General features: G+C 35.4%; 1 protein-coding gene and 2 non-coding genes across 3 annotated transcripts; 1 reads left to right on the forward strand and 2 right to left on the reverse strand.

Moving 5' to 3' along the window:
• Positions 1-21021: 21021 nt before the first annotated feature.
• On the reverse strand, positions 21022-117929 carry LOC129744992 (lachesin-like). Its single transcript, XM_055737816.1, has 11 exons — positions 115772-117929; positions 67098-67139; positions 60311-60408; positions 60017-60224; positions 41892-42038; positions 41641-41769; positions 41377-41511; positions 36621-36773; positions 22340-22426; positions 21752-21859; positions 21022-21424 (listed from the first exon to the last, which is right to left on the reverse strand). Exons 1-11 carry the CDS (start codon positions 115866-115868, stop codon positions 21255-21257), a joined length of 1374 nt encoding a protein of 457 aa, XP_055593791.1. The 5' UTR covers positions 115869-117929; the 3' UTR covers positions 21022-21254.
• Positions 22756-22859, reverse strand: LOC129750213 (U6 spliceosomal RNA). Its single transcript, XR_008738345.1, has one exon. It is a non-coding gene; the product is annotated as a U6 spliceosomal RNA (small nuclear RNA).
• LOC129750227 (U4 spliceosomal RNA) lies at positions 54136-54283 on the forward strand. The gene has a single exon (XR_008738358.1). It is a non-coding gene; the product is annotated as a U4 spliceosomal RNA (small nuclear RNA).
• Positions 117930-144179: the final 26250 nt, after the last annotated feature.

Raw genomic sequence — 144179 nt, forward strand, 5'->3', positions numbered from 1 at the left:
ATTTCCATATAAAATTGAAACGCGTTGCGCTAACTCAGGAATCAACCAAATCCTCTCAAAATTTACACTGATGCTTGGGGACCCAAAAGGCATCGAAAAAACATATGGGAGCAAAAAGTCATTTTTGCAGCGATCTACTGTACATTCTTTTGTATACCATCCGGACCAATCATCAAAAAAAAACGGCAGGAGCAATAGGACGCATAGGCTAATCCCGCGACTTTCAGACTGGGTAAATCGGAAGTATGGAGAGGTAAAAACTCCTCCCTGATGCAGTTCCTTTTGGGTCATAGGTGCTTTGAGCAATACCTTAATCGGTTTAAGCTTATCAGCATGCCTTATTGCCCGGAATGTGTAGATACGGAGGGATCGCCAGAACATGCTATCTTTGTCTGCCCCAGGTTCATTTCAAGGCGTCAACAACTTCAAAATTTGAACGCTGAAAATATTGTGAGTGGAATGTGTCGCGACGAACAATCGTGGCGTGCTTTAGAAAGGAAAGATGATGAACGGAAAAAGCGAGATAGTCAACCAAACTTGACAAACTAATGGTCACAATTCAAAAGCAACGTGATCTTAGGGCGCGGTATAACCCTAATCTGGACTCATACTTGTGGTGGGACTTAAAAGGTCTCATGTACTCAACTACGATCTTTTCTGCATCAAAAGTAAGCGGAGATACCATATACCATTAGGGGTGGTCGTAACAGGATTCTAGCTTGGTAGTTTCTTGATCGGCCATGCCTTGGTGGTTAGAAATCCTACGGGAGTGAATGCTGGGACACGTCTCTGGGTTTTCTGTACCAGTCTGAAGTTGGCGAAAGAAGAAAGGGAGAAAGAGGAAAAGGAGAAGGAGGAAAATGGAGAAAGAGAATAAAGGAGAAAGAAGATGAAGGAGTTAGACCAAAATAGACCAAAGAGAGGAAAAGGAAAAGGGTGAGATGTATAAGTGAATGAGCACAGCCTATCCCTTGATGTAGTATCATAGAGTGAAACCAAGGGGCACATCTGGCACCGGCTTCCGGCAGTTATGGTTTGAAGTCAAAATTCCATTTTGTAAAAAAAATATCGATTCGTCTTTTCATTTGAGATTTGAAAAAAAAAATTTACTACTTTTTTATCTTTTTCTAGTATTTTAACTCTCTCGAGTTATTCATCCTCAAAAATTAACTACAGCACAAGAGTTTGTTCTAGAACTTTCATTGTAATCAAACAGTTTCAAGGTATCTGGTTCCATCAAAAATGATCCTAAAAGTATGTAATCAAACGTGTTTGTTCCGTGTACCATAGTCACCCAAATGGTCGTCATTTGACCAGACCAAACTGGACGTTATAAAATCGATTTCGAGAAAAGTGGGTTCAGAGTTTACAGCCCTACCAATTTATGCCATTTCATAAGATAACGTCAACTAGGGCAACATGCAACAATTTCAACTTCAATGGCTTCTAAAAAACTTATGTTCACAGTTAATCCTACCCCATATGCATTAAAAGTTTTAAGGATGATGGGACATCAAATTGGCATAGTTAGAAAAAATATTGGTTTCTTTAGTTGTTTTTAATTTTCTAAAAACATGCGATTTTCACCCTCCTTAGAAAATGGGGTAACTTGCAATAAACTTTGTGTTTAATGAAAGATCTAATGAACACGTATGAAAATTTATAGTTTTACAATACAATTTGCGATGCCTTAAAGACCATTACGCACGAAAACACCAATTGCAGTAATTTTTTGGTCTGTAAAAACTAATTTTCACATTTTTCTGAAAATAAGGATGCTGCATACATTGAGGGATTAAATAACACTAAGAAAAATTCCACAAGCTAAAATCATAAAAATACATGTTTGGATGAACGAAATTTCAATGTTTACAAACGCGTGATGTAAAACAATCATATTCCAGTACATGGGAACGAGATTTACAAGGTGTTTCTTTGCTTTGCATTTTGTTGCATTTTACCCCAGATACCTAACTGAATTATAAAAATATTTATTTTAAAATAGTGTATAGCATGAGGAAACCAGTAGAAAATTTGTAGGTAATATTATCAAGCCAATCCGTCATACTGGGTAAAGCTTTTTACGGCATCGAAAAATGTTAAAATTTGTACATTTATTGCTCGATTTTTCAAATTATATATAAAAATAAAAAACTTTAAAAAAAACTAGCTTAAGATGCGAGAAATTATGTCATCATCATGTTGTTACCATAAAAATATAACTTTATTACAATACAATCAATTAAAAATTGATTCAGTGTGGTGTTATATAAATGTTGCATCTAACCTCGCTGTTGCATGATACCCCGTTTGACGGTATCTTATTTGGTCATTTCACCGACACATTTAGACTTTTATGAAGGCATCGAAGCTAAACTGGTCATGATTGCTTCATGATTGCTCATTCAACAGAAAACAGAATTTTAATAACAACATATTCACCCTTGTCGAACCAAACTGTTTAAACTAGCAAGCAGAGATATCATTTGACTGGGAAATTTGTTCTTAAAAAAATATAATAACCTACCAATAGGCGCTAAACCAACGAGTATGGCTGATGGTTGAAAAATTTATTATATTGCCATTATATTTTCACACTTTTTTAATGCGGAATATCTATAATTCTTACGTACCGGTTGCATCCTGCACGATCATAAGCAATAAAATAAGAGCATTTGTACATCGTGGTCCAGGTTTAGACCCTAATTCCATTGCACAATGGGGAAAAAGTGTATAACCAACGAATAAATTCAATATATTCCCTCCTAAAAAAAACAAATCTTTGAAAAAGTACTTTCCTTTAGTGAAAATGTTCGAAAAATCGATTGGACGTAGCTTCATACGCCACCCAAGCTTACGAACGGAGTTACAGTGCCTTTTTAACCCCTAGTTTCTATATATGTTGTAAACGATCCTGAAAAAAAACTAATTTGAACTTGAAATTTTTCAACATAAATAGACCTATATTGAGTGATTTTTTTTTCTGATAAATCCAATTGAGGCTGTTTGAGCCACCACACGCTTCGGAAAATGAAATTATGTCTGTTTTTACCCTCAATTCCCCTATATTTTCCAATCTTGGTCGAGTGCGGTCGTGTTTTTTTCGCTCGTACATTTTTTTCCGTTTAAGTTTCCGGGAAAATTAAAATTTAGATATTAAATTGGTCGTTGAAATGAAAGCTAGTGTACTCGGTAGATTTTCGTCTGGGCGCAGAGTTATAAGCAAGAAATTTTTATTTCAAATCCACGGTCGTGCTCGTGATGTCGATCAAAGCGGTTCGTTTGTTTCCAAGAGCTCGTGTTCTGATTGGAAAATTATTGAATAATATTCGAAATCGTGATTAAAGTGTTCGGGAAGTGTTCGAAAAAGTATTTTTTATCCATAAACCACAAAATTGTAGCTGTTTGTGTCGACAGAATGAAGAAATTAGATCTTGAAGAAATTTCACAAGCCGGAATCTTTTTTCCCCTTTTGTGCCGTTTCGTCGCCGTCAGCTAGCCAGCCGGATTGCTATGATGGGATGTATTTGCTTTTTTACGGTGTTGGGCACCCAAAGCTCCCAAAGCCTAATGTTGTGTTTCTATTTAATGTATTTCCAATTTATTTATTACGAAAGAACGGTCACAAGTTTTGAATTAATTTAAGGGCCACATTTTCTGAGTGCTTGGGAAGAAAGACGTGTTTTTCCAAGTTCTTAATTTTTGTTCATTTCAAAAGTGAAATTTTAATACATAGATATCAAGAGTTATCATAATCAAGCCAGAGTAAAGGACCCGAAAAGAACGAAGAAGTAATGTGTGTCGGTGGGTTCTCCAGAGGCATTAGGCGCGGCCAACCGCTCCGAGGGTGCAGTCAGTCAAACGGCATTGATCAAACGGGTGAAAGTGGTCTCTTATCAGCAGAATTTAGTCTAGCGGTACATCTGTTTGAAATCCCAAAGCTAAGTAATCGCTTTAATTTTAACTTCTTCGTCTAAAATGGGCATAAATGACTTGCAACAAGATCTTTTGTCATCTCAATTTCAAGTTCTAGACCAACGAACAGTTGCATTTTTTTGGTTTTAATACTTCTTGAAAACAGCGAAAGCTTACCCAAATGTAATATTCTATATTCTAATTATTACAGCGGTGAGTATAATGTTGGTAGGTATCGTAATTTACTAATTCCTTAACAGCATTTAATGTATCAATATTATATGTACACTTTCCCAAATAACATAAATTCATATTTAGGTCTTTCCATATTCAAAATATTATATGAAGCGTTTGGTAGGGATCTCCACGCTTCATTCCGCCCCTGTATCCTGTATCTTTTGCGGTTTTCATCACATGGTTGGCCTGGCCGTAGTAATACCTGCAATGCATAGGAATATGTAACAGGTTTTACGCTGAAAAGAAAAATGGTAGACGCAAGTCTCCCATTTTCCAGGATGCTTACATGTTTTGGCCATGTTGATGTAAGAAGAAGCAGAAGAAGAATTCCCCTATATTTTCCAATCATTTCAGAAAAAAAGCATGTTCGGACTTGAAAGTTTTGAACCAAATGGGACGTACCTCGTGTGATTTTTCCAAGGAATCGAATGGAGGTTGTTTGAGCCATCACATGTTTTGGAAAGTGGGGTTATGGCTTTTTAACCCTAAATTCCCCTATATTTTTTCAATTATTTCAGAAAAAAGCATGTTTCGGACTTGAAATTTTTGAACTAAATGGGAAGTATCATGTGTGATTTTTTCCGATGAATCAAATCAAATCACATAAGATATGTCCCATTTGGTTCAAAGTCCGAACATGCTTTTTCTTAACTGTTTGAAAAATGTAGGAGAATGGATACGTCCCATTTGGTTCAAAATTTTGAAGTCCGAATATGCTTTTTTCTTAAAAAATTGATAAATTTAGGGGGACAGTTGATAGAACACGATGCCAGTTTTTCACTGAATTGGATCTTATTTTGTTGGTTCAACTCTTCTTTAACCTTCCCATGCCGTTCGCAAAATATCCGTTTCGGGGAAATTTGAGTTGTAGTTTGATTTCGTTCTCCTGACTGTAAATGTTAACCGATTTTGTTGATATTATATTCATTGTGTAGGTAATTTGTTCTTATTACTCAAAATTTTAAAATAAAGTCGATATGTATTACCAAGTTAACAGAAACTGGTTCAGAAAGTAAAAAGTCCGGAAAATCAATTTTATTTTTAAAATGCTCATAACTTTTGACAGCTTTTTTGTATTTAAGTGTTTCATTGATGTTTGAAATTGTCAAGAATCCATCTTTCCGACAGTGTATAGATATGTTGGGGTCCAATGAATGTTTTGACCGCTATCTCAGATCTTCCGGTAGAAAAAAAATCTAACTTGAAAAAACGATATCCAATTTTTGCTTTGCTTAGCTGTATTTCATTTCCCAATGAACCGATTTTCAAAACTCAAATTTCAATTTTTTGACGTTAATTTGATCATTATTTTCATAGAACATACTTGGTCAGTCAAAAATCCAAGTTCTTCAGTATATTGGAATGAAGATAAGAGATTTTAAATGTGCGCTTCGGGTCATATTGACCCGAGCGGCATGGGAAGGTTAAATTCGTCCCAAGAATAGACCACGGATACAGGTGTAGGGATGAGATGAAGTATATGTAGAAAATAAATCAAATTTAATTAAAAACAAAATAAAATAATAGTGGTATTCGGCAACACTGAAGATAAATAAAATAAAATAAATTTTAATGGCAACATTTGCTATTTTGGCAACACTAGGCAAACAAACAAAACAAAGTCAGTCATTGATCTATTCTTGTGAGTGACAGACGTGTTTAAGTGAATCTCTGAATTGAGATTCGTAAAATCACGACCAGTGCTGCAAATTTTCTAAAAGCACGAATGATACTGACTGTGATTTTCTATCAGTGTAAAAAGCTTTAACTGAAATGAACGGAATATAAAAGTCAACAAATATAAAAGCTTCTGATCGGCTCGGTCATCTTCGTGCTTTCAGAAAGCTGTGGGAGTATGTCTATCAGTCAGTTGAAAGCTCACTCGTAAACCCGAACTAACTTGTTTCACTCGACTGCTACGAAAGCGTCTTTCGCGTTTGATCAGTGACTGCAGCTTAAGCATTCAATCAATCTCAGCGAAAGTTGCTGATAATTTCAGCAAGCATTTGTTTTCGCGATTTTTGCAAATTGTGAGTTGAGGTTCGAAAAGAAAACAAGACTTTGTAGTATCGTACCACTGATGACAACCCTGTTAATAACACCCCTTGAATACGACACTGGGAGCAGTCATATCCTACACACGTATGTGTGTGAGAGCGACGAATAACCGTCGTGAAATGCTGCTGAGTGGCGAGCTACCGGGGAAGGCAGTTGTATTTACTCCGAGCTAGAAGTGACACGCGTTCCTGGTTTTACCGGTAGTTTGCAGCTATTACAATTGGCGACGAGGATGGCGAACCCCGCGGGTAAGTATCTGAAAACAAACAATAAAACGAACGAAGAAAAAAGTGAAAAACAGTGACGTGTTTAAGAAATGGGTCAGCCGCTTCAATGCGTGTGAGAAACAGCCTGACGCCAGTCAGTCGCTTTAATGCGAGGAAAAGAAAAATGGAGGTCTGACGCCATTCTGCAGAAATGCAGGGACATCATTGTGAAATGGACCAGCCGCTTCAATGCGTGTAAAATATATGCCTGGTTCCATTCTGCAGTTTGCAGGTGAAATAGTTTGAAATTGCGCTGTCGCTTGAATACGGAAAAAAATTAGACAGACGCAATTCTGCGAAAAGCAGGTTGAATTTCGCTTTGATGCGGGAATTAAAATATGGCGTAGGGTAAATGATCTTGAGCGGAACTAGTCAAAATCTGATCTTGAGCGGAACCATTTATTTTTCCTAAGATATAGGCAATGATTGTTTATGAATCTTATCAAAATGTTGAAAAACCCCTTTTTCAAAATCTTTTCATACAAGCATTAACATTTTTGCTAAAGTCTATTAACTGAAATAATGTTATAAGAAGATTTAAAAACATACGCATTTCTGCTGCAATTTTCATCAATCTAAGCTAACTTTGAACGTCAATTTATGTAACCCTTGGCCGTTATAAACTGATTCTTAATGACTTAAATGGTAGAAAAATTCTTAAAGAAGCATTATTCGGGTTTTTGTAACAAGTTTTCCATCAAAATATCAATTAACCGCGTAGTTTGCCAAAGTGAAATATGATCTTGAGTGGAACCATCTTTGATCTTGAGCGGAACTACTAGCTTCCGAAATAAAGCGCTAGGTGCGCTGTCTTATGCCTAATGTCTCACACGCGATTTTTACCCCTGAATATATGCAGCACCTTTTATTTCCTTATTATATCAGCTTTAGGGAAAGAAAAGATGTAAAATTAAATTCGAATAAAACAAAAAATAATTAATTGGTGTCATAGCGTACCAAACTAGGCACACAAAAAGCTTAATTTTTGGGGGTACAAGAAATGTGTTTTGATTCTTTCTTTCAGAGGGACGACGGGAAGGAGGAGGAAGGCTTTCATACATATTTTTGGCATAATTCGAGAACTAAAGAAACCAATAAAGTTAAGTCATTATTTCAGAAGATGAATCAATCTTCATTGCCGTTACTATTCGTACTTTAAGAAGTAGCTTTCATTTAAAGAGGTTGTTTTATATGTTCAAATTCCAATTGAAAACGATATACTACCTAATAAACAAGATTTAAATTGTTTTTGACACACATTCCTTCAATTTTACAAAGTGTAGCAAAGCACACCGGGTTAGCTATTTTATAATTCTCCACGATTGGTTCAATTGGTGGCCCGGTATTGAAACTCTATCCAATTCCCTTGTGTTTGATTTTACACTTGAGCTCGAACTGGAAGTCGGTTTGAGAAATGATTGTTTTATCAATTAAGCTAAATAATTAATGTTTCCATAAATTTTAAATATAAATAAATTTAATCTTGATTCATAAAAAACTGAAATTTACAATAAACTTTATTCTATGAATGAGTTGCTTAGAGCAAGATTGCCGAAATCACAGAAAAATCTGTTTTTCACAGAATTTTGAGGAAACTTTCATCACAAATTTCACACAATTTTTGAACTTTGATCGGATTTCCATAATAATATTTTTTTGGTCAATATTTAATTTAGGTTTCTTACTTTGAATTAGAAAAGTATGAAAAGATTTTCAACGTAATCTGATTTTTCCCAACTAAAATTTAAAAATGATCCATTTTATCATGAGTTTCCAATGAAATTAAAGGAATTAAGGGAATGAGAAATGACAAAAAATCATATTTTTTTTTCTCAAAAACGTTGATTAAGAGCAATGTACAGTTTTTTTTTTGCAAAATCTGTAATTTAAGGCATCTTCTTATGTATTTCTGACTCTGTCGTTACTTTCAAAAGTCGTCCGGGTCAATATGACCAGAAGCGCAGATTCAAAGCATCTTAATCATAATTACAATATACTGAGGAACTGACATTTTTGAGAGACCAAATATATTCTATGAAAATGTTAATCAAATTAACGAGAAAGAACTAAAATTGAAGTTTGAAATATCAATTCATTAAGAAATGAGATACAGCGATGCAAATACAAAATTGGATGTCTTTGTTTTGAGTTAGTTTTTTTTTCTACCGGAAAATCCAGAATAGTGGTCAAAAAATTCATTGAACCCCCACATATTCATACATCATTGGATAGATGTATTCTTTTACAATTCCAGAAATTAAAAAAGCACCCAAATACTGCAAAGTTGTCAGAAATTATAAGCAATTTAAAAATAAAATTGTTTTTTGGGGCTTTTTTCATTCGGAGCCAACTACAGACAACCTAGTAGAACATATTCACTTCCTTTCAAAATACTTAAAAACTATAAAAAATAACCTACACAATGAATCCAATATCATAAAAATCGGTCAACATTTGCGGCCACGGGAATAACAAGAAATTACAAGTCAAATTCCCCCGAAACGCAGATTTTGCGAACAGCTTTGGAAGGTTAAGCAAGCAATAAATTTGAACGGATATTTTGAGAACAACTTTGGAACGCTAAGTTTCTTTTTTTACGTAAAAACATTAATTTTTTAACTTTAAATTCTTCAAAGATGAAATTTAATTGAAGTTTCACAGTTACACAAGTATTAGGAATGAGAGCTATTAAAGATGTTGACAGAAGAAAATGGTTCCGCTCAAGATCATATTTTAGTTCCGCTCAAGATCAGCGTGGTTCCGCTCAAGATCAGAATTCTTACTCCAGTAAAACAGCTTTAGAGTTATTAGGATTTACTCTAAAATATTCTAAAAATCATCATTAGAAAGCAGAAACCAAGATCTATCCGCTGAACTAAAAATTTTTTTGTTCGGTTATAACCCACAGCCATACCGCTTGATCAACTGTTTCGAGTTGCGTCGAATTGAGCCATTTAGTTCCGCTCAAGATCATTTACCCTACATGATGGTTTCGTTTCCTTTTTCGCAACGATGAACTCGATTGATGTAGTGGTGAATTAGAAAGTGCGAGTAAAAGAGAAATATTGAGTACCACAAAATGAGAGAGAGTAGGCAAACATGTACGACACCAGCACTGACAGCATTTGGTCGTGTGTTTTCGTGATCAGAAGTTAGACTGTTTCGATATTTATCCGAAGGCATATATGTAGTTGTGAATCTAAAATTTTGATTCGTGAGAGTGAGATGAAAACAAACCGACTAATGTTATGGCGTATTTTTTTTTGATTCCGGATTTGGCTCTGGAACCGTCAGAATAAAAAAACGATTTTCGGGTTTCGAGTTATTCTATACGTAGGTGTGCGTGAGAACGAGCGCAATGTTTACATGCAGCTGTCATTTTGTTCTCCCTTCTAGATTTCTTCATTCGGTTCTTCACATCCGGATTGCCTTTTTTCGTGTCCGGATTGCACTGGACAGCAGATAGTACGATTTTGCTTGGCTGAGAGGTTCAAAATCGCGGCAATCATCATTTTCCCGTTCATTATTTCAACTGTTTTGCTTTCAGCCAAAAACAGCTGTTTAATGTTTTGACAACAACGTTGAGAGTATTGGTAAACTTCTCGCAAAACTGACTTTCTTCTCAGGGCGACTCCGTCCGTTTTCCGAGCGAACCTAGGTTGCCTCTCGAGCAATAAATGAGCACGATGACAGCAGTTAGAGCGAACCTAGGTTGCCTCCAGGTGAAAAAAAATACGTTATTAGACTGTTTTGTTTACATTCACAGATATAGTCCGGTCTCTTGGACTGCAGCTACGACCCTTCGAATATGAAACACACACGGATGACGTTGGAAAAGAATGGGGGAAATGGCAGCGCTCGTTTGAAACGATGATTCGAGCGAGCCGAGTCGTCGACGAGGAATGGAAGAGACTTGTTGCTGCACTATGCAGGTCCCAGCGTTCAGGAACTATTTTATACACTCCCCGATCCACCGGAAGTTGAATTGCGTGGCCCATTAGTCGATGTGGAAAGGTATACTCCCAATATGACGGCTTACGAAGAAGCGCTGGCAAAGTTGAATGCTTTTTTCATGCCAAAGGAAAACGCGACCTATGAACGACACCTGCTGCGACAAATGAAACAAAAAGCAGGTAAGATTCATCAATTTTTTTTAAAGAAAGGATTTTAACCAACGTGGTAACTTATCCTCACAGGTGAGACCATTGATTCGTTCACAGTAAGATTGCGACTCCAAGCTGACCGTTGTGGCTTGGGTGATAAAATGGAGGAAAGTATCAAAGACCAGATAATACAAACCTGTCAGTCGACAAGTTCGCGTCGAGAATTGCTTAAGCGTGGTGATGCCAGTTTGGAAGAAATATTACAAACTGCAAAAATCTTTGAGACAGTCGCGCAGCAGGAGAAGTCTTTTGGTGTCGAGGAGGATCCGAAGCTAATGTCTAGTGCGGTAAACAAGATCGAAGTTACAAAGAAAAACCAAGACCTGTCTCGAATTGAGTGTCATCGCTGTGGCTATTTAGGACACATAGCCAAAGACATTAAATGTCCAGCAAGAGGGCAGAATTGCAAAAAGTGCGGTGGGAAAAATCACTTTGCAAAAAGATGCCGTAAACGTAAATATCCGACTAATTCCTATCGTGCTAATAAGGCTGAACCCAAAACCGAGAAGCAGAGTTCAGTGAAAAATATTATTCACGATTCAGCTGAATATGTATTTCATGTTCCGACAGATGACAGTGATGCCGAAATGGAAAGCGAGATTGGTGGTGTTACCATCCGTGTGATGATTGATTCAGGATCGAAATATAATTTGCTCGGGCAGTCTGTATGGGAGCAATTGAAAACCAAAAATGTAATTGTATCGGGTCAAACACGTAAATCAACTAAGATCTTCAAGGCATACAATGGACAGGAGTTACCACTAGTTGGGGTTTTCACAGCAAACATAAAGCTAGGCGACAAGTGCTCGTCTGCCGAATTTTTCGTCGTGGAAGGATGCGGCAAGGTCTTGATCGGTCGCGACACGGCTACTGCGATGGGAGTGCTGAAGGTAGGAAATGTGATAAATGAAATCGACACGGACATGGCTGATTCACAGACTGTTAAGCTTGGAAAAATTAAAGACGTTACTGTCGAAATACCCGTGAAAACAAATATCACACCAGTTATTCAGCCGTATCGAAGAATCCCAGTTGCTTTGGAGGAACGAGTTGATAAAAAGTTGGATGAATTATTGGCCAAAGGCGTCATCGAAAAAGTTAATGGACCGTCTAAGTGGGTGTCACCAGTCGTCGTTGTTCCAAAGGAAAACGATGTACGCCTATGCATCGATATGAGACGAGCTAATGAAGCGGTAGAACGCGAAAACCACCCACTACCCACGATGGACGACTTTCTTCCTCAACTTGCGAAAGCTAAGGTTTTTTCTCGACTAGATGTTGAGAACGCATTTCATCAGGTGGGCTAATGTACAACAGTTAATTCGAACTGACAGTGTTGGAAAAATTGAAAAATGGTCACAGTGAATTTATAGACCACTATAGAGAAACATTGATATTCTGTTGAATCATTATTTTTATATTACAGTAGCATTTACTTTACATCAGAGATAACCTGTCAATTTGAGATGAATAAATAATAAAAAGTATTTCAAGTTTCACTAGTCAATTTTATTTTTAGGTTGAAATATCTCCACAATCTAGGGAAATAACAACATTCATCACTCGCAGAGGGTTATATAGATACACCCGCCTTATGTTCGGCATAAATTATCTATCTTATTATGATATGGGGAAGAGCTTCCTTGTCAAATTTACAAAAACTTCAAACTCTCCAGAATAGATGCTTAAAAAATATTTATAGACTACCGTTGCTCTTTCCTACCCAACAGCTCTACACCTTAAGAGCCCATAACATTCTTCCATTAAAAGATCTTTGCGATTTACAAACTGTAATATATGTCTACGACAATTTACACACAAGTTTCAATAATCAAAACATCCATTTTACAACGGGATTGCGTACTCATAACACTCGCCAGTCAGATTTTTTACAACGAAGCCGATCCGTGACATCCTTAGGTCAAAAAAGAATATCATTTATTGGTCCAACTAAGTACAATGCCTTGCCTAATGAAATAAAAACCATCAACAACCGTTCCACGTTCAAAATCAAAGTAATACAGCTATTAAAAGAAAAATTGAGTCGTTAAAAACCGTTCGATCAGTGACCAGTTTTCTTCTTTTATAATTAATTTTTTGTGAATTTTTGTAGCAATTTAGTTTCTTTGTGTGTTCTTTTTTTTATTAATTATTTAAATTATAATGTCTTATTTGATTAAATGTTTGCTTAGTAGTATTAATATCAAATAGTGGATCTCTTTAAAGGAAATCTGTTTTCCATTGAGATCCATGTAGTATTTAATTTAGTTAAAAAAAAAAAAAAAAAAAAAAAAAGCAAATCTTAGCTGGATGCGATGGATGTCTGGTATTTATTGATGATATTATAGTTTTCGGCTCCAACCGAGATGAACATGACATGCGATTAGCTAATGTATTACTGCGACTTAAAGAATTAAAGATTGGCTGTGTGGTGGCGGCTTATAGAATACTACCACTGGGATACTGGTCCACGTCGTAAAAGGCGACTTATCCAGTACTTCCCATATGCGTTAGTCATTCTTCAAATGCGACTATCACATTGGGAGGGGGGAACCTTGGCTTGGTTTCAAGCCAAGTTTCTTCAGGGAGGATTCACCAATTGTGCTTATTGCCATTAATGCGCATGCACTAGTTGTATTCTCCTAAATTTTGTAAACACCCGCTTCAAGATGGTTCTGTGCCTGCGGGCCCCAAAGTGGGGGTAGGAGGGTGTATAATAATCCTATCTTAAGCAGAACGTTGTTAAGGTCTGCACTATAGCCAGGCACTGGTGCAAAGGGCCGTATTTTTCCTGGCAACTCGTGGGATTCAGATTATACACACGATTTTAAAATTTTCATCCTGTATGGGATACCCCGCTTCATGCGTCGATATGAAGGTGCAGAGGTTCTTGTGTGTGATGGAAATATGTGTGGAATTCTTTGATAGAAATGCTTTCTATTAAGGTTGCACAGATAAATCTGCAGCACAAAAGAACCGCTACACTTAACTTATGTCGTTTAATCCTTAATGGAACTGCATCAATCGCCTTGGTCCAAGAACCCTATTTCCGAAATGGAACTTTTTACTTAGGGAATTTGCTCAAACCAAACTTTACTGTGTTCAGTGTAATTGGAATGACTAATGCCCGAATAATGCCTCGTGCATGTATATTGATAAACAATTCTTTAAATGCAACACTTATACCCAATCTAACAACAAGAGATACTTGCGTCGTTCAGGTTTCGCTGCCTGATAGAAAATACGTCTACTGTTCAGCATACTCACCATATGAACAATCATCCCCTACGGATGATTTAAAAAATGTCATTTCATTCTGTGAATCACAAAATATACCGCTTGTAATTGGCTGTGATGCCAATGCCCATCATTTTGTATGGGGTAGCTCAGATATCAATCTGAGAGGCTTAAATTTTATGGAATATTTAAGCAGCACTGATTTAGAAATTCTAAATGTAGGAAATAAACCAACTTTTGTTAGGTGTGACAGAGAAGAGGTGATTGACATCACACTTTGTTCTAGAACAATTTCTCAGGAAATTTCAAATTGGCATGTGCCTAACGAAGAATCGATTTCTGACCACAGGTTTATCTATTTTGAACACTCAGGTGAGTTTTTAGAAACAATTACATTCAGAAACCCAAGAACAACTAATTGGGACCTATATTTGGAGCATCTTGCTACTAAATTTCATGGATATACACCTGAAATTACTACTCCTTCAGAGTTGGATGAAGTGGTTGCAAAAACCTCCGAAATTATTTTAAATTCTTATGAAGAAGCGTGTCCCTTACGAACGTTGAAATTCAACAAAAACAGTACACCATGGTGGAACTCAAATCTCAGTAAATTACGAAAAAACTGCAGACGCTCTTGGAACCGAAGGCGCACGGAAGGTTTTGATGCATTCAAGTTGGCTCGCAGAGCTTACCGGAAAGCAACAAGAGCTGCCGAACGCTCAAGTTGGCATAGCTACTGCACAAACATTTCAGGCTTGCACGAAGCAAGTAGGTTAAATAAAGTCTTAGCCAAATCAAAAGATTATCAGGTTTCATACCTTAAAACCCCTAGCGGTGATTATACATCAAACGACGAAGAAACATTAAGTTGTCTATTCAATACTCACTTTCCAGGATGTGTTGATCAAGATTCATCGATAGAGCCTGAGTTCTTTTCTGGAAATCTAGATTCCTTGCATTTTGTTCGGAAAATAGTTACTACAGAATCGATCAAATGGGCAATCGATGGTTTTGCTCAATACAAATCTCCTGGAAGTGACGGTTTATTTCCAGTTTTGCTTCAAAAAGGTTTCGATCATTTCAAACACATATTAAGAAAAATAATGATAAACAGTTTTGCTCATGGATATATTCCTAAACTTTGGCGGCAGATAGCCGTGAAATTCATCCCTAAAGGGGGACGATCATCATACGACGAAGCCAAAAGCTTTCGTCCTATTAGTCTAAGTTCATTTCTATTAAAAGCACTTGAACGTTTAATTGATCATCATATCAGGCAAGAATGCCTTGTCCAACATCCGCTTAATGCGACACAACATGCATACCAAACAGGAAAATCAACATTAACTCTTCTGCACAACGTAGTACATAATATTGAAAATAGTTTTTCACAGAAAGAATCATGTCTAGGAGCATTTCTAGACATAGAAGGAGCATTTGATAATGTCTCGTTTACATCAATAATGGATGCGGCACTACTTCATGGAGTGCCTAGTGTTATAACTAACTGGATTAGCGCAATGCTAAGTAACAGGAATCTTCATTCGTCTTTAAGACAGGCTTCAATAACAAAAGTTAGCACACGTGGTTGCCCACAGGGAGGTGTACTATCACCTCTTTTGTGGAACCTAGTTGCAGACGGCTTGTTGAGAAAACTCAATGACCGTGGAATACCAACCTATGGATTCGCAGATGATTATCTTCTGCTGGTAAGAGGTTTGTGCATAAGCACATTATTTGATATAATGCAACAAGCTCTGCGCTCTGTTGAACGATGGTGTTCTCATGTAGAACTGTCAGTTAATCCTCTAAAAACTAATATTGTATTATTTACTAAAAAACGTATCACCCGCGGGGTGCGCCCTCTGCTGTTTTATGGTTCCGAAATCACCGTGTCTGATCAAGTTAAATATTTGGGTGTCATTCTTGACTCCAAATTAAACTGGTCTGATCACATCGAATTCAGAATCAAAAAAGCATGCATGGCCTTCGGGCAATGCCGACGTGCAATCGGAAAAAACTGGGGACTCAAACCCAAACATATTCACTGGATTTACTCCACAATAGTAAGACCAATTCTGGCCTATGGGTGTCTAGTGTGGTGGCAGAAAGGAGAAGTTGCAACAGTTCGGACTAAACTAAATCACCTTCAAAGAATGTGTCTTTTGGGGATGTCCGGATCGTTCACTACAACTCCTACTGCAGCACTAGAGGCTCTGTTTTCTATCAAACCTCTACACTTGTTCCTAAAACAGGAAGCCTTCTCATGTGCTTTTCGTCTACAGGCAGTTGGTCTCTGGCTGTCAGGAAATATCGAAAGATCATCGAGTCATACAAATGTGTGGCCTGAATTAGTTAGATTAAACAAGTTTAATCTAGCGCCAAACGATTTAACACTCTCGAGTAGTTTTCCCTACATGGGATTCAAAGTCAAATTTCCTTCTCCTCAAGAATGGTTATCAGGTTTCGTAGAGGACCAAATGTCCTCTCATATTGTATTCTATACTGACGGTTCATTATCAAACGGCCGTGCAGGTGCAGGCATTTACTGTCACGAGTTGAACATAGAATATGCTCAACCTCTAGGAAAATATTGTACAGTCTTTCAGGCTGAGCTATATGCTATTATGTATGGAGTGCAAATTGCACTTCAAAAGAAGATTATGTTCAGAACAATTTATTTCTGTTCAGATAGCCAAGCAGCTATCAAATCACTCAGTGCTTCCAGTTCTAGATCAAAACTGGTAATCGCATGCCGGAAAGCAATCGAAGAACTTGCTGAAGGCAATGGATTAAACCTTCTATGGGTACCCGGACATAAGGGAATTTTTGGAAACGAATGCGCCGACGAACTCGCTAGAGCTGGGTCGGAAAAGGAATTTTACGGACCAGAGCCGGCTGTCCCAATATCACCATGTTGGTTCAGAAACCAAATTCAAACTTGGTCCTCTAACCAGCATGAACGATACTGGGAAGAGTTGGACACTTGTCGTCAAACTAAATTATTTTTAGAAAAACCATCTCCAATCATATCGAGTTACTTATTAACTTTAAATAAATCTCATTGCAGCATCTTGATCAGAGCACTCTCCGGTCATTGTAAACTCAACTATCACATGCACAACATTCAGCGTGCTGAATCTCCAGTATGTGGTAGTTGTGAATCAGATGTGGAAGATCCCTTCCATCTTATATGTAACTGTCCCTCATTTGCCAGACTACGTTTTCGTACTCTGGGATCTTACGCTTTAAGCGAATCTGAGTTTAAGAAATTAAACTTAAAAAACATTCTATCATTCCTTACCGAATGTAGAAAAGAGCTTTAATGCTAATAATCCCTAGTGGAAAGGCTTTATGCCATCTTAAATAGATTGAATTTATTTCTTCCTTTTATAGGTTTTTCAGGTTTCTCAGGTAAATGATGAAATCTTGGATAAAAAAAAGGCTAGGCACAATTTTCCCGTATGTTTGGATAACGTGCCGCTATTAAGCCTACCCCCATTCTGATACCTGATACCTGATACCTGATTAAATGTTTGCTTAGTAGTATTAATATCAAATAGTGGATCTCTTTAAAGGAAATCTGTTTTCCATTGAGATCCATGTAGTATTTAATTTAGTAAAAAAAAAAAAAAAAAAAAAAAAAAAAAAAAAAAAAAAAAAAAAAAAAAAAAAAAAAAAAAAAAAAAAAATTGTGCCCCCGAGCTGTTCCAGAAGATAATGGAGCAAATCTTAGCTGGATGCGATGGATGTCTGGTATTTATTGATGATATTATAGTTTTCGGCTCCAACCGAGATGAACATGACATGCGATTAGCTAATGTATTACTGCGACTTAAAGAAATGAATGTATCATTGAACAAGGGCAAATGTCGGTATGGAGTGTCTGAGTTGAAGTTTCTAGGTCATATTTTGTCAGCGGATGGAGTCAGACCAGACATAGATAAATTACATGCTATTAAAAAGTTTAGAGCACCAACATCTGCAGAAGAAGTTCGTAGTTTTTTGGGCCTAGTGAACTACGTAGGAAAATTTATACCAGACCTGGCTACACTGACTACTCCATTGCGACTGTTGACTCGAAACCAAACCAAATTTGTTTGGGGCAGTGAACAACTGACTGCATTTGAAAAGTTAAAGCAACACATGACTAATCCTTCAACACTGGGCTATTTCGATGTAGCTGACCGAACCCAGCTTATTGCTGATGCTAGTCCAGTAGGATTAGGGGCGGTTCTAATCCAACTTAACGATCGTGGACCTCGGATCATCTCGTACGCAAGTAGAAGCTTGAGTGACGTCGAACAGCGGTACGCACAAACCGAAAAAGAAGCTTTGGCACTCGTATGGGCTGTCGAGCGCTTCCACTACTACTTGTATGGTAGACCTTTTGAACTCATTACAGATCATAAGCCATTAGAAACCATTTTTGGCCCAAGATCTAAGCCGTGCGCCCGAATTGAAAGGTGGATGATCCGCCTACTCGGATATAAAGGAAAAGTTATCTACCGCCCTGGAAAGTCAAATATAGCTGATCCATTGTCACGGCTAGCTATCACAGGATACACGAAAGGAATACCTTTTGAAAAGTATTCCGAACATTATGTTCAATGGGTGGTTGAGAATTCAGCTCCGGTTGCGATAAAACTTTCTGAAATAGAACAAGCGTCTGAAGAAGATACAGCAATAGAGGCAGTCAGAGTAGCTTTGCAACAAGGAGTATGGTCAGATAATGCTGCACCGTTCAAATTATTTGAAACCGAGCTTTGCTTTTCTGGCAAAATTTTACTACGGGGTACTCGAATCGTGATTCCTGACAAGTTAAGAGGTCGAACACTCGACTTGGCACACGAAGGGCACCCAGGGATGACGCTTATGATGCAACGACTTCGTGCCAAAGTATGGTGGCCGAAGCTAGATATGCAAGTTGAGAAGTACGTGAAGAAATGTCGTGGTTGCATGTTGGTGGCAACACCTGCACCACCTGAACCGATGATCCGAAAAGAACTACCTTCAGAACCGTGGCAACATCTGGCCATCGACTTTCAAGGTCCTCTGCCATCTGGCCACCATTTACTGGTGGTCGTAGACTATTTCAGCAGGTATATAGAGATTGAGATTATGAAGGATAAGTTAGACGCCAAGGAAACAATAAAAAGGCTGGAACCGATTTTCGCTCGTTTCGGGTTGCCCTTATCAATTACCACAGATAATGGTCCACAGTTTGCTGCGGAGGAGTTTAATACCTTTTGTGAAGCGCACAATATTGAATTAATCAAAACAACACCGTATTGGCCACAACAAAATGGAGAAGTCGAGCGCAAAAATAAATCCATTAAAAAGAGACTTATCATTTGCCAGGCAACAAACATGGACTGGTTAAGTGAGTTGAATAAATATTTACTAATGTACCGCTCTTCTCCACATACAACAACGGGAAAAACGCCGTCAGAAATGATGTTCGGCCGCAACATACGTGACCGTGTACCGAGTATATTGCAACCACGAGTGGTGGATGAAGAGACAACAGATCGTGATAGAGAAAGAAAGGAAAAAGGCAAACTATACGCTGACAAAAGAAGAAACGCTAAACCTAGTCATATCACTGTTGGAGATATTGTCCTGCTAAAGAAAATGGTCAAGACGAACAAGTTGTCTCCGAATTTTGAACCGGAAGAATTTGAGGTAGTTACTCGGAAAGGCGGGGAAGTGACAGTAGTTTCCCGTAAAACGGGTGTTACGTACAGGCGGCATATAACGCACTTGCAAAGAATCGATAAGAAAATGGAAAACTCCGAAGATGTCACTAATCAGGATCAAGATAATGATCCAGCTGACAATACCACAACGTCCGAAACATCAGCTAGTAGTAACCCAACGCCACTGATCGAACCGAGAGCCAAACGATCAAAACAATGCCCAACATATTTGCGAGACTATGTTTTAGAAAGTGAATAAATAAAATAAACTTGTTTTAAAAACAATTAAAAGAAAAATGTATATGTAGTATCGTACCACTGATGACAACCCTGTTAATAACACCCCTTGAATACGACACTGGGAGCAGTCATATCCTACACACGTATGTGTGTGAGAGCGACGAATAACCGTCGTGAAATGCTGCTGAGTGGCGAGCTACCGGGGAAGGCAGTTGTATTTACTCCGAGCTCATATTTGGTATAGTTTTGTCCCCCACATTCTTCCCACACGCTCCCTCGCCAACATTCGTCTCACCAACCCGAACACTCATTTCTAAACCTTACCACCCCTTTACACCATTTGTAAAACTTTTTTTTTTATCAAAATCCTTCAGAAATAGCGATCTTAGCAGTTATTACGAAATTTTCGCATGTCTAGCGAGTCGAACAATTTTTGTCACCATTTATCTAAACATAATTATAATAGAATGGAGCTTTTTTCACTTTCAGCAATGTTCGCTTGAAACTGAAAATGAAGATTGGAACCTCATGAACCTGCAAAGAGCCTGAATGTATACTGAGCACAGATGTTGCCGATTGGTGAATGAGTGTGCAGAGAGCTTTCAGGACTAAGCTTTCTGTTCATTTTCGTATGAATCTAGTTGGAATCCGCCTTGCCAGGTAAATTTTTTGACGTTTCGGAGTTAGGACAAATGTATGGCCGTTTTCAAAAGCTTTCCAAAAGCTCCCTAACTAATCCAAACTTTTCTATGGAGGACATGGTGTCGCTAGTGTTTGCTTAATAACTCCCATTGAGCTGACCGATACACTGCAATAAATTCAATTGAATATTGAAAGCTGACACTGAAAATTTGCAGCACTGATCACGACAACAGGTACATTTGTAAAATCATTCTTGAGAATTTTTCTCCAAACATGAAGCGTTTTCCACCTTTGTGAATAGCTGCACACATCGGTTTTCGATAATTATTTACAACCAAACCTATTCGGAATAAAAATCTTTATATTCGACTACTTACCAATAATGCAGAATGATTACAATAACCCCGAGTGATTTTTCATCTGAAACATTTTAACCGACTCCGCCGACAATTGGTAATGAATCTATAAAGTTTTTAACTCTTTCAATGATTTACGTTTCTACCATGGTTACAATTATCACTCTTTTCTTGTTGGCTTTCGGAATAAGAAATTGAAACACAGTTATAAAACTCATATTTATTGTATAACATTTTAGGTTTTGGTTTGCATTTAATCAATATATTCACTATCTTTCTTCTATTCTAGGTTCAATGTTTCATTTTGTCATGCATCGCGGAATACCTTCAAGTAAATACTTCATTTAAGGGATCATTAATGTTTTAGTGCTTTTTCAAAGTTGTTGATTTTTTCTACGAAATTTACTGTATTAGCCTATTATCATTCTGATGCAGTGATCACCTTAGCTGTACGATCATCCTGACCGTTCCTAGAGTTGCGAGTAATAAGTAGCACAGTTCCTCCATATGTGTTCGCCGGGAGGCACCCGATTTGGTGTCATCAACGAATGCTTCCTTCTCCCGCTGATCTTCTAGATTGGCGGGACTTTCCCTGTAGCGCTCGCGTTCTGTGAATGAAATCGAAACATACCAATAGTAAGTAAAATTTGAAAGCAAGTTTCAGTCTATTATTGTTTATAAGTGGGATTACTAATTTTATTTAAAGATAAAAAATGTGAGAGATTACACAAATGTTGGTTTGGTTTAGTTCAAAGTATGTTATTTTTTACATTTTTTTAACTGAATAGACATAGTACAGATGCGATAATCTCTACTCTTCTGCGACTTTTTTTTCATTTTGACTTTGATTATTTGGATTGATTTTTTTTACAAAAGTCATACATACTCGATTTTTGTTTTAAAATAAAAACAATGTTTGAGTTTGTGTAAGTTACCTTTATCCTTTGACAAATCAATGTTCCACAGTTCACCACTATCGCTGACTAGAATTTTATTCGAAGACGAAGAGTATTCATCCAGTGGTCGATAAATTTTGTTTTTATCTGTTAGTAAGCATGCAAATACAGGATGGTTTGAGTAAAGCGTGAATTAGTAAAACAGTCAAGGTATCGTGAGTTGCAAGTTTTCAGATTTTCTATTTTGATTAATAAAACATGTTTGATTTTTTTTCTGATGTCGACAACTTTCACTGAATTCAAGGAACTGAGTCTCAATGGGCTAACAAAATTTTCCACCAGCTATTCTTTTTGAGACAATATATTAATTTTTCTTACAAAACTTACACAGCGCTGTGTCAACATCGATTACCACAAGTTATTTAGTTTCAAGAGAACTATAACTTTGTATGGTGATGTCAAAAATGTTTTATCATTTCAACTTCATTTCTCTGAAACTAACGCTTAGAGATTTTAAATCAAGAGTTAAATTTTATAACATTTGTTATTGATTTTCAATTGATAGTACCAACTTTTTAATAAGAAGTTCCAAACCTACATAACAACAACAATGGGAAGGTGACTTACAATTTTTGCGATAGGGCATTTCAGTTGTGGTTGGCAACATAGTGGTGGTTGGTGGACTGGTTGGTGCAAGTGTCGTTGAGGGAATATCTAGTAAAGAAGGAAACATAGACATTAACAGACATTTATTGTAACTTGATAATATGGTTGAAGCTCAAAAAGAATTAATGAAATCTTCCCAGAAGGATTAAACAAGAAACCGGTTCAAGATCATTTCCTTTTCTCAGTTTTGAAGTTTATAAAAACTACAACCAAAAATGTAGATATTGTAAATTAGGTTATTCAGCCCCTGTAGTTAGGCAATTTTGTAAAAATTGTTAAAGCATTCCTGTTGTTTGTAATCATATAAATAAACTTTTGTGAAATTTTCAGTTAAAAAAACTGGGTTTTAAAAAGATAGAGGTAAAATCATTTGATTGATCATTTGATGATAATTTTAAGATAAAAAACGCTTTCAGCAGGGGCCATGCAAATCTACTCTGCATCGTTCCAATTTTAGAACAGTTCCCGTTGAAGCTAGGAAAAAATACGGTAAAAGTATTTAATTGAATTATTTGTTAAATTCTTTGCTTTTTCATTAGATTAAATTTTTTATATTATTCTTTTCTCGTTTAAACCTTATCATGAAAATGGTTACAAACCATCTTTTGCATTCAATCCCGCGTTAATAAAACAAAATAAAATAAAACCGTGATTATTCTGCCTCTCACGAGAACTGATGCATGTGTTAGCTGCAAATTGACATTTTATTACCGTACCCAAAGCCTTACCTGTTTGGCATCGAAATAACAAACGTTTGTAATCACTAGAAACAACAATAAATCAATCTTAATTCACGAGTCATAAATGTAATCTCATTCAACTATTCATACGTTTTTTGATCCTCATCCGCCCCCTCATAACAATACATTTCAGCTACAATGCTATACGCGAATTTGTTCGCATGTTCACTTGCTGCCATAAAATCAGAAATCCGTGACACGAATGGAGCCCCGAATTCCAACTCGTCAATCAACAGCCATGCTGTCCTGAATCATTGTACTATTCTTCCACTATTTGTATGTCTATACTTATAGAGCTGTATTCCCCATTCTCCGGATAATAATTCACATTTTCGGGAGCTCATTTCATTGTTTGAGACACTTAAAATTCATAACCACCTAAGCCACATTCAAAACTACGTTTGACTTTTCTGAGTGTCGACACATTGAATAAGCCGGAGCTATTCTCACAAGCTCTCTGATAAAGTTATGGATACATGTATACAACAACGAATTAAACGAGCACTATTTGCAGGACAAGCACTATTATACTTTACAAATCAACTTTTCTCCTATCCTCCTCCTGTTCCTCCATTCACGCGTTCCATTTTCCAAGAGCATAAATATGAATGGAAATCCAGCACAAGGGTGTAAATTCGTGCCAGGAAATAGAGCCATACAAATAGAACTTGTTGTTGTTTGGGAGTGCCGAGAAACACTTCCTTCCTGGGTTGTTTTGTGTGTACTTTTGCAACTAACTACATACAACAAGACCTCGAGCCAGAGCAGAGGTTCGTGATCCCTTTGCTATCCCCGGTTCTACAAGAGAAGTGTTCTTGTGGCATCTCACGCATAACCGAATCCGGCATCGGCATCTGGTGCAGCATATTTCGCACCCAAGTGGTATGAAGGTACGATGTGGAAATCAAAACGGGGTGGCAAGTGTGATAGGGCCATCAGAGAGTAGATCACGGAATCTGAACATTGAAGAAATTTTCTAAAATTATGTCGATAGAAATAAAATACTGTTGAAAAATTAAATGGATAGATGTATCAGAAAACGAATCTCTCGAGCCTTTGAGATACAGTACTCGCTCGCTAATTGGACGCTGATGGTAAAAGGGATGCGTCCGATTATCAAAAACGTCCAATATTCAAAGGCGGTCTAAAATATCGATATTTGAGGTTTGAAAAAGCATTACAGGTGCAGCTTCTGCTACTAGGTAGACGCATTTCAGGCGCGGTTGTCTCATTACCAGTGATTGAAATCCTCACCAATTTTCTCATCAGAGGCATTCAAAATACACACTTTGAAGGCTCGCATAGCTATACAGGAGACGATACATATACATTCATTCAAACCTCCCCTCATGAGGAGGATCTGCTCTGAGAGACACTATTCGTTTGCTGCCCCGAACGAACTCTCTCAACGTTCGGTTGCTACATGATGCATGAAGAAGACGAGGCACACATACTCATTTACGTTCTTGAATTTGAATAACTCCAGCCGGTAGCTGTCGTTGAGGAGAACATCTTCAATCTCGCCGCAAAGGTTGAGGCAACAACAAAAACAACCGAACTTATTGCGTTGCACGGCCCGCAACGTATAGTGCAAAGAGGGGGGAAGAAAAGAAACGAAAAAACTAGCTGCCTGCGTGCGGTTGCTGTGCAATAATAGCAATAGCAGAAAAACCTAACGCATTCGATCCAGGCACAAACGAAGAGACTCGGGTTCGCTCTGCCTTTTGAATTTGCTTCCCTCAAGCTTGTAACAGGAGATGAGAGAGAGCCATTCGTTTGGTTTTTTGGATTCGCTGCCTCGAATGTATGCTGCTTCTTGAAGGCGGGCCATATTGAGAGCTTATGCATCATCGGTTTTGTCGTTTTCGCTGCCTCAAAGCAATCTTTGCTTCCGAGTAAAGCAGTGAGCGAGAGAAGGTTGATCAATTCATGCTCAGCAAAATTCAATCACTGCTCATTACAGAGCTGAGCCACGAATAATGTAGAAGATTTCCGGAGAAAACTTCCGATTATAGAGCGTTTTGGAGTTCACCGATACAATTAGTTAAATAAGAATCCAGAGCAGCCATGGTCGAATAAGTGACGGCGCAAAAGAACTGCTGTGCTACTAATATCAATACCATTTGGTTGTATAACGCCTTGTTTTATGAAACCTCATCGATTGACATGCGAGAAGAAACTTGAATGGCTTACAATCTATACTGAAAACATCATTCGAATATCATGTGTACCGACGATAATCATTAGTTGTGTGAGAAACTTCCATCAATTAACCGCTTTCAAAAAATGTATTGCTCAAATTTAATAAAAGTAGAACCCAGCTTATCCGAAGTAGGATCACCTCGGATAAGTGAAACCTCGGATTACTCGCAATACATAAATCGAAAACCCCTATACTTATGCTTGGGTTTTGCATATCATCCAGGCGCATAGCTCCGTTAAAACATGGATTTTGATACGCTATATTCAACGTTTTTGGGCGAGTTCAGACTTTGAACTCGTGGATTAGTTAGCATAACAATATATCGAGGCGATAAAATACAACTATACAATGATTTTGTAAGATGAAAGTGGCTCGGATAAGCAGGGCTATACTGTAAAATCATCTAACGAAAAGAAAAAGCCACCCAAACTTCTACCTGAAGGCATATAAGGATATCACCCAACAATGCAAGTGTCACAGAAATTAACCGTTTCATAAAAATTCAAATTGACAACAGTTTTGAAAAAAAATATTAAAAATCGTACTTTTATATTTTTTTTCCTTTATATACACTATACTAATTCACTTTGCATTTATTTTTTGCAAATCCGAGCCGGGCTCATATGGTTTGTTCGCAGTGTTCGGCATTAAAACGCTAATCCGCTAATCGCTAATTAGTCCGCTAACTTTTTGTTAGCGGATTAATTTTGCCGCTAAATTTTTGGTAAGCTAGCGAATTAAAAAGTTCCGCTATTTTTTTGTTCCGCTAATTGAAAACCGCTAATCCCATTTTTTTTAATTCGTAGATCACTGCTGATAGAAGTAGGTATTTATACTATTAATCATTTATCAGGCTACCCAAGTAACCATGAGCACTAGACTAGCAGTTAATTTCGCCAAATCTGGCTCATAAAGCTTAGAGAGAGCAGAGAAGCTCTAAAGCTGATTTTGGATAGCATTTTGACAAGTCATTAATGCTTTTGGTTACTTGGGTAATCAGGCATTTCGAATGGTCTCAATGAAAGAGTGCGCACTAGAGTCAAATGATAGGAGTAGTTTAGGTCACCTCACACCACAGTAACGCGCAGATTAACCAAGATGTGTAAACAGCAGGTGATTCGATCTGTCGAGTTTCAGAATCAGCCATGTTGATTGCTTCGTTGCGTTTGTATACCTTTAATTCATAGAACAGCTGAGACCTAAGCTTGCCTTTAAATTTTAGAACATCGAACAATATCGACCTTTTTTACATCCTTTAATTTGTTTATTGTTTTAAAGTTGTTGAAATATTCAGATTTCAAAAACTATTTGTTTGACGTAGAATTACGTCTTACGGCAACACTATAGGGGGGCAAATTGAAATTCGCGAACCGATCTCGCGTCACGAAAAACGCCTCTTTCAAAGACATCTCTCTTAAAAGACATACCAAGCCTGCTCAACGTTGATTGGCTATTCGAAAATTGGAAAAAATTAGACGCCCCGCCCCTTCATGAGTTTTGTTATTTCCAGCCTACGAAAGGTATAAAACAAGGGGTCAACTGACGTTTTGGTTCATTGTATCAGAGAAATTGAAACTAGTGACACGGGCAGTAGCAGAGCTGACCAACAGCGGCGGAAGCAAGTTGTGTTGTGACAGCTCAGAACCTCACTAACCCATCACACACACACACACACACACACACACACACACACACACACACACACACACACACACACACACACACACACACACACACACACACACACACACACACACACACACACACACACACACACACACACACACACACACACACACACACACACACAGCCGCAACCCCCTTACCACCTTCACCCACCACACTCCCCATCCCCACCCTTCGCTTAACACCCACCATCGCACACCACCCGCACGTAACACACCACCCGCCCATCAAATACCACCACCACCCACCCATCGCACCCCACCCACCCATCGCACACCACCCCGACCCATCACACATCACACACCACCCACCCATCACACACCACCCACCCATCACACACCACCCACCCATCACACACCACCCACCCATCACACACCACCCACCCTTCACACAACACCCACCCTTCACACAACACCCACCCTTCGCACACCACCAGAAAAGTCAAGCGCAACTCTCTTTAAGATTTTGGCCCTGAAAAGGGCCTTTTTTTGTTATTTGTAGATATGAAAACATGGTCAATCTAACGCTTCCTCGGGAATCTCGTGTTTAAGCAACAGTTTAAGCTAGTGATTGCTATGTGATCTTAAGGGAAATGAAAACATGATACTGATTCCAATCCAACGAGACGCATGAGACTAAAAACAGTTTGAGAGCTTTTGCCCTGAGTCAAGCGTTTAGATCAAAGCAGTCATTGTAGGCTTTTCTCGCAAGCGTTTGATACAAAGCTCATGTGTTTATCACATTATTTGCATAACTGCCGGGCGCATAATTTCGACGACATCGGCCTTGTTTCTGCTTATACTTATATTTAATTCGCCTTTTGTTATGCAGTTGAAAAAGCTGCATACTATCTTTATGGGTCGATTTAGACCATGAATAGTTATTAAAACGACAATTTATGAAAGAATGATTTTTTTCGAAGTTAAGTTCCTTTAAAAAATTCGACATACTTTATTCTAGAATGCTTATTTGAAACGAAAAACACATTGACTCGGGATAGGCTGTAGTAATTCTACGTGAACTTCTCGGTCGTTTCATATATACAACCACTGTAACTTTTTATTTCACAGATCAGTTCATATAAAATGAGAAGAAAAATCACCAGAGAAAAAATTGACGTTGTAAAGCAGTATGTACATTGAATTGTTCGTTTTGTATTCGATTTAGGTTCGAATAGATAGGTATGAAGATTCACGTTTGGGAACGCTTCTATCATGAGATTCATACAAGTTTGGAAACGGAGAAAACTGGTTGAAGATTTTAACAAAAAAACTACACTATGTTTGCAAAGCATTGGAATAAAAAAAACTTTATATTCAACTATAATCCATGCTATTAACAGTTAATTTTTTTGTGTTGTTTTTAGAAGTTTTAGTTAACTGTATTTGCAATTTCGGTGTAACATTTATACTGAATATTCAAATAACACGAAATAAAAAAAAATGGTTTCTTTTTTGTTGGGTTAGCGGTTAGCGATTAGCGCTTTAAGCCTTAAGCGATAACTTTTTTAGCTCATTTAGCGATTTTAATTAGCGATCGCTAGCATTGACTAAGTTAGCGATTCAATTAGCGGCGCTAATTTTTCAGTATGCGATGCCGAACACTGTTTGTTCGTTATGCATTTTTGAGAAATAATTTAAACAATCTTTAAAAAAAAAATTGTGATATACCAAGTTGTATCGAAAAAAATCAAGTTTTCACTTGAAAATCTGCAGAAAATCAGAAAAAATATTTTTGGAAAAAAAAACTTCAAACAAGAACCTAGTTTAAAAACTATCCATCAATTCAATGATTATGTAATGGAAATATAATGATTGGTCATTTGGGAACAGAAATATTAACCGTCGTTTCCATTAAAAACTATTTCTACACTGTAAATTTTTGCCTCGATTTCCAGCAAAAAAAAATGCTGGAAACGTTCAGCAATCCCAATTTTTGCTGGAAACCAGCAATCGGTTTTCGAATTGCTGGATTTTTCAGCATTCGGTTATGTGCTTGTCATTTTTGCTGAAAAATCAGCAATCGGTTTTCAAATTGCTGGACTTTCCAGCAATTGATCCAGTTTGCTGGAAAATCAGCAATCGAGTTGTCAATTTGGAGTTTGTTTTTGTTTCGTACGCTGAAATAAGGTGAGATTCTATTTCACGAATTAAGGTTAAATTAATATAATTATTTTATTTTCCTCTATATTCTAGCAACCAGGCATCAAGTCAAGGGTAAGTTTTCATTGCACAGGTGAATATTCCATAGAAGATACTAATCAAAACTATTTTTACAGGTGGCGGATGATCAACATTTTGGCACAAAGCGGTCACCCCAGAGCCGGTGTTAGAAAGTTGTGAAAAAAAAAGTTTTTTTTGGAAAATAAATTAATCCCTTTTTGAAAATGGGAGAAAATAATTGTTCTTATTGCTTATTATATGCGCAGCCAATATTAAACTTCAATTTGAATTGAAATATAAATTTCATACTAAATACTGCCGGTTGTGTTGAAAGAAATAGCTGGTTTCCAGCAATCTGGATTACTGATTTTCCAGCAATTTGAATAGCTGGAAACCAGCATTAACGATTGCTGTTTTTTTCAGCAATTGAAATTGCTAGAAATTTTGCTGGAAAGTCAGCGGGACAAAAACCAGCAAAATTTTGCTGGTTTCCAGCAAAAAAAAATTTGCTGTGTAGAAATATTTCCGCTCAAGCTCTCAAATAAGCAACTTGAATGCATTTTTGCATATGTTTCAGGAGTATTGTTCTATGAATTAGTATTAAAGAGCGATCTTGTACCTTTATAGAAAAAACTTGATTGGAAAAATTTCTGCTTTTGAACTAAACTTTTGTTTAAAATATTTTGGTTCCCAATTTTTTTTTCTGATTTACTGCAGACTTTGAAGTGAACACTAGAATGGTTTCTTAATACTAGTGGTTAAAAGTTTATTTTTTAAAGATTACTAAAATTATTTCTCAAAAATAAAACTGAAACTTACATACATTAAATTCAGTGAGCGCAATCCAAAACGCTCTCTGAAGAAGATAGTGTGTTTCTATCGAAATACCGGTATCTGAACTTTTATTATACCGTGGTTAAATATAAAAGAACCCTTACTTGGATTCAGCAGAATTATTCAACCAAGTAGGTTCACAATTCGTATTTGAGTGATTTAGATACATTCCTAATCTACCATTCGAAAGTGTAAATCATCAATTTTCGATAACAGGAGCTCGCTAGTACTTATTGAAATATAATTTCATAAAATTTGGATTGAAGAAAAATTGTTAAATTCCATAAAGCTGTAGATAGCCTATTGATGCCTAGTTTTGCTATCAATTTTGATTTTTTATGTAGAACTAAATGAATAGAGGAGAAATGGGGATACTTGATTCCCTTTTCTTATTTTCATCAAATCTTTTTGGGGAATTTTAGCAACTTGCCATCTTTTGCATTTTCTGACAGCGTGAAATTTCAAGTTAATATGTTCCAAAAGTTAGAACGATGTATGAACTCGTAGATGAACTAGGAGCATTTTCGTGTAACTTAAAAAATTGTGATATTTTTTAAGTTACAGGAGACTTGATCCTTTACTAAAGGAGACTTGATCCTTAATTCAGGGCGCCTTGATCCTAAGCACAAACCTAGTAAAATCCGAAGATAAAAGGTCCGATGATTTTTTTTTACATGTAAGTTCTCGTTTCACAGTTTTTAAGTATCAGACAAAGAGAATTCTACTGCCGTGCGTCCATTCAGGGGCGGTCCTAGAGCTGGCTCTTGGGGGGGGTGATTTTCCAATTTTCAAAAATCAGTCAATATAAAGGAACGTTAATATCTGGTGAAAAAAACGATCATTTGAGCGAGCGAAAGGAGGGGGAGGGGTCGCGGGGAGGGGGGATGGTCAGTTGCAAATGAGTCTACAATATAAGCCGCACACTGCTCCTCCTTCCCCCATGAATTGCACTGAACAACAAGTATTTAAAAAAAAGTATGAAACAAGAGATGAATAATGAAATTTTTATCAAAACTTCTCTATATATCTACTCATTTCAATATCCTTCTTCACAAATTACACATCCTTTTATAAATTAACCAGCGAATCTATAATGTCCACTGCGAAAAAATGTTGATATTTTTTTTTAATTTGTAGGTTTATCTGGTATTTTTAAATTGTCACTTTAAGAGCCCTTTGAAAAATTTCTCGTTATAAATGTAATTTTTTCAATGAAAATAATACATACGTTGTTGAGAGATGAAAATGTAGAAGAAAATTTCCAAGTTATCTTGATTTTTTCCTGTGCTTCCAAATATTAGAGCTCTAATATTTTAAAATTTATCGAAAGTATTTTACTTTTCACCGATAAGGCCGATAAACTAATAAATAAACATAACATACGGGCATTAAATTCTTCATTGAATTATTTTACTGAATCGTGATTCCGAAATTTAGTATTATTATTTTTTAGAAAAAAAAGATTATTAAAATTAGTTTCTGAATATGAAGCTTTGGGAACCTAATTTTATTTGATATGCTCTTTAATTTAAAATTAACATTCTAAATTTTCAATTTTAATTGTACAACAACAAATAAATTATAAAAAAAGTGATTATTTCTTTCTTATTGTTCATGTAGGTACCTTCGCAGAATTCCTTATTTTTTAAATAATTTTGAATTATAAAAAAGAACTATAAAATAAATGGTTAATTCTGAATGTTAATATCTACTTTTCTTTAGTGTAGTGTCTCAATTATTTGCAGTTGAAATAGCCAAGCTTTTAGATTCTGAATATCAAACCTTAAGCATTACTTTAACTAAAACTTCAATATTATTGTGTAGATCAGCTGAAAGCAGTATCGATGACATAATTGCTGTAGATCTTGGATTCCAGGAGTGTTGGTTAAAAATCACTAAAAGATCTTCTGACTGTTTTGTATGATAGATTGCCTTGTGGAACTATAACGGAATAGTTTTTATTCAAAAGGGAAAAATTAAAACCGAGGCAAACTGATTTTGGAAGATTTTTGCGACTCAAACTCGTTTTTTTGACAGATTTTTTCTCTCCTTTCTTATTTTCTGGCATTAAGTAATTTTAAAACTTAGCAGTTTAGAGTGAAATCGATCAATGAGAAACCTACATGAAAACAAAAAATATTTAGAATCTTTTCAAGATCCTTTATTCCTTCAACGATACAGATTAGAGGGAAGAATGCCAAAAATTGACAAATTCCCGGAAAAAAACAATACAGATTTCGTCCAGATTATCTTCGTATTTTACAGAATGAGGAAAGATACTTAATTCCATAGTTTTTTTTCTCATGGTAAATTACTCACAGTCTTTATGAAAATTTATCATTAAGTTAAAACCTTTTTTTTAATCTTTTTGATATTTTACACTTTTGCTAAAATGCACAAATTTTTTCAATGAACTTTGTATTTTCAAAATTTATACCGGATTCAAGAGCTGATAAAAAAAAAATACAAATTTGCATTTAGTGCTCCTAAATAAGTCGAAATCAGTTTTCAAATTCTGTGCACCTCGGAAATCTTGGATTTTATTTCCTTGTGTTTAAATTTTGAATGCAGATTGTGGGTTCTGGAGATGAATTCCTTCATATTGAAACAAGTTTTATAAATTCCTTTTTTGTTCCTTTTTGGCTCTAAAAACTCACAGGGAACGCGAAAATCATAACAAAGTCATAATCTCTTTTTTCGATTTATTGTTGCTGAAATCTCAAGAGAAGTTTTTTTTTTAATTTAAACTCTTACTATGAATATTTTATATTCGATTTCTGTTTGGCAGTACCTACTTGTAGTTTTTTCATGGTCATCCATAAAATGAATGTTTGATGTGATACATTTTAAACAGAATTAAATAAAATCAGATTTGAAATTTAAATTTATGTTTTTGAATTTCATAATAAAGGTTATTAATTTTAAGTTTATGATTCATATTTGAATGGTGAAAGAGAATCTCTACTGTGATTCAGAACCTGAATTCTTATTTTGCAATAAGTCATGAATTCCTTATAAACACAAGTGAAAAATAGCATTACTTTAGATTTTTAAATGAGGTTAGCATTAGACATCTGATATGACTTTGAAAAGTTTAAAAAATCTCAATAAACCAGCTGTAAACAAAGGAAAAAAATAGAATTGTAAATTCAAATTTATATTTATATTTCAGATATGGTTTAGCTTTATATTCTTAAAGTAAAGTTATATTATAATAATGTTTCCTGATTCTGAATTGTTAATTTTCCTTCGATTTAAGAAATATTTTAAAACACAAAAATAATCCTAACGGGAAGCTTTTCGCTGCTCAAAACTTCATCAAAAATGAATTGAATCCGGCATCAACACTTGTTGTTTATTACGATTGAATTTGTTTATTGAAATATTGGAGACTAAAAGACAAACAAAAAAGATTAGAAAGTTAGAAAATTGAAGTCATACGTTTCTTAAACGCCACTGGAAAACTGAACACTCCGATGGATAACTTGACTAAATTTTAAATTTCTTACAATAAAGGCAATTTAAGACTTCAAGGTCAAAGGTTTTTTTACTTCTTAGGACGACCAAGATCTGTTAATCCATTAAACATGGTAGAAATTTCAAAAAATAAAGAAAATTGAAAATCACATGATTCCGTACGTTTATAGTTTAAAGATTTTTCATATTTTCCTTCTGAATCTGAGCAAATAAAAAAAAGCATATTGAAGGCAAAAAATGTATGATAACAGCAGAACAAATATTTCAAGTATTTCAGTGTTATAACCATATTCACCCCCCTATATGACTTTTTCAAATTTATCATTTCATAAAAATTCAAAACAAAATCATGAATTCAAAAGCTCTGAATTTGAACCAAATATAAAATTTACGACGATTTGCGCGTGTTAATTAAGGCATATGAGGGAAATAAGTGACAATTTAAAAAAATTGTCTCTACATTTCATTAATAGCAAATTCAAGATCAAAACTCAACAACACACTTTGGTTGAGTTACTTATCAACAAAAGTTATTTGGTATAATTCAGTCCAGGGAATCTCAAGTTACAGTTGCTTAAGTTTTATGGTCCGAATTTTTTCACTATTGAGCCTTTTAAGTGATAAAATAACTGTTTTGCTGAATAAATACCCCCACGGAGTGGAAAATTTTGAAAATTTTAAAGCACATCTACTAAGAAAAGTTCCAACTTTTTATAGAAATTCGAGCTTTTGCGGGTATTTTATAACGGTTTTTTGCCGCTTGGGGGGGGTGATCACCCCGATCACCCCCCCCCCCCATAGAACCGCGCCTGCGTCCATTGCATACTTTAAGGCGCAATTTTCTAGTTTTTAGTTAACTACAGTAATTTGAGTTCTTTCAACAGATAATTACTGGATAAACATAAGTTATTGAACAGACATTATTAGTTTTGTAATAAACAATGATCACGAACCATTCAGAAGAAAAATATATCTTTTTGGACACTAGGCATCAATTATACCCATAACATACATTTTCGGAAAACTTCGTCTTACATCAAATTGAGAGCTTACTATTGCTCTGAAAATATGGCATTATGAAGTTCATAATATCCTAGAACGATTGACATATTGGAATAAATATTTTTATTATAGTTTTCTTTCATGTGACATTTTAAATAAAAAATGATCTTCAAATCACATTTTGTTAAATTTTTCAAACAAAGTTTAATAGCTCGAAAAGTAAAATTTTTCAAATTTGTTGAGATAACAGAATTGTTGTTTTGTTCTATGTGACACATTTTTCTACAACATTTGATATTTGTAATACATTCCTGTTTCGAGATATAGCGAAGGAATCAAGTATCCCCATTCTACCTTAAATTATTCATCAGATTATGCTATAAATTTGATTTTAGATTTGTACTTTACTTTATCATAATAAAGTATACCCCAATGATGCCTACTTTTGCTATTGGGTTAGTTAAACAAGAAATGTAGCAATAATTTTTGTCTTAGGTTTTAATTTTATTTAAAAAAAATGAGAAATCTATAACGCCTTTTTTTCTTTTAATTTATATTCTACACCAAATGCTGCTTTTTGTATGCTGTGGACACCAAAATATGGTCTTAGCTTGCTTTCAAATAAATACAACACGATATTTATGCCTTATTTTGCTCTCACAAAAAAAAAATGACAGCAAAATATGCTTTCAGTTGGCTGTAGACACGTTATTACGATTTCAGTTTTCTATCAACTTTGGCATTAAAGTCTTCTCGGGAGTGGATCATTTTTAAAGGCTATTTTCGTAATATTAATGTCAAACTTTGCGTTTTCTGATCACAATATGCTGTAAAGATTTAATAGCAAAATCAGGGTTTTAAGGTGAAATAACAAGCTGGTGTATTGAAACTTTTAACTTTAAGATGTGAATATTCAGATAACACATCTTTTTTCGTTGTTGGTGCATAAATTCAGGGGTAGTATTAATGGGAAAACCATCAAAATAATTTATCATACGCACATTTTATTAGGATTTAAGTGGAAGTTTGGAGCTATTTTAGGCGTTTATCAACTTCATCAACGGTACATTTTTTTTTTCTCTGCAACTAAGTTTCTAAAGGGCTCCTGATTATTTTTTGAAATGTATCCTGATTGGATCGACAGCGAAAGTGCTAAGAAATATTTTATATAACCGCCTCATAGCGTCGGTTCCAAAAATAAAATAGAATTGTTAAATATTTCAAAGTGTTTGTGAATTGTGGTGATTTTTTTTTATTTTATCTAATTAATGTTGAATATGCTTATCTACTCTACTGTTAATCCTATTTTGCATAACTTTCGGGTTGGGAACGTTTAATTTTTCATTAATTATATTAACACGTTCGTCGCCCAGGAAAAATTTCGGAGCGTTAAAGTAAAGCGAAAGAGCTCCAGATTTAAAACGCGTGGTGAAACTGAGCGGCTATTTTGAGTAAGAGATAAATAACGCCACAATGAAAGTAAATCATTATAAACATTCAAATCTGAATTTGAAAAGGTATCTTAAAAACGTGTAAAAACTTGAACATGTCAATCGACATTATTATCGTATTTCGAGGAGGTATATCTCGGTAAATTTTATACATGTGACTTTCTTTGTTTTAATTATATTAATGCATGTGCCTCAAACAAAATTACTTGTAAGAAGTGTATATTTTAATATATAGTTAATAAAACATAAAACTCTTTAAATATGCTTATGAGAAGTTTATCATTTGGTCACCCTTGGAACAAAACTGCTCCTAAATGGACAAACAAAGCATCATACGATAGAGAGAGTATATGACAAGAAGTTGTAGTGTTGTCTAGCGACAATCAGTCCCTAAAATTTGATTACCGACCAAGAATAAATATACCCTGGGGCGCCTGGTATGTATTATTTCATCTCTAACTATTTTGAAAGTTTGAAACATGCATTTCCAGTGAGCAAATAGAAAAAGCCATAACCTAGAGCGTTAATTTCTTAACCGGTTGATTGTAAGGTCAAAAGCACTTGTAACTTCATCTCATACCTGTAGGTAGATTTCATGAATTCTCCGACCTCTACTTTATGGTAAATAGATTCAAATCTTACTGTGACGAATAATAAATTGATTTAGTGGAGAAGACAGGTACTTACGATAAACTTTGATTGATCCATCAGTTTCTCCTAGGGAGTTCTTGACCACACATTTGTAGGTGCCAAAGTCACCGATGTCGACCTCCTTGATGGTCAGCTTCATCACCACCTTATAGTTGCTGGCCTCGTGAGTGGTTGGCTCAAATCGTTTACCTGAGGAAAAGATGAAAGAGGAATAAACGGAACACATTTCAGTGATGATATTTGCAGATTGCATGTCGATGCCCGATGCAGCTCATTTACCCGAGGTGACAAATAAATATTCGACCTAAACATTTCAACTCTCCCACATCGATCTGGCCAGCCAGCCGTACGGTCAATATTTCTGCTCCAGTTTTGTCGACCAGGTTCTATGAGAAAATATGTAAGGGTGTGACAGAAATTTGTCCCAAACGGATCATTGCTTGAAAACTAACATAAGGTTTCTACTTGATTCTGAAAAACATGTCGGATGTCGTGTATTCCCTACACACTTTTAGCTATGCAACAGAAGTAGAGGGGAACACTGATATGTCATCTATAGATGTTAAATATTATTTCGTATTTGAAATATGTAAACAAAATTAAACTGTGTGAAAAAAGCAAGTTGATATAAAAAAAAATAATGACATCGTTCTGAGTCTGTTTTTCTTCAACTCAAGGTGAAAATTGACTGTCCTAAGCCTTTCTCTCTAATCATCGCCCAAATAGATTGGAAAGCTGTAACCCACCAAGGCAAGGGTTTCTGTAAAGGAGATTCTACCCACTTTCTTTTGGACGAACAGCTCGCTGATAACGTCAAACTATGATGAAAGCGCCCGTCCTGATGGAAAGGCAAAGATAATATTCCATTGTCCTGTCCAGAAATACCGTAATATGTCAACCGGCTTATGACTCTCCATTTTTGTGTGTCAACAAGCCACTTCTTTGTTCTGGTCGAAGAAAGCATAATAATGAATCTGTCGTAATTTGCCCTCGTTATAACCCTGTCACTTGGAGATTGAAATCGCAGCGTAGAGGCAAAAAATCACAGTCTGTCATCCTAACGGAAAACACGAAACAAAAATACCACTATGTTTTTCTAGTGGGTTGCCTCCTGTTTGTTGTATCGGCCGACGTTTTCTGGGCTCCCTGATTGAATAACAAGATGATGATTTTGTCACAATTTTCTTGTTATCAGATTTTCGCCATGCTTATTATTTTCATCCGTTTGACTTTGTTTCGTTACGCTTAGTCGCCAATTTGCTGTTTTTTTGTTCATCCCAGCTCCCCACTCACAGGGTTGGATATAATCCCGGCATTTCATTCACTTCCTGTGATGCCGAATTTCGGTCCCACTTCCTTTTTTTCCAACTAACCCCAAATACACAGCCGCCTGACGAGCTACGAGCTTTACATAGGGCAGTACGGTATAAAACGATACATATCATTTTTTTTGTAACTAATTACACTATATTACGAATAATATACCTGGGATATTCACTTAATTTTAAGTATGAACGAACAGTGGTCCAATAATGAAATTTAGCGGGTAAAATTAATAAGCACCTTTCCCTTAAGCTTATGGAATTCGACGTCCGAGGCAAATTTTTGCAACAACTGAAGGCGGTACTTTTGAATGAAGAAGTAGTAGAATATTTCATGACGTTTTGACAAAAAAAAACGAAATTTTTTTTAGCAGTGATAAGATAGAGTCCTACATTATTTTACAATATTGAAGAACATCATTTATTGTTACCGAAGACATCTGTGCTGTCGATCGAAGTAGTCGAGTCACAGGAGAACGGTTGAAGTTAGTTGTTTAAGTGCCAGGATACGAAAAAGATCAAAATATAACAACTTTTGTGAATAACTTTATTCAACCATTCTTTCAATTCCGAAAACCTGATTAGCACCTGATTAGCAAATCGTGAAAGATGTAAGTACTAAAGAATCAGAACATAGTAAAGCTTAGTTCTTTTAGAAATGGGACACTTTGTTTTGCTTATAGCTCGTTAACTAGTAATTGGAAATTCAAAATTTTGACAGCATTTTGCTGCCTGTGAAAAGTACTATCCGACCTATTTTTTTCAAAATTTTAAATTTACGTGTTTTTGAGATATTTACGATACAAGAAAAATGAAAAAAATAATTTTGCACAGTTTTCTTCAAAATCCATCATTACCAAATTGAGAGCTGACAAAACCGTTGATTATTCAAAGAATTAATGTGTGTGAGTGGTGAAAAAGTGTGCACACACTGTCAAAAATGTCCACAAAGTTCAAATCAAACATTGGAGAGAAGCACACGATCGACAACTACGGTTAAGGGTCATCTGGAAAGTCAAGTCTCATACCAGCATTTTTAATTTGGAATAAGCGAAAAACTAAGGGTGGATCGCTGAAATGTCCCGGAAAATTTCTCCGATAAGCTGAAAATGTTGCCTAGTAATAAGTCATTCAAACCCAACCTCAAACAACAATTTTTTGCTAGTTCCAGAGCTCTTAAGCTGAACAGCCAGCACAGAGACAGAAAGAAAAGATGATTTTCGATAAACGACAAAACTTATGAAAAACCCTATTTCAAACAAATTCCAGCTTTAAATCCTATACCATGTCTTCTCGTGGCAAGGTCCCGAGCATATCAAAGTATGTATTTGCTAGTTGTTTTTTATTAAACAAAATGATTTGCCAACATTCTGCTCCTGTGGAAAAAACAACAATTTTCAAAACGAAAACTTTGGTTTTCGCTGTTTTTCAAAGCCCAAAAAGAGTAATCTTGTAATGTATACTTCGCAACCTTTGATCTATACTAACCAATTTTACTTGAACTTCCATCTCATGATAGTTTCACTTCGTTATTGTCAAATTTTGCCAGCAGAATTTGCATTAAAACGCTTAAAAGTGGCTCAAAAATAATCAAGTTTTGGAAATTCCGAAACACCTGTATCCACTATATTGCCCTCAGTTTCTTTAAAAGAGAAGTATTGAACCGTAAAGTAGCAGAAATTTAAGGAGAAGGTTGTAGCAATCTAAAATTCAGTTTAGACGAAGTATGAGTTTGAAAAACTGATCAACATCATGAATGAAAAAAGTGTGCGCCGGCCTATGGGAGGTACCAAGAATAAAGTAGATTCTTTTCTTACAAAAAAAGGATGAATATTTTTTTCAAATTGTTTCGCACCAAAATGCCGGGAAGGTCGTGGGCAGAAGTTGCTATTGATTTTTTGGGACCGCTGCCGTCAGGTTATCTTCTAGTTATTTAGTATTGGCCACAAGCGAATGGTGAGGTGGAACGTATGAATAGGTCCATTTTAAAACGTTTACGTATCAATTAATAAGAAACCTATAGTAGCTGGAAGTGTGATTTAAGAAATTTTCTATTGACCTACAACTCTACTCCTCATGCAGTTACAGGAATCGCGCCGTCAACGCTCATGTTTGGAAGAGTAATGAGGGATAAAATTCCAAGTTCGGAGGAAGTGTTTTCGAGAGCAATCTTACGGGAGGAAACCAGAAATCGGGACTGGAAAAAGAAGCTAAAGGCAAGTTAAGTTTTAAACAACAAAAGGCATGCAAAGCAGAATGATTTAAAAGAAGGCAATGTAGTGGTGGCAAAATGGATAATCAAGGACAACAAACTATGTACTACTTTTGGACCCGAAAAAATTCAAAATCGTATCAAGAGCTGGAACGACCGTAGGACTAAAATCTTTAGAGACGGGAAAAACATACTAGAGAAATGTTTCACATCTTAAAAGCATTGATCATGGGTGCAACGAATCAAACAATGACTCTCAGACCAAAAATGGTGGGGATCAATCGAAATTACAAATAGGGAATAAGAAGATTGCACTGGAAGCCAACCTGGAGGACGTTAATGTAGGTGATTGCGTAGTGAGTCGAAGTTTACTCAAAACTAAACTACCGGAATACCTAAAAAAACTGTGTTTCCATTGTAAGACAATCGAAGTAAGGGGGGAATGTGATATCGATCGAAGTAATCGAGTCACCGGAAAACTGTTGAAATTAGTTGTAAACGACAGGATACGAGAAAGATCAAAATATAACTTTTGTAAACAACTTTATTTAACCCTTCTTTCAATTCCGAAAACCTGATTAGTAATTGGTGGTAAAATCAGTTTTTTCGTTACATCTCTTCAGAGTGATATTTTATCAAAAACATCATAATCGTAAAGACAAATTGTTATCCACTCTGAGCCAAAGCCACGAGAAATATTGATGATGGTGTATTTTATCCTGTATCTTCATGGTGTTCCGTTTTCGGAAAGCACCCAAAGCGAGAATATTAATGATGGATGTTGTATTGTGGACGCTGGTTCGCCAAAAGTTGTGACCAGCAAGAGTAGGATGCATGAATTTGAAAAGGTTACAAACCGAAAGCTTTTTACAGTGCAGGCAAAATTTCTGTTAAGTTTTTTTTTTGCTCTACATTCATCTACACCAATATGGAAACAGTTCAAATCTTAGACAGATACAAAGAATATCCACAAAAAGTTCATGGTGATAAAATGTGAAAAAAGCAGCGTTATTCAGACGTATTGACGTAAAGAGGGCAGGCATACCTCAAATTCGTAAAGTATAATCATAGTGAGTACTAATGGGGTTCATTCTAGCATGATTGTTACAAAGCTCAGTGCCATCAAGGCTCATGTTTGTTTGAAGATAGCTTCATTTGTTCTAGAAAAACTGGAATAACTACATTTTCGGCAGCTGATGAATATTAATTGTACCTACTCTTCTTGGTCGTAGTCAACACCTTTCTTGTCGGTACTCACCTTGAGTTATGATTGTGTCGTTCTTCATCCAATAATTGATTGATCTCGGAAAAGCCTCCGAGTTGCATTCCAAAGTTAAACGTTGCCCAAGGGCTGCACCGACAAGCTGATCCTGAATCCAAATCATCGGAGGAACTGACGAGTACACAAAAAAAGGAAGAAAAAGGGTGAAAATTGAAAATGGTCAATGATTTTTCCCTCAATTGGCAGATTTGTTGTTTCTCGTTCAACCCGCAAAATACGAGTGCACGTGCAGAAACTTACAATGCACTATCAGCATCACCCGTTTGCTGACTGATGGTGGAATTCCATTGGAAGCGATGCACAAATAGGCCCCCATGTTCAGTCGGTTGACCCGGGCTATCGAAAATGTCGACGCATTCAAGCTGGAAGCTGTAAAGGAGATACAAAAAAATACACATTTTAACCTGATGAAGCAAAAGCTGATGGTTCAAAAATACACACAAATCCGTATAATTGCTAACAGCATGATGAATGGGAATTTTCGAAATTACCTCCGGAACTAATTGGCTCGTTGCCTTCTCGGCGCCACATGATGGTGGGTTGTGGGGAACCGGATGCGGCACACTTTAGCGTCACATTACTGCCCTCCCGCACGACCATGTCCGTGCTCGTTGGATAGTCCAGAATGTTTGGCGGCACTGGAATGGGAGGCAATGTAATATGCAAAATGAACGTCGAATGGCAGATTATTACATTCATGAACATTCTACGGGATTTTCCCTTTTCATCAGGGTTAGTAATCGGGTTTCGTTAAGAGCATTTTCCTCGAAGACGTTTTACCGTTACCTATAGTGCTCTAATTAAAATATTACAATATTATCCTTGCGAAAACAATTGTCAGATTAATTCTTTTCAATTATGATTCAATGAAAAATTAAATCATTTGAAAATTGTACAACAAGAGGTCATCAGAATTGTTTTGTTTTGATAAACTCTCAACTTTTTTGTAGGATTTTTTTTTTTATATTTTTCTTTCCAATATATCGTGATTGTTGCAAAGCACGAGATTATTTTTATTTTTCCAATAACTATCATTTATATAATAGTTGCCTGGGAAAAAGAAATCTAAAGATGGTTTTCCCAAAATTTCTAATTTTAAGTATGCAACCACTAGCGGGTTTTAGGCAAACTTTGAGAATTATTTTTTAAACATTAATGAACTATGGTAAAAACAATAATAGACATGGTCAAAAGAAGCCAATGGATTCAGGGCCAAAGGAAGAACAGCCTCAGGGAGGGTGTTTTGGTCACCAAATTTTTACTATGATATTTTTGCTCAAACAATTCATGATACATATAGGTAATCGAATTTTTTTCTTTACATATTTCAAGTTCTTTTAAATTAACAGTTTTTCGCATAGAATAGAAACTTTCAAAAATACATCTTTAAATCTTTGAAATGGTAAGCTATGTTTACATAAGGATTCCTTTAGTAACAAAATAGGTAACTTTAATTCTTTGAATAGGCTAAAAATCTTATGAGTTTAGCTTATTTGATTCGAGCATGGCAGTTCAAAAGCGGTTCAAATCTGATTCCTGCAAACGTATTTAAATTCTCGATTTTAGTTTGAAATATGGCTTTACGAAAAACTGCAAAATTAACAAAGTTCAACAATACACAAAAAATATGGAATTTCCTGAAATTTGTTTTGCAGAAAAAATCCAAAAAAATATTTTTCATTGAAATCAATCAATTAAAATCATGGTGATGATTTAAAAAAATTAAAAAAACCTAGTTTTTTTTTCATTAAAAAGATGCCAATTTAACTCAAATTGTACCTTAAATTTGTAATTTTCAGCTGAATTATGTACCGTAAAATTGGGTTAATAGAGACATGGAAGTGAATCGGGACGCAAATAGGAAAAAATGTTGTGATCACAGCAAAAAAAAATGTAACGTTGGCCGATGTAATTTTGGAGGATGTTAGCAAACCGATGTATTATTAATGATTTTCGTTTTATTAATACATCATTTCTATGTACACCATTTGAGCAAGTCTTTTAGTGTAATATCACAAACAGCAATGTAATATTCCATCAAGTAGCCAATGTTAATCCAAATTGACATTTGTTTTGTTTTACACATCGAAAAGTTGGAGAAGGATTGCGAGACTCAGGAGGATTTGTTTTTCTGGTGAGTGGTATCAATCTTTTCGTGATAACCTAGCAAAAAAACTGAACAAGGTTTTGTTTTTCATTTTTCAGTGCTGGTCAGTATTCCCCAGAGACGGCTGAGTCTATAGAGAAATGAAGAAAGATTTTAAATCATCCGGATATTAAGGTGAGTATATTTCTTCGGCATTTTTATCCATCATATGTTAATTTTCAACTCACTCTTCTAGAAAAAAAAAACCGTTACCGTTTGCAAACATACTGGCTATGTCTTCTTAGGGATACGAAACCTCGAACTGGTCAAAATATCAAGTTAACGATACCTGGAAGATAGGAATTTGGCTGTAAAATTCTAACTACCGTAAGGAAGTATTCTCACCAATCTTTCATCGCTAAGTCCGTGATAAATTATTATAGTGAATCGAGTAGAATGAATCTATTGGATTACGAAGAATCCATCGTAATGGGAGCCGCTGAATTCGTTTAGCATGAGAAAATGTCTTCTAAAAGAACTAGTGACTCCACGCAAGAGTTAGGTATAAATTCCGTTTCCGGATATCCCACGAAGGAAAGATCTCACTCAGAATAAGCGCACTAAAAACCTGAGGATACAGGTGTAAATATTCATTAAAGTTCAAATAAACGACATACTAACAGTTTGAATGATTTCTCAATTTTATTCTCATTTGATATCCTGATCATTGTATCGTAACAAATCCATGTTTTAAATCGGGGACTAGAATTTGACACTCAAATACAAAAATAAACAGAACCAATAACCAAGTCTGTAAGAAAGTTAAGTGAATTTCGAAACATCTAACCACATTGAAATGGCAACATCATATTCAAGCTCGAATTTGTCTACTCGATACATGCATCTAATATATTTTTACGCCGTTTTTTTTTACATCAAAGGAGTGTAATATTAGATACCTTTTGCAACTCAAGTTATGTGCACGATTTTGATGTAATATCGCAACACTTTTTTTTGCTGTGATCCGAATCTCAAACTTTCTACTCATTTTTTCTCCTTCAGGACCAAAACGTTCCTTGATTTATTTCTTAAAAAAATATATAAATTTGATTTACTTAATGTTACTAAAATAAATTTAAATAAAATTTTTTGAAGCATAATAAATTCACCAAATTTCAATCCATGTTAAGTGTTGTTTGACATCACTTCAAATAGTTATGTGACATGTCTATAATTTTGGAATATACAGGGTCCGGCAATTGAACTGCTACATTACTTCAACAGTAATTATTACGTTACACACGAAACAGTATTGAACGACCCCTCGTCGCTTTGTTTACATTACGTCTTGGCTATCATTGCACACTGGTACAGAACATCAATCTAGCGGAACTAAATTAATAGCGCCCAGGGATGAAAAGATAGACTTTTGGTGTCTTCGACAACATTGCATAAATTTACAAGGCGCATACTTTGAAATAAAATACAGAGTAGAGGGGTCCACCAATAGCAAGATAAAAAAGCTAACTTTTTTGTTAAGCATTTTAGAGCTTTGGTTTCTTCTACAAAGTTGTTTATCTTAACAAAATACATAACTTTGTTGAACAAGTCAAAGTTCTACAATTTCATTCTAAGGAGTTACAATGAAATTAAGAAAAATACCTTGAAAAAACGGTTTTTTAAATCTGAAACGTTGTAGGTAAGACAAAACAATTTTCAGTCTTCGAAACAAAGTTGTAAAATGTTAAGTTCTACAATCGCTTAGTACATTATGAGGTGTTTTGAAATTGCTGAAGCGCTGTAGAAAGCATTCAGTGTAATATATTGACGATTTTCAAAGAAAAGTTTATCGAATTGCGCAAATTTTCGCACTGTCAGCCAATGTGGATTTTATTTTTGGTATTAAGAGGAATCATTTCCATATAAAACTAGCGTGGAACTCGGTGGAACTCTGAAGCAATTTTAAGATTGAAAATCTAGTATTTTGTTCACAAATATCACTTTTTTTAGACACTTGTTTTAACAACATTAGCTTCGGTCAGGAGTAAAGGTGTATATCAACGTGTCGACAGCTCTGGTTTCAAAATGGTCATAAATCTTTTACTCAAATTGAGTTTGTAATCCAACGAAAACTTATTATCTCAAAAGTGTTTTTATCGTTAAATAGAGCCAAAATTGGCCTGCCACCAGCTACTGAAAGCTGAAAGCTAGTTTACTTTTGGAGTTAAATCACTTTCACGTGCTGGTACAGATATCATTTATATAATGATGTACTAGTACAGATTGTATTGATAAATTTGTAACGAAAAACCGGTTAAATCATCTAATTATTTCTTATTCTCAAATTCTGCAAGTAAATTGCGTCAAAGAAACTAAGAAACTAATAAAGTGTCTAAATAAAGTGATATTTGTTAACAAAATACTAGATTTTCAATCTTAAAATAGCTTCGAGTTCCACCGAGTTCCACGCTAGTTTTATATGGTAACTAGCTGACCCGGTGTGCTTTGCTACATCTTTCAAAATCAAATGATATTTTCAAAAATTCAAGTTTTCTTGGCATTATTTTAAATAAAATTATAACATAATTCATAAGCAACCGCTAAAAAAGGAGAGCTGCAGCTCGAATTGCAACACAAAGGTTACTTAAACTTATATTCTGAATCTTGCTCTATACATTTGTGTTAAAAATCTGATAATTTCAATCTGTCTGGAGGGTCTCAAATTAATCGTACGCAAACAATCTAACTTATAAAAAACGGTTGTTGTTGCTTGACATGTTCTAGATTTATGCTAAAAAACTGATTAGAGAGCCGTCTCCCCTGTTCTTCCCTTCACCCTCCGCTGAATGGAGGTCGTCATTTTTAATAATCATACCCATTCCCTTCCCAAAAATCCTCCTATATCAAATATTGTTCCATTAGTTTATAAGTTTTTAAGCTTTACAACAAAATGCATGAGAAGCCTTTTCCTTTCTTCCTCTCTCTACACTGTAAAGCGAAAGGGTCTATAACAATCGTAGAAACATATCTCGTAGCCAAGTACCTTTCCATGTCATATTTGTTTCCATTTGTTGACTTCGTTAGCATAAATTGAGAACTTATGCTAAAAAATTGTATTGGTCCACCTCCCTCCTCCTATGTACTTATCTACTCACTGAAAGGAGGATGGTGTGTCAGATAATCATAGCATCATAAATGATTGTCCATGTTAAGATTTGTCCATTTTTCGAATTTTTGTAAAAAATAAAGTGAAATGTAAGCCTCTTCTTCCCTTCCTATATTCCCAATTCTATCATACTACTGCAAGAAAGTAATTTTTTCACATAGAAAAAGTATTTTTCATACTCAAATACTTTTTGATGCCAAATTTGGTTTCATTTGCTCTATTAATTCTCGAGTTATGCTAAAAAACTGTATGGAGGCCCCCCTTTCCCCCTTTATATCTCTCCGCTGAAAAAAGGTGGGGCTTCAATTTATAAAAGAATCATTTCTCTTTTTTCAAATACTGTCACATGCCAAATATGGTTCAATTTACTCGATCAACTCTCCAGTTATACTGAAAATTGTAAAGGAGACCTCTCTTCCTCCTATTCATCCACCTCTTTGAAGGAGTGAAGAATACCAAATATTGATAGAAGCATTTCTCGTACCCAAATATCGTTCCATGCCAAATTCGATTCCATTAGCTGTTTTAGTATATCAGTTATGCAGTAAAAATTGTATGAAACTCCCCTCCCTCTTTCCTTTCTCCCCGTTGGAAGAAGGAAGGTGTCTCAAACAATCATGAGTACATGTCACCTTCCCAAATACCTGCCCTTGCCAAGTTAGGTTCCATTTGCTTAATTAGTTTTTGAGTTATGTAAAAAATTATAAAAGAGGCCTCCTCCCCCCTTATATCCCCCTTCTGGAAAGAGGGAGGGGTCTCAAATAATCATAGAAATATTTTCCGTATCCAAATACCAAATCCAAATTAGGTTCCACTTGCTTTATTAGTTTTTGAGTTATGTGAAAAATTATAAAAGAGGCCCCCTCCCCTACTCATATCCCCCCCTTCTAGAAAGAGGGAGGGGTCTCAAATAATCATTGAAATATTCCTCGTATCAAAATACCTTCCCATGCCAAATTTGGTTCCAATATTTTGATTAGTTTTCGAGTTACTTGAAAATTTGTAAGGTAGCCCCCCTCCCCCCTTCCTATCATCCCACTGAGTGGAGGGAGGGGTACCTTATATTCATTGAAATATTCTCCGTTTCCAAATACCACCCCATGCCAAATTTGATACCATTTACTTGATTGGTTCTCGAGTTATGCAAAATATGGTCTTTTGTTTGGGAGGCCCCTCCCCCCCTTCCTGTTATAGGGAGGGGTCTCAAACCATAATAGGAACCTTCCCCGGCCTCCAATACCTCCACCTGCCAAGTTTCACCCAAATCGGTTCAGTAGTTTCTGAGTCTATAGGGAACAGACAGACAGACAGACAGACAGACAGACAGACAGACAGAAATTCATTTTTGCATAAACTGGGTTTCGGTCACCGTTCCTTTTATCTTCTCGATTTTCGGTTGATTTTTCTCGGTGATTTTAAAAATAACTTCCATTTAGTTTACGTTTCGGTTTACTTTATTTAAAATTTTCAACCATCTTCAGAACTGTTTAAATAACGGAAAAAAAATAAAAAATTAACTTATCAATTAAAAATTTAAAAAATATCTTCTTACACTAAAGCTATTATACGCCTGCTGGGGCAATCAAATTTTAATTTTCGCAGTCACTATTGTTGCTGCTGCTGCCGCTAACTGTCGACGCTACTACTGTTTTCCGCCTGACTTCCGCGTCGTCTTTTTCTCGTAGCTTTTTCCACAGACCGTTGTAGACACTTGAGATACCTTTGGTATCCTGTTGGATGTTTACCGCTCGATTCTCTCGCATTTTGATGTGTAATTTTTCGGCTATCCGTCGGTGGGTCGTGTTGGTAATTCTCTCCAATATTCTCGTTTTAGAGAAACCAAAAACATGGCCAGGACCGTTGTCTAAAGCGTGTTGCGCCAACCCCGTGGATTTTTGTTTTAGGCGTACGTTATTCTCGTGCTGCTTGATGCGTTTGAACAATGTTTGAGAAGTTTGTCCAATGTACTCGTTACCGCAAGAGCATGAGATGGCGTACACGACATTCGTTTGCTGCATTAACGGTATTGGGTCCTTGAGCTTCGTGAAGATGTTCGACTTAATTTTATCACACGGCTTGGGAGCAGCAACCAGATTGTATCTCCGCAAGATTTTGGCAACTTTTTCAGTCAAACGTGGTATGTACGGGAGCGATACGAAGCGACTGCCGTCCGGTTTATGTTCTTTGTTTTCCAAAGTGTTGAACATCAGATGTACTCTTTTTTGTATTATGTTGTCGACCATATTTTGCGGATAGTTGTTTTTCATGAGAATTGACTTTACTGTTACTATGCTGTTTTTTCTGTTTTTAGCATCGGACAGTTTTAACGCACGATCAATAAGCGCAAATGCTGTATTGGATTTGTGCGTATATGGGCTTTCAGAAAAGAAATCTAAATAGCGCCCATCCGGTTGCTTAGGGAACCAAGACTTTTCAATCTTCTCCCCTGTTCTGTGCAAAGTCATATCAAGAAAGCGAATTTTCGCATCATTCTCCCTCTCGATGGTGAATTTCAGGCTCGTGTGTGCGGAGTTAAATGTATCGAAAATTGTGTCCACATCTTCTTCCCGTGCAACGATGAAGCAATCATCCACATAGCGCCTGTACATCGAGATGTGAACATTCTTCTTCTTCAGTTTTTCAATACATTCTTGTTCAAGTTGTTCCATTGCGATATTTGCGGCGACACAACTTATCGGTGAGCCCATCGGAACTCCATGGATCTGTTCGTAAAATTTAGAGCTGTATTGGAAAAATGATGCACCCAATACAACCCTAAGAGCTTGTTCCAGTGAGCCAAGCGGGATGTCGGTGTATTTCCTTAGCTTGTGCCATTTTTCGTATATGTATTCGAAAGTGCTCGACGTCGGTACATTTGTGAAGAGCGAGGTAACGTCTAGCGAAAACATCACACAGCCTTCTGGGACCTGTAGCTTCGAAATTTCGTCTGCAAATTCAAAGCTATTTTTGACATGGTACTCAGTTTTTCCCACAATGTTATTTAGGATTGCCGCTAGATATTGTGCCATGCGATACGTGGCTGATCCAATTGTGGAAACAACAGGCCGAAGGGGTCTGTTTTCTTTGTGAATCTTAGGTAGCCCGTAGATTCTCGGTGGATGACTGTGGAATACTTGGAGTTTGTTTTTTATAGCTGTGTTTATGTGTCCTTCTTTCCACCATCCTTCTATAGTCGTATTTAGTTGTTTTAGGATTTTGTTCGTTGGGTCCGAAGGTATTTGTTTGTATGTTGTTGTGTCGGATACAAGTGCTATCATTTTTTGGCGATACTCATCAGCTGTTAAGATCACCGTTTTATTACCTTTATCGGCTTTTGTGATGAAGATGTCTGGGTTGTTTTTGAGAAAAGTACGACTATGGAGTATGTCTTTTCTGATCCATTCGTTTTCCTTCGTGATTGGCTGGTGTTGGTAATTAAGATGATTTGAAACTGCTGTTGCTACCTCGGCACGTATATCATCTGCTTCATCTTTATTCTGGATCGCGCATTCGACATCTGCAACAAACTTCACATACGGAATGTTGTGTTTATTCTGTATGTTGAAGTTCGGGCCAAGAAGTAGAACTCGTTCGAGGTGGTCTGGGATCTCGATTCCTGTCGTATTTTCAATCCAATTCGGCTGCTGGATCATGAAAAAGGTGAAAAGCATGATCCAGCAGCCGAATTGGATTGAAAATACGACAGGAATCGAGATCCCAGACCACCTCGAACGAGTTCTACTTCTTGGCCCGAACTTCAACATACAGAATAAACACAACATTCCGTATGTGAAGTTTGTTGCAGATGTCGAATGCGCGATCCAGAATAAAGATGAAGCAGATGATATACGTGCCGAGGTAGCAACAGCAGTTTCAAATCATCTTAATTACCAACACCAGCCAATCACGAAGGAAAACGAATGGATCAGAAAAGACATACTCCATAGTCGTACTTTTCTCAAAAACAACCCAGACATCTTCATCACAAAAGCCGATAAAGGTAATAAAACGGTGATCTTAACAGCTGATGAGTATCGCCAAAAAATGATAGCACTTGTATCCGACACAACAACATACAAACAAATACCTTCGGACCCAACGAACAAAATCCTAAAACAACTAAATACGACTATAGAAGGATGGTGGAAAGAAGGACACATAAACACAGCTATAAAAAACAAACTCCAAGTATTCCACAGTCATCCACCGAGAATCTACGGGCTACCTAAGATTCACAAAGAAAACAGACCCCTTCGGCCTGTTGTTTCCACAATTGGATCAGCCACGTATCGCATGGCACAATATCTAGCGGCAATCCTAAATAACATTGTGGGAAAAACTGAGTACCATGTCAAAAATAGCTTTGAATTTGCAGACGAAATTTCGAAGCTACAGGTCCCAGAAGGCTGTGTGATGTTTTCGCTAGACGTTACCTCGCTCTTCACAAATGTACCGACGTCGAGCACTTTCGAATACATATACGAAAAATGGCACAAGCTAAGGAAATACACCGACATCCCGCTTGGCTCACTGGAACAAGCTCTTAGGGTTGTATTGGGTGCATCATTTTTCCAATACAGCTCTAAATTTTACGAACAGATCCATGGAGTTCCGATGGGCTCACCGATAAGTTGTGTCGCCGCAAATATCGCAATGGAACAACTTGAACAAGAATGTATTGAAAAACTGAAGAAGAAGAATGTTCACATCTCGATGTACAGGCGCTATGTGGATGATTGCTTCATCGTTGCACGGGAAGAAGATGTGGACACAATTTTCGATACATTTAACTCCGCACACACGAGCCTGAAATTCACCATCGAGAGGGAGAATGATGCGAAAATTCGCTTTCTTGATATGACTTTGCACAGAACAGGGGAGAAGATTGAAAAGTCTTGGTTCCCTAAGCAACCGGATGGGCGCTATTTAGATTTCTTTTCTGAAAGCCCATATACGCACAAATCCAATACAGCATTTGCGCTTATTGATCGTGCGTTAAAACTGTCCGATGCTAAAAACAGAAAAAACAGCATAGTAACAGTAAAGTCAATTCTCATGAAAAACAACTATCCGCAAAATATGGTCGACAACATAATACAAAAAAGAGTACATCTGATGTTCAACACTTTGGAAAACAAAGAACATAAACCGGACGGCAGTCGCTTCGTATCGCTCCCGTACATACCACGTTTGACTGAAAAAGTTGCCAAAATCTTGCGGAGATACAATCTGGTTGCAGCTCCCAAGCCGTGTGATAAAATTAAGTCGAACATCTTCACGAAGCTCAAGGACCCAATACCGTTAATGCAGCAAACGAATGTCGTGTACGCCATCTCATGCTCTTGCGGTAACGAGTACATTGGACAAACTTCTCAAACATTGTTCAAACGCATCAAGCAGCACGAGAATAACGTACGCCTAAAACAAAAATCCACGGGGTTGGCGCAACACGCTTTAGACAACGGTCCTGGCCATGTTTTTGGTTTCTCTAAAACGAGAATATTGGAGAGAATTACCAACACGACCCACCGACGGATAGCCGAAAAATTACACATCAAAATGCGAGAGAATCGAGCGGTAAACATCCAACAGGATACCAAAGGTATCTCAAGTGTCTACAACGGTCTGTGGAAAAAGCTACGAGAAAAAGACGACGCGGAAGTCAGGCGGAAAACAGTAGTAGCGTCGACAGTTAGCGGCAGCAGCAGCAACAATTAGTGACTGCGAAAATTAAAATTTGATTGCCCCAGCAGGCGTATAATAGCTTTAGTGTAAGAAGATATTTTTTAAATTTTTAATTGATAAGTTAATTTTTTATTTTTTTTTCCGTTATTTAAACAGTTCTGAAGATGGTTGAAAATTTTAAATAAAGTAAACCGAAACGTAAACTAAATGGAAGTTATTTTTAAAATCACCGAGAAAAATCAACCGAAAATCGAGAAGAAATTCATTTTTATATATATATAGATGATTCCTCTTAACACCAAAAATAAAATCCACATTGGCTGACGCTGCGAAAATTTGCGCAATTCGATAAACTTTTCTTTGAAAATCGTCAATATATTACACTGAATGCTTTCTACAGCGCTTCAGCAATTTCAAAACACATCATAATGTACTAAACAATTGTAGATCTTAACTTTTTTCAACTTTGTTTCGAAGACTGAAAATTGTTTTGTCTTACCTACAACGTTTCAGATGTAAAAAACTGATTTTTCAAGGTTATTTTTTAAATTTCATTGTAACTCCTTAGAATGAAATTGTAGAACTTTGACTTGTTCAACAAAGTTATGTATTTTGTTAAGATAAACAACTTTGTAGAAGAAACCAAAGCTCTAAAATGCTTAACAAAAAAGTTAGCTTTTTTATCTTGTTATTGGTGGACCCCTCTACTCTGTATTTTATTTCAAAGTATGCGCCTTGTAAATTTATGCAATGTTGTCGAAGACACCAAAAGTCTATCTTTTCATCCCTGGGCGCTATTAATTTAGTTCCGCTAGATTGATGTTCTGTACCAGTGTGCATTGGATGAAGTTGTTACTTTTGTAATCAGGTGTTATCCGGAAAAATGGATTTCTAACACAAACGTAGCTCTGAGGTTGCCTTATTCCTGGCTGGCAAACGGCAGAAGGAAATAGTTCGTGAGCTGTCCGATATAAGTGAGTGCAGAAGTTTTGAATACCGTACAGTTAAAAGATACCTGGAGACCGGAAGTGCCAAAAAACGGTATGGTGGGGGACGCCGACCTACTGTGGTGACACCTGCCATGGCCATGCCGTCAAGAAGCGCCTTAAGAGAAATTCTCATCGTGGTGCCACTAAATTGGCAGAGCATCTCAACATATCGGATCGAAGTCTCCGTCGGATCCTAAAAGATACACTTCAGACCAAGCCCTACAAGTTCCAAAAGATTCAAGACCTAACGGTGAAGCAGAAACAAGAACGGGTAAAACGGGTAAAACGGGTAGAACGGGTTTTTGTCCCTGAAGGAGTGAAGATCAACAAAAATACATATCGGGAACTAGTTCTACAGAATGTCGTCGAACCGTGGGCACGTCGACATTTTGGTTCCAGGGATTGGGTTTTCCAACAGGACTCGGCGCCGGCTCACAAAGCGAAGAAAAACCAACTATGGATTGCGCAACATTTTCCAGTGTTCATTTCGAGTTCGAGTGGCCAGCGAGTTCGCCAGACCTGAACCCTTTGGACTTCGCTGTTTGGAGTATGTTGGAGGCCGAAGTCATCTCTAAGAATCATGAAGGTGTGGAGGTCCTGAAGCGACATCTCGTGTCAGCCTGGGATAAAATACCACAAAAACACCTGCGGGCCTCATACGATGCGTTCCTCGACCGTCTGTGGCGAGTGGTTAAACTTAAGGGCGAACAAGTCGAACTTTACCAATGAATTTTGAAAAAGTAATTTATTTTCAAGAGAAATCGAATGAATTTGAAATAAAAAGTTGTTGTTTTGATCAATTTGTATATAGCTTTGCGCAGTGGCGATATCGTAACCAATGAGGTTCTACCGAGGTGCGATTATTGCTAGTTGAAAACTATCAATTTATATGTTTTTGTAATGTAGCACTTCAATTGCCGGAACCTGTATTGAAAAATTCTTTCAACATGATTTTAGCGAAAAAGATAGAAAATTAATTAAAACTGCTTCGAACGGTGACACATTTAAACAAAACATTCTTTGGCCCACGAATCGTGGGTTTAATCAGTACATGCCCATAAAAGTGTTTAAAATTCTCCAAGATCGTGGAAAAAATGACAATTTTAATAAACTCTACTTTTAAGATGATCCTAGAAGAATTGGGCTTCCAGCTTTCGCAGGAAGTCTCGAAATAAAAATCCAAAATATATATGATTTTTTTTACCCCTTGAGTTAGGCATCACCATCAACATTTCTTCGATTATTAGGGTGGAGTTTTCTGAAAGCAACAATTCCAGTTTTTTAATACGTATAAGACTGTATTAAATTATATCTGTAATTTACAAAGATTTAGCTATAATAAAAAATGCTTACGTTTAATGCTTTTTTTTTGTGAAACTCATCCTTACATAGTTCGACTTCAATCTCTGGTGCAATCATTCTAACCTCCAAATACAAAAACTACCTCTGCATCAGACACACGTTGGAAATCCTGTACTTAATCATCAACGGTCATTTCAGATTAATATCGGACGTTTTTTTCTACTTTCTCGTGCTTTAGGAACTAGGTAACGAATTAACTTTTTCGTAAAGAGAAAATATATTTTAGAATAAGATGAAATATGGTTTCGCAAATTATATGACTTGCAGCTTGGTATAACTTATCGGCTTAGAAATGGCGTCAAACTTTTACTCTTCATTTTTAGCTTAGAAATGGCGTCAAACTTTTACTCTTCATTTCTAGCTTAGAAATGGCGCAAAATGTTTACTCTTCATACCTAGCTCTTTATAATAATAATTATTATTCTATTTATTTATTTCGCCAAACATTGTAGGCTACATATATGATAACTTAAAGCTAGGGATTACAATTTTCAGATAGGCTTAATAATAATGATTTTTTTTTACATTTTCAAAGTCAGGGTCTTCGGTGCCTGTTACCGTAAAAACCTTTTTTCAGCTGCTGTTTTGACATAGTAAAGTCTATGTTCTCATAATATTTATTGTAACTATACATTAAACAATTCATTGGACTATATTTTCCATAATCAGTTCGAGTAGAGGTTATAATGAAAAGATTTCTTGTTCTTAAATGACGGCAAGGACAATAAAAGTTTAATTGATTTAGTAGATAAGCAGACTGAACGCGTTGATTAATTATGTCGTTTACAAAACAGATTGCAGCAAACTCTCTTCTTACACTTAATGTTTCAATGTTAATAAGCAGGCAACGTGATTCATAGCTAGGTAATTCTCTCTGAGACCATCCTAAATTTCGTAAAGCGAATAGAACAAATTGTTTCTGGACTGATTCTAAACGGCTTTTATGTGATATTTGAAAAGGCGACCACACAACGCTACAATACTCAAGAATGGATCTAACATAAGCTGTGTACAATGTTTTTATTGTGTATGGGTCTTTGAAATTATAACTAAAACGTTTTATAAATGCTAACATACTGTTCGATTTCTGAATTATTGAGTTATAGTGATCTACAAAGGTAAGTTTTGAGTCCAATATAACTCCAAGGTCTCTAATCTTGTTGACTCTCTCGACAGGATCATCTCCCAATTTGACAATTTCATATGACTGACATTTTCTTCTAGTAAATACAATATTTGAACATTTTGCCACGTTAAGTTTGAGCAGACTTTTAATGCACCATTTGTTAAATACATTAACTTCGTTTTGAAAGATTCTGAAGTCTTCTTCGCTATTTACTTTCATATAGAGCTTCATATCATCAGCATAAATTAGCACATTTGACTGCTTGAGAAGACAAGTTATATCATTTACGTATAAAATAAATAATAGGGGGCCGAGATGGGAGCCTTGAGGTACACCAGAAGTGACGGAGATACTTTTTGAAAGTGAACCATTAAATCTAACAACTTGTGAGCGGGTCGTTAAATAGGACCTTATCCATTTCAGTAGGTGTGAACTGTATCCTTGTTTATTTAATTTAAAAATTAACATGGGGATGTCAATGCTGTCAAAAGCTTTACTGAAGTCCGTGTATAAAGCCTGAACAGAATTACCGCGATCCATACAGCTAATATTATAGGTAACAAACTCCAGTAAATTAGTGGCTGTAGATCTTCCTTTAACAAATCCATGTTGCTTTTCGGTAATGAGAGTTTTAATTTGGTTATATATTTTTTCATTCACTAAAGCTTCGAAAAGTTTTGGTATGCACGATAAAATGGCAATGCCCCTGTAATTTTTTATGTCAGATTTTTTTCCTGACTTAAATATGGGTACAAGAAATGATTCTTTCCATACTTGAGGAAAAACACCTGATTTCAATGAAGAGTTAAATAGAAGAAATAATGGCATACTCAGTTCATTTACTAGATTTTTTAAAAGAAGTGGAGGAATTCCATCAGGCCCGGGCCCTTTAGTGCTGTCTAAGGAGGAAATGGCTTTACATATTTCTTCAAAGGAAATTGATTCGACTACAGTTAATGCCGTTGAATCAGAGAGATAACTAAAAAAGGAAGTATCACGATCATGCTCGGAAAAACTAGTGTAAACAGTTTGGAAAAAGTCGGCGAATAGATTACAAATTTCGTCGGAATTTTGACCTTCTATGCTGCCAAAGTGCATGCGAGTTGGAAAACTATTGTTTTTCAATTTTGTTTTGACATATCTAAAAAAGTTTCTTGGGTTCGATTTTATGTTTTGTTCAATTTTTATATTATAGTCTTGGAAAGAAGTACTTAAGCGTATTGCTAGTAGATTACTGGCTTCTTGGTGTTCTAACTTAGTGACTAATGATGGATTCTTTTTCCAGTTTTTATGTGCCTTCTGCTTTTTATTTCTTAAGTGCACAAGCTCTTTCGTGAACCAAGGCGCATTTTTGTTATTATTTGTTCGTCGCTTTAATTTTGTTGGAACAAATTCTTTGAGAATATTACCAAGAATTTTGTAAAAAATCTCTACTTGATTGTCTGTTGAGTTCTCAGCTCGGAATATTGTTTTCCAATCAACAACTTGTAATTTTGTTTTAATCATATTATAGTTAGCATGGAAGAAGTCAAAAGTCTCTATAAACTCATAATCATCTGGTAAACGTTTTTGATCAGGACATATTATTGAGAATTCGATAGCAGTGTGGAAGACCTCGTTTTTCCAAATTGGATCTGAAGCTTCTACAACGCAAAAATCATCAGTCAGATTGGAAAATAATAAGTCCAGATATCGGCTACAGGCATTTTTTACATGATTTATTTGATTGAGACACAACGAAGCCAGATTATCAAAAAGAATTTGCAGTGTTTCATTATCCCCACAGACCGGCAAGAGAATGCTTTCATTCTCTTCATCAATTAAGAATTGGAGACTTGATTGGTTAAAGTCGCCATAAAGGTGAATTTTAAATTCAGGCTCAAAATTTGCGAACATTTCAGTTATGTCAAATAGAAACTTTTGAAAATATTCTTTAGTGGCATGTTCTGGCGGAAAGTAAATCGACCCGAAAATATGCGTTTCATTGAAGATGCGGGCTTTGACCCACACCTGCTCGAAATCTTTGTGTTTAGTCGTAGGAATGAGCTCAGAATCGAAGACAGAGCTGATTGCCACAACCACACCACCGCCAGATTTCTTGTCAGAAAGAAGAAAGTTTCTGTCATCTCTGAACACGTTGAAACTAGAACCAAAAACTTCTTCGCTCTTTATATTTGCATCCCAGCTTGTTTCTGTTCCCAAAATTATAGTATAACTACTAGCTGCTAAATTTTTATAAATTGTATTTAATTTCGATGCACTTCGCATTCTGTTAAAATTTTGACAGTAAGCAACAATTTCATTATTATTTACTATAGCGGATGTATTAAGAGCAGAAGATGTTCTATGGTCGCGCGAACGAATTGTAACGCGATCCGCTTGGTCAACATTAATGAAAGAGCTAGTACCTATAGTGGCACGCGTCGATGGGGCAGAAAATATGGATACATTACCGGGTTGTTGAAATCAAATGCATTAGGACCATGGTGGCAGCAGGGGCCGGCAAAGGGTGCACTGAATGAAGTGGGGACCGGATTGAACGTTGTATATGGTGGCATGGAAGTCGATGCATGATGTGTGCACATATTCGCTTGGTACGGTGAAGTAGTTGCCGCAGAAGTAGTCGGGAACCTAGCCGGTAGCCTATCATGATGTGGTGGCGTATTTGGTGCCACAAGAGAGGGTCCAGGGTCCAGTGGTGGTGTATTTGATGGCACAGAAGAGGATCCAGGGTTTAAGGTTTCTCCACGTTGAAAATTGATGAAGGTCGGCATCTTCTTTTTCGGCTGAGGTTTCCTATTGAACGTAACCTTGGCGGCAGCGAGCAGTTCCTTGTCAGTGGAAGGTGGAGATCGGCTTTTTAATTTATTGTTGAGGTAGTCTTGTTGGTTTAGGTCTTGTTAGGTCTTGTTGGTCTACGGGTTGTATTTTCGAACATCATTGATGTCGATTCACCTAAATGTCATAAGACTGCTGTTGAGTTTCGCTGAGATGGTGATGATGATGGTGATAAAAAAGGTGATTGCAAAAATCAAAAATATATCTGCAATCTACAATTTTAATTCTAACGGTTTCAATCAATCAAATTTGAACTAAAATATGAACCTGAATCTAAGGATGGACTCTGCATAAGAACTTATTTTTAACATTTTTTAATGGGGTTTAAAAAAAATGAAATTGAGAACTTCGAAAAGATGTAAAAAAAACTCAGTATGGTTTTTCAATTTGTATTTGATATTTGGAAACATATTATTTGAATATTGAAAAGGCATGTGAGTCTCGAAAATCATTAATCAAATTATGTATAAAGTGCAAAACCCAATTTCAAAGATTTCGAAACAGCTCTTCATTTTTCTTTTTTTAATGATGATTGAACCGAAATCTTAGAATTCCAAACAGAATAACGAATCCAACAATATTAAAACTGAACAACTATAAGGATTTTGATAATATGGAATCAGGACTTCCGGAAATTATGAGGTTTTGGCATTATCTCTGAGTTAAATTAATCTCAAACTTCTTCTCCAAAATTTGATAATGTTCTCGGATTTTGCGGATAATGTCAGTTTTTTACACTAGAGAGGGGACAGCAAAAAATAGCGAATGATGAGAGAAATTATTTTTCCGATCATTTGACATCATTTGATCACATGATTCACATAATTAGCTTCTAAAAATTGAAACTTACTTGAATGGTTTTTTTTTTGAGCTCACATGAAAATGAACATTGGAGCGTAAGGGAAGGTTCAATGTGTTGATACGAAATTCAATCTTTCAAATGCAGTTTCAGAGGAAAAAAAATCATAATGCCACTGATTTTTCAAATCGCAAAATTAAAGCTTCTTGATCCAAGTTTCCGTTGACTAAATCACAACTTATTAAAATTTCTGGACCGAAAATCCATTCGTTAGGCTAAAAATTAATGAACTTCAAATTTTGAAACAAAAATCCTGATACCACATATCTCACTTTACGTGGCGGCTATCGCTCCTTGAAAATTCTGTGCAATTTCATCCAATCAAAACAATTGTAAATTATTCACACCTGGAACACTGTTATTAACACTCATCGCTCATGTAATCGGTCCATTTCCACGTTCACGCCCAGAGGCCAAACAGCGTAGCACGTGGTCCGGGAAAGTGATATAGTTATACGTATAATTCACTTCGGAGCGGACAGTTAAATTTCCTGCCAAAACTTACCGACCACGTTGAGGAAGCCAATCTGATTTCGCATCGGATCGGTGTTGACCTGGCACATGTACCATCCCTTGTCGGACTCTTTGACGTCCTTGATCCGGAGCACCCATTTGCGGCCCTCGACGTGCGTTATCGTCATTCGGTGATTCTTGGTGATTACGTGCGTCTGTATCGTGAGGATCGTTTGTGTGTCAACCCTCAGCCAGGCGACCTAGAATTCCGTGACAGAGACGTATTTTTAGGCCAAATTGAAAGCTTCTCTTTCGTCTGGCTCACACTTTTTTCCCCCTCACTCACCTTATACGTTTGTAGATTATCAATCACGCAAGTCAGTATCGCTTCTCGGCCGACGGCTACCGTCAGGTTCTGGATCGGCTCTCCAAACTTTGGCAAGTCTGTAACACAAATGCAAAGAGCGAACAAAATTGTTAATCAAATTTATTGTAATCCGCAATTGTGGAAATAGCGTGATATTGTGTTGGGATATCTGTTACTTTTGATTCACTACAAAGCAGTAAATTTGTTTACATGATAGGGACATCATTTGATATTAGCATAGTTAGTTGGGTCCCAACTGTTGGGATAGTTGGGAAGGTTATGAGTAAACGTGATCCACTTCAATCAAACTCAATCTAGATTTTTTTTTATGAATTATTTATGCATACAAATGATGCCTGTCTACCTAAGTTTTAATCATTTATTGTATAAATTTAATAGTTAAATAAAACTATTGTATGATACACCTACATACTTTTTCCTTTGAGTTTTTTTTTTTTGTTTCGATTATAGTCGTTTTACCATCTTTATGGCATTCGCGACTTTATCAACGTTACAGTTGGCGGATCGTTATTGAAAAACTTTTTCGGTACAACTGTGTTCGATGTTTACTCTTGGGCTCGAACTCGCGGACATCGGCTCAGGAGACAACAGACTTGCCGACTGAGCTATATCACAAGCCCCTTTCCTTTGAGTGTTTGGCTTCAAGTGTTCCAAATCAAACCTGCCTTGATTCAAGTAATTTAAAAAGCCATTTCATAATCGGAAAGTGAAAAATATAGTTTCCTTCCTTGATTTTAGCTCCAAAGTAATTTACCTTTAGACACTCTAGTACACAATCTTTCTCGGAACTCAATTGATCTTGCTATAGAAAACTTCCGCGAATCACGTCCTACAGTGTAATTGAACTCATTTTATACTCTGCTTGAAAACTTCAAAACTACACAAAGTTTATTCGGAATAGTTGAAGCTTCCAGTGTTTAACCCCTTTTGGAAAACGAAATCAATCTTCATTCAATCAATGCTAGAGAAAGCACAAAAAAGAATCTCGAAACGTATGCTGATTTTTATCTTCAATACCTCGTTATAACTTTCCTCGGGCTTTACTGGATGTAGAATAGTAAAAATAAAGGGAAAGGCCAGAGCACCACAGTAGAACAAGTAGTGAATGGGAAAAATCAAACACACTTCTGTGTTGGTGGGAAAAAAAGGAAGTTGAGCCAGTCTTTTTGCTCCCGACGAGGACGAGGACGACGAGCACTGTAAATGCTTCAGGGTTGAACTTTGCAGCCGTCCTCGCCAACATCCATCCAAAACCAGGGCCAGGTACCTACTAGGAGAGTTCTATATTCTGTTCCTCTTCTATAGTTTTTCGACTCCCCCTGGAAGGTGCGCAGGAAGAAGCCAATCGCAAATTCACCCCCGGTAAAATTACTATCCGACGGTGGAACAAAACTTTCTCTATAACGTTAATTTGCATAACTTTCAACAGATTACGTGCTTAGTTTACGAAAATCTGGGTTAAAAACTTAATTGTTCCAACCAACAGTTTCACTCTCTGCTTCGAAGTGTTGTGTGTACTAAAAATGCCGGAATTCCGAAGAAGCGGCATAGTATCATGTGCCAAAAATATCTAGATATCTCGTCCATTTTCACAATATGCCCCCTATATGTCGGATGATAGGGTATAAACGACTCAAATGCGGTAAACACCATTTACTCTTCCTGTGTGTAATGATGTCCTCTAGTCATGTTATCTCTTGAAGAGTTCATTTAGCGAAAAATAAATCTTTATAAGTGTCTCAAAGGGGATTTTGCCAATTTTTATAAATTTTTTTAGTTTCTTGATTCAGATTTTTGTCGGATTTTTTTTTTATGAAGTCCATGTCTCAAATTGAAATCATCCTTATTCAGGATATGCATTAACGAACTTTAAAAGCATGATAGAGCAAATAATGTTTGAACCAAATCATTTTAAAAATTTCAATCTTTGAATTATTTACACTTTTAATGGCACCTAGTTGTGGAAAAATGTTTACATGGAACTACGTGTTACATGGAAAAACCTTTTGTGCAGAAAATATTCTCGAATCAGCTAGGTAATTTTAAGCCAAAATGTTTAATGAGTATAAAGCATGTTTCCTAAAATCCTCAACCAAAAATTGAAAACCGAATACCTATCGATTATCGATTTAAAAAAAAATGTCTGAATCCAGATGTTAGATACCGTAAACTGGGGGAACTTTGATGACCGGGGTAACTTTGATCAACATCAAATTTTTGCCGACATCATTAACTAAGTCTGGAGTTGGAATATTTGAAAACATGGAAGTCTATAAATTGAGTTTCAAATAGGCTAAATTTGGTTGTAGTTGGAGATTTTTTATATTACTTAAAATGTTATTTAAAAATAGGGGAGAGTGGGGATACTTGATCCCCTTTTCTTATTTTCACCATATCTTTTTGGAAAAATTTAGCAACTCGGGGTCTTTGACATTTTCTGACAGCTTGTAACTTCAAGTTTCTATACTCCAAAAATTAGAACGATACTTGAACCCGTTGATGAACAATAAGCATTTTCGTGGGAGTAAAAAAATTGCGATTTTTCTGAAGTTAGGGGAGACTTGATCCCCTATTGAAGGAGACTTGATCTTTTATTCAGGAAGCCCTAACCCTTGTATAAAAATCAAACAAAACCCCATGATAGAATGTCAATTGACTATTTTGGTCATGTTTGTTCCCATTTCACAATTTATAGCAGACATAAGAAGAAAATTCTATAACTTTGTCTCAACGCTAATAACATTGCATACTTAAAGGCGCTATTTTTTTTAATTAAGAGAAAATTAATTATTTTTGCTCTTTTCTTCAGACAATTGTTTAATAAATATTAGTTTTTGGATAAATATTAGTAATTTCGTAATCAGCAATCATAACGATCAATTCAAAAGAGGAATATGCCGTTTAAAAGGGGAATCAATTGTACCCAACTGTAGGGGATCAATTGTACCCATAATCAACATTTTAGAAAACATTTTCTGAAAAAAGTTAAGAGTTTTCCATTGCTTTGAAAATATGGTATTATGAAGTTCATTTTACGCTCGAACGATTGATACATTGGAACAAATATTTTTTTCATAATTTTCCCATGTAAGGAACATTTTAAAGTGATGAAAAAAGATCTTCAAGTTACATTTTGTGGAATTTTTCAAACAATGTTCAATTACTTAATCAATTATTTTGTTAAAAAAATTTAAACTACAAGCATTGTTATTTTGCTCATTTTGGCACATTTGATCTTTGTAAAACATTATAGTTTCGAGATATAGCTAAGGAATCAAGTATCCCCAGGGATCAAGTATCCTCATTCTCCCCTACCTATTTTTTCGAAGGCTTGCAAACAAACACCTATTCTGAAAAATTGGTAGAAATTAGAAGCAAATTTGTTGTTTTATCTGAAAGTTTAACTTTTTTCCTCTGTATCCTCTGTAGTGTTATTTTTATGGTCATTTTGTGATATTTTTTGATATATATAAAATTTCTACGAGAAACATGTATAGATGTATGGCTGAAAACCCTATCAAATGATTAAGTTTGAAGAAAAAAAAATAACATAGGAACAGTGGGAGGACTTAGGGTCAGGGTGAAGGTAAAGTTTCATTTGTATTGAGGCGAAAAAATAATCAAAAATATTTATAATAGTTGCCCCTAAATGTATACAGCAACATTGTCCATATTTTGAGAATATTTGTTTTTGAAAGAAAACGTTGAAAAATCCAATTGAGTCCAAACAAAAAATTTCTGATATTGATTTTTTAAGGCTTCTGTGCTAATTGTCATCAAACCAATAATTTTGGAGATGTTTAGATACGTAAAAACCATAAAGATCAAAGTTACCTCGAAAAGTGAAATCTGTTTTTGTAACTAACATTTAGAAATAGCCACTAATATCGTATGAACATTCTGCTATCAATGATCATGCTTTATATTCTTTACCTCAGTTAGTATTTTAAAAATTTTAAGTGTTACATAAAAGAAACCCCTTCCAAAATATTCGAAAATTAATTAAAAAAGTGATCAATGTTCCCCCTGATTTAGGTACTCCTTTTTTGTTTTCTTCATACTTTTCAGAGAAAATTGACCAACTAAAACTTCTTTTTTTTTCGCTGAAAAAAATCACTGAACATAGTTTTATGATTATAAACAACTTTTGACCAACCAAAAAAAATTTCGCTGCGAAAAATTTGTTGGCGTAAAATAGCATAACCAAAGGCGCCAAAGAACTTCACTTTCAGTACTTTTCGGTTGTAGTTTTTACACATTTCAATCAAGAACTGAGACATTTCAACGCAACGTGGCCATCTGTGTTGTTTTTTTCAAATTTTCTATGGTAAAAGAAGTATGATCTGAAAAATGATTTGAAATATTTCAGTTCTTTGTGGTACAATTTTAACAATAATGATAAAATAATAAAGCTATGAGACAGGTTAGAGTGTAAAAAATTTCAACCGAAAATGTACTGCCAACTGAGGCATCACTTTTCAATTTGAATGGCTTCTAAAAACTTAATGTCCACAGATACCGCTTCTACATTAAAAGTTTCAAAGATCAAAGACATCAAATTGACGTAGTCAGAAATATTATTGGATTTGCCAGTTATTTTTAATTTAAAAAAACATGCGATTTTCACCATTATCAACAAACTTTGTTTTTAATGAAAAATCAATTGAAATTATATTAAAATAAATATTGAATAAGTGTTGTAATGGTAAACAAATGTTGCATATATCTTAGGGTTACTTAATCCCGCGACACCAAAAAGAGTACATTGAGATCATTTACTGAAAAAGTCAGGAAAAACGATATACAGTAGAACCTCGCTTATCCAAACCCCGGTTTCTAAGCTCCTGCGTTATCCCAGCCATCAGGTTGATACAAGACCCATATAATTATCGAGCTTTGCGCCCGGATGGTATGCGAAACAGAAGCAAAAGAATGTACATATTTCGTACTATCTGAAGAGGCCCCTTCTACTTCGGATAAGCGGGGATTTACGTAATTGAAACCGAGATATTTTCATTCAATCAAATACTACCAATTTGTTGAGCTTATGAAAATGTTGGATTATTCGAAGAGAAAGCAGTATTAGATGCTATGCTCACGAACCACAAAAATAACATTATGAAAAAAATCAATTCAAAGAGCTTTTTGACGTTTACATTTCCTTTACAATCGTTGTTTGAGATTTGTGCACATTTGAGCATATTACCTGAAATGTGTACATATTTGCACTATTTGCATACTTAAGGGCGCTTATCGCGCTCACTTTCTTACGACTAAAATAAAAATCCATGTTAATGAACACAAGATATTTAATTTATTTGTTGTAAGCTGTAATCCTTTCGTAGTTTTTGCATAAGATGTGAAACAACTTCATAAAATGGAAGAAATACGTTGATTTTTCTGATCAAATGTCTTTCAACAAAACAAGAGTATATTTGGTAAAATTTCACAAAAAGAAGAGTACGCACATTTCTCGATCGAAAAAGAGTGCATGTACTCTTAAAAGAGTACGTAATCTAACTCTGCTGTTGCATGTTGCCCCGTTTAATGGTACTGAATGATAAGTTCCTCAGCTCCTGTAGTTATACTTTTTTTTAAATTGCCAAAAAAATTTCAGAGAAATTTTTTTCCGTTGGATAAAAGACGTTTATAATCATATAACTACGCTTCTGTCATTTTTTAGCGAAAAAAATGAAGTTTTAGTTGTCCTTGAAGATATGAAGAAAACAGGAAAAGGGATCAGTAATCCAAATCTCCATCGGACTACTCTCCAAACCATCATGTGAATATGATTCGCAAATATTTGTCATAGTTTAAACTTTATTAAAAACCGTATTAAAAAGAAATCGGTCAAAAGGGACCAAAGTTATTGATGAAAAACTGGTTTTTCCTGTGCCTCCCGAACAAAATGTCTCAAAATCATACAAACCACAGACTTGATCCTTAATCCAGAGTGGTGCTCTGACCCTAGGCAGAAATCTAGTAAAATTCAAAGATGAATGTTCCCTACTTTTTTCCATATCAGTTCTCATTTCACAATTTGTAAATATCAGACAAAAAGAATTCTAAAAGTTTGTCTTCTATCCTATAATTATAGCATACTTTAAGGCGCAATTATCTTGTTTTTGATAAATAATTATTTTGAGTCCTATTCAACAGATAATTACTGTAAAACCGTTAGCTTTTGGACAAATATAAGTAATTTCGTGATAACCAATGATCACGATCCATTTAGAAGAAAAAAACATTTTTTGGACTCTAGGTATTAGCTAAACCCATAACATACAATTGGAAAACTTTTTCTTAAAAAAAATGAGAGTTTACTATTGCATAAAAAATTTGGCATTATGAAATTCATAGTTTTTTCAAACGATTGACACATTCGAACAAATATTTTTATTATAATTTTTTCATGTGAGAAACATATTTAAGTGATGAAAAAAGATCTTCCAATCACATTTTGCAAAAATTTTCAAAACATGTTGAATAACTCGAAAAATAAAATTTGTTGGGAGAACAGCATTGTTGTTTTGTTCTATTTGGAAAATTTCGAGACATAGCAAAGGAATCAAGTATCCTCAGGGATGAAGTATCCTCATTCTCCTCTATTATTCTAGCCACTCAAACCTGCAGCTTTTTTTTTTGGATTTTGAGGCAAAATTTTCCCATTGTGCGATGGTTGCCAATTTTTCAAATTTATTTTTTTTTTCAAATTATAAATATCAATGGACACTGATAAACTTACCTCTATCTAAAATATAAGCGTTGTTATCATCCACAGCCTCTTCTGAAAATACAGAGAAAAAAACAAGAATTTCAAAATGAATATCAGATAAATGTGTCATAGTTATACTAATCATTAATTAGGATCACAAATTTTTTTTCACCTGAACCACCGGAGGTCTTAATTCTTTTTTTTTCGTTCAATCTGATTGATTCGTCTTATAGGCGATAATTTTAAGCTTCATTTATTTCCGATTTGCAAATTCAGCCAATTCGGAAGATTGTTGCATTAACTTTGTATAATATAGCGATGCTTTTATAAAGTGCCTTATGTCAAAAATAAATAAAACCAATTTTTGTAATGTTTCATTAATAGATTTTCTTTTTACCTCAAAACATACCTTATACGATTAAAGGTATTTTGAAATTATTTGCTTTAAATTTCCAAACCATCATAATCAATAGGTAAACAAAATTTACATTCACCTAATCTTTTTCCAATAGAAAAGTCGTAATCAACAGTTAATAAAGCTGGAAAGGTTAGCTCAAAAGGCACAACTATAAACATAAAAGTTCTACCCCATCCCATGAATTTCATTGTAGCACGAATCGTTTTCTTCCCCCGAAGTTAATGCCAATCAATGGAAGCATTTTGTGGCTCACCCACCGATGTCGTATCTTTCCAATTGTTGTCTCCACTTTCCTTCGGTATGAAAAGATTAGAAACGAGATTTGTTCCTTCCTCGGTGGTATTTTTTTCCCTTCTCCCTAGCATTTGGTGCCAGGCAAAAACGAGAAACTCCGCAGAGAAGTGAGCAAAATATTCAGCTTTCCCGAAGAAGAGCCTACATAAATAAAAGTCTAATATCCTTTTATTGTTACAAATATCTTGATCCATAAAGCTTTCGGTTCAATGGTAAGAAAAATGATGCCATGCTGTTGGAGTTATATTAAGGGACTTGGCCAACCAATAACAGAAATGGGTGAAAAATATTTAACATAAAAATATAATTTATACAAGAATATTGTTACATCAAAGGTAACTGTTTGTAGCGTTTAAATTCGCTAAAACTGGCAATTAAAAATCAAATGCTGTCGCCATTTCCTAGAAAAGAAAAATCTCAATACGCCCGTCTTCGGACAAACAAGGTAGCAATTCCACGAATCTGGTTTCCAACGGAATAAGTCAAAATTTAAGAAGCAATAGGATTACGGTTAACTGTCACAATGCCATTTGGCGTAACTCATACCATAAAACTCCTCCACACCATTTGCAGCAGATTATCTCCCAAGGAAACGACAAACAAGCAACTGACTGGGGAAAAGTTGATCTCGATACAATAATGAAGTGGAAAAAAGTTGTTCAATCGTTTTTTGTGGGAAATCGCGACATCGCCAAGGGAAGATTTTCATCTCGACAGAAACAGGAGGCGGCAGCTAATCTTTGTTGATCTTTTCAACTGTTTTCATTTCTGCCTTAAACAAACTGGAACTCGTCGTCGTATTTTGAATGTTCAACTTTAAGCAGACATTTGAGTAGCATTTCTGAGTGACTATGAATGTTTTTAAACTTAGGGTGATTTATGAAGTCTATTTTATATTTTGAACAGTTTCGACCCGAAAACTTGGCCTCTGGAGATATGTTGTATTAACATTTTTGATAATTAAACATGGCGAGTTAGAATAAGTCATTTTCACTGACCTCGAAATCATTTTTATACGCTTTGTCATGATAAAAAGATCAAACAACATTCACAACGATATACGAAAATGAAAAATTTTCAATTCTTGCAAATAAGGTTGTACAAAATCTTCAATCGAAACGGAAAGAACTAATTTGAGCATTTTCACTGTAATTCATACTTGTACAGTAGAACCCAGCTTATTCAAGGTAGTCGAGGGGAGGGACACATCAGATAAGTGGAACCTTGGATTACACGAAATACATCGAAAATCGTATCCTTTTAACTCTGGTTTCGTATATCGTCCAGGCGCATAGCTCTGTAAATTCTAGAAACTTGTATTCACATGGTGGGGGGGATAACGTGAAAACTCGGAAAGCCGAAGCTCGGAAAAGTTGGGCTCTACTGTGATTTGAAAAATTATTTGTAAAATTTTTATTGAGGAACTAATTACAAAACGGCAGATATTCTTGAGATGTAGGCGTAAACGCATCAATAGCATTTTTTTATTTTGTCAATTTCTTATTTTGCTCCATTATTTTTCTTATAAGAAAGGTCTACAAAATTCAAATTTTTCTTGGTATCAAGTGTTTCAGGGCTAATTTGGATTTATTTGATGTGTTTTGTTTTTAGTGTATACTTTTTGGGGTTATTATTAATAGGGAAATTCCGCAAATTTTTTCTATTATTTTTTGTTCCAAACCGTTGAAAAGTTCTCATCAGAGTTGCCAACATTTTTTTTGCTGGCTGTTATGGGCTTTCAGAGCAAGTTAACTGATGTTGGGAAAAAGTGGTAGAAATTTTAACACTTGTAGCACATTTTGAAAATTTTACCACGTGAAAATGTTTTTAAGATCTTTGGGCGTTGTATTTTTTTACAGCACTGTTTCTATTTCAGCCAAATGTGATAGAAATATTGCTATTTTTGCATCACAGCATGAGGAAATAGAACACATGTTGATAGAAACATTTGAAGGCCACAGTTTTCGAAAATCTATTTGCATTGTAAAGTTTTGAAAATGTGCTAAAAGTGTCAAAATTTCTACCATTTTTCCCAACACGACTGAATTATGACGCGTCGTGTCGAACGGAGAAAAACGCGCTACCCAAGAAATATTTAAAGAAGGTAGTGCCAAGGCAGCCCTGCTCTAGTAATGGTACATACTGCGACGTCACAATCACAAAAAATCTGTTTTTTACTAGGAAACTCTCTTTTTCGATGGTAATTCGAAGAATCTGCTGGAAATTATCCACTTTGAAAACATGTTATCATAGAATGATTCTTGCTCTTCAAGATAGGTACAAAAAAGTTGCATTTTCGAATATTTTTTTTATAAAATAGACCATCGAAGTTTGAAAAAATTGTGGGTTTTAACCACTGAAATTTGCAAACTTTAAAATTAGTTCAAAGTCGTCCGAAAATGTTCAAGTCAGTTTAAGCTCCTCATTACAATAAAGTGATCAAAACACAATGTTTTATACGAAATCACAATCTTTCATTGGCATTTTAGTAAACTGAGTTAACAATCATGAATTGATGTTAATTGTTCTACATAAGAATTGTATATGGTAAACCGGTTGGATTAAAATCATGACAATCAGTTGAACACACAATATCTACCAGCTAGACCTTTTCAAAGCTGATATTTTCTTCATTTTTGCACGTTTTAGCTTCAAGGCGACATTGCATTCATTAATAAATTAAGAAAAAAACATAATGCAATCTTCAAAGGACTAAAAGACTTCATAACATTGTGAAATAGAGGCCTTATAACTAAATCAAAATGAAATTGGAATTCAATTTCGTTCTAAAACGTTTTTTTTTTGAAATTCCTACCATTCTCACAAAATTTTCAATACAATCGTTTTTGTGACGTCACGAAAAGAATCCAATATGGCTTTCGGCACTACCTTATTTAAATATTCCTTGCAGCCTACCTATTTTGATAAACCAGCGCATGCGCAGATTCTAAGTTTTATGTTCCGCTATTCTGCAGAATTAATTGGGATTTAAGAAACAAGGTTGGTAATGGTTGGTTGGTTGCCAGTGAAATGTGAGTGGCACACGGAACACAGGGTAGGTGTCCAATTTACAACAATTTTGTCGATTAAAAAGTATGAGTGAGCAAGGAATATTTAAAGAAGGTAGTGCCAACGCAGCCTTGCTTTAGTATTGGTACTGACTGCTATGCAACAAACACGAATAAATTGTTAATTTTCTAGGAAACTTGCCTTTTTCGGTGATAATTCGAATAATCTGCTGGAAATTTTCCACTTCGAAGGTACTAAGATCGGTACTGAAAAAAAAGCGATTTCAAGATTTTTTTCTATAGCATAAACTAATTAAGTTCGAAAAAATGGTGAGTTTTCGCAACTTAAATTTAAAAAAAAAACTTTAGAATGAGTTCAAAAACTACCATGAACATGTTCAAGTCAGTTCTGTTTAAGCTTCTTATAACAATAAAGTGTTCAAAAACATATTTTTTAATAAAAAACCACAATATTTTACTGGCATTTTAGTAAACCGAATTAACAATCATTTATTTATTTACATAGTATTCCAGTATTCCGTCTTACGACATGACTTGACGAACATAATTCCTAAAAACAATCATTTATTGATGTGAATTGTTCTACGCAAGAATTGATATGGTAAAAAAAATTGTATTCGGTTGTATAGAAAATATTACCATCACTACCAGCTAGATCTTTTTAAGCTGATGTATTTCATTTTTACACATTTAAGTTTCAAGATGACACTGTATTCAATATTAAAATAGGAAAATAGAAATAATACAATCTTCAAAAAACCAACAAACATCGTTTCATAATAAAATAGAGCTTACAATTAAAATGCATTTGGAATTCATATTCGTTTTAAAACGTGCCCAAGTAACCATAAGCAATAAAGCTTTGCATTTTTACAGCCCTATACCAGCAAACAACTGCTAAGTTACATTATATCAGCAACTCAAGTGCAATTATGCATAATAACAGCATTTCGAGTGTTATGCTGTATCGAATAAGAATTCTACCATTCTTCTAAAATGCAACTAGCATTTCATCAGCATTGCACAATGCCTTTTGAATGCAACGTAGCTCTAAATCAGAATAACGAATTCTATGCTTTCAGCATTAAATTGGCATCATACGAGCTCACTTTAATCCTTTTTAGCATTATGTAAACATTACAGGAGCATTATGCCAAAGCATATTAGCATTGATTGATGCTGGATTAATGCAAGTTCAGGGCACCGCACAGTGGGGCAGACCTGACCAATCGATTGTCAAAACCTCATAACTTTTTTAAATGAAATCCTTCTGGTTTGAAGTCTTCTGAAAAGTTGTTCATCTGATCAAAATCTTTAATTTGATGTAACTTTTTTTCATCTGGATGTTGTGAAATTTGATCTAGATAACTTTGTTTAGCAGATTTATCTTATCAACTTGAAGGCTACTCAGTCGATCGGCGTGAAAATGATCATGTAAGGGTTCTTAGGACCGTTAATAAGTTAAATGATGCTTTTAGATCCCTCCCTCTCACAAGAATGGGGGGTCCCCATACAAATGTTACCTGAATATCTACAAAACTCTTGAATAAATAATGCAAATGGACCCAAATTTGTCAAGAAAGAAATGCATGTTATTTTAACGCTAATTTGAGACCAACCTCTTTTCTGGAAGAAGGAGATTTCATAGAAATGGTACCAAATTTCTACGTTTCCAAAAACTAACCAAGCACCCACAAAAAATCTAACAACTGGTAGGAACCTGACAAGGAACAAATCAAGCAAATTGAACCAAATTGATTCGAATTTGACCTCTGAGGAGTACGACAAATCGTTTATTATGATGGCTTAAAATTCCTTCCATCTATGAAACGAATGCTTCCTTACAAATTAAATATTCAAAATATGAACGGAATTTTGTTCATAGCGTCATGTCAGTGTAATCAGTGTGGTAACAGAACAAATAAGTTCTGATAATAAAGCCATAAACTCATATTGGTACCTTATATAAGTAGCTAATGGATCAAGTAGGCTGTTACTCAATATGACAGCAAAAACATGGTTGCATTGTTTATTTTTTAAATATCCAAACATTCAGTGTGTGAATAATTTTTATTTTATTTTTGAGTAAAACTTTAAGATCTCTACATTTTATAAAAAAAAATGTTGAATAAAAAATTAAGTTAGTTAACAGATAGGTACTAAACATCTGACCGAAAAGGATTTGAGAAGGTTATAGAAAGTTCATATTCCAAAGAATCTTATCTGCTTGTCTGTAGATAAATATAACTTTATAAAAATCGAAATAGTATTATCAAACTAAGAGAAAATTTTGAAGTAAAATTAAATTTATAAATTCCAAATTCGATTGAGTTCAAGTTTTTCTAGCGAAAACCACTATCTATCAAAAGCAATTCCACAAGTTCGAAAATTGTCCAAAAACATGTTTCACCAAAGCTTGCGAGAGCTGGTGTTGGCAGAACTTCAAACTCGCACCAGTCGAGTTGAGTCTACCAACTACTCCGGTTACTCTGTATTGAAAATTAGCATGCCATAGATTAAAAATAAAAGTGTAAATTCAAGTGGAAATTTGAGTTCCGTTTTTTACAATTAAATTGAGTATAATAATTATGCGCGTTCTTACTGTTACTGTTATAATTATTGATAACGTTCTGTTTGATCCCGCAGTTGTCGAAGGTAAGTGATTCGTGAAGGAAAATAATATCTTCTTGTGTTTATATATTTTTTCCACTTAGTTGCAGAGGGCTGCCATTACAAAGAGCTAAGGCTGTTGATCGTGGAAGATTGAAAGTTAGATTAAGCTATATACGCCTTTTATATCGGTGAGTTATTGTTTCTGTTCAGAATACAGGGTTTTTATATTCTTGTTTTATTTTATTCAAATGAATATTTAACGGTTGATTATTTGAAGAATTGTGACCTACAAACATTGAAAGATATATTCAAAGAAGCCAAATGGACTGGCCACAAACATGCATTACGCCAAAAGTCGGGAACAGTATCATTCGGCAGCAATCAGCTCGTGTTTGATGACATAATGAGAGGAAATGAGAAAGCGAAAATAGTCTAACAATATTTCGATTCTTCGAAAATTAAGATGTCAAATTGGAGGATCCCGTTGATGTATCATTAACATCGGTTTCAGCATAAACATCGGGAGTTAAAATTCAAATATTTATCTACTAACCAAAATATTTCACAATTCTTAATTTTACAGAAACAGATGAATAAACCTCGCATAGAAACTGATTGCGTAACAACTCCGGACCCGATGATCTAGTGTTGGAACACTAGAAAAAATCGACCCTTCTGCGTGTAAATAAGTTCAAAGAAGATGGTGATAAAAAAAACCAGCGTATTTTTCCATTGGCCTAGACTCAAAGACATAATCGAATATATGTATGTTTGTATGTAATCCAAGTTTTTATTTACATTTTTAGCTTATTCAATTAATTCATTTTAGATCAATATCGATTTCGAAAACCTACTCGGCAAAAAAAAAAACGCTGCTATTTGGCCGCTAGCGTGCTTTTTCCGAGAACGCTCGTGAGTTCATCAAAACGGTTGAGGTCCGTGATAAGTCTACACAAGAACATATTAAACAGCACAAAACAGAGGACAACCCTGAAAGCAAATTCTTAGTTTCACTATTGTAACCAATAAAACTTCATTTACACCTAAAGTGAAAATGAACGAATGAACAAATCCTATTTCGTCTATAAATCTTTTTTTAACTACTCTCCATTTCTCGTTTTTCATTTTTTGACTGAAGGAGATTTGTTTACGTTCATTTTCCGGAAAAAGAACTCATTTCTCAATGAGTACTTTGATACTTTTTCCTAGATTATCTGGCAACACTGTTGTGTTACCACCCTTCCAATTTAAGTAGTCTCGCTTAACCGTGTGATGATGAACCGCGTTTATCATTATCACCTGTCATCAACAATCATTGATCCATTGTTCTAGATTGCCAATTTGACACGTGGAGAACCAAAACAAATCATTTTTTGGTTCTGCGAAATGAAGCAGCAGAATTCCTCTGCTAGAAGAAAGGATCTGAAGCCGTAAGTATCAACAACAAAAAATTGATATTTTTTAAGATTTCGGCAATGTGCTTCTTGCGGCTATATTCCAAGGCGTTGTGAAACCAACACATAACTCACTGCACAAAATGCCTACAATTTTGCAGGCCCAGCTGGATTTATTCTGTCTTTGCAACACCCAAGACGATCTTCCGAATGCAGTAAACGATGGAATGCAAAACTCAGCAAACCACGGAGTAGCCAGTTTTGCACAAATCTTCTTCTATGGGAATGAAAAATAGTTTGAAAAAGTTTTGAGTCACTACCGTAAGAGCCAATTTTTTGAAAAGCATAGACGTAATTATTAAGTTAAATTCCTTTAACAGTTTACAGTTTGTTGGAAGCTGCGAATTGTTTTGGGGTGTTGGTTGCCCATAATTTTGCCAATTTTTGGCCTAAATTAAGAAATAATAGGTCGCTGCAGCTTTTGGCATTCCTGGAAAGCAGTCACAGCAAACAGTACCGTAATGGATTGCTTTGTGTGCCATTCTAAGCAAACAGTTTCAACAGAATTCATCAACCATCTCAAATATAATCAAGAACCTCCAGCCGATTTTAAGTATACTTGTACAACATATAATCCAACATCAGCATTCTCAAACATATATCGTTTAAAAACGCATATGAAAAACTGTCATAGTATATTTATTTTCGAGTGCTTCTTTTACCACGGTGATTCATCAACCGGTTCCCGAAACCAGAGAACTTGACAAATTATTTTGAAAACAAATATACAATTTTTTGCCAGGAATTACCCACTTCGTGGCATTCTACCCTATCAAATATATAAAAGAACTTTGTGTTCGTTTTATAAAAAAAAACTTATAAAAGAACCGTTTGTTAGTTCAATAAAAAATGAACACAAGTTTCAATCAAAATTGGTCGACTCGGGTTTGAGTGAGACGCCTCGACAAAATAATTGAAAACGACGGAAACGAATCTAAAGCTTGTCTGACAACAATGATGTCTATTCTCGACTTAGATATAAAAATTGATAACAAGCTTACATATGCCGAGCACGTTGCACTTACAGTAGCTGAAGGATTCGCAACTCTCGGATTTCTGGGCCGAAAGACAAACGAATTTGATGATATTGACGCTCTGAAAGCTCTCTACTGCTCCTCGGTACGGCATCTTGGAGTATGCTGCCTTTGAACTATCACATAGTATTTAGTAATATTAACAGTTAATATAACATTCACAGTCAGTATTCTAACGCCGACCCTTTTGCGCCGCGCCCGAAGTGTTTCATTTTAATTTTGTTATGATCGGTATTCTTGGAGACAATTCAGGAATGAAGTCTGTGATGGGATACGCTACATCGTCCTATTCCAACTATTGTTGCAGATTTTGTAAAATAAGTAAATACGATACCTGAACTAAAAAAGATTCGCTAAAAATAAAGACCAAGAGCAACTCTCTTAAAGACTTGTAAGGATTAGGGGAGAATGGGGATACTTGAACCCTTTTTCTTATTTTCACCATATCTTTTTGGGAAAATTTAGCAACTCGCCGTCTTTGACATTTTCTGACAGCTTGTAACTTCAAGTTTCTATGCTCTAAAAATTAGAACGATACTTGAACCCGTTGGTGAACTAGAAGCATTTTCGTGGGAGTAAAAAAATTGCGATTTTTCTGAAGTTAGGGGAGACTTGATCCCCTATTGAAGGAGACTTGATCTTTTATTCAGAAAGCCCTAACCCTTGTATAAAAATCAAACAAAACCCCATGATAGAATGTCAATTGACTATTTTGGTCATGTTTGTTCTCATTTCACAATTTATAGCAGACATAAGAAGAAAATTCTATAACTTTGTCTCAACGCTAATTACATTGCATACTTAAAGGCGCTATTTTTTATAATTAAGAGAAAATTAATTATTTTTGCTCTTTTCTTCAGACAATTGTTTGATAAATATTAGTTTTTGGATAAATATTAGTAATTTCGTAATCAGCAATCAAAACGATCAATTCAGAAGTAGAATATGCCGTTTGCAAGGGGGATCAATTGTACCCAAATCTAGGGGATCCATTGTACCCATAATCAACATTTTAGAAAACTTTTTCTGAAAAAAGTTGAGAGTTTTCCATTGCTTTGAAAATATGGCATTATGAAGTTCATTTTACGCTCGAACGATTGATACATTGGAACAAATATTTTTTTCATAATTTTCCCATGTAAGGAACATTTTAAAGTGATGAAAAAAGATCTTCAAGTTACATTTTGTGAAATTTTTCAAACAAAGTTCAATTACTCAAACAATTATTTTGTTAAAATTTTTTAAACTACAAACATTGTTATTTTGCTCATTTTGGCACATTTTTCTAGAACATTTGATCTTTGTAAGACATTCCAGTTTCGAGATATAGCTAAGGAATCAAGTATCCCCAGGGATCAAGTATCCTCATTCTCCCCTATATTTTATCGGTAGACAGCTTTTTTTATCGATAAAACACAATGTTTGGCCAGTTTTTTTTGTTAGCTACGCGAATCAGACTGAAAAATTGACCTGCTTTACAACTTCTCCAATTGAAAGGATCGGATGGCGCTTTGTAAAACCTCCTTCCCATACCTTCATGGAATTACCTCATCATTCTTACATTTATTAAAATTTAAGCTCACTGGTAGATCTTCTAGGACTTCTAAAACGATTTAGCACATAAACTTTTGTCACATAATTGATTTTCAGATGTTTTGGGGTCTCTCAATGGGGCATTCCTAGATTTGTCTCGATCCTCCCCAAAAAATTTGGTCAATGAATTTATTCAGTACACGCTATCTCAAAAACTATACTTTTCAGATTGCCACAAAAATTTCCATATGTTATTTTTACATTACTAGGTAGTATAAGGGATGAATCATCCACGACAATGAAAATCCGGGAAAAAAGAAAATAACAACAACAACTACACAGTTAGAAAAATCCTTGTAACATTACATGCAACTGCATGGGTAGAAGGGAATCGGGTATTTACATGTATCAATACGGCTTAATTCATGTAAACTTCCCATCGCCTTCAACTGATTTGTTTACTGTAAACCTACATTTACAATCATTCTTTTTGGTATGGTTGTTTATCCAATAAGAAAAGCATCGATATTTGTCGATAAGAGATTTTAATATCTTACACATACATTTTATTTGATCCACACAAGAAAAATTGGCATTCAATAAATTTTTTCATGGATACCGATTTTTTTGGTGCTATTCCCCCGACGACGGCAACGGCGATTGACATGCTGGTACGAAAATAAGTTGTCATGCACTTGGGGTAGCCCGAGCTTTCGTTGAATCGAAGTGGCATTTTTTCTGGAACAAATAAAATTGACCATTTGATATAATAATTACAATAATTAGAAGGGTATTAAGTTTTATTTCTCACTTATTTGCTTTAAAACTCAGCATGCACTACCTCGATTCGAACAGAAGCGAACAGCACACGAGCAGGTACCACAAAATACGGTCGAACGTTGCGAACGCTAAGATTTACATGAAATTACAAGCTAATTGATGAAGTTCGCCTTCGTTGGGAATCCAATAGGAACGAAAACAAAACAGAATTGGCAAACTGACGTTGACGCTGGATTTCGCATGCGGTGACATGTAAAGTTCATCTTAGCCTTTAAATGTTATACTCTTTTTCATATCTTTCGTGGCGATGATGTGAAAACGTGCAATGTAAGATTACATTTTTCTTTCTGTGTAGGTAGTATCACTAAAAATCCTCAATTTCCACTGGAAATGCACTGAAAAACATCATTTTCCATCAATCCATTCAAAAGTTATTCACAAATGAAAGTGTTGCTTTTTTTCAATACAGTCCTTATTCTACAACTCGTCTACCTTATGCTGCCACCCAAATACTTTTGTTTAAATTTAAGATTCGTTGCTCAAAAGGATCAAAAATACAACTGCTTAATTCGAGGCAATATTCTGAGCTACAATTTTCAATAAATCATTCGAAGCGTGTCGAGTCATTTGCTATAAAGGAACTGAATACACAATAGGTTATTATTTAACTGAAAGTTCAACAAATGCAGTAAATTGTTATGAAATATAAAAATCACTGATCAATAATACTAATACTTTATGTGAACAGTTAAATATTAAATGCTTTACGATTAATTTAGCTTCTTACGAGTTGGATGATGTTATGAAAATAAAGTTGAGTTTTTGAACATTGATATTTTTGACGGCCTACCCGTACACAAATATACAAATTAAAGGCTTTCGGGGCCTTTTCGGATTTTTAAAAATAACTACGAACTAATTAGCACGACGATCACTAAACGAATTGTCTTTATTTTCTGGATCACTCTTATTTATTAGCTCTCTATTCCTAACCTTTCCTGTGAAACATGTATACAATTATTTTTCAGGATGATGGCTGGCTGGCTGGCTGACTGGCTGGATGGCTGGATGGCTGGCTGGCCGGCTGGCTTAAGATGACACCTTGTTGTCGTCTTCGGCATGTGCAATGTTGGGTAGCTGGTTATGGACGATCGTGGGAAGCTTGATGCGTCTGATGATGATTCTGATGTTGGTTGCATCGGTGATTTTGTAGATCCGTCTTTAACTTACATACTATAGCAGGCAAAACTTTGATAGGATTAAGAAATACTTTAATAATAAATCCTACCATTACCATACCTACCATTCAGTTGGTCAAGTGAAGTGTTTGTTTGAAGATTTCATCTTCCAAATTTGACCACCTGTGAGTGATAAAACAAATAAAACTTAGCCACCTTGAAACAAGATTTGTACGCATCCAAACCCGTAAAACAGTTTTGAAATCCTTATTTGCAAATGTTTTACACTTGTTTGCAGGATTTAAGAAAATATTGAAAATATTTTGTGATGGATCCATGTCTTTAATGCAGAATCGGCTTCTGAATCCGATTATGAAATTAACACAATAGATAGTAAGAACAATTTTTAAACCGTTCGAACCGCCCGTACCGAAAACGAGATGAAACATAAACCCTGTCTAAAAGTGAGGTTGGTATGACAGCAAATCGGAAAATTTGTATGTTACGCATTCACTTTTCGTATAAGTGGAAATATCTGAGTTATTTTTGGAACAGCTTTAACAAACATTTCATCAAAATATAGCTATGAGCAACTTTTAATCAGTTGTGATATGTTTCAAAATTTGGGAAAAATGGTTTAAGTCTATAAAAACTACAACTGTAAAAGTATTAAAAATCAAGTTCCTTCGCCCCTGTGGTTATGTAATTTTTCATATATCTAGTTTATTTAGTTTAACGTAGAAAAAAGTTGCTAAAAGTCATCAAACAAAGCTTCTGTGAATTTTTCAACGAAAAAAAGTTGGGTTGTAGGTCCACAGAAGTTTCAAGTTTTAAAACGTAGAAATCTTATTTAAAACCGTCGATGCAATTGAAATTGCAAAACAAAAAAACAGCAATGTAATTTAGATACGGATGGGAAGTTGAGATAATTGATAGCCTAATACAAAAGAAGGTTTTTTATACTACTGTACTACTTTTTCTTTAATTCAGCAAAATTTTAAGAATCGACAGCGTATCGAAGGTAAACTGATTTTTGCGGTTCAATTTGATTAATTCTTAATGGAAACTACTGTAGATAGAAATGTTTTGGGTAGAATTTAATAGAATTTGAAACTGAAGAACATTTTCTAGTTAAATCCGGTCATATGTAGTTAAATTGATGCCCTCATGCTTCCTGGTATTGTGACTATTTATGTGTTTTTGTTGAGCATTTTAATAATTGGTTTTTTATTCACTTGAATGTCATTTGCTTTTAAATGCCAATTACATCGATCCATCCATTGCGAAATTTAATTATTAGCAGCAAATTTTCCACCTCAAAGAGTCCAACCACGACGATCGGCCCGACAAAAACTAAACGGATGGTGGCATGAACGAGTTAGCTGGAAAAGTTGGGCACCGGTAGACCGCATCAAAAGGAAATCATAAAATATACAAGAGCCGTGGAAAAAGGCAAACCAAAATCCCTTATTCCATTTAATTAGCAGCTGCCATACACCGTCGAAACAGAGAGAAACATCCTTTCATCAGCATAGTCGTCGTCATCGTCATCATCACCACCACCATCATCAGGAACAGCATCATCATCATCATCCTCCTCAGTGAGTTGAGCAGCATAAGGGAATTTGTTCAAGAACTTCACCAACGTCACCTGATAAAGACCGCGAACTAAATACCATCGAACCTCGTCTTCTTGAGTCCTTTGAACCGCGACAAAACGTTTGGGCCGCAGAAACATCGAAAAGAGCACCCGAAAACCGGTCAAAGCCGAATCTGGGTAGCTACTGGGAGGGAAAATTATCAACCCACTCACCTCAAACGTCTCCACGTTCCGTTCAGCTGATGGTGATATCGGCGTATAGTTGCTTGCTCATTATGCTCAACTCAACCCCTTTATCCCCTACAAGCCAACCCAAGCAACGCAACGTATGTCATCTCGTCGCGTTGTTGTTTGCCTTTGGGACAAAACCGCGACGGAATTTCTTGACATGGTTTCTCTCGAAAACCGTTTTCCCATTTTCAAACTCCACGGAATGGGAGAGTAAGCTTCAATTGCGCTGAATTAATGCAAACAAAGAATGGTTTGCGGTTAGTTTGGAGTGGAATCATGACGAGTAGCTAATTATTTATAATGAAACCAAAATTTATTAGAACTTAGGTTCGCTAGCTTCTCCACTTTGTGTCTTTTGGGCATTGGTCTGGTAACGAGATGTGGTTTGCGGGTTTAGCTGTGATATTTGTTTGAATTATTATAACTTTTTCGAGTCTTGTGTTTTCTAGTTAGCTTTGTTGAGATCTTTGTGCTATTAAAAATGCACTATCGTTCACACTTCAACTGAAGCGTTTAGGATCACACACGCTCTTTTTTTTTAAACTCAAAATTAAGTAGTTTTGGTTCAAAACAGCACTTCAGTGGCTTCCCTCAACTTTGAGTTTGTCTGGGCAATAGCAAAACTAAGTTCTAATAGGCATACTCAATACTAAGTTCGGCTGCCGAACTCGAATTTATCCTTTTTTTTCGAGGGTAGCTTATTTTCAGGGAATTAAAGGATGATTAAAATTTGTTGTACCCTTATGTTGCTGTTCCGGTACAATGCATTGCAATTACAGAGCGGTGGAAAGTTTTGACACTCCCGGTCAAAGAAAACTTCCGGATGTTACTTCCTATGGGAAGTAAACAACATCCGGAAGTTTCCGGGCATCCCAAGCCGCTCACCGTATGGTGACAATGACGGACAGAATTTTACGCTGACACGGTGAACATGCATTCCATTATGAAGTTCCTTCATAGTCTTCTCGTAATTGATCCGGAACGACCAAATTTTGCGACGTGTTCGTTGATTGCTGTTCCGGTTCGAACTGAACTCGCCAAGTGTTTTCAGTCCAACAAAGAGAGTTCAATTTTTAGTTCATAAGGTCGAACTCAGCTTTGCTCCCTCGCCGAAGGAAAAAAAGGATCAATTTTGAATTTGCAGTTCGAACTCCATTTTGAACCGTCGCAAGGAGGAAATAGGATAGGGGAGAGGCGGGCTATATGCGCATATTAAAGAAAGCAATCATTTGCTCCCATATTTCAATAGATAGGAGTCTGAAAACTATATACACATGAGCGGACATCTGTTTTATATACGTTAGAGCAATTTTTTTGTTAAAACCTCTTACAGTTTTTGAGAAAATAATTTTATAATAAAAGAAGTCAAAATAGCTGATTTCCGAAACTGGCGGGCTAAATGCGCATATTTATGTTTTTAGCTAAATTTCATTAACACTTGCAATATTTTGATATTATTTAATTGAAAATGGTAGAAACGGATGTTAAGCATACGTCAAGGCTGAAATTTTGGTGAAATTTTTTACATCACTAGTTCTTTTGCATAAATCATAGTTAGGAATGCCATTTGGCCATATTTCATGGTAGTATTTTGTTCATATCGTATTTTTATCGGATCAGTATGAAGTTCTTCTTTTTTCGCTGTAAGATCGTGATTTGAGCGTAGATTTAATGTTTCAATGATGAAAAGTAAAAAATTTATAAGACTAATCTATTTTTCTTCATATAGGCATTTAACCTGCCTTGATATGGGCATTCAGAACCTGTCTTTTATTCCAATATCTTATCATTTACAACCTTGCCAAAAGCTTCAATTCGTTGAATTTCCGATTTCCAGATGAATAAGAAAGAAAAACCATTGAAATTTTTGTTCACAGAATCTGTACGCACGATAATTAAAGTTCAATATATTATAACAAAACTGACAAAAATCTTGTTTGAATTTTTAAATTTTTTTGGCTTTATATAACAATCAAATTTCTTCATGCCATGTTTCAATAGCGTATTACCCTCAAACTGCACTAATTAGATACGTTGAATCTCCTGCCATATTGCCTATCGGCTGTATGCGCATATTACCCAACATGCGCATTTAGGAACACTTCCCCCTACTTAACTTCAAGTTCATAGAATCGAACTACGTTTTGAACCTCGGTCATACTTAATTTTGAGTTAAAAAAAAAGGAGCGTGCAGGGATTCACTTCAAAGTTGCCAAGGTGCTCCATTTTCACCAACTTTTCGAGTTTGAACGTTTTTATTTCTATCGAAAATGATAGAAAAAAAATTTAAATTGGAACAACACAATCAAACCGATTTAAGATTAAAGGGTGATACGGTCAAATTGACGTATTTTTTTCAATTTTGCATTTAAAAAACCTGAACACTCTCATTTTGAAGGAGTGTGTGTGTGTGTGTAGAATGTTGCTCCTATTTTGATTTTGGAGTTCACTCTTCAGTTGTCAAAATGCCGTCCAAGGAAGAAGAGGAGCGTACCGTAAACTGGGGGAACTTTGATCTGCGGGGTAACTTTGATCAACATGAAATTTTTGCAGATAATCATCATTAACTTAGTATAAAGTTGAAATATCTGAAAACTGTTTACTACGTTTGAAAGCCTGTAGATTGAGGTACAAATGAGCTTAATTTGGTTTTTATTTGAAGATTTTTTGTATTACTTAAAATATAGTTTTAAAATCTTAAAATATCTGGTTTTTTGAAAGCTCACAAACAAACATCTCTCCTGATCAAATTTAAGCATGTAGGAGCAAATGGGCTGTTTAATATGAAAGTTCAACTCTTTTCTTGGTTTAGGTTAAGTTTAAGAGTTATTTTTATGGTCATTTGATGTTAATTTTTTGATAATTAAAAAAAATGGTCATTTTCCATAAAAAAGGCTGTATAGAAAAAATGGCTACAAACCCTATCAAATTGTTGAATTTGAAGAAAAAAATAACATGGGAACAGTACGAGGACTTAGGGAATTGCATGAAGGTAAAATTTTATTTGTTTTTGAGACCAAAAAAAAATTGAGAAATGTTTATAATTTTTGCCCCTAAATGTATGCAGCAACATTGTCCATCTTTCGAGTAAATTTGTTTTTGAAAGAAAATGTTGAAAATTCAATTGAGTCCAAACAAAAAATTACTGTTCTCAATGTTTTGAGCATTCTGTGCTGAAAGGCATCAAAACAATAAATTTGAAGATGTTGAGATACGTAAAAACCATAGTGATCAAAGTTACCCCGAAACTTGAAATCTGGTTTTGGAACAAACATTTAATTATAACCACCAATGTCGTTTGAATTTACTGCAATCAATGATGATGTTTAATACTTCTCACCTCAGTTAGGGTTTTAAAGCTTTTAGGTATTACGGAAAAGCAACCCCTTCCAAAATATTCAAAAATGAATGAAAAAAGTGATCAAAGTTCCCCCAGTTTACGGTATCAAAATTTTGCTCGCGCATCGCGAAAATCTGAGCTACTCGCACGCAAAGCTGGCAAAATCGCTAAAAGTTGCCAAATCAACCGTTAAAAATGTAATTAAAGTTTTTGGGGAACGTTTGTCGACAGCCAGGAAGTCTGTATCGGGGGGAAATCGAAAACCGGAAGCCGCTGAGACGACAAAGAGAAATGCCGGTAGTTTCAAGCGAAACCCTAACCTCTATCTCCGAGATGCCGCAAATAAGCTGGGTGTATCGTCTACAACCGTGCATCGAGCCAAAAAACGAGCCGGACTATCGACTTACAAGAAGGTAGTGACACCTAATCGCGATGATAAACAAAATACGACGGCCAAAACGCGATCCCGGAGGCTGTACACGACGATGCTGACCAAGTTTGACTGCGTGATAATGGACGACGAAACCTTCGTCAAAGCCGACTACAAGCAGCTTCCGGGACAGGAGTTTAGCAGATTTTTTTTAATTATCTTACGGGTTTGTGGGGAATCTGCAGATCTTCATCAAAATTGAAAATTTGGTTCATTTCCAACGATTTAAAAAAAATGTATTTTTTCTGATTTCTAAAATTTTTATTTTTAGAGTTAGGTATAGGTTACTCTGTTATTTTTCAACGGAAATCATAAAATAGCACTTTAAATTGTAGTGGAATTTTATCAGCTCTTCAAATAAAATATTTAAACAATTTAAAATAATGAACTTTAACATGAAAAATTGTAAATGAGCATAAGAAAAACATGGTATAGCCCAATTAATGTTGAAAATTGTCAGATGATAAAAAAAAAAATCTCAATTACTTCAGGTGCTCCCCAAGGTAGTATTCTTGGACCGATGCATTTCATTCTGCTTGTGAACGATCTTGACACCGTAATTAATAGGTCACATCCTTACGATTTAACCTATTGGTGAAGTGTCGGATAGGTAATCAGAAGACTGGAGTTCGATTCCTGGTTGAGTCCCTTTTTTCATTCACCACTGCGTGCGCCTTTGTCTTGTATAATTTAATAACATGGACAAAATCTTCAATTTATTTTTGTGTTTTATATCAAAAGAATGTAATAAAAATTATGATAATTTTCTTTCGAATTTCAATATGGGTAAGTTTCAGCGTTAGAATTTGTGACATACGGCGATAAAAAAGTGATTTTTTGCGTTACGTAATTCATTCACGACCACACTTTCCACAAAAGTGAGGATATAATTTTATCGCGGAGAAACGATATACTAGCAGAGCATACATGAAGAAATCATAAATATGCTAAATGACTAGGGACTCGAAGCATTGAATCTAAACCATTCAGATGTAGCAATGGATTTCGGATTCGGAAACAGGTGCATTGAGCACGCGAAAATGAGTGTAAAATTTGTAACAATATTGTTGGACAGCTAAGTGGATTTTAATTTCTTGAATTAAGATACAATCTGCTTACCACGTATTAGGGATATTGCTATGAAAAAAAATCATGTTTGAAAAAAGGTTTCAAATCGATTCATTTATTAATTTGATTGATTCTTTTTTTTACGATCAAGCTTGACTAATTCTTATCAACATCAATATTGTTGAAATATGACTATCAGTAGAAGAACACAACTGGACAACTTTTCTTGAAATTAAGATTGCCCGGTCTGGCAATTCTATGAATGTCAGATTGCCCGGCTTCACCCGGACTTGCCCAAATATTTGAAAGAAAATTTGAGAATTCGGATGCCCGAATTTAGTTGAAACCAGCCCATTTTTTACCCGGATTTATTTACTTTACCTGCAAAATCAAAATACTTTTTGGAGATCGAAGTATTCATCGACTAAATAGTGACGTGTTTCTTTTCAAGCTCTTAAATTGTATGAAATATATTTGAAAAAAAAAAAAGAATCTGTTAGTGCTTGGTGTTGTGAAAGTTCATGTTAGTTCTGTGTTTAAATCTAAAGTCAAGTTTTTAAGTGATATGAATATTTAGGTTTATATAAATGAAAATCATTAAAACAGGCTGATTGAAGAGACTGGCACTACGCCCTCCGGAACAACTGAGGCTAATAATATATTTTACCGAACGTTCAACTGGAGGAGAGCACCGAAACGAGTCTTAGATGAGTATACATTAGAGTGCCCCAAATGACCTAACTTTTGAAAAAGTTATGTGCTGCAGGCTAAAATTAATCCTTGGCCTAGTGCAAGATCTCATGCCAAATTTGGGCTAGATCGGATCACGGGAAGTGGTCGCTCAATGAGCCTCAAGTTTGTATGGGATTTTGAGACATTTTGTTCTGCAAACATGAAAAACCAGTTTTTCATGGATAACTTTAGTTTCCTTCGGTCGTAACTTTTGAAAACGGGTTTTCTTGAAGCCCAAATTATGACAAATATTTTATCAGAAGACTGCAAATCGATTCGAGTTAAAATAAAAAAGTTATTAGGCTTCAAAATTGGACTATCTTTTTTAAGGGTGGTATTCATCACGGTTTATGCAGCGACGAAATGTTTGAACGCCCCGACTCATTCACAATGATGAATATCATCCTTAAAAAAGTTAGCTCATTTTTGAAGCATAATATTTTTTTTATCTTGATTCGAATTAAATTGCAGTCTTCGACTGAATTATTTGTTGTAATTTGGGCTTCAAGAAAACTCGTTTTCAAAAGAAATCGGCCGAAGGAAACTAAAGTTATTGATGAAAAACTGGGTTTTCATGTTTCTCCCGGATAAAATGTCTCAAAATCCCATACAAACTACAGGCTTGTTGAGCGACTCCTTCCCGTAATTCGATCTGGCCCAAATTTGGCATGAGATCTTTCACTAGGCCTAGGATAAATTTTAGCCTGCAGAGCGTAACATTTTACAGGTTTTTAATTTTGAAACAAATTTGGGGCAGTCTAGTATACATGTTCCATAATTTCCAATTTTTATTCAGATTTAAATATTTGGAAAGAAGCTATCACGGTCACAATTCTCATTTTTAAGCAGTTGAAAACGTTTACAGCAAGATGTGAAATATTTCACCAACATAAAAGCTTGCTTACAAGTTTCGTTGAATGAAAAGTTCTGAAAAGTTTTTTTTCTAATGAAATATTCGACTCGAGGTGCTTCATAATTTCAACATTTGTTATAATGTAGCATATATACAGGCGTTTTTCCGCCTATATAAAATTCCATACTTATTCTAAGAAACATTTGTTGAAGAACATGATAATCATTATCAAAATTCTGATTTCAAAAAAAAGTTCTCTTCACATCTATTAGCTAATTGTTTAGACTTACAATAATTGTGAATTGTATCATTATTTCGCATTGAATATGAAAAGAGGTATTTGAGATATTTTCTTTAAGGAAACAGAAGTTTAGAATTTTGAATATTTTTCAAGGTTTCAATTCTATCGCAACCCACAACAATCTTATTCTTTAATCTGTCAGCTCATGGCATCTTAGGAAATGTTGAGATTTGAATAGCTCTACCGAAAATATATAGAGGAATCTAGTGGAAGTTGATTGAATTTGCTACACGACAAACTTTACAAATGAGGAAAATTATTTTACGTTTTTTTCGAAAATTGCATAAGCACAGGGGCTAGGAAACTCGACTTTCAATACTTTTTCGTTTGTGGACTCCACAAGCAACTGCGGTCGAGATGACTTTGCCCTGGCACGAAGCGTAACCTGTATATGACGCTCATTAGACCGGTTGTTTTCTACGGGCACGAGACATGGATATTGCTCGAGGAGGACCTGCGTACACTCGGAGTATTCGAGCGACGAGTGTTAAGAACCATCTTTGGTGGCGTACAGGAGGACGGAGTGTGGTGGTGAAGGCTGACCGGATACGCTGGGCGGGACATGTTGCGAGAATGCCGGACGACTGTCCTGCAAAACAGGTGTTCGCTACGAATCCGGTAGGAACAAGCGGGGGCACAACGACCGAGGTGGTTAGACCGAGTGGAGCGTGATCTGGCGAACGTGGGGTGTCCGAAAAATTGGAGAACGGTAGCCATGGATCGAGTGAATTTTAGGAATTATGTTCGTCAAGTTAGTTCTGTGTTCGAATCTATGAAAGTCATGTTTTTAGTGATATGAATATTTAATAATAAAATTGAAACAGTTTGGATTGAAGGGGCTACACTATGCCCTCCCTAACAACTGAGGTTAATAACACTGGGACGAGTCTTAGATGAGTTATATACGTTCCATTATTTCCATTTTTTTGTCAATATTTTGATTTAAATATTGGGAAAGATGCTATCACGATCAAAATTCTCATTTTTAGGCGGTTAAACCCGTTTACAGCTAGATGTGAAATATTTCAATCACATAAAAGCTTGCATACAAGTTTAGTTTAAAGAAAAGTTTCGAAAAGGCTTTTTCTAATGAAATATTCGACACGAGATGCTTCATAATTTCAACAGGTGTTAAAATGAAGCTTATAAACAGGCGTTTTTCCGCCTATGTAAAATTCCATACTTTTTCTAAGAAACTGTTGTTGATTGAAGATCATGATAATCATTATCAAAATTCAAATAAAAAAAAGTTCTCTTCACTTTTAGTAGCTTATTGTTTAGATTTACAATAATTGTGAATTGTATCATCATTTCGCATTGAATATGAAATTAGGTATTTGAGATATTTTCTTAAAGGATACTGAAGTTGGGAATTATGAATATTTTTAAAGATTTTAATTCTATTGTAACCCACTACAAAATTCTTCTTTAATCTTTCAGTTCATGGCATCTTAGGAAATGTTAGGATTTGAATCGCTCTATCGAAAATCTATAGGGAATCTAGTGGAACTTGATTGAATTTTCTCTTTTTTCTTCATATTTTTTCCCAAGAACTAACAAGTTTTTCAGTTTTTGGCATTAAACCTCTAGAACCTATTTTTTGCGCTGAAAAATTCTCAAAAGCATAGTTTTATATCAAGCAACTTTTGCCACACGACAAACTTTACGAATGAAGAAAATTATTTGACGTTTTTTTTTAAAAATTGCATAAGCACAGGGGCTAGGAAATTTGACTTTCAATACTTTTTCGTTTGTAGATTACAAACATTTAAACCACTTGTTTCATCGCGCAAAAAGATAGTAAAAATTATGATTGGCATGGTTTTTATGCCGATTGTAGTAGACCCTGTCTAAAGGCGGAGTTGAACACTAAAGAGGGTTAAATAACAATTTAAAAAATGAAAATAATAATTTACTGAAAGTTGAAGAAGACTTTATACAGGAATCTTGACCTTAATTTTAAATAATATAAAAATAAAGTTTACTATTTCAGAGTTGATATTTTCGTGTCTCTCATCGATCGACCTATTTCGTTTGCATTATTTCAACGATTGATACACCCAAAATTCAGCCTCTGTGCCAATGGCGTGTAGTCAATTTCATAGCATCATTGGTACAAGAAGATAACGCGACCGGCACTGATTCGATTTGCGCCCACCGGCATTAAGCTCCCAGCGCAACCGAATTGCGTATGTCTGAATGAAACAAAATAAAAACGTTTTCGCGTCCCTCCCCATCGCATCACAAGCCGAAGAAGGATGGAAATAAATACCGGCCAACACCAGGCAGCCAGCGAACCGAGCACTGTGCGTGTGAATGTAGCAAAAGCAACAACAAAAACTTCCTTCTAATTCAATCAACCGGCAAACACGGCTAAGCTGTGCGTGTGTATGTAGCAAAAGCAACAACAAAAACATTCCTTCAATTTACCGGCAAACAACACCGGCCAAGCTGCCCGGCTTTAGCAGCTGTGTATATGTAGCGTGTGTATGTAATAGCAGGCAGTAAGCAAAGCACAGTTCTCATTCAATGGGTTTCCCGTTCCTTCACTCCCGTTCCCTTTCCCGTTTCCATCTTAAGACAAAGGAATGCATTGAAAGGAGGCCAAACGCCGGGAAGCCGCCGTTGTACGTTTTTTGTGATTGATCGGTAACAGAAAGCCTATGACAAATATACCTCGTCCTGCATGAAGCTCGAATAGTACACTGGTTAGAATGTCGGACTGGCAAGACGATACAATTGGTGATGTGAGTTCGATTCTCACTACAGAGCTGTGGTTTTAATTTTTATTTTCTTGTTTCTGGGATGAATTATCCAATAGGAAGGAAATCCCATAAAATGTTTTTCTTGTTTCGCTTGAATGTAGTGGTCATCATTTTGGTTGGGAGCCGAGTCCTTATGCCAGTTACGGTTTTTCAAACATACCGTCTTCGGCACAGTGCACATTTCAGCGCATTATCGGCACAGAGATTTGCTAAATAGGCATTGGATTTTTGCAACCTCTTCTATGCGTGTAGGTGTAGCATTTATACTCAACCATGACCTTCAACACTCTACGTAATGGCGTTCATTTTTCATTTGCCCAAGGAAAACGCTTGGCTTTAACTCTCCAACAAAAGGCTAAAAACCTCTCAAACAATCATTTAACCACTTCAATTATCAATTTATAGCCCACCAAAGTCTTTGTAACCTGGAGTCAGTTTTCTGTGCCAAAAAGGACAATGAATGGGATCTGCACAATGGAAGCAGCTCGGCCACCCAATAAAGCACACGCCAAAATGATTCGCAAAATGGGCTGGCCTCGTACATCAGAGGAGAACATGAAGAGAACCGCTTTTGCTGTCTTCGCCGTTTCGTTGTCGTCTCCCGTTGACATCGTCATCACTCTCCCAGACCAAGCCAGGCCAGGCCAGGGACTCGTCATCGTCGTTTTTCGTCATCATTGCAGCCAGCCTCCGGGGCAGCTGTGAGAAAATTTCCAATCTTTCAATGGGAAAAAGGATAAAACTCCACACCAGGGTTCAAGTATTTCTGCTCCATCCTAGAGCAGGTTCATACCTACCTTCATAGCTTAAACGAAGAATGGAAACCGGCTGCAAACTGCCGCACAGTACGGATGATGTCCTATTGTTTTCTTAGTGAAAATTTATTACCACTTTCGCCGTCTTCCTGACTCGTTTGCCAGGTTCCGACCGGTGTTCAATTACTAGTGCTTGCTAGGGACTGGTGTACGCATATTTCTGGTTAAGCCATGATAAAAGGCGGCACCAAGCGTTTTTTTTTCTTTCTTGGCACTACCTTTCATCGATATAAATTTCCACCAGGCGGTGCTAATGAAATTTTTTGATCGTGAGATATTTTAAAATGAAAATTTCAAGGTATTGCTAGGTGCGATATTGACTAAGCTCTCAGTATGTGGGATATTTTTCCTTAGTTTCCTAGCGGTTCTGCTCAGTTTAAAGTAGAAAGGTTAAGTTATTGGCTGCAGGCCTAAACTAATATGAAAGTTTCGGCTTGAGATTCAAGATGATACAGGTTTCAGCGTAAGATGTTATCAGTTTGTCTCTGAGCTGCATAGTTTTACAAGCTTAGCAACTTATATCAATAAAATGAAACCTATGATTTTTCTAATTTCATGAACAAACTCCTGTAAGACAAATCATACGAAATGCATTTCACCAAAGTGAAGAATTTGAACTTCTTAACAGCCTTCAACGACGCTTTGAAATAACTGATTCATTTCCAAGCAGTCAAAGTAATGAGATAGAAGGTGTCTTAGTACATACCTACATACCGTGGTGTTATCAATTGCATCTCCTCTTGTGCAGTCAGCGGTCTCTTTTCTCCCAGCAGCATCAGAGCTATGTTTGTATATATTTCAAATCGTATTAATTCACATTTTCCGAACCCAGCCAATGCAATGGAGCCACTCATCGATGTCGTCCGGAAAATGTGATTTACTTGCTTTGATGATAATAATCTCCCCTGCCAGGTCTACACAGCAAGAAAAAATCGTGTAATTTTAGATCGAAAACGATGCACGAAAACGGAACATCGTTTTCGATATAAAATTACATCGAGGAGTGTACATTTAGATCGAAACAGATGCACGCAATCGAAGGGCTTCCACGGTCGTGTAAAAATACATATGGGTGTAATTTTTAACGATAAACTATTGTTTATGTCTGCTATATTTATTAAATGCTCAGATTATTTCTTACGGAAAACATAAAACGCTTCGCAGCTGTTTAGTTGAACATATATTATAAAATCAAAAAAATATTTTAAACAAAAAAACACAGGTTACTAACGGACAGATCAAATTTGAAAATGCGATTATGTCCTATCCGGAATGTTCCTACTGCAGTCAACGTCTTCTATTTTTGAATTCCTTCAGGACAAGACCGTTAGTCGATCCCGTCGATCCAAACCACTGCAAGAATCTGCCGTTTCTATAATGAAAAGATAATTGTTTAATATCTGTATTTTTAATTCATGTCTAATACCTACCAGTTTAGAGGATTCACCACGATGTTGGAGTTTCCGTCTCCGTCTCCCGGTGTTAATCCGATTGGAACTGCTTTCTACCGTTGATTTCCAAGAACCGTTCGTGCTGGTTTAGCGACAGCAAAGCTTAAGCTTTTCAGAACACCTGATAACAATGTTTGTTACAGAATTTTCAGCCACTCAAATAAACACAATCTCTATTCAAAGTTAATTACCTAGCGAAAATAGAAAAAACAATCGATCAGTCCGAGTTTACATTATTTTCGATGTAATTTTACCCTACGAATTAATTTCTAGATCAGGCCATGTAAATTTATACCGTAAGAGTGTATTTGTACACTATTTTTTCCAAAATCAGTCAAAAATAAATCAAAAACAGTTTAAAATTACATCTTTTTCAAATTACACTTGTAAAAAAATAGATCCCTCGTGTTTTAGATTCCGTATACTTTTAGAAATTTTTTGCTGTGTAGCAAACCGAGTAGAATTGGTGCGCCACAGTGTGAGAGGTTTATTTTCCAATGAATTTTCGAGTCGATGTAAATTTTCTCTTTGAGCCAATGGCAATGTAAGAGCAGATGGAGATCGGTGAAAACCGAAAGGCGAGGACTCTTGCAATCGGATTGCATTTGAGAATAATTAAATTCATACCGTGGTGGTTGGTGCAAATGGATTTCGTTACACGATTGGATTTGGGTGAAATATGCATAAACAAATAGCTGAGGTTAATTTAAATTGGGACAATGGTTTCGCTAGCATGAATAAATCGAGTTTATTTTGCATTGAAAATGGGAATTTGGTTATCCAGTTTTCAATAAAGCTTACTTTCGCCGATATATTCGATATCGCTTTATTCTGCAGAGTGAATCATAAACTAATCGCTATCATTAATGCATAACGATTGACTTTTGAAATTTCGCCTTATGGGAGAGTTAATTCAAATTCGCAACGCTGTTTCCTTTTGAATAAATTAGCATAGGTTTAGTTTTTCATGCTTTGAGATAATTTTTGCTTTCAATTTCATTTGGAGTACAAATAAAAATTAGTTGCTGAAGTGTCGAAAATCAGCTTGATGATAATCTGTCAGGAATGAATAACTGTGGAAATCCACTTGTGGCTGACAGATCTTCTTTGGCAGGTGATAATTTATCAAACGGAATCAACCTCAAGCGGAAAATCGATACCCATCAACTCCCAATTGAGCGGAAGGATAAATAAGTATGTTAACGATGAGAGCATAGTGAACATCATCATCATCATCATTCCCACATTTGCGTATGAAACCTTTGAGAATGGAGGGTGACAAAATTGTATTGGCTTCAAATAAATCAGTGTCTGGAATTCCAACCCCCCACAAAGGGTATTTTTTACAACATTCTTGGACAAAAATGGAATAATAAAAAAAAAACAGTTTTCAGTATCTTCGCAAGCAATCTTTGAAATTTTTTTTAAACTAAATTAGCTGACCCGTTAAACTTCCTTCTACCTTCAATATATTTAATGTTTTTAATACCCTGTATCTCATGGATATGAAATTATTTTTATTACTGAAAATGTGTGAATTTATTGTTATGCTTTCTTATAACCTACATTTTTCGTTTTATTATACGGTAAGTATATAATTAACGATGAAGGCTTTCCAATACGTGAACAGGCCACGTATAATAGACCATGAGCAGGGTACACTAAAAGCAGGGTACCGTAATCCGGGGTAAGATTAAACTTTTTTTTTCAATATTTTTCGATTATTTTTTCTGTTAAGGGGAATGTAGCATGTTTCATATTTTTAAAATCAGTACTGGACTCCTGTGAACGTAAAACATGGTTGCATGAAATTATCAGACTACTTTAAATTTGATTTAAAAATCGATTTCGTCTCTGTTTAGAATTTGATGCTTTGGGGTAACATTGATCAGTCTCTTCTTTGACGCTTTTAACGAGTTTTCTTGATCATAAAGGATATAAAACACCTTTTGAATTTCTGTGTTTCTTGGTTTAGATTTCTTCGAAAAACAATTAAAGTCGAAAGATGGATAAAATGCTGCATAAATGAAGGGGCTAAATTTTTCACAATATTAATCTTTTAACTACAAAAACAAATGAAATTTCGCCTTTATTTTATTCCCTAGGCCCTCACACTATTCCCTTTTTAGGTTTTCCTTCAAACTATACCATTGGATAGGGTGTCCAGCCTTTTTTCTTAGACTGGCTTACTCTTGGAAAATGTCCCTATTTTTCATATATCAGAAATTAACCTCAAAATAATGTATATGTTTAAATTTAAAAAAAAACTCTAAATACAACAACAACTACAGCGAAACTATACACTTTCTAAGGAAACAAGTTGAACTCGCACATTAATCTACCTGTTTGTTTCTAAAAGCTTTGATTTCATCAGGAAGGTGTTTGCGAGCCTTCGAAAAAATATATATTTTAAGATGTAACACATGAATTGTTATCAACTATGTTGTCCATTTGACTCTAAGTGGCCGACTTACTATCAGCTGCTCTAACTGCCATCTTTTGGTTAAAGAAGAACTCCTGAGGCTAAAAATAATCCTACCGACTGATTTTGATTTTCTAACGATATCTAAAAGGCAATAGATGGACTTGGTAGCGGGAAATTTATTGAAGGTCGTGGGGACTAGTGATACAATCTCATTGTACAACTTTGAGGACTTTAAAGTGAACCAATAACGAAGCCGACCAAGTCCGTGTAGTCGATAGAGGAAAAGGAAATGCTGCGCTTATGATGATTCGTTTTACGGAGACCGCCATCCCTCCAAAAATCTCACGCTGAGTGTTTGGGGACGTGGAGTATCAATTTGGTAAGCGTTGCGGCCACGCATCAGGAGCTCCTACACTCCTAAAATTCCCAAGTTTCCTTTTGAAACTCTTCTTTTATTCTTATGAGGCAAATTTCATAAACGGTTAATAAAATGATTCAAATGAGTTGTTTGTCCCTACGCTGCATATTGAAATCAAATCGAAATAAATTTTATTTTATCATCGCATTTCATTGAAAATGATGGACTTCATTTAATTCTTCCATCGACAATGAGAGTAAAGATCAATGTTGAATTTCATTAACTTTGGATATTCATAATAATTATCGAAAATGTTAAAAATAAACTGAGATCCACGTTGACAGTACCGTGTTAATCGCGCTAAACTAATGAATATGGCTCTCGTGTTTTTATCAAGCTCACGAAACAGAAAAAGGATAAATTAAAGGAAAAAATGTTTAACATTTAGTTAAAACTAAATCTGAAACCGTTAACTGAAGATTCAGACGCTAAATGGCTACTGCAGATTCAACAATTTGTTTAATTGGATTTGGCTTGATTCATGCTTGTCTATCTAATCTGGTCTCATTTTTATGACACATTCCGTCGAAAACTTTAACGTTACTCAACTGCACCATTCTGAAAAAAACTTTATTGAAGTTAAAAAAAAATCTAAAAAATCGAATAAAAAACTAGTCATTTGAATACAAAAAAAACTTCAACAAAAAAAGGTTCCACAAACAAACTAAACTTTGATTCCGTTACCTATCATTCAAAATTATTTATGCATTTTGTTAGCTTAGCTTAGCTTAGCTTAGCTTAGTTGACTACTCATATCCACCTTAAATCATTGAACTTGAAGTGTTTAGGATCATTATTTTAAAATTTAGATTACATTTTTGATTAGACTTTGTTTAGCTTACGCACTTCAAGCTCCATGATCGCTGGCGTGGCTAAGCAGAACAAGTGCTACCTCGCCAATGGTTGCTACTCCGTGATTGATCGAGGCCATCAGCTTTGTGCAAGGGCCAAAAGAATGGTGCTTGGGACTAGCAGTTCATTCACAATGCACAAAACTCATGCTCTCCCTTTGAAAATGATCAATAACGGCGCCGACCACGTCCTAATGATCAATGGGGAATGAAGGAAGGATTGTTAGAAGGAAACACCATAGGATCAATTAACAACCTATTGTCCCTTTATATTCCAAAGTTTAAAAATTCAGAAACAAAGGTAAGTCAATATAACCAACTATAGAAACCGTCTATACGTCTGCGAATCTATATTCAAATATCCATGAAAAGGGTTTTGTTAGTAGGGAAAAGGTTAAAGATCAGGATCCATTTTGGTTAATAATGCGATCGTTTTTTCCTACAACTCCTATGCTCCTAGATTTTTCTTAAGGAAACTGCTTTCTCTAACTTTTAGGCAGTGAAAAAACGTTTAATAGTAAAGTAAAAAAAGTGTATTAATTTTTTTGAAACTAACTTGTTTTCCTAATTCTTGTTCCTGATACAGTAATGTGTTTTCAAAAACGTTCTTTTAGATTGAAGATACTCCTATAATACTTGGAAGATTATTTATAAGAATATGTTCAAATTATCAAACTTTTGTTAATGGATAAAGTGATTCTCCTTTTTGGTCTTTTTAATTTTTAGTTTGTTATGTAGGTTGTGATAACTGAATTAGATCGTTTTTGGAAACTCATCAGTGTAAATCAACTCTTTGCCTTAGTTTGATTTCGCGATTGCACGGAGAAAACGAATCTATAAAAAAAAGTTAATTATTTATAGTAAAAAAAAATTGACTATAATTTTAATGGCATGTGCGGCGGAATGAAAAATAGAGTGAATTTATTTTATAGAAATTTGAAAGAAAGGTGGATAGACAGGCATTAGTGCGCCAATAGGAGAAAGCTTGATAGGTGTTGAAGTTTTAGGCTAGAGTAGGGTTACCAGATCCCGCAACACCAAAAAGAGTACATTGAGGTCATTCAACCAAAAAGTCAGGAGAAACGATATAACTCCGGCCTCGAATAAGCGGGGTTCTACTGTAATTGGAAATCTAGATGTTTCCATTCAATCAAATTCTGTCAATTTATTGAGGATTTGCGAAAAATGGATTCTTCGAAGAGATAGCAGTAGTAAGATGTTATGCTGAAAAACCACAAAAAAAAAACATTATAAAACAATCCATTTTAAAAAAGTAGCTTTTTTTTATTTTCGTGTACATTAACTTTACAATCATTATTTGAGATTAGAGACAAATTCAATAACGCTGATTAAGTGTCAAAAATAAAACCTAAAAAAAAATTGAGATTTGTGCGCATTTAAGCATGTTACCGAAATTGTATGCATATTGATTACTGCTTGCATACTTAAAAACGCTTATCGACTTTAATACTTCTAAAAATGCGTGCTAATGAATACAAGATGTTAAAGAAATTAGTTGTAAGTCGTATTCCTTTCGTAGTTTTAGCATGAGATGTGAAACAACCTCATAAAATGGAAGAAGTGCATAGGTTTATCAGATTAAATGTCTTGCAACAAAAAAAGAGTACATTTGATAAAATTTCTCAAAAAGAAGAGTACGCCCATTTCTCGACTGAAAAAGAGTACATGTACTCTTAAAAGAGTACGTATGGTAACCCTAGGCTAGAGGGCATGTTGATGAAAAGCTTCCATGAATTGCTTCTGCCTTTGCTCTGCACTAGCTAACTATACATGAGAAACTCAGAAAGAGAATTCCCATGTATAGCGAGCCCAGTGGTTTGAGAGCGTGTTTTTACGCACACTTAAAACGAGCAAAAACGTAGCAACCCATGGGCCTACTGAGCTTTCCTTATACGAGAACAGTTCTAGCGACGTTGCCATTTTTTTCAGATTCGCTGCGAATAGTTGCTACTTGTCGATTTTTTCGCATTTCACATTTTATCTATTCCGCGTTCTTAGTTTTTGGCCAAGTGTCAATTTTTGAACCGTATTTTCTTGTTGTATTTTTTTTTTTGCCAATGATTGTTTGTTATATGATTGTAATCGCCGTAATTTTTTATGACTATAATTTTTTTGGCATGGAATAGCTAAAATGTGAAATGCGAAAAAATCGACAAGTAGCAACTATTCGCAGCGAATCTGAAAAAAAGGCAACGTCGCTAGAACTGTTCTCGCATAAGGAAAGCTCAGTAGGCCCATGGGTTGCTACGTTTTTGCTCGTTTGAAGTGTGCGTAAAAACACGCTCTCAAACCACTGGGCTCGCTATACATGGGAATTCTCTTTCTGAGTTTCTCATGTATAGTTAGCTAGTGCAGAGCAAAGGCGGGAGCAATTCATGGGAGCTTTTCATCAACATGCCCTCTAGCCTAAAATTTCAACACCTATCAAGCTTTCTCCTATTGGCGCACTAATGCCTGTCTATCCACCTTTCTTTCAAATTTCTATAAAATAAATTCACTCTAGTTTTCATTCCGCCGCACATGCCATTAAAATTTTAGTCATAAAAAAATTACGGCGATTAAAATCATATAATAAAAAAAAATATGCCAAAAATCACAAAAATGACAAGAATGGCAAAAAAAAAGCAGAAAAAAAGTAAAAACAAAATCACACAAAATGATCAACGGTGCAAAAATGTAGAAATGGACAAAAACTATTTTTTTTTTCAAGTAGGTTTAGAAATGACTAAAAAATTAAACAAAAAAAGGAAGACTAACATCACAAAACAATTGTAGCTAAGCTGTTAAATAAGGTCCTTTGATATTTGTCACTGCGGTTTCCTAACGTAGTCATTTTAGTCCCTAAGCATTCCACAAATCAAATGCAGTGTCCGGCATCGCTAACTAAAAAAATAGCGCCGCTAATTCAATCGCTAAATCATTCAAAGTTAGAGATCGCTAATTTAAAACACTAAATGTGCCGAAAAAGTTATCGCTTTTAGCTTAATCGCTAATCGCTAACTGTTGACCAATATTAAGGCCGAAACAAACATCAAATTCTGCTTTTATCATGTTCTTCCCCTCTTCGATTTTTCTTACTTGCCAAGGCTTGATAAATAAAGTTTTGAGTATTTCATTTGAAATTTGATAAACTGATCAAAATTTCCATTCAATTATACGGAAAAAACCAAAACTGTCAAAGATGGTGAATTTGATGTGTTCTACAAATAAAAAAACTGAATTTTCAAACAATTACAAAAGCAAAAGAACAGAATTGGATGATGGGAGCTATATTTATTTAATTTAAATTTTGATTAAAAATTCAATTGATTTATCAATTTATCTTTGGTGCAGTTCATTCCAATTTGTTGTTTATTACATTATTTTACATTATTTTCATTTAAAATCTAGAACTTGTTTTCCCCTTTTTCAAACTTTCAGGAGCATTGTCAAACGTGAACGTTTAACTCGAGTACGCATTCTTCCAATGAATTCAATTAAGCAATCAGAAAGATGCCCAATGTCACCTTAACTTGATCATTGACAAACAGCTTCTATTATCACTAAAAATATGAGAGATTGATACAAATATATGGGAGTTAGCGGTCTTCAATTAGCGGAACCGGAAAATAGCGCATCTTTTTAATTCGCTAGATCCATCAAAACTTAGCGGCAAAATTAAACCGCTAACCAAAAGTTAGCGGACTAACTAGCGATTAGCGGATTAGCGCTTTTGTGCCGAACACTGATCAAATGGAGTTTTTTGTTTATGCTCCCATTCAAACTGATAGTACGTAACTCTAAAATACAATATTTTCATATAGTGATTTCAACGTATGATCATTTTTGTTAGAATTCACAATTCAACAATGAGCAAAACTTTTACATTCCATAGAATCCGATCACTTAGCCACTTAAAGGTTATACTTCCATCATTCAGTCCTCGGAAAGGTGTCCTACATGGGAGTGACTATTGCCTAAAAAAAATTTCGTAATGTTAAACCTCCCGCCCACAGCAAATTTGATTATTTTATTTTTAGAAAGATTTTCTTTGTTTCGATAAAATTCATTGAAGAAATCTTAAAGATGTCATAATTTTTTATAGCCAATAAATTTGTGTGAGATGTTCAAACTAAAATAAAAAAGTAAATTGTATTATGCATGCAAATCAAAAAAATCAATGATTGAGTAGAATCAAAGATATTATTATAGTCTGTTGGTATTTTTCAGATTTAAAGTCTTTAAATTAAAAAGCTTTTTGCGAGGCGTGACTGGTAGCTTTTCGTGTACATAAACTTTGTGCAAGCTTCAATTAAATTTTGTTCATGAATAGGATATAATCGATCATAATTGGGGAGATAAAATTAAGCATAATTGTAACCACTCATCTTTCGATCCGGATATTAATGTAGAAAACTCTTAGAAGATAGCTATTCTCAACGGCAGCTGGAGACTTAAAATTGGGTCAGGTTGGTCCTCGGGCGCAGCTCAAGTCCTCTTCACTTTGGTATATTAATTTTTTAAACCGAAATAAATGCTATTTTGAATTACTTCACTGAAATCTCACTTTCTTATCTACAAAATCTAACGAGGTTTCAAGCAGACCTAAAATAACCAGACCTTCAAAAACTGTTCAACCCCTAAATTATACAAAAATTATAACTGCGCGAAAATGCACAAAAAAAAATTATTCAAGAAAAACCAAGCGGAAACAATCGCAACGTCAGAAAAATCACGTCCGTTCCCGAGCACGGCTTTCTGTGACCTCAAAATTATATGTGCATTTTGTTCATTTTATTAACATTAATACAAATATCGATATCGATCAATTGACACAACAAGCATAATTTTGAGCATATATGACACATGTGAAACTTGAAATTAGCAAGACGCTGTTACATCTCAACTCAATATTGGCATGTGTAAAGAAAATTTCGGAGATGTTCCAACGTAAGGAGAGAAAAAAATACAAATGGTGCCCCGATATTCCTCAAAATTCTTGAGTTTTCAGTCTGGAATGCAATTCAAAAGTGTTTGCATCTGATTTCTTGTAAAATAAAATGTCCCTAGGGATGCAATTTACATTTCACGAAAGTTTTAATAAAAACAAACCATATGATAAAAATTAAACTGTGTACTCTGAAGATCTTGAAATATGTACATTATCCTAAAAATTATTATTTTGAAAACTTTATAATTCGCACGAAATGCTCACATAAATTGAAAAAAAAAGAATCATAAAGGAACGGGCTCACCAGAAATGCTACAAGAGTCCACCAAAATATCTGGTTCTTAGGATGGCATAGGATGGGATGATTTATTATCCGAAAGTTCCATTGGACGTCACTTGATAGGTTCCATCTAAAAAAATTAGCCAGTTTTCCAGATTTCGAAATTCGTTTCAATTTTTGATGACAGGAAAATACGCGTTTTCTTTCTTCGTCCACAGCCTACCAAGTTCTCATAACTGTTTCGAAAAAATATCTCCAATTTCGATGACAGGAAAATACGCGTCTTTTTTCTTCGTCCACAGCCTACCAAGTTCTCATAACTGTCTCCAAAAAATATCTGCTGAAAAATCATTCTGCAAAGCTACACGCATATTCGTAGTTAACTTCAGCGTTTTCCCATAGCTCCAAGAAAAGGACATCTTCAGGCAAGCGTTTATTCCATTCGCTGCCGTCGATCGAGGAATAACGGGAAGTGTTTGACGGAAATCACCGGCAAGGAGAATAAAATCACCTCCAAAAGTTCGTTCATTTCCTCGCATATCTCCCATCGTTCTATCGAGTGCCTTTAACGCACGAATATGCGACATGATGCATTCGACCCAAAAAATAATGGTGCAACTCTGCTTTTTTCACTCAGTACTATTGCTGTAGTGACTCCACTGGAATATTGCAAGTCGGTTCTTCTGTCACCTGCAAATTTAATGACAATTTAAATGCAGAATGTGCCGTTCGCCCACCTCCCAGAAACATTACAGCAATCCCAGATGAAGTAACAGCCAAAGCGATACCAGTTTTTGATCGAACCGTAGCTGATAATAGTGAAATGAGATACGTTTTTCTAGTTCCTCCATATGCATCGATTAATGGTCTTCATTTTTGTCATCAATCGATTTCATTATCATATATACCTTTTTGCTGGTGAGTTAGGAGAGTAATAGGTATTTGTTTGGACAAATATCCTCAAAGCACTATGATCGTGAGTCTCTATCGCACTCCAACTCTTTATTGAATTCACCGTGCATCTAACGGTTAGGTTCTGACATGCCATATTTGCTCAATCACCAGACACATGTCTTCGATTGAAATCAATGCCTCGTTTTATGCATTGCATCATTCATTTCCAGTTCTTAATTTTATGTGCCTACACGATCTCGATGCAAAATATATTCCGTCATGTCGTCCTTGTAACTGTTCATCAGTTCGGTTGGATTGGTTGGAAAACATGTTGAGATAAAAAAACGCGAATAACGTTCTAATTTGTTTGGCAGTTGCTGTTACAACGGCATCATAAAGAGTTGAAGCGCAATGGGTGTCGTTTTTTCAATCAAATGCAGCCGCAGCATGCTTTCCGATTGAATATTCTTTGTATTTGTATGCCATCAACGGTACGAAGAGATTGAAACGAAGTTGGACCACGAACGTTGATCAAAAGCAAACGTAGATAATAGCACTCATCATGTTTCGGATGTAATTTATATATTTTTTAGAGCGCATCTGTTGAAAAAAATCATCCGTGTAGTCCTCGACTGAAACCTCTTTGAGAATTCCAGTATACAGTAACATTTTTGCGAAGCGATCGTTCTTACATAGGTTAAAAAAATTAGTCCATGTCGTGGAAGGTGGTGCTCCAAATCTTCGAACTTCATTTGATTCCGTGGAATAGACTCATTGTCCATTTTCCAAATGGACAGCCAAGTTAACAATTGTAGGATGACGTTCGTGAATCGGGAATGAGAAAATTCTCCAAATAGCCTCATTGCAACGTCGTTAGCATCGGGGGTGTGAATTCCAGAAACTACCATACTGCACCCTATGTTCATGTACTTTCCATCGTACTTTATCGATTTGATAGAGTTGCATAGTTCAAAATTACAATCTGTTTAAAAGGTCTTGAAAAGAAGTAGAGAATAGGGAAAGCAGTGATAATAGGGCGCCGATAGTGTGGATATCCATCGTTCCCGGAAACAGTATCTGCGAGCAGTGGACGTGGATATCGTTTTGTGCAAATATTTCCAACCACGGGTTGTGTTGACCACAAGACCGTGCACAATGTGTGTTTTAACTATATTGAACAGTTCAGGGTCGACCTCTTGAGCGGGAATCTCCGCGCATATTATGTCATCGATTTGGGCTGGACTTACTTTGTCTACCAGCCAAATAAGTGTATGAGAATGTACTAGACTTCGATTCTGCCTTTCGGTTGAGTACATTGAACACCTGACATCACCAAAAACAAATACATAGTTTCACAATAAAATTCATCAACGATGTTTGCTTCTGGCGAAAACATGGGCTGTGGTATCGTGTCGTGCACGCGAAACCTGGCCAGGGGTCAAATATTGAGTACTTTCTGACCATTTCGGGTTACACGTGAAAGTGATGAAAAGGTCAAGCCGCGATCGATCAAACCGTTCACACGTCCACGATCAATGTCACGGTAGCCGTCCCCACAAACACAAACATTGGTTGTAACTAGATGTATACGAAACGTATAAAGCCAATGTCCCAGAGTGCCATTATCCCAGGTAGGCCGCCAAGCGTTAATCGCTTAATTGCGAAGCATAGACAATTATTCATTGTAAGTTATTATCCTTATTCAGATTTCAAGGTGAAAGGTCGCAGAAATCCAGAAAAATCTGTATTATCACAGAATTTCGAAAAAAAAAATTTCGTCACAGAATCTTTTTCACAGGTTAGAGAATTTTTAAAACGGTTGAAACTTACGGTTTTTAACGGCATCCGGACCAACAGCAAACGATTTCAGCAACTACGAGCAGAACCAAAACATTGTTTGTATTGGTTCTTCTTGCTATGTCCAATTCGAAATCGAGAACAATAGATCAATGATTGCTAATGACAGGTGATGATGGTAAAACGCGGTACAAATGTTTACATCATTACACGGTTAAGACTACTTGAATTTGGTTCGTGGTAACACATGAGTGTTGCCAGATATTTTGGGTAAGAGTATCAAAGTACTCATTGAGAAATGAGTTCTTTCCCGGGTAGGGAATATGAGGAGTGGAAGGCGACAAAAAGCTATCGCTAATGTAATGGTTAGTTGTTTAAGGACTTGACGAGCAAACGAGAATAAAGATAACTCTATTCCACCACTTAAACCACTGAATTGTTTTCAACAGAATTCACAGATTTCTTAAATTTTGTACTGATTTCCATAAATTATACATTTTAGGTCACTTTCGACTTTTTATTTCTGTCTGAAATCATGAAAATATGACAACAAGGTAACGCAAATTGATTTTTGTTCATAAAAACTATAAGTAGTTTCCAATTTGTTGATGTTTCACATGATCTCTACATGAACTTCATAGAAATAGCGTCACAGAAAACCGTCACAAAGTTTTAGCTTCGAACACCAGAATTTGAGAGTTTTTCTCGTCAAAAACACAGATTTTTTTTCGGCAACCTTGCTTGTAACGTGCCCAGCTTAGCCAATGAGTCCGCGGATATCAGCCAAGAATTTGAATTTCGTTGCCTACTTGAAGGCGTTTAACTCATAAGGATATTTAAAAGGGTTTTTAAAGTGATTTTTTGCCAAAGTATGTTTAAAATAATACGATAAACATGTCATAAAGCATTTGATGTTTCAATTATCATATTTCATATGATCATTGATTTATTTCTGATCTCATTTTCGGTATGGTGCGTTCTAGTTTCGGCATTTTACTTCACGGTGTGTTTTCTAGCTGTTCTAGTTTTTTTTTGACAAAAATATCACAAAAATCGAGTTTTCAATTTTTTTTCTTCTTAATAAGACGTAAATCAGCGCCCTGAATTTTCGTAAATGTTCAATTTGGTTCTGGAATGATTAGTAGCGTTGTAAATAGCGTTAATGCTCAACGGGTGCGTTCTGTACAGTTTCATGTAGTTTTCTACAGCGTGATTCCGTGATGCAATTTGATCCTTTATAAATAATGTTTTACATTTCTTTCATTATGTTAGAAAAATGTATAAGACCCATTTACGTGCTTTTCCTCCCAGAAGTAATTTTTGATTTTTCAAATTGGTTAAAATTCATATAAACCATTTGAAAAGTGAATTCTCCAGCTTTGTTTTGCAAACAACAAAAATCTAATTCGGCTTAAAAAAACGCGGTATAAACAATTCAATTTGTTCATTTTTAATAACAAAAATGAACTTTTTGATGAATGCTAAAAATTTTTCTTACTGCACGGGATATTCTCGATTTTTTTTGACTTTCTGTAACCAAAACATAACAAACGCCTACTGCTTTCAGGATGTCAAAGCGTTTGGAGCTAATTTTTTTTGTTTTGAAATTGGAACAAGGGGCAATTATGATGATGTACCGCAACGAAATTTAGAGGATTATTAAGTTTACAACGCACTCTTCAGATATATTGTAATGAAAATTTGTATTTTCTTCAAACTTTTGAAGCCACATTCAAAGCTTTCAACAGAATTCAAATCTATTAAGAAATGAAGAAGTTACAACGGGGTATATAAAATGATGTGACGCAGCAAAACTGTATTGTGGAACAAATTGTTTGTACGGTTTTCGTATTCGTAATTTTTTTGGATCTTTCAGGCGCACATTTTCGTGTTACACACATTGCATACTTTCGATAAGTTAAAACTTAGAATGTATGGTAACATTCAAACCATTGCAACCAGGTGCAGGTGCAGTTTTAGGTGAAATGTTTCTCATGATATACCGTCAAACGGGGCATCATGCAACAGCGGGGTTAGATGCAACATTTGTATACCACAGCACTGATATAATTTTTAGTTTTATATAACGTGCTCGAGTTATCTTTCAATGAATACAAAATGATGATGACATAATTTTTCACATGTTTATCTATATTTTAAAGTTTTTCATTCTCATAAAAAATTAAAAAAAATCCATCAATAAATGTACAAATATTAACATTTTTCGATGCCGTAAAAAACTTTACCCAATATGACGGATTGGCTTTATTATATCACCTACAAACTTTTTACTGGTTTAATCATCCTATTTCAACACTGTTGGTGTAAAAATATTTTCCAGTTTCCAAATTTTTTGAAATATTTTTTTTATAATTCAGGGACCTTTCTAGGGTGAGATGCAACAAAATGCAAACTAAAGAGACACCTTGTAAATCTCGTTTCTATATGCTCGAATATAATTGTTAAGCATTGCGCATTTGTCAACATTGAATTTTCATTCATCCAAGCATTTTTTAATGATTTCAACTTATTGAATTTTTTATAATATTTTTTACCCCTAAATATATCCTTATGTTTTGAAATTATGTAAAAATTTGTTTCAACAGAACCAGAAGTGACTGCAATTTTTGTTCGTATGTCTAATGGCATTTATAGCATCAAAAATTTATCAAAATCTATACATTTACATACGTTCCCAAGTAACCAAAAGTTCCATAAAACGGTCTCTTAAAAGCTTACTCAGCCCTGTTTCAAGGCTGTATAGCATTCTACTAAGCTTGAAGTTTAAGTTCTTATCGATACTTTCAAGTTCCATAGTCATAGCTGAGTAGAAGGCTATTCAGCCAATGTATGAGACTTTGTAAAAAAAAAACAAAAAAATAATTTTTCTCTAGCTCCCCTTTTTATTTGTAATTTGACATATCTTTCTTACTTTTAATGAATTCTATACATACTTGAAAAACTTCTTTGTTGTAAGATTTGAACCCGGATCCGTCAGATGAGAGCTGAACACGTTACCTTTGAACCATAGGCGGTGCTCGGTTTGTCCTATTTCAAAACATCAATTTGAATTATATTTAGAATTTACCTTTTCATAGTAGGCAGCACAATGAAAAATGTAAACATTTGTATTTCACAAAACGATGCATCAAAAAGTTTCATGGTGGATCTGACAACAGTGAATGTGAGTTTCTAAAAGTTTGAGTACGATTTTAATTATTAAACTTTCCTCTGACTTTTCAGCACAAATATAAGTTGAACTAATATTATGAACCCAAAAGCTGGAGGTCAAGTTAAAACTTGAATAGCTGAAATACAGAGTACATTCCCAAGACGAGAAAATTTCTTCATGTCCTTCCGGTTGCTCCAGGTGCTGGAGGAGCTGCTGTAAGAGCTAGCCTCCCTTAGAGAAAAGTACACTGAAGAATCGGAATCTTTTTTAGCCGAGAATTTGACACATTGTAGTATTATTCCCTATTTATGAATCTCAAGCAAGATAAAGGCTGTTATATATGAGTATAATATGTAAAAAAAATTTGAATGAACTTATGTTACGAATATTGTAGCTTAATTTTGTCTCTTAATTTAGACTAAATCAATTGATTCATTTAAACACATGGACGATTTGAAAGTCAAGTTTTATAAGATTTTTTTTAATGAAAACTTCTGTTGAAAATGCAGATTTTCATCTTTTTATACAAACAAAGAATTGCGATATCATTAAATATCACGTTCAAAATTTTTAAATATATTGTCCATATTACCAGCGACAGTGTTAATTTTATTAGATTATTTATTAGATATGAATATTGTCAAAATTTTAAAACAATGTGAAGTTTATTTTTAAAACAATCTTTAAAAATTATGTCATCTTTCAGTTTTGATCAAAACAAGTGGATTTATTTGTGGGTCAATTCGTTTTTCGTATATTGGTACCTAACTCTGATTTTTTGTTGTTCACGCTTGTTAGAAATTTTAACGCTTACGTTTGCATTGAAGTTCTTTAGAAGTTCTTCATGGAACCAAAAGGTTCGTAACAAGTTCTGCATGAAACCAAAAAGTTCATAAAAAGTTCTTCATGGAACCAAAAAAATCGTAAGAAGTTCGTAACAAAGCACGATAGTCCAAATTGAATCTTGCTTTTTTAAGGTACTTGGAACGCACAAAAAATGTTGTATGCTACTTGTTTAGAATTTCTATGTTCGTTCAGAAGTCCAATTCAAGCACTTTTTTTCATTTCTCTCGAGGACCTTTTACTCAGCCAAATGTGAACTTTTGGTTACTTGGGGTTTTCATTAGATTTTTCTTTCAAATCGAAGTTTGGTGCAAGTTACTCATTTTTCCAAATATAGTGAAAATCGCATGTTTAAAAAAAAATAAAAAAAAGTTGAAGAAACCAGTTGCATGTTGCCGCTGTTGACGGTAAGCTTTAATAGAACTTACAATCCAAACAAATCCATTGCTATTGAATTAAGTAATTGAAGAAAAACCAGTGCTACCAGGAGCAGAACTCTGTTGCAAACACATCGTGTGATGTGACGCAACAAAAGTCGATCAATCGTAAGATCACAAAACACACAAAAATTTAAAACAAAAACTAAATTATTGTTAATTTATGTATATTAAACGTTTTCAAAAAGTTTCGTTTCGTTAAACAGAGCAGAAATCTTCGATACCGTAAACAAATTTGAAAACGCTGAAAAGTCGCCTGCTGTGACGCAACGGAGGAAAAAGTGTTTATCGTGTAAACAACTGTATAGAAAATACTTTTTGTTGCACATTAAAGATTAACATTAACAAAGCACGGCGATATATTGTTTGTCTGGTAAAATATTAACACCTAAAAGTTATTTCGAAAATCAGTATAAAAGTTTTTTCAAATGATGTGACGCAACGCGGAAAATGAATCATAAATACTCTTTTTGTAAAAATTTAGTCGCTCCAAAGGTGTTTGATGATTTTTTTCTTAAAATTGTTACTGTTTTTCACTTCTATGATAAAAACAAAATCCTTTCATATTGCCAGTAAATTATTACAAATCTATTGCATGAACTTTGGCAGCGAAGGGTGACAATTTTGACGGATTTGATTTCACCGCCCGGTAGGTATTCAAAACACCCCAATTCCAGCATGGCACTCGATATAAATAAGTCGAAGCGTGTCCCACTGGAGCAGTACAACACCCTCTTTTCCAAATTAGTGCAAGCGGCGGGAAGAGATGAATGTGTTCCACGACGGTGATTTATTACATTCCATAAATATATTTTCAACTGTTTCGCACTCGCCGAGCTTTTTTACTGGCTGAGTAACCTTTTGTTGTTATTGTTGAAAATTTCACATGTTTTTGTGCGATAATGGACTTTCGCTTCGAGTCTCATAAGCCGGCAGTTTGCCACCGACCAAGTGTAAACTTTTCCAAGCAGCGAGACACACCAGCAATTGTTGAGGTCGGGCAAGGAAAAAAGGCATAATTTAATCGCAAAGGAAGCAAAAAAGCATAAAAAAGCGAATCTAAACTTTCTCCTTGAGATACAATCGTCTGATCCTTGGTGGTTCTTATTTGGTTATTTCATCCCTCGCTATCCGAACAGAAACACAATGTAAATGGATTAGGTTCTGCTTGCCAACGGAATGATACAATTCCGTTCTGCCCACAAACATTCGGTTAAATTGAGAAATCGCGTGATGCTGGGATATTGTGGGAGATGATTCAACCGAATCATTGTTCGGAACCAAATTACCTTGGCAGCATCCTTTTCTCAACTGAAATAAGCTCAGAATAGAGAGCTCAAGATGTTTTTGCTTCTAAAATAAAAAAAACGGTACATTTTTTTCCGTACATTTTCAATCTTTTCCTTATTTATACTACATATATAAAAATGAAGAAGTTCTCGTTTATAACACCATCACGTATGAATGTCGTCAAATTTGGTAACTGAGAATTTCTCGGCCAGAGATGGATTGTAAAGTAATTGAAAGAATCTCGAGGTTCATGAGAGGGGCTTCCAAACAAAATCAATTTTAAATGTATCACAACCCGAACAATTTTCGGGTGACATTTATGAAATTTGGTTTTCAAGTGTATTGTATTGTATCTTTTGAATAAAATGTTTTAAAGACTTTTCTTTTTTAAAACCAACCTCAAAATACGAACATTTTTTTTAAAGGTTTTTTCAGAATGAGTTTCGAGACCCATTTTCTATACTATTTTAATTGTGTAACAATTGTCAAACTCAAAATTTTTTCACGACACAAAGTCACTATCTTGATGTTTAATGGTACTTTTCGAGTAATTTCGTTTTAAAATAGCATGTTTTCAGACATCAATATCTCTGAAGGGTTCAAATATTTGAAAACAAAAACATATGCATTTGAAAGGGCAACTTTTCAACTTTCATTTGATGAATTTAATGAATTTTACAATTATTATTCAAACTTGAGAGTTTAAAGTTGGAAAAGAAACAAAATCAATAATGAAATTGACACAATCTAGAAAGCTTACGGATCTTTAACTGAAATTTGTACTCTCCAGTTTGATAAAACAATTATTTACTTACTATCTGTTTTATTTAAAAATTAATTAATTTAACTTTTATCTATTCAAAGTATTTTGAGAATATATAAAAATGTTATTAACTAACTGATTGATGAAAATTAACAATAACGATTGAGGCCAGTTAGAAAACTGTAGGTACCACTATGAATTTTCAAATCGTTAGCAAGTTCTATATATACTCTTAAATTACAAATACAAATTTGCCAATATGAATTATCATGAATATTATTTGTCGTTTCTAATTGATAAATATTTGTTCATCTCATGAATAATGCTTGTTTTTAAAATTCATAATATTACGCAAATAAGGGAAAAGTAAACACTTTAAAATAATTCGATTTTTTTTAAAGCGCCATCAATGTTTTTTTTTATGTGAAGATCGTTACAGACAGATTTTATGTTTGTTAGAAAACTTTAATTAAATTACATAAAAATATTAGGGTAGAATACCTAGATTTCAACAGTTTTTGGTTGTTTTGTCAGAAAAACCATGTGAATAAATTAATTGACTAAAGTTTTCCATTTAAAATATGAGTGGTTTTATGAATAAGACTTTTTTCTTCATACTCTACCTTTTTTTATTGATCAAAAGTTTTGAAACTACGTTTTTATTATCCTTTTACTAAAACCTCTCGATGATCTAGTTTTCGACATTAAATTTTAGTTTTCGACAATCCAATTTACACCTCTTTTGTTTGTTCAGAAATATGAATATTTGCATACTGGAATCGCTTGTCTACTTCACGGCGTTTTTTACACCATGGAAACAGTATAAACATTCCCAAGAAGATGGGTGTCGAAAAAAAGATTATGAGGTGAATTTTCAGGGCTACTTTTCGACAGCTCTAAAAACATGTAGAAATATCATTAAATGTTAGCAAAAATATAAAATAAATTACAGAAAAGATAGATTTCAGAACCCTTTTCCATTCATTGATTCCTTTTCTGTTGCATTTCACAAATTAAAGGGGAGTTTTTTCGTGATTCAAAATCATTCTTACTTGGTCGATGGCATTGAATTTCACAGGTGATTTAGAATGCTACTTTCGAATTATTGATTCACTACTATTCAACAACTTATTTAGAAGAATTGTTATATTCAACATATACTAAAGTGGAAGAGCAAAAATAGAAAAATATGAACATAGATAGCTTGAGCCACTAAATAGAAAGATAAGCCTTTCATTAAAAATTTGTCGAAAACTAGCTCCTGTCGAAATCTAGAGTATCTACCCAATGCATTTGAAATTTCAAACAATAATTTAAAATTTTAAAACATCTTAATAAGCCTAGTTGTCAGAGCTAGGAGTTTCAGTAGGAAACTTTAGGAGCATATGAGGTGTAGGACGAAATCATAACCCGCTATGCTGGTCTTGCACTTTTACCAAATTACCTGTTGCAAAAACTCTCCACGTTTATGGGTGTATCGTAGAGTTCCCTGCATCTACCTATTAAGTAAACGTGAGTTACTTAAGTGACTTATATTACTACCCTCTTCCCCACAAAGTTCGTTGCCCTTTCAAATGCATTTGCTTTTGTTTTCATATCTTTGCAAACTTCTGAGATATTGATGCCTGAAAACATACTATTTTAAAATGAAATAACTTAAGGTACCGTCAAACGGGACATCATACAGCAGCAGGGTTAGATGTAACATTTACATACCACAACACATATAAAATTTTTATTTTTATATAATGTGATAAAGTTATGGTTTAATGATAGAAAAATGTCAATGACATAGTTTCTCACGTAGTTTAAGGAAGTTTTTTGAAGTTTTTAATTTTCATAGATAATTTAATGAATCGAGCAGTTAATGTACACATTTTTACATTTTTTCAAAGATTCACCTTTTAAATCTCGTTTCCATATGCTGGAATATGATTGTTTTGCATCATGCCTCTGTTTATTTCAAAATTTCATGCACGCTAACATTAATTTTTATGATTTCAAGTAGTAAAATTTTTTGAAGTATTTTTTACCCCCAAATGTAGGCAGCACCCTAATGTCTTTTCCTTAAAAACATTTTTGGCAGAATGTATGTAAAATTTAGTTCTAACAATACCACAAATTACTGCAATTGACGCTTTATGTGTTACAACATCATAAATATATCGAAACTATGAACTTTCAAACGTTTTCATTAGATTTTTCATTAAAAACATAGTTTGTTGCAACTTACCCCTTTTTCTTAGTAGGGTGAAAAACGCATGTTTTTGTAAAATTCAAAGAAACTGGTGAAACCAATAATTTTTCTGACTTCATCAATGTAATGTCCTTCAACCTTAAAACTTTTTATCATCAAGTTTTTAGAAACCATTGCAGTTGGAAAGTGTTGCAAGATGCCCCAGTTGACGGTAGAAAAATTATAGTAGAATCACATTGATGAATTTTGAACGACCTTTTCAAATTAACATTCAAAAAACATAAAACGCATTTGAATTTTTTAACATGTTGTTCATTGTGAAAACCTTTAGAAATTAAATATTTCGTTGAAATTGTACTTTGAGGTATGATCTGTCTTTTCATTCTAAAAAGTCGTTTTAGAAAATACATTATTATAACAAACATGTACAAAAATGATAGTCTCGATTGATCACAGAGTAGCAATCATTGGCAAAGTGGAACTTGTTCTGCTTCGCAACGCCAGCGATCATGGAAATCGAAATGTAGGGGAGAATGAGGATACTTGATCCCTGGGGATACTTGATTCCTTAGCTATATCTCGAAACTGAAATGTCTTACAAAGATCAAATCTTCTAAAAAAATGTGCCAAAATGAGCAAAATAACAATGCTCGTAGTTTAAAAATTTTAACAAAATAATTGTTTGAGCAATTGAACTTTGTTTGAAAAATTTCACAAAATGTAACTTGAAGATCTTTTTTCATCACTTTAAAATGTTCCTTACATGGGAAAATTATGAAAAAAATATTTGTTCCAATGTATCAATCGTTCGAGCGTGAAATGAACTTCATAATTCCATATTTTCAAAGCAATGGAAAACTCTCAACTTTTTTCAGAAAAAGTTTTCTAAAATGTTGATTATGGGTACAATTGATCCCCTAGAGTTGGGTACAATTGATCCCCCTTCCAAACGGCATATTCTTCTTCTGAATTGATCGTTATGATTGCTGATCACGAAATTCCTAATATTCATTCAAAAACTAATATTTATCAAACAATTGTCTGAAGAAAAGAGCAAAAATAATTAATTTTCTCTTAATTATAGAAAATAGCGCCTTTAAGTATGCAATGTTATAAGCGTTAAGACAAAGTTATAGAATTTTCTTCTTATGTCTGCTATAAATTGTGAAATGAGAATGAACATGACCAAAATAGTCAATTAACATTCTATCTTTGAGTTTTGTTCGATTTTTATACAAGGATTAGGGCTTCCCGAATAAAAGATCAAGTCTCCTTCAATAGGGGATCAAGTTTCCCCTAACTTTAGAAAAATCGCAATTTTTTTACTCCCACGAAAATGCTTCTAGTTCATCAACGGATTCAAGTATCGTTCTTATTTTTGGAGCATAGAAACTTGAAGTTACAAGCTGTCAGAAAATGTCAAAGACGACGAGTTGCTAAATTTTTCCAAAAAGATATAGTGAAAATAAGAAAAGGGGATCAAGTATCCCCACTCTCCCCTATAGATTGAAAACAAATGTAAAAACAGAATTTCTACTAGTTGTTAAACCTATTAATGAAGCATTTCGAGTTCAATGGTTTAAGGTAGATATGAGTAGTCGAACAAGCTAAGCTAATTAAACAACAAGATAGTAAAAAAAATTTTTTTTTCGTTTTAAGGGTTAGTTTTTGAAAAAATGCCTTTTAAACATTCGGTCCAAAAATAGAGCTTATTTTAAATCTACAACTTTTAAGAAGAAGTCATTAAAGAATATTGATGAGGGAAAAATTAATAGCAAAATATGCGCAATTCAAAATAATGAATCCTTGAAGAACATATTGTTAAGCTATTTTGACTTCTAAGCCTTCAAAATGCCCAAGATCAAGTTTTTCAAGTTTTCAGCTACTGTGCGTTGTCTCGACAAATGTACGGAATTCATATTACTCATAGAGTGGTTCATAGAATGTGGTCGAACTTGCCAAAAACAGGGAAATGTTGTACCATCATAATCATTTTCTGATTAAATTGTTGTCTGAAATAGTACCCTGTACTCAAAAAGCTAAATTTTGAGTTCCTTCCTTGTGTGATGATTTTACAGTTCATGATAAATCATTTATAAAATTTTCAGATCGAACTAAACTTAATAATTCTATTTCCGGCATTCTCTAGATTGCAAGGAATTCGAATAATGAGCTGAAAAGTTTTCAGTGAAAACACCTCCATCGATGGTGTTCGAAAGCTTCAATCTCACCGTGTTGCGTTCAATTCTAATCTTCCGGTTAACTCAATGGATCGCGATCGGCGCACCCCAAGCAGTAGCAATGGGTCTCATTAAGATTTCAGGGGTTGTGTTTGGCACATTATGAAAACTGCCAGCTTGGTATGTGCCGTACATTCAGTGCATGCACGGATGAATAAATAAATTATTGAACGAGATACACTTTATAGGAAGGAGGGGCCAGAGTGTGAGAAGGATCCGATGCTTACCTTCTTCGCTGTGCGTGCTGCTGATGAGAAATCCATTCAGAATCAGAACAACACTTGCTAGCAGAAGCATTGCATTCGATTTTGCTGCTTTCTTCATAGCACGAATAGCTGAAATCTTCTCCTCTTGATGGGTGTTTTGGTGAAGAATCTGCTTCTGTTATTTTCCCTTTCTACCGGCCGCCGCGAAATCCCCACACCGGGAACCTCCCTTGAGCTGCAGAATTGACGGTGTCTCGAATGGAGGTTGAGGTGGGGTAGTTTTCCCAGAGAGAACTTTCCTAAGCTGTTGAGAAGGTGCTTATGGGAAGTGCCGCCGTATGTTTTTGCGATGATGGTTCAACCTTCTTGGCTAAAACTGTGTGTTTTGAACTTATTCTGGTTTGAATACTTTTGCTCGTGATAGCAGCAGTTGAACCGTTTGCTTTCGGTTCAGAGTATTCTGTATTTGCACGATTTGGTCTGATGAGTGTGTTGCAACTGCTATCGAGAACTCCTTCGTTTTTGCTGCTTCCATCTAATGATGATGGCTGATGCGATGACTATGGCGACGTTTGGCGATGGTACCTACTGATGGTTGTTCCAGCGCGCCAAGGATAAGCACCTCCACCGCCAGGCAAACCCACATTTCGGTGCTCTCGAACGTAACGTTTTTCGGTATGCCCGACACTAAAGCATAGCACCACCACCAGCTAAGAACAATTTAAACCAGAGCCACGAGTGCAGGAAAAATAAAACACTTTGAATTTTCTCACTTCACTTTATCCTTGCATAATAAATATTTTCCTCCAACACTTTGGCAAAGCAGCTGACTGACTGTTGTTCGGTTTACTCCGTAAAATTTGAAAGAAAAGTAGTGATGGCGGGGAGGGGGCCTGGGGGTTTAAGGGCTGGGCGCTGCTTCCGGTGGCCCCATCACACTATTACAGCACAGTTTCCATTCAACAATGGAGTTAAAGGCAGCACGAGGCGGAGAGATTTCCTTTCCGTTTTATTTTCTGCTTTCGCTTGTTCTACCGGTTTTTTACACTTTTGGGTTTCTTTGTTTGAAATGTTTTTATTGCCGATTGTCACGAAATTGTACTTTCCACAAAAATTTATTACATTATTACCCTCTTCCACTCTCGGTTTTGAATCTTCGCTGATCGGTTACCACAACAAGTAGCACTAACACTCTATGCGGTTTCTATTGGTAGCGACGAATTCTTTGCTTTTCGAAAAAAAATACAAGGCGCGCATTCACATGAAAAGACGTCGCGACGCTAGATGAAACCGACATGTGCCTCACCCAGCCCATGATAGCATGTTGGCTTTTTTGTTCGTTCTTTGATACACTCATTCATCCACTTTGGGAATTCGTCATCCAATAATTCGCCTCCGGCTTCTTCTTATATCCTCCCTTCAACGGGGGCCAAAATACCAATAAGCCGTGGGGGAGAATTCATTATTTAGATTTGATTATAATTAATTCCTTCCTACGATTTTCACCCAGAATTTATGAAAATTACCGCAATCGCACACTGGAATCAATTTTCTCGATAAACCAACGCGTCAATTTATTTATGCAGTGAGCTTTGTTTGTTTTTGCCTTGGGCTTTCAACATCACTTCAGCTAATCACCAGTAAAGCCGCTTGGCGGCAACCACGTCTCTGAATTTACATTCCATCAGATTTTCGACGGTACATTCCTTGATAGCCGGTAGCATTTCCCCAGGTAATTGGCCGCACGCGGGCTGCACGTTATCTCAAACGCTAAACCCAACGACGGTTTTGTCCTATCGATTATGGGAACGTCAGCTGGTAAAATCAACAAACATAAACCAACTCATATTGCCCTTGTACCCGCCACAATACTATTTACACTTATTTTATGGCCCTAAAGTCTTAACTACGAAGTGCCCAGCATGCAGGCAGTGCACTGATCAAACCCTAGTAGTGCCCTATTTATGATTGTCCTGTCCAGCCGGATTGGATGCTCCCGGAAACCACAAAGCGCACACTGCCAGGAAGACTTCGCCAACGACTCTACAAATGTTTACGCGAATTGCATATCCTTTACTTTGGCAACCAACCGGCACTGCGGTTGAATCAAAAACACCACCGAAACAAAATCCTGAGGACTCCCGATCCAACACCACGAACTTTTGCGAAAGGACTAATCGAAAGCGTTCTAATGCATTCGCTTTTGTAACGTTTGTCAACTTTACGTCCTTCGTTCAACAACATATGTTTCCGCCAGCAGATAGGAGTTCGTTCGCTCGTGTTTTGTTAGGGGAAGACATTAGGCGCACGCGCCAGGATTATGTCGACTTTTCACGCTGAAAGTTCATTTCATCCATTATTCGAGTTCACCCGATGATAATGATGATAATTTGAATGTTTGTTTTATTTTGCCGGTAAATATTATTCCATCAGAATGGTGTGATTAACGCCAACAAAATTGAACTATTTTAGGCTACATGGAAAGAGCAATTGTTCAACTTTTCGCAGCATCTATTCAATTAGATTCGCTTAACCGATGTATCTGCAGCCAACAATGTGGGTGATGCTGATGACTTCTTACTGCACGAGATCAAGGCATTTCCCAGAAGATGAGTAATTTGTGCTGATAGAGAAATTTAAATGTATTTTGCAACGCTCATTATAGCCCAGAGATTATACTATAAATACCGTCAACTGGGGCATCTTGCAACATTTTTCAACTTCAATGACTTCTATAAACTTAATGTCCACAGATAATCATATCGCTTGGACATCAAAAACTTTAAGATTAAAAGAACATCAAATTGACGTAGTCAGAAAAATTATTGCTTTCACCTGTTTTTTAATTTACAAAAAACATACGAACTTCACCCTACGAATAAAAAGGGGTAAGTTTAGAAAAATTTTGGTTTTAATGAAAAATCAAATGAAAACGTTTGAATATTTATAGTTTATATATTTATGATGTCATAACACATAAAGCACCAATTGCTGTAATTTTTGGTTTTGTTTGAGTTAAATTTTACATTTTTACTGTCAAAAATGATTTTTAAGAAAAAGATTGCTGCATACATTTAGGGGTTAAAAATAGGACAAAATATTCTACTAGCTGAAATCATATACAGTCCCCCCACAATCATGGGTCACACACAATTATTAGTCACCGATCATTAGAACTGCTGATATCTACTAAACCAAAAGAAATTTGATCAAATTATTATTTTTAGTTAATCGACAATATCATCAAAATGGATTAAAAATATTATTTGTGCGTTTGATAACAGTAAAATTGCTGTTTGAATACTTTTTATCAAAGGGGAACTATAAGCTGTGGAACTATCGCATAAAATTCCAATGTTATAAGGTTGACATCTTAAACCGTTAAGGGGGAACCCATAACATTTTCCAAATAAAACTGAGCGAATGAAATGCAAAAATTCAATAATATTTAGCAAAATAAAAGTGACCCATAATTGTTACAGAATCCACCAAGTTTTACACAATCATTGGTCACTTTTTCGCAAGCAAAACGAAACATTTCTTCAACCCAATTGCCCCTTGAACGTATACTAGCGAAGAATGCCCCTGAATGTTTGCCAGAAACTTGATTTTCATGTTGATATTCGGGTGTTGCCATGGACTTCTATGTGACTAATAATTGTGGGATATATGACTTATAATTGATACAAGCTTAAATTTTGACCCATAATTGTGGTTTTGAAAAACGTTAATTGTTTCGGTAAATTATTTTATTTTTCAACAAAATTGGAAACAAAATCATGTTTGAAATCAAAGAGGGAATATTTAATGACTGAAATTTATGCAAAGCTTGATGTTTGGTCCACTAACACCCGAATGAACGAACATTTTGTGGTGAAATGATACGTTAAGTGACTAATGATTGTGGGGGGACTGTAAATAAATGTTTGGATGGATGACATTTTAAATTAACTAGCGCGTGATGCAAAACAATCATTTTCCAACATACATATGTCAATAAGATTGTAATGGTGAATCTTTGATTTGCATTATAATACATTTTAACACTGACTGGCAACTGAATTGGTGATTGTCCGGAAAATATGGTGCCTAACGAAGCATTGCATGACTACTTTTCATGCAATACTTCGCGGGACACAAGCAGTGGTGTAAATTTGTCAATTGAATTTATTGTTGCCAAAAGACATACCCCTGTTAAACAGCTAACAAGTTTATTGGCTTTAAACATAATGAAGTTACGATCTTGGACAAAGTTGATCAGCGAAAAATTTCCTCTGAGAAATTTATAAATTAGCACAAAAATCATTAGCAGGATCGGTTCAATAGAAGAAATAAAAATGATAGTGATTTTCCAGTACAAAATATTCAATTTTGCCATACAAATCTAATAGTTCATATATACCCATGTAAACGTTACTTAAAAATTTTGCAAAAAATCATGGATCAGTTTAGAGCCAAAACGAAGCTTTTTAGACCCCAGGGTTTGTGCACTAAGTTTCGCATCCATACAACAATACGGATTTGACGTTTGAGTCGAAGATTCGAATTTTCGTTCGTAGAGAGATCTGGCGTGACCGCCAGATGTTCCGAAGACTCGCAAACGAGAATGGGGCCTTTCTAATTCGGGCTCGATGTCTTTCCTGGTACCACCATCAGGCGTTATCTGGCTACCAAGATACTGGAAGCCCTCCACTTTCTCAAAATCAATGTCGGAAAGACCAAGTCGATGGAAATCAACACAGATTTTTTTTTCTTGAACATAGCTTGCTTATTTTAATTTTCTTGCACGATAGTTTTATCTTCCCTAACTAGACTAAACGTTCCCGAACTGAAGTTTCGGGATAAAAATTACATTATGATTATTATGACAAGTAAACAGAAAAATATTCAACAGCCGTGAACTATAACAAATCTGCATAGTAGTAGTCAAGAATACCTAGAAATAACTTTAAATAGGTGCATATTTTTATGTTCTAATTCTTTTAGACACACATTAACTATGGTGAAGGTTGAACCACAAAATCCTATTATTGTTAGAAAAAAATTCAATTCCTTGGATTCTCGCTTATCCATATATTATTAACTGAGTGCGTGCTCTAATTTTAAATTGAACCAAAAACTTATATTATAAGGACCAAAAGAATTTTTAAATGCAGGTTTTGAATGCGAGTTAAAAATTCTGTACCTTGTTAAAAATAGATTTTTATAAACCGTTATCTCGAAATAAGTCAAACATGTTGGAAAAAGTCTTTTACGTTACCGCTTTTTTTTTAAACGACCCCTAGGTGGTCAATTGGATTGGACGTAGCTTTTCGACAGTATTTTGACCCAAATAGTTAAGAGAACTGCGCAAGATACGAATTCACGGTTCTAAAACAAATCTTTGAGATTTAGTATTCTTTCTAGATCACTTCAGAAAGGTCAACTCGGAAGAAAGTTTTCAATTTACAATTTAGATGACCTTGATGAACTTGATATAAACCTTTTCGTTCTCTAGAATTTTTTTTAAACGATATTTTTATGACCGTACACAAAAATCATTTAAAAAAAAAATCAATGTAAACCGCTAATGCATAAAAGAGACAAAAATTACCAAGAAGCTATTTGTAAATCATAATTGATTTATGATTATTGTCATGATTGATTGTTCTATAACTAAACAATAATTGTTGCTATTTAGGTGTTTATCAAAAGAAAATTCGTCTACCGTAAAAAAAGTTGAAAACGCGGGAAACCCTTTTTTATTTTGTTTTTCAAAAATATTCCAGCAAAATAAATATTCTTTAGAAATCAGTGAGAACTACTTTGCCGGATTAGTTTTCTTTTAAATTTTCTAGAAAACTAACTTCTAACTTCTTTTTTCCAATTTTCTAGGTATCTCTGGTTTGTGGAATGTTAAAAAAAAACACCAAGATAAAGGCAAAGAGGATCTTATTCATTAGTTTACCTTTACACTAGGGTTACCACCGTACTCTTTTAAGAGTATATGTACTCTTTTTTAATCGAAAAATGGATGTACTCTTCTTTTTGTGAAATTTTACCAAATGTACTCTTTTTTTTGTTGAAAGACATATGATCAGAAAAACCGACGTATTTCTTCCATTTTGCATTTTTATGCATTTTTAGTCGTTATAAACATTGAGCGCGATACGCGCCTTTGAGTATGCAAGCAGTAATCAATATGCACAAAATTTAGGTAAAGTACAACAATATTTCAAAAGAATATTGATAATTGTCATGAAAGTCATATAATTTCCAAGACATTAACAGTTTTTGATTGAATTGAAATATCTCGGTGCCTCGGTGGTGTATCTGAAGAACCGAGCACTAGGTATAACCCCAGCTTGCGGAATAGCAGCTCCGGTAGACTTAGGGTATCAATGCGCAGGCAACAAAATACCCCACAAAATTCAGTGTATTTTCACGAACCAAGTGCTAGAAAGCACTCGATAGACTCCCGATAGTGGCAGAATCCTTCAATTCTTCAATTTTCCGAAAAAGAAACGTTAATTTTCACGTAGGTTCTCATTACGCGAATTTTTACTAGACTTACATGAATCAGTGATGCTTCTTCTACAGAAAGAGTTAAGAAATTCCACAATAAGTCTCAACGAGTAATTATGATTAGAAAGTGGAATGAGAATGTGTTATTGTATGCCATCGTGTTTGTAAAATACCCCTATTCCAGAATAAACAGAATACATAGAATAGATTTATGATTTTTATCTTTTAAGCTTTAAGCTTTGAAACAACATCTCCAGGGAGAATAAAGCTTAGTTCTTTTAGAAATGGGACACTTTCATTTGCTAATAGCTCGTTAACTAGTTATTTGATATTGAAAATTTTGACAGCATTTTGTTGCCTGTAAAAAGTACTATCCGACCTATTTTTTTCAAAATTTAAAATTTACGCGTTTTTGAGATATGTAAGATGCAAGAAAAAAAGAAAAAAATAATTTTGCACAGTTTCCTTGAAAATACGTCATTATCAAATTGATAGCTGACAAAACCGTTGATTATTCAAAGAATTACTGAGTTCTTGTGGTGGATAAGTATGCAAACACTGTCAATGATGTCCACAAAGTTCAAATCAAGCATTGGAGAGAAGCACATGATCGGCAACAACGGTTAAGGATCATAAAGGAAGTCAAGTCTCATACCAGCATTTTTAATTTTCAATAAACGAAAAATTAAGGGTAGATCGCTGAAATGTCCAAAACAATTTTCTCCGATAAGCTGAAAGTGTTGCCTAGTGATGACTCATTGAAATCCAGCCTCAAACAACCATTTTTTGATAGTTCCAAAGCTCTTAAGCTGTAAAACCGGTACCGAAAAAAAAACGTTCAAAAATGTGGTCAAAAATAATCAAATTTGTTCATTTCGAAACAACTGTATTTACTAAAATGCTTCCAGTTTCCAGTTTCCAGAGAAGTATTGGACCAAAAAGTATCAGAAATTGAAGAAGGAGGGTGAAGCCACCTAAAATATAGATTTTTCGAAGTGTAAGTTGGAGAAACTGATCAATACCATGACTGAAAAAAGTGTGCGCCGGCCAATGGGAGAAAGCAAGAATAAAGTAGAAATTTCTTTAACAAAAAACGGTAAATATTTTTTTTCAAATTTTTTCATGAAAGATCATAACATTACCTTATTTTTCTTCATAGAAAGTATTTCGTTCAACCGAATGGTTTTTTAGATACAGGCATTCGTAACTGTCCCATTTCTAAAAGAACTAAGCTTTAGTAGATCTCAAAACAGATTTTATAAAGTTATTCTTATGGATGAACTGATTTCATGATATGGGCACCCTAACTTTTGTGTTATTCCCTCAAATTATAATAGGCTTTGATAAATTACAGAGTGCAGAATTTATCAGTTTCTAGCTTTTGTTATCATATTTAACGAAACCATTGCAGGTAAAATTATCGAAAAAGATATATTAAATAAAATTGGCGCATTTAGCTGACACGGCTTGAGATTCAGCAATTTTGAAAATTATTGTAATAAACTCGTATCCTCCAAAACTACAAGAGATTTCAATATAAAATAGACTAGATTTATTGAAACATTCGATAACACCAGTATCCTGCTTAGTAAGCATATGAAAAAAACATTCGTGGGGTTTGCCGGGACATGCCCATAAAAGTGTTCAAAACTCTCCAAGAATAAGGCTGTCAGTTTTCGTAGTAAGTAAAAATTCTCTTAAAGTTGTTTCCCCTAGAGTTAGGCATACTATTAAAATTTCTTCGAATAGAATCGTGGGTGATGAAAAAGGTGATCACTGGGAATTGTAAAAATAAAAAGAACTTTTTGCAAAGCGAAAACTATGCACTGATTTGCGTTTAAAATTTTGCAAGGTATAATGAACGAATTTTTTTTATTGTTGAACATTTTCCATGTGCACGAGTTTCTCAATAAAGAACCAATTGTTCCTATACACAACACTTGGGGGATGAATGAAAATTAGTGCTGAAATATTAAAAGTTACAATCCCTTTCATCTTTTTTTATTAGGTTTGGTTCAGGTCAACAAAATACACCATCTAAAACAAATCGGGTGGTGAAAGACCAGCATTTGACAGAAATATTATTAAAAATGTCCCGATTTACCTTATTTTATTGAAATTATGCAAAAAGCACGAATTGAAAATGAATTGGTTACTGAACGCTAACGTCAAGTGTAGATAAAAAAAACAAATTTATATAGCAATTGCATTACGTAATATTTGAATGGCCTCTAAGCAAAAGTGGATTTTGCAGTTTTGCTAGAACAAATGATGTCAAATTTTCATACAAACTTGAACCTCATTGAGTTAACCAAGTGAGCTGAAATTTGGCATGGAGCCTTTTGGCAGGAAGATTTCAGGCTTCAATGATTCCAGGACTTACCTCTATTTTTGGACCACTCTACTGCACGCGCATTCTTGGATAAGTATTATGTGAATTTATTCTCAGATCTATAGACTTATGGGCTTATTCCAATAATGATCAAGTTTACTTAAAATAACACGTTTTCCTAGAATTCGGTGAACCCTAAAGCATTCACGAGTAGGTCATTTACGTCCCAGTTATTCTTAAATTTTTGCCTTTTTTGTTCAATTTATTTTAAAGGCTTTGTGATAATGAAATTTGCAATGCGACCTTGCACTTCTGTTCGAATAAATAAGCGACAAAGACGATGATACTTGTGCAAATCAGCTTAAAATTTCATGAAAGCACGAAACACGCAGCAGAACGATCAACCGGACCAAATTCTGCACCAGTGAAAATTATCATTCCTCCCTCGAGTGGTCATCGGACAATATATGGCGTGCGATGTGGTACATTTTATAGCAAGAATCTGACCCGCGCGGCATCGATAAAAGATCAATGAAGAGTTATGCTATCGGTCGGTGGAGCTGTCCTGGTTTTTTTTCGTTTTCACTTTGCGGCGAGGCAGACAGGATAAGTGCCAGAATTTGCAGAACCTAGCTACTTTTATGCTCCTCCCGAGAGCGTGGCATGTCGATGGGCTCGCGGTTGCTTCCGTTGAACCTTGCTGATGTGTTGTAGTCCTGTAGCAGTATCAGGAAGTGGAGAAGTAGCTAAATACATTCCTAACATAGCGCAGCATAACGTGCCCCGATCAGGAAAACAAGTAAAGCAAATCGAGTGAAAATGCCAACGAGGGGGTAATTTTCCACCACATGTGTGACGGCTTCACAGTTGATGTACACAGTGTGCTATTTCCGTTGCCAGAAGTACCGCAAAATAGGTCATTATTAATATGTAGTTTGAAATTGAATTTTATGCGGAATCTTCTTAGTTAATCATTTGAAATTCTGTTTCCGTTTGAATTCTGAGATAAAAGTATATTTTTTCACAATTTTGATTGTATTTTGATTTTCATAACCCAATAAGTTTTGGAGAACTGATTATTTTTTGGCGCAAGCTTGCAATTTTACAAAAGGGGTCAAACAGTTTGGCATCGCGGTTGCAAAGCGAGTACAAAGTGGATATGTGAAGGTAGATCTATCGCCAAACCTTGCTGTTGGGCATCGAAAAGCCGGGCCCCAGCCCGAAAGCACGCTTCTCTACGTGAACATGATCGCTATTTATCATGTTAGGGACGACGTTTGGTGCTCGGCTCCACATTTAAAATCCTCATGCATACTCATCGCCATCGTCAGACGAGTTGAGGGCGGATAGATGAACGAACATCGCATATCTGCGTGGGTGTGAATGGTGTGTTCCATCGATTAAACAAAAGTGTTGAAATTAAATAAATTAGCTCAGAAACCAACGCACGGATGGACCAACGAAGCTCGAAGAGCGAGCCAACTGTAGCAAGGATTTTGCCTGAGCAAAGAGTTCCGTTGTCAAACTGGAAAATTGTTGAAACAACTCGGCACGCGAAATCAAACAAGTATAAGAGTGCGATTTATGTTTGTGTAGGCAATTTGACGATTTTCGTCAGTAATCAAATATTGACAGGGCCAATGAGACGTATGGGCATCACATAAACCCGAGATGAATACGGATCGGAAGGGATTTTTGTGCCTCGGAGGGATGTTCGACGAGGACCTAATTTCCGACGAAATAAGGCGGGTTGAAATTTTCTGTTTGAATTTCTATTACTGCTTCAACGCTAGCTAACCGAAAGCTAGAAACCAACAGCCAGCTGGCAAAGTTTGACTATTCGAATGAGAACATATCCATTACGATGCGTTATGTAAATTTTGAACATTTAAAAAAAATCGAATTCTATTAAGTCTAAAAAAATACTTTTATTTAAATATCTGAAAATACTTTTTTTTTATCAAATCCAATATTTGACCCGATTTTAAAATTTAAGTCTAAGTCATGTTTCTAGATAGAAAAATGATAATCCTTGCTTTGAGGGATGAATGACCCCATAGTTGTTAAAATCCCAACAATCGAAAATCAGCTAAGCTCGTGTCAATTTTGGAAAATTTAGCTCAAATAATTAGGTTCGAGAAACCTCTGGGATTTTTGAACGTTTCCCGGGGTTCGAGAATTCCCTATTTCTTTTTTTCCCGGGAATTCCCGGTAGGGAACTGATTTTGCGTGTAATATCAAAATCTTGAAATATCTATTTTTTAGAAGGCTCGCAACACACACCCTCCCTGATGAAATGATGAGCGTTTAGAAGCAAACAGGTTAGTTTATGTGAGAGTTCAATTTTTTTCCTTTGTAAATGTATAGTTTTTGTTGTAGTTTTAGGTAAATTTTTGATATTTACTAATAACGGACATTTTTCAAGAGTAAGCCGGTCTAGGGCAAGACAAAAGGCTAGAAACTAGAAATGTACCGAATAGTAATATTCGGCGATCGGCCGAATAACGAATATCTATTGCCCTTTTCAACTATTCGGCCAAACGAATATTCGACCGAATATTCGGTCGAATATACTGTCCAGTTTTTAATAAAAAAAAACATAAGCTACTATTTCAATTTCCTTCCTGTTTTTGAGTTCATTTTTTTCAACCAGATGATATTACCAGATGATTTATTACAAGATCTTTTCTAAGTAGGAGTCACTCTGATTTTCAAAATGTCTCCTATAACTGAAAGGACATCAGATGACTCGTCGCTTCTAGGGAGTTTATCACTAAAGATAATAGATTCCTGTAAAATCTAAGACAAAACAAGTCGAAACAGGTGCAAAGCAATCCGATATTGCTTCATTGATTTAGATGAAATTCGAATTTGATCAAGATATCTTAAAAACAGTTGTTTAAAAGAACGATGATCCTTAAACATACCATACTTTCTACCCCACGGTCAGGCAAATTCAAGGCAATTTTAGAAAAACATGTAAAAAGGGTAAATCTGAACACGATCTTGACCAAACACATAGAAAGGAACAGACCGAGGAACTTGACCGAAAACAAAGAAAGGAAAGTTTTTTTTTGTTTCGATTATAGTCGTTTTACCATCTTTATGGCATTCGCGACTTTATCAACGTTGCAGATGACGGATCGTTATTGAAAAACTATCCGGTACAACTGTGTTCGATGTTTACTCTTGGGCTCGAACTCGCGGACATCGGCTTGTTATGTCCATTGAATTAAAATTAATATCGTGACGGAGACTTACATCTCTGAGTGTGAAACCAGACGTAGGGGGAAGTGTTCCTAAATGCGCATGTTGGGTAATATGCGCATACAGCCGATTGGCGATATGGCTGAAGATTCAACGTATCTAATCAGTGCAGTTTGAGGGTAATACGCTATTGAAACATGGCATGAAGAAATTTGATTGTTATATATAGCCAAAAAAAATTAAAAATTCAAACAAGATTTTTGTCAGTTTTGTTATAATATATTGAACTTTAATTATCGTTCGTACAGAATCTGTAAACAAAAATTTTAATGGTTTTTCTTTCTTATTCATCTGGAAATTGAAAATTCAACAAATTGAAGCTTTTGGCAAGGTTGTAAATGATAAGATATTGGAATAAGAGACAGGTTCTGAATGCCCATATCAAGGCAGGTTAAATGCCTATATCAAGAAAAATAGATTAGTCTTATAATTTTTTTACTTTTTATCATTGAAACATTAAATCTACGTCAAATCACGATCTTACAGTGAAAAAAGAAGAACTTCATACTGTTCCGATAAAAATACGGTATGAACAAAATATTACCATAAAATATGGCTATATGGCATATCAAACTATGTTTTATGCAAAAGAACTAGTGATGTAAAAAGTTTCACCAAAATTTCAGCCGTGACGTATGCTTAACATCCGTTTCTACCATTTTCAATTAAATAATATCAAAATATTGCAAGTGTCAATGAAATATAGCTAAATATATAAATATGCGCATTTAGCCCGCCAGTTTCGGAAATCGGCTATTTTGACTTCTTTTATAATAAAATTATTTTCACAAAAACTGTAAGAGATTTCAACAGAAAAATTGCTCTAACGTATATGAAACAGATGTCCGCTCATGTGTATATAGTTTTCAGACTCCTATCTATTGGAATATGGGAGAAAATGAGTGCTTTCCTTAATATGCGCATATAGCCTCCCTCTCCCCTATGGATTTATAATAAATAGCTGACGAATGAGAAGAGCAGGTCTCTTATCATTCGTACAGCCTCACTACCACAACCCTGAGTATTATCATTCTACCTCGAAATATCTAAACTATCCATTTGACCGCTGAGTATTTCAGTTGATTTCCTTTCGTGAGGCAGACACATCATTTTGGCGACGAGAAAATCGGATTGCGCGTAAGTTTTGAGGGAGTGATAAAAGTATTTATCGACTGCGAAATAAATTTTCGGTATACGGTCGGAAGTGTCTTTTGAGTGCGAAGTGATAGTTGGTTAAATCCCGGCCGCAGGAATACTTTCCGCATTTCAGCTGGTTGGATCTGACTGGTGTTTTTGTAGCGCGCCAGAAGTAATAGTTTACTTTCTCTGAGGCAATTTGGATCAATTGAAAGTGGTTAATTTTTGGTGGATACATTTCGGCAGCAGGAATCTTTTCCGCGAGAAGCACGGGTAGAAAAAGCTGGGAAACTTGTGCTAAGGTTATTGACCTTTTCGCCGATATCAACAAAAAAAAAAGTTTCGAACTCTGCTAGTTAGGTCTGGATCACCATTTTGAGGAGGAAACCGTAAGTAATTGATTGTAATAGACAATTGAAGAGAACAATGCGGTAGAGCCAGCGGCCTTTAATAATTGGATAATTGTTGGCCATATTGTTAGAGTTTGGAAGTTATTGTTCTGTAAGTGTTGCATTCCGAGACTACCATTTTGAAGAAATGCTTTGCTTCTAGGGTACATGTACCTACAGTGGAATTGAAATAAATTTCATTTTTGCTTTTCTTTTCCCAACGCAGTTATAAGCGACATAACTGAATAGCTTGAACAATTTATTTGAATGCATTTTTTGTAAATAGTAAATAGCTTTTATTTTTCGTTTATAGCTATATTTTGTGACTCCGGATTGGGGTAGATCATCATCCAACTGTTGAGCCAATAAATCACCAGGATTGTCTGATCGGCAAGGGTCGAACGACGCCATCATAGATTGGTTCAGAACCTCGGTAAGCGTATCTTGATTTCCTTTCAATTGAGCTACAGTGATTATTATTCATCACAAATTATTGATTTTCAAAAATTCATTTTGATTTTGACTTCTGCATTGAATTGAATCACGATTATTGTCGATATTTTTACGATTAAGTAACGAGTCATTTGAAATGGCTAATAATAACAACGCGAATAGCCTTATTGCATTGATCGAGCCTTACAGAAGAGGTACTTCCTTTTGTAATTGGGTGGAAAGATTGAAATTTTGTTTCCAAGTGAACAATGTTCAGGATGATCAACGCAAACCTTTGTTGTTCACCTTGAGCGGCCCTTTGGTTTTTGATGAGCTTATGCCTCTCTACCCTAACGGTCAATTGGCCGCTGCAGACTATGACGATATGATTGACAGACTAAAACAAAGTTTTGATAAACGAGAAAGTTCCAGGATTCTTAGTTTCAGATTTACTACTCGGGTTCAAGAACCAAATGAGTCTTTGGAAGACTTTATTTTATCACTGAAAATGCAAGCAGAATTCTGTAATTTTGGCGAAGCTAAATCAAGTATGATTTTAGATCGTATTGTTGCGGGGGTCAGGGACGTAAATTTGCGTCAGCGTTTATTGGTTGAACAAAACTTAACCCAGGAGATGGCGGAAAACTTGGTGGCTACATGGGAAATGGCCCAAACTAATGCCTTTGCTATGGGTGGACAAGGTCCTTTTAGTGGTATCGGTCGTTATGGACAGGTAGCGAATCTTAGGGGTCCAGTGAAATCTAGATTGGGTACACGACCAGCTATAAGGGATCGACCGTATGAATATAGAAATCATTATCATCAACAAGAAAGCTTTGAGGGTAGGCAACCAAGACGCTACACTGGGACTATTCCAAAGGCAACAAGCGGAAACACTTCGTATCGCGAGGAAAAAAAACGGAAACCGGATTACAAGAACACTGTTTGCGACTTTTGTAAAATAAAGGGTCATCCGAAAAGGAAATGTTTCAAACTAAAAAATTTGAAAAAGCAAGCAGTCAATTTTGTAGACAATTTGAATTCGGGCCACGAAAAGGACTTGAGCGAATTGTTCCACCGTATGCGGCCAAGAGTTTCAGACTCGGATAGCGATGATAGCGATTCAGGTAGTTTTCAATGCATGCATTTGACTTCAATCAATGGGATTAGCGATCCATGTCTGCTGTGTATTAATATTGAAGTTCCCTTCAATTTATTCAGATGGAGGTTGATTGTGGTTCTTCTGTGACGGTGATGGGTATTAACCAATTTAAAGCACTTTTTGATAAAAAACTGAAAAAAACTGATAAAAGTTTAATTGTTGTGAATGACTCTAAATTACGAATTGCAGGTGAAGCCAAAGTATTAGTTAAGTTTAAAGATATTGAAACTAATCTGAAAATTATAATTCTTGATTGTTCTCACAGTTTTATTCCTCTTTTAGGAAGAAATTGGTTAGATATATATTCTATTCTGACTGGAGAAATTTTTTCACAAATTCCTTCTCGGTACAAAATTTAAACTCATGTTCTACTGAAGAAGTTATTAATGACGTGAAACAAAAATTTTCCAATGTTTTCAACAAGGACTTTTCTTCTCCAATTGTGGGTTATGAAGCTGAACTAATATAATCAATGATGAAAAACCAATTTTTAAAAAGGCATATGAAGTACCTTACAGGTTGAGGGACAAAGTTTCCGAATATCTTGAGAACCTTGAAAAGCAAAATGTCATTACTCCAATTAAAAATAGCAAATGGGCCTCTCCAATAGTCATTGTTATCAAAAAAGAAAACGAAATTAGACTTGTGATTGACTGCAAAGTGTCTATAAACAAAGTTTTGGTACCTAACACTTACCCACTTCCAGTTGCTCAGGATCTTTTTGCTAAATTGGCAGGTTGTAAGGTTTTCTGCTCTTTAGATCTTGAGGGAGCATATACTCAACTATCACTATCCGAAAGGTCAAGAAAATATATGGTAATCAACACATTCAAAGGGCTTTTTACATATAATCGGCTTCCACAAGGAAGTGCATCTAGTGCAAGCCAATTTCAGGCGGTTATGGACAGGGTTTTGGAAGGATTAGAAAAAGTTTTTTGCTATCTCGATGATGTGTTAATTGCTGATTTAAATTGGGATGATTGCAAACAAAAGCTTTATTTGGTGCTAGAAAGGTTAGCAAAAGCCAATATCAAAATTAAACTGAGCAAGTGTAAATTTTTTGTTAATGAATTGGTATACTTAGGTCATACAATAAGCCAAAAAGGATTGATGACATGTTCGGATAAAATTTTAACTGTTCAGAAAGCAAAAGCGCCAACTAATGTTAGCGAACTCAAATCATACTTAGGGTTGATAAATTATTACAACAAATTTATTCCGCATTTATCAAGCAAATTGTATTACTTGTACAATTTACTAAAAAAAGATGTCAAGTATGTTTGGGATGAAAATTGTGACAGAGCATTTAGAAAAAGTAAAAATTCCTTGCTTTCAGCGAATATTTTAGAATTTTACGATCCCAATAAAAACCAATATGTTTTACCTCTTTTTCGTTCAATGACGCTCAAAAAAAGTACCCTATACTTCATCTTGAGGCTTTAGCCTTGGTCTGCACTATCAAAAAGTTTCATAAATACCTATATGGTCAAAAATTTCAAGTTTTCACCGATCACAAACCATTAGTAGGAATTTTTGGGAAAGAGGGACAGAACTCAATCTATGTTACAAGACTTCAACGTTTCATTTTGGAACTCTCAATTTATGAATTTGAGATTCATTACAGACCTTCTTCCAAAATGGGAAACGCGGATTTCTGTTCAAGGTTTCCGTTAGATCAATCGATTCCTGAAGAACTTGATGTTGAATTTGTAAGAAGTATAAACTTTAGTAAAGAAAACCCAATTGATTTTGCTCAAGTCGCTAATGCGACTCAAGAAGATCCTTTTTTATCAACGGTTTTTACTTATCTACGAGATGGATGGCCAAAGAAAATGAGTAAACAATTCAGTGGTTTGTTTTCAAATCAGCAAGACTTAGAAATTGTAAGTGAATGTTTAATGTACCAAGGTAGAGTAGTAATACCACAAATTTTACAAAGTAGAGTTCTTAAACTTTTACATGCCAATCATGCAGGGGTGGTCAAAATGAAACAATTGGCGAGAGGCACTGTTTTTTGGTGTAATATAAACAAAGACATTGAAAACCTTGCAGCTAATTGCGATATTTGCAACAGCAGAGCTGTGATACCTAAACAAAAAGTTGAGTCGAAATGGACTCCAGCTTTAAGACCATTTAGTAGGCTACATATCGATTTTTTTCACTTTTCTAGTCACACTTTTCTTCTTATAGTTGATAGTTTTTCAAAATGGATAGAAGTAATCTGGATGAAAAGGGGTACTGATAGCGGAAAGGTTTTAATAAAACTAGTGGATTTTTTTTCAAGATTTGGGTTACCAGATATTTTGGTGTCAGACGGAGGTCCTCCTTTCAACTCACATGCCTTTATCATGTTTTTGGAAAACCAAGGAATAAAGGTTATGAAAAGTCCACCTTATCACCCAGCCAGCAATGGTCAGGCTGAAAGGTTAGTGCGTACCGTTAAAGATGTTCTGAAAAAGTTTTTTCTAGATGCAGAGTACTCACAACTGAACTTAGAAGATCAAATCAGTTTATTTCTTTTCAACTATAGAAACTTTCTATCAAGTGATGGGAAAAGTCCATTTGAAAAAATATTTTCCTTTAAACCAAAGACCTTATTTGATTTAATTAATCCTACAAAGCATACTAAAATTTCAAATAAAAACTCATTAAGAGATGATATAGTGGTACCTAACAAGGTTGCGGCTTTTCCCAAAAGGGTGGTGGTTGATCCTCTAGATGAACTAGCTGAAGGTGATGAGATTTGGTATCAAAACCATAATCCGCACAACCCAGCTAGATGGATAAAGGCTACATTTTTGAAACATTTTTCACCCAATACAATACAGATACTTGTTGGAAACGCAGAGGCAATGGCCCATCGACATCAAGTCCGGACAGTTGAGTTGGAACATCGGGTGGTACGGCCAAACGTCTGGAACGCTATGAACAAAAAAAATGACTCAAACGAACGATAATGATGAGAGGCTGAGACAAGTGGCCAACCCCAGAAAGCGTAAGCAACAAGAGTCACTGGCAAATTCCGGAGACACACCTGAGCCACGACGGTCAAAGAGGATTAGAAAGCAGAACAAGGATGAAGATTATGAATATTAAGTGAATTGAATTTTGAATTTTATGGAAGCTTATGATTACAAATTCTGATCGATAACTGTTGATCGAATTTATTTTTTTAAAGGAGGAAAATGATGTTATGTCCATTGAATTAAAATTAATATCGTGACGGAGACTTACATCTCTGAGTGTGAAACCAGACGTATGGATTTATAATAAACTAGCTGACCCGGTGTGCTTTGCTACACCTTTCAAAATCAAATGATATTTTCAAAAATTAATCAAATTTCTATTGTTTTATTGGCATTACATTAAATCAAATTATAACATAATTTATAAGCAACTGCTATAAAATGAGAGCTGCAGCTGAAGTTTCGAATTGCAACACAAAGATAAGTTAAACGAATATTCTGAATCTTGCTCTATAAATTTGTGTTAAAGATCGATAATTTGAAGCTGTCTGGACGGTCTTAAATTAATCGTACGCAAACAATCTTACTTATAAAATATGGTTGTTTTTTCTTGATATGTTCTGGATTTATGCTGAAAAACTGATTAGAGAGCCCCTCCCCTGTCCTTACCTTCACCCCCTGCTGAACGGAGGTCGTGATTTTTAATAATCATACCTATTTTTTTCGTTCCCAAAAATCCTCCTATATCAAATATAGTTCCATTGGTTGATAAGTTTTTAAGCTTTACAACAAAATTTATATGGACCCTCCTCCTTTCTTCCCCTCTCTACACTGCAAAGCATAAGGGTCTATAACAATCGTAGAAACATATCTCGTAACCAAGTACCTTTCCATGCCATTATTGTTTCCATTTGTTGGCTTCGTTAGCATAAATTGAGAACTTTTGCTAACACTTTTGCTAACACACTGGCTTACCTCCCTCCTCCTATGTACCTATTCACTGAAAGGAGGATGGTGTGTCAGATAATCATAGAATCATACAATGAGTTTCCATGTAAAGTTTTGTCCATTTCTCGGATTTTGTAAAAAAAAAGTTAAATGTAAGTCTCCTCTTCCCTTCCTATATTCCCAATTCTATCATCCTACTGCAAGAAAGGAATTGTTTCACATAGAAAAAGTATTTTTCGTACTGAAATACCTTTTGATGCCAAATTTGATTTCATTTGCTCGATAAATTCTCTTATGCAAAAAAAATATATGGAAGCTCCCCTTTCCCTCTTAATATCTTTCCGCTGAAAAAAAGGTGGGGCTTCAATTTATGATAGAAACATTTCTCGAATCCAAGTTCCCTCGTATGCCAAATATGGTTCAATTTGCTCGATCAACTCTCCAGTTATACTGAAAATTGTAAGGCAGACCTTTCCTCCCCCTTTTCATCCACCTCTTTGAAGGAGTGAGGGATACCAAATATTCATAGAAGCATTTCTCGTATCCAAATATCGTTCCATGCCAAATTTGGTTCCATTTGCTGTTGTAGTTTTTGAGTTATGATGTAAAAATTGTATGAAACTCCCCTCCCTCTTTCCTTTCTCCCCACTGGAAGAAGGAAGGGTTCTCAAACAATCATTAGAACATGTCACGTTCCCAAATACCCGCCCATGCCAAATTTGGTTCCGTTTGCTTAATTTGTTTTTGAGTTGTGTAAAAAATTATAAAAGAGGCCCCTCCCCCTTTATTTCTCCCTACTGGAAAGAGGGATGGGTCTCAAATAATCATAGAAATATTTTTCGTATCCAAATACCCTCCCATGCCAAATTTGGTTCCATTTGCTTTATTAGTTTTTGAGTTATGTAAAAAAATATGAAAGGGGTCCCCTCCCCGTTTCTACAAAAAAGGGGGAGGGGTCTCAAATAATCATTGAAATATTTGTCGTAACCCAATACCTTCCCGTGCCAAATTTGGTTCCAATATCTTGATTAGTTTTCGAGTTATATGAAAAATTGTAAGGTAGCCCCTCTTCCCCCTTCCTATCACCCCACTGAGAGGAGGGAGGGGTATCTAATATTCATAGGAATATTCTTCGTACCCAAATACCACACCATTCCAATTTTGGTACCATTTGCTTGATGGGTAATCGAGTTATGCAAAAAAATATCTTTTGTTTGGGAGGCCCCTCCCTCCCTTATTGAGAGAGGGAGGGGTCTCAAACCATAATAGGAACCTTCCCCTGCCTCCAATACCCCCACCTGCCAAGTTTCACGAAAATCGGTTCAGTAGTTTCCGAGTCTATAGGGAACAGACAGACAGACAGACAGAAATTCATTTTTATATATATAGATAGCTGACGAATGAGAAGAGCAGGTCTCTTATCATTCGTACAGCCTCACTACCACAACCCTGAGTATTATCATTCTACCTCGAAATATCTAAACTATCCATTTGACCGCTGAGTATTTCAGTTGATTTCCTTTCGTGAGGCAGACACATCACGGCTCAGGAGACAACAGACTTGCCAACTGAGGTATATCACAAGCCAGAAAGGAAAGTGAAATTTCAAGTTTTAGTTGAATCACAGCAGCAGCAATCGACTAAGGATTAAAAAAATATTTATGCTCATTTTGAATTTTTTCAGTATCTAAACATTTTCAAAATAAATCTGGGACGTTTTGAATAATATTTGGGCACACCGGCCAGATTTGACTTATCTCGAATTCTTTATTGGATTTATGGGCAAACCAGGATATTTCAAGAAAATCTGGAATGAACGATAATCAAAGTATAAAGCTATTTACAGCGAAAGATACAAGGTAACACCGAAGATGTTTTACTGAAACCATAAGTTTTTGATGATTGTGTAGCGTTTTCAATATTACATTTGGATATTTTATAAAATAAACAAAAACATTTAAAAACAAATGGAAATTATGTTATTGTATAAATTTTGTAATAAATATTCGGCCGAATACTTGGCTCAACTATTCGGAGAGGCGAATATTCGGCCAAACGGTTTTTTGGCGGTATTCGGCGCCGAATATTCGGCCGACCGAATATTCGGTACATCTCTACTAGAAACCCTATCAAATTAAAAAGTTGGAAGGAAAAAATAGGAGGAAGGAGAAATTCATTTGATTCGGTAGTTAAAATTTTATTAGTAATTTAGCCCCTTAGAAAAATTAGTCCCTTAACTTATGCAGCCTCTTTGTCCATCTGAAACCCACACATGTTATGCGTATGTTTTATTTGTTTCATTTGGTTTAAAATATCCTTTATGATCCGAATTGCCTTAGCTATTGATAAACTAACATTTTTTAATATTATGAAGGTGTTTCGTACCCTTTATGATCAAATAAACTCGTTCAAACCGTGAAAATAAAGGCTGATCAATGTAACCCCCAAGCATCAAATTCTAAACACAAACGAAATCGATTTTTAAAACAAATTTCAAGGAGGTTAACAAATTTCTGCAACCATGTTTTACGTCCATAGGAGTCTAGTACTGGTTTTAAAAATATGAATTCCTATTAACAGAAAAAATAAAATATTTATTTATTACAAATCAACGGAACACATATTAATCAAAATGATGACTTAAAATTAATATATTGAATAAGCATCTTTAAATACCCAGATAATTTAATCTTGATTAAATTTAATATCTTCCAAAAAATATGTTTGAATCCCAAAACAGTTTTGAAATACCAGATGCCATGGTTTTGCTATCATTTAATATGAGATTTTTCAAAGGCTTCTGAAAACTTTCGGAGACATTTCAGCGTTCCTTAAACCGTAGATGTTGATCAATTTTGATAATATAAGGTTTAATGTGTAGGTAATTTATTACAATTTCTCAATATTTCAAAAATAACCCTCAAAAGCCCAAATTTTGTTTTCGTTGAAAAATTCACGGAAGCTAACTTTAGTTCTACGAAAAAAAAATTATAGACGTGGAAGAAAGTTTGTTTTTTTTTTAAATTACATAACCACCCGTTCGTTTGACCCGAATTTATCTTTCAGTACTTTCTCGATTTTAGTTTCAACAAACTTCAGCTTTTCCTTTATTTAGAAACATATTAAGACTGACTTATGGCTTTATTTACATACATTTCTTGTATTATAAAGTCTTCAACATATAGATAACTGAGATATTTCAACTTATATGAAAAGTGAATACATTACATATTTTTTGAATTGTCGATGTTTCCCAACCCTGCCTTTAGAAGGGGTTTATGTTTCACCTCTCCTACCTAACTTATGATATGAATTTGAGTACGTAAGCTTACACAGCAAAAAAAAAGTATTGCGATATTTCATCAAATACCTGCACTTAACTTGAATCACAAATGGAACTTTATATTACATTGTCTTGATGTACCTGGCTGTTTGAAATCAAAGAATATGTTGATGCATATGGGCCAAATTTCCTAAAAAATGATAAATAATGAAATTATATTTGAAGCTAGGGGTTTGTCAACGATTTCTACCCCTAAATTTATGCAGAACTTAGTTGTTGAAAATTCTTCATTGAACAATCATGCTTAATACTTTTTTATTGAACGAGTACTACAAGTACTACATTCGACTTTGATAGTGCCTTGAATGTCTATTTTATGATATTCTATGTTTTGGTCAGCGACATAAATATACAATTTCATGACCAAGTAGAAAGATCAACAGCTTGAATGCTGCGACAAATATTTAACATAAGATCTTCTCCACTACAACAACAAAATTAAACAAAATAAACTGCCCGACGCTGTGATACGAGTGGAATGCAACAATGTTATGAAACATTGACATTGACTGATATTGTTGATTGGTCATTCATTCGTAGACGACTTTGATAACCTTTAGTTGACCTTGACCACTAGTCTCTGGTCAGAATCAAATGAAATTAACTGAAAATTACTAGAGCGTTGAAAGTGTCCAATTATTTTTGTAATCTCCTACAGTTTCAACTGCTTTTAATAAATTGTGCATGAATACTTTGTTGTTTTACGAATAACTTCAAATGCTTATCTAAGTGGTGATAACTTATTACCATGTTTACTAGAAGTACCAAGAGAGATACATTTATGTAATTGCCCAAATGCGTGACAAAATTAGCCAAAAGATTCCTGCGTACCCCACGCCCTCCCAGGAGTAATCTGAGTTTTAATAGTGTAACAGCCTCCATTTGTCAGCGCACACCGGAGGGAATTCAGCGGTGAGAGCGTTGGAACATGTAAATCTAAAATCTCGTACCCTGATGACATTATGATTAACGGCTTTGCTGCTGGCAGCGAAAATTACACACGCCATATACAAGGCGTTTCATGACGAGCAAAGATAATCACAAGAGCAACTGAGTGAAAGCTGGAAAAAAGTGCCCCTGAAAGAATTTCCACAGACCGTAATTTACATTTCGCGTTTGGCCATTCGTTGTTCCTCCTCGTCGTCCTCCGGGATATCTCATGCGGTCTGTTCTTTTGGAAGTTTTCTTGCTCAAAGGCCAACAAACAGCTTGGCTCGGTGTTTCTCCTGATGGATTTTTTCCCGGCGGAAAGACCTCACGAGGCCACGATATGGCAAATAGCTGTAGCGAAAAGAAACCTGTCCCTGTGAACTTTTGAAAGTGGTGGCCCTGGTGCTTCAAAAATCACATGTGCATAAATCATGTTGATCATCGCGTTTTTCCGCTTCGTTCCCCTCCATGTCGCACTTTGGAGTCCGGGGGTTGGCTCGTTTCTGCTAGGAATGCCAAAGACTGTGAAAACGGAGTTACCAAAACGATTAATCTAGATAGTACAGTTATGTATATTGCATTTTTATAACATAAAGGCAAGCTTGATGATGAAGGAGTATACACTACACATTCATAAGTAATGAGTAAAATATTGGTTCATCTGGAATAGTAATGAATTTAAATTTAACAATTCTTAGTTAATATGAAATTTCTGGTAGTCACTATTATTTTTTTTACTGAAAACTTTATTAACTAAATTCCTGGACATCTAAAGACCTGAATAAGGAGGAGTCCTACAGAAACTATTCCATTAGGCTTTTTTGTAGCGTTAAAATATCTCGTGGAGCTGAAGCTAAAACAGAAAGGAAGGTTAATAGTTCTAGATAAATTTACAGTTAAGAATTTACCGACCACAATGACTTAAGCTGTTAAATGGTCGTTAAATAAAATAAATAAACATAAACAAACAGTTAATAATTTAGGCAACTTAGAGAAGTAGCTATCTTGACACGTGAGTCAGACCATCCTACACCGCTCTGGGCTGGTAAAGCATGGATCACTACAAATCTGGACGCATTAAAAAGGGCCTTTCTCGGAGCTATGTAAACGAAATAATTTTTTTGTGTGCTCAAATTGTAGGGTTTTTACTGCACTTTTAAGGAAAAATAATAAAAAAAATATTCCGATGTTGTTTTGATTTAATTTCGTAGTTTTCGTCGAGAGCCACTCATCTAAATTTAGACACCCTATTCACTGACCTCAGCGGCCATTCACTGCCCTCAGCGGCCATTTTGTTCCACGATCTCTTCATCTCTGTTGCATCCCGAGTCGTTCTACCATTCTTATTCATCTTCTAATTTAGGGGGGGTAGGGTCTAACACTTTCAAAAAATCGATTTTTTTTATTTTTTTATTTTCTTATTGTAAAACATTTCAAGAATGTTGTGTCAAATTTTCAAGTCAATTGAAGCAAAACTGTAGAAATTATAGGCTTTTATCTCCTCCTATCTAATACTGCAAGAAAGCAAGAGCAGAAACTTCAAACGCGTTTTTCTCGAAAGCACATTTTTAAAGTCCGTGGACATCGTCATTTGAAAACTACTTATCCGATTCTTTTCAAATTTGGAACATATTTTCTACATATAAAATACCAGACCCCAACATTTTTCATTTTTGTTTTTTTACTTTGGGGAGATTTTACAGGTGAAAAATGGCGGATTTTTTCGTGAAAAATCGTAGTTTTTACTTCAAACAGCCACAAAAATTTCGTAAAAAATTGTGTAAGTTAAATAAAAACGTTGGGGTCCAGAAAAACATCTATTAAAAATATTTTGCTCAGATTTTTTGACTTCAGATGATTCTGTGCTGAGATACAGTGTCCACCGCAAATCCTGTTTTCTAAAAGCCATCCTCGAAAGTGCTCCGTCACCGGCTCATTTTTCAATATTTTTTTACGAAAAAATTACTAAATGTTCTTTTAACAATGCTTTGTATAATGCAAAAAAATTGAATACATTTGTTTGAACGATAGCCCTAGAACAAAATCGTGCAAATTGTGTTTTTTTATACCCGTTACACCCTTCCCCCCCCGCCCCCTTAACAATTGCCTAGAATTGAGGGCAGTTGGGTGGGTTGACGTCCGTTTCGACAAAATCCTCCAGTTGGCCCGATACCACTATAGTATCTCTTCGCTGTAGTGGCAGCTATCCAAATCTAGCGAAAACTTTACTGGTTCTTTATGAGATCTACTAAAAGAAAAAAACACATTTTTCAGGCACTCCTTCTTGTACATTTCGGAGTCCATGGTCTTGTTTTTCACAAAAAACCGGGGTTTTTCGGCCGCAGCTCCAAATATCTTGCCAGATCAAACACTTTTATTGGCAAAAACGAATTTGAACTTGATGGGGACATCACTCCGACCAGTGGATTTGTTAAATTTTTGGTCAGGAAGCCAGGAATCAGATTTCGCGATTTTTGAACCAGACTAATCGGGTTTTTGAACGTGGGGGTCCAAAATTAATTTTCGTCTCGAGGCTTCTATCACGTGTAACTTTTTTTGGAACAAAACGAATCGTAATGAAATTTTCAGCACTGATAGAGGAAACTGTGTGATAGGCATGAACTGACATATGGATATATCGACAGATTCTCCCAGAGCAACGCACTCAGTCTCGTCGCAGCAGTCGGTCAGGTGGGCCGTCGCATCCATTCCGTGTGTGTACAGCGTGGTGGGTGATCTCTAGTAGCAATCCATGTTGCACATTTGGCGACCGTGACAGGACGTTTTTGTGTTTGATACATAACAAAGCTGTGAATGTATAGTGTGCGTTTTTAAAGTGAAAAATCTTAATTTCAAACACAAAAAAAAAGGAATCTTATTTAGAGATCACCCACCAGAGAGAGAAAAATTGCGTCTGAGCGAATAGGACCAGTGTTGCTAGAGTAACTATGTTTCAGATGGGTAAGATTAGTAAAAGATTATGATTTTTTTTTGATGATTTGGAAAAAAGGCGAGTTGTGAGGACAGCCTTTCCTTTGCGAGTTGGGAGGACCGCAAAGATGAACAGCGAGTTGAGAGGACAGCTGTTGTGAAAAAAAGGCGAGTTGTGAGGACAGCCTTACCTTTGCGAGTTGGGAGAACCGCAAAGAAGACCAGCGAGTCGAGAGGACAGCTGTTGTGGAAAAGGCGAGTTATGAGGACAGCCTTACCTTTGCGAGTTGGGAGGACCGCAAATAAGAACAGCGAGTTGAGAGGACAGCTGTTTTGAAAAGGCGAGTTGTTAGGACTGCCTTACCTTTGCGAGTTGGGAGGACCGCAAAGAAGAACAGCGAGTTGGGAGGACAGCTGTTGAAGAAAAGGTGAGGTGTGAGGACTGCCTTACTTTTGCATGTTTGGAGGACTGCAAAAAAAAAACAAGTTGAAAGGACAGAGCGGTTGAAAAGAATTGGCGAGTGGTGAAGAAAGCCAAATAATTGCACGTTGAAAGGATTGCGAAGAAGAATAGCTAGCAATGTTGTGAAAAAATTGTTGAAAACAAATAGGAAAAGATAGAAGATGCTTATGTGGACAGCGAGGAAATAGAAGTGTTTTGAAAACGGATGCGTGTTTGGAGGACTGCATGAAAATAGAAGCGTTTTGAGAAAACCGCTTGAAAAGAGTTGCGTGTTGTGAGGATTGCAAGAAAACAGATGCCTTATTGATAATTGGAAAAAAAAAGACAGTGATTTGAGAGGATCAACATAGAGTTGACAAGAAAAATAGCTAAATAATAGAAGATTGTTGGGAGAAACAACCCTATTTGAGCTATGATTAAGCATGTGAGAGCATTGCGTGTTAAGGTACTGCACATAAGGTAGTGGTTAAGAGCCAATAAAAAAAGAAAACTTTTAATTGAAAAGTAATTTGCGTGTAGGAAAAAACCGCATGAAACTTGAAAATGTTAAAATCAAATAGTGCGCAGTGTGTTTTTTTTTTGAAAAAAAAACACGTGAATTGCATTCTACCTCGTGAGCACGATGCTTGTGAACAACTAGTGTAATTATAGAAAATTGCCTTTCAATAATAATTGATGAAAACTAAAACAATTAAAGTAGCTGGCAACCAGTGCAGGCCAAATAAGAGACACTTTCGCGAGCTGGAGTCGTTTGTTACATACAGTTGGTTGTGAAACTTCTCTTCGGCGGAATGATAGCGTACATGATGAAGACAAAGATAAATGGCTGTTTTGTTGACTACTGTCAAGACAATAATGAAGAAATTTTGCGCATCATGCGAGAGTAGGTGATGGCTCGGTTGGTGTGCGTCTGATATAGTAGCTGTACATACAATCGCAAACGCGTTTGGGCGATGGTCTCTTATATGCACGTAAACAATTTACAATTGCGTGTAAACTTTCCCTAAGGAGAGGAAGAATAGGTTAAAAAAATAGGATTCCAACTGCAATGGCGATGTTACATCCACTCATAGGTAGGCTGTTTGAGCAACGAAAAATTATCCTTCTTTTGTGTGGTCAAAAAAAATGTCTCTCTGCACTCTCCACATAACGCCAAGAAACGGTTGTCATTAGTCTCGATCGAGAGGAAGCAAATTGCGACTACGGTTCTGCGACGTTGCCAGATTTTCAAGCTGGCTTGAAATAGATGGCTTATCAAAATTGAATCACATAACAGTCATTTTCTACGCCAACCACAACAACAAGAACAAAACAAACAGCAGAGTCTTTGCAATTTAAACCGACGAGTTAGCCTTGCGGTTGAATGGCAAACAGAGAGCTTGGAAGAATAACGTTTGATTGGAGGTAAAATAACCGTTATTGGTTATATTCCTATACAAAAGGGCAAGGCCTTTCAACAATAAGACAATACAATTCCAACAAACGGGTTTCAATGTAAGGCTATTCTACAAAAATTGGTTTGAAAAGATTCATTGGAAAGTGACGTTTTATGACTTTTTCAATCAATGAAATAACAAAAAGTTCATACCGCAGAAAACGTGGATTAAGATAAGATCAATTACAAG

The sequence above is a fragment of the Uranotaenia lowii genome, chromosome 2 (genome assembly GCF_029784155.1).
Source record: "Uranotaenia lowii strain MFRU-FL chromosome 2, ASM2978415v1, whole genome shotgun sequence".
Lineage (NCBI taxonomy): Eukaryota > Metazoa > Arthropoda > Insecta > Diptera > Culicidae > Uranotaenia > Uranotaenia lowii.

What these genes read in the sequence shown, in the direction of transcription:
- LOC129744992 (XM_055737816.1), bottom strand. Translation starts at nt 115,868, where the DNA reads ATGAAGAAAGCAGCAAAATCGAATGCAATGCTTCTGCTAGCAAGTGTT. An exon ending in CGCTTATATTTTAGATAGAG is followed by an intron (nt 60,409 to 67,097) that starts GTAAGTTTATCA and finishes TTTGTGTTACAG; the next exon opens with ACTTGCCAAAGTTTGGAGAG. An exon ending in CGACACAATCATAACTCAAG is followed by an intron (nt 36,774 to 41,376) that starts GTGAGTACCGAC and finishes TCTTTTCCTCAG; the next exon opens with GTAAACGATTTGAGCCAACC.